We start from the raw sequence: 144,179 nt of genomic DNA, 5'->3' as shown, positions 1-144,179 counted from the left end.
ACACTGTTTATACCAAATGACCTTAAATGTGTGGCAAATAATAACAGCATTGTCAAGTTTTTCTAATCATACTTCATTTTGCAACATAATTTTTTTTTTAATTTACCTGATGCATAGAAACATGGCATGGCAAGGGATAGGAGACTGCATCTATGCATACAGACAAGTTTAAACAAAAGCAACACATTGCTTTAAAAATTAAAAAAAAAATGGCACATGCCAACTGAATTTATTAGTTTCATTTTCACTTGAGAAAAAGGACCACAGTGGCACATGCAGACAATGGAATATTATTTAGCACTAAAAAGAAACGAGCTATCAAACCATGAAAAGACATGGAAAAAATTTAAATGTATGTTAACAAGTGAAAGAAGCCAATCTGAAAAAACTACATAATGAATGATTCCAATTATATGACATTCTGGAAAAGGTGAAACTATGGAAACAATAAAAAGGTCAATGATTGCAAGGGGTTAAAGGAAGGATGAATGAGAATGAGTAAGCTGAGCACAAAGGGTTTTTAGGGCAGTGCAAATACTCTGTATGATATTATAACGGTGGGTATATATCATGATGCATTTGTTCAGACCTATAGGATTACCTCATTACCTAAGGTAAACAATGGACTTTGGATGATTATGGTACATCAACGTAGGTTCATCCTTGGTTAAAAAACAACAACAACAGTACAATTCTGGTGAGTGGCATTGATAAGAGTAAGAAGGGAAGGCTACCCATGTGTAAGGGCTGGGAATATATGAGAAATTTCTGTGTCTTCCTCTCAATTTTACTGTAAACGTAGAACTGCTTTAAAAAAAATTGTATTTTTATTAAAGGGACTAAGGAGCCTAGTATGTGCTAGCAAGCCACAGGCTACATGTTGGGGACACCAAGAGGAAGATAGGGCCCTCCCTGGGAACACACAGGCTAGAACTCATGGAATCACAGATAATGTCCTGATCACTGCAGGAGTCACCCTTATAATGTCATTAACAAGTGGTGATCTAGCTGTGACTGAATATATTATAGGGACTGGAACCCATTTCTTTAGGGATAAGCTAAGGGACCAGCTAATACGAGGGTTTTTGGTTTTTGTTTTTTGTTTTCTGAGTATCTGGTACAGATATAACATATTACCTTTCCTGGAGAATATATTTGCATTTTTATAACAGGTTCTTGTCTTTAGACTCAGGCATCATAGTTTGAATTTCAGACATGGTGGCAGGTCAATCAGAAGGCTATTTCGTCATTGGGGTGGAAAAGAGACCTATCTGTGCCCTTCCATTTTCATACTATGATTGACTGCCTTTCCCATATGAAGGATTGATCCTGCTACCAAAGAATGAGTAATTATAAAGAATGAAACACTTTTCTTTTAAGTCACAAAAATAACTATCTCCACCCTCACATCAGTTCCCTTCCTTCTTCTACTATAATTTATGAAAATGATTTAAAACTTTGGACTTTAGTGAATCCTGCAAAATCCAGTCTGCAATTAGTTCTGTATGTCTATGGTTTCCTTCATCAGAACAAATCATAATTCTTTGGAAGCAAAGTTAAGCCTTGGAAAAGATATGAATCTGCAAGCTCCCATTTTTAGAGAAATTAATTTATAAGAGAAAAAGACTTTACTATGATTTCCTAGTTAGAAAACTCCCTAAAATAAACTTTGGGGAAGTTGGTACAAGAAACTACCATCAAATTCCAACTCTCAACATTTATGACCAACTTTTACTATTACCAGGTGCCAAGGAATGTGCTGGGTGCTTTCTCACACATTAGTCCATCAGTTTTGGGGTAATCTTAGTGTAATGTAAGCTATGACAGTGTTGAGAATACTGTGTGAGGTAAAATCCTGGTCCATGGAATAATCTTTAAGAATCTACTTTGGGTCATTCTAGGACTACAATTCTTGCTTACCCCCTCCTTGACTAGCATGGTGCTTTCCACTTAATGGTACCCCATAAATGCTTACTGAACTGAGAAAATGTCATATAAAAGCTAAAACTTGCTGCCTCCACTGCTCCTCCAGGTCTTCAGAAGGTTTATTAGAAGGCAGTACATGCTCTCCCTCAACGTCCTGTCTTGGTGATTGATGATATGGGAAATGATTAAAGATTCTCAAACTTGAGTCTTTAATATATTGGTAGTAATCCTTTCAAATAAATCACACGTAAGTAATAAGTTAAGGACGCCATTCAAAAATTACAAAGGAAGTCAAAACCTATTTACTGGGACTTGTCAGAAGGGAGATTTATTCTTGTTATCAGAAATGTAATACAGACCTTCCTCAACTTAAGATGGGGTTATATCCCAATAAACCCAATGTACATTGAAAATATCATAAGATGAAAATGTGTTTACTACACCTGACCCCTGAACATCACAGCTTAGCCTCCCCTACCTTAAACGTGTTCAAGACACTTATATTAGCATCCAACACAAAGCCTACAACACTAAGATGTTGACTATCTCCTACAATTGAATTCTGTAGCTGAAAGTAAGAAACAGAATGATTAAATGGATATAGAGTGGCTGTAAGTGTATCAGTTGTTTGTCCTCATGATCAGACGGCTGACTGGGAGCCGCCACTGACCAGCATCAGGAGAGCATCTGATGCCCTCATTCGTCACTATCCAGATTCAAAATCCCAAGTAGAGGGGTGCCTGGGTGGCTTAACTGGCTAAGCATGTAACTCATGATTTCGGCTCAGGTCATGATCTTGTGGTCGTGAGATCTAGTCCCATGACAAGCTCCACGTGCAGAACATGCTTGGGATTCTCTCTCTCCCTTTCTTTCTGCTCCTCCCTTGCTTGGGTGCACATGTGCTCTCTCACTCACTCTCTCTCTCTCTCTCTCTGTCTCTCTCTCAAAATAAATAAATAAACACTTAAATAATCTCAAGTGCAATTTCTACTAAATGAGTATCACTTTCGCACCATCATAAAATCAAAAATTATAAGTCAAACCATTCCAAGTAAGGGATGGTCTGTACCAGATCATGTTTCGAACTTGTTTCTTGAATGACTCTTTTTTGTTGTTGTTATTTTGATGATAGCTCAGTCTTAATGAACATAACAGCATTTGGCAAGAAAACCTCTAAATCTGTTTGCAGTACATGAATTTCTGCATTATCATATTGGTGTACATGGTCGCATCTGTGAGACCACAGAAAGAGAAACAAACAGCTGTGGAGAAAAACCACCAACCAGCCCTAGAGTAAGTCTAACTGAGTCTGGTTATTTTCTTGGTTTGCAGGTCAAATTAAATAACATAAAATCTAAACCAAATTGCTTGCCTTCATAGAAAAAATCTTTTCCAGCCAAAATTTTAAGCTATTTTAATAAAAGAAATTTTAAAAGTGCCATATTAGCAATAACTTCTAAGACAGTAGAAAGATTCAAAGTTAGAAAATAGAACTTCTGCTCACCTGGAGTAGGAAAGGCAGACAGGTGAGTGACCTTATAAACTCACCCAATATCCCTGTCTGGAAAATTTTTGCAAAGATTTCTCTGGTCTAATCTTACAGTAGTATTTCATTATTTGTCACTATTCATTATTCCTTTTTTAACATATATATTTGAGAGCCTACTATGTACCAGGTGCTGGGAACACCACAGTGACCCCAACCAGGTGAGGTCCTTCTCATCAGGGATCTAAAACAACATCAGCATATAAAACTGCTGAATAGGTGATGTAGAGCAGAACCACTAATAGGGATTTGACCAAGACAAGGAGATAAAGAAGGGACTCTTGGAAGAAATCATTAACTCTGGAGATGTGGAAATGAAACATGTTATGAGCACTCTAGCAGAAGGAACCATAGGTATAAGACCCTATCACTGGAAGGAGCATGGTGACCACAAGATTGACAAAAAGGGGACCAGGGTGGGGCTAAAACACAACCTGGGAGGGAGAGCATGGTATAAGGTGAAGTGGAGGGGGTCAGAAACCAGACCACACAGGCCTTGCTAATCTGTTTAAGAGTTTTGTATTCATCTCATTAGTAACGGGAAGCCACCAACAGTTATCTGGAAGGAGATGTTATGACCAGCCTTGAATTTTTACAGATGGTTGCAAGGGGGAGAACAGATTAGAAGAGGGCCCAGGTGTCCATTAGTGGGTCAGTGAAGAGGCTCATAGCTCAGGCAGAAGATGACAGTAGCTTAGACTAGAGGTAGCAGTAGCGGGGGATGGGTAGATTTGAGAGAATTTTTCCTGCCCACCTCCATTGCCCAACCCATGCCCTTCAACCCTCACTTCTAAATAGCTTCACTTCCATCTACATTGATTTTCTTGCCTGCTTAATGTTCCCCACTGCAGGACCAGCTTGCTTTTAGTGCTGTACTTTATAATAAAGATTCCATGTGTATTTGTGTTATGAATGAGTAGTTCCCACTTTCATTATGCTCTTCCCTGCACCATAAAATTCTTCCAATTCAATCCATCCTACAATGTATCATGTAGGCATACACAGAGAGGTCACAGAACTGGCCAGTGGCCCTAAGAGCATAATTGGAGATTCCTTAAGGGTGGGAAAAGGATTCCCCTAATTCCACCCCTAAGCCTCAACCTTAAACGCAAAGCCATTATGAGAATGAGTAGTCATAAGAAGGTTAAGCCTTCAGGAATGGATTTCATGTCTTTGAGCTGGGTTTTCTCCACAACACCTGCTACCATACCAATAACATCCATCTCATGAACCACCTTGACTATGATTTTCACAAGTTTTCATAAGTTGAATCTCTAGATTCTCAGACTCTTAACGTTCTAGTAGTCCATATGCCAGACTACATAACACCCTTAATACTATGAGATAACTCATAACCTAATAATGATAATATAAATATAAAACCTTCTTTAAATGGTCTTTTATCTGCATTACCTCCTTTGACATTTACAATAACCCCACAAGGTAGGCAAGACTGGGATTTATTCCCCAGCAGTGGCTTGAGGATGCAACCAACTCTTTCAGCCAATACTAACATGAGTAGTTGCTGGTCTGACTAGTTGGGGAGACTAAATGTGGCTTCCCTGGGAGACTTGGTCAACTCAACCCGAGTGTCTCAGACAAGAGTATAAGCCATTTCCTTCACAGACTCTTCATCTGGAAGATGCTTGGGTTCCTGCGATATGTAGGAAAGTCTCATTTTAGCCATTTCACTTAGACAATGATCTTAAATTGGAAATAACATTCACAGCTTTTGTCAAACAAAACCAGTTTCTTCTAATATTCAGAAATTATTCCTACCAAATTTTTTTATTTGGGCTGCTTACCACAAGGGAGATGCCTTCTTGCATTAATTATAGAGGCAGATGTGGAGGGTGGATGGCATGAAGATAGCTTTGACACTTTCCACAGTTTCTCTGACTAACCAAATTGAGAGAAGAAACCAAGAATTTTAGAGTTAAAAAGGTCCTTAGTAGATATCCAGTCTATTTCCTTGGCCCCTTGGCCAATATCACTGTGTACTTGCATGCATGTGTCCAAAAATGTTACATCTGAGTCATCCTTTGGGAATCCAAAGATCCAAGCCATCAATGCTGCCACTGCTCAAAATACTTTGGAAATCTTTTCTTTGGGAAAAGAAAAGAGTCTTATAGACTCTTTAGAGTCTTTAGAGTCAGTTTATAAGCTGTAGGAAAAAGTGATGACTTTGGCTTAAAGAAGTCATGATTCCTTTCTGCCAGAATGACTTCAGACAGGGGCCCAAATGACAAATAGCATTCATCAATGAACAAATACACCCTCAAAGAATAAAGATTTGCAGCCACTAAAGACCACCAAGGAAATGTGGCTATAGGTGTTGCAGGCCACAAAGATGTTCCCAAAAGGTAACAGAAGCATCACTCTTGTGGATACAGAGCCTCTAAGGTACTTTTGTTACTGAGGTCGTATCCACTTGGATGTAGAAGTCCTAGTGTCCCTACTTCAAAAAAATATCTACTGTCATGTCATAGTAACATTCTGAACCTCATTTTATTTCCACACCTTTCCAGGGTTCTGATCACTGTTGTCATCTTTCCTCTGCTTGCTCAACAAGGTATGCATCAAATAGCTTGGTCTACAAGACTGCATGTGGAAATACTTAAAAGAACTGTGAGGACAAGGATGAAATCACTGTCTAACATTTTACTCTTTGTGTTTATTAACATGTGGGAAATGGCCACACATTGCATAAAAGGATCTGACTATAATGACTAAAATATGTGACTCTTAAAATTGTCCACTGGCAATTAGCCCAGTATGTGGGTAACAGGGCTGGGGAGACAGGGAGTGTGAAAACTTTTCATCTTACTCAGGAAGCCATGATTTTAGGTGTTATTTTAAAAATAAGAAACAAAAACAAAAAATAAACTACACTTCCAGAATTTTTCAGGGAACGCATTTCTCCTCTGCTCATCCCATCTCAGTAAAAACCTAACTTTGGATCCAGTCATTTTACCTCTAAAACTTTTTGAAGAAATAAGCAAGAAATGTTCACACTTTATCTAAAAATATGCTTATCACAGAGATATTTGTGATTAAAAAAGTGAAAACATTTCTTTATAAAAATGAAGAGGGTGATTAAACAAATTGTTGTGTAAATGTTGGTATAATAGTTTGCCACTGCTACAAAGCATGTTTTTGTAAATGAATGACAAGAAGAAACACACACCCCCTCAGGTTCTAAGAAGCAGATGGCCCAAGATTCAAGAGTCTTTTCAATTTAGGCAGTCACCTTCCTCCTTAGAACCACTTGTGTCTCAAAATGTACCTACAGGACTTTTGTTTATAGAAGTGATTGAGTGACAACACAGAGAGGCTAATGCCGTCAAAAGAGTTCATTGTAGAATTTTTATCTTATTACTTAAATCTCTCAAGAGGACAGGGCACATCACACCATGCATGGCCACATAAGAAACCACCAGTTCTGGTCAGAAGCCCAAAGGGGTAAGTGGAAAGCATGGCCCTGAGCCTTCATTGTTTTCCATAGGAAACAGGTTAGGATGGACTCATTTGAATAATATCAGCAAACTCTGGGTTATAAATGTTATCTATAGTTGCCTGGTTCCTAGCCCTGGCTGAGTAGGACAGAGGAATCTTACCTCTTAGTCTTTAATAGTCACATGGAGTAGGTGGTTCTGAGTGAGGGGTCTGGAATGGTTAGTTGGCAAATGAAAAAAGGCACACTCTTGGGGTGAGCCCTTTGGTAATCTCTAAGAATTGACTAGCCCTGGGCAGAGGGGGAGTCTCACCCTAGTCCGTGAGGCCTCAAATACCAGATCATCAAGAAAATGGAAAATAAGAAAATAGAGTTAACACAGCCTCTATGAATAAACAGCTACCCCCTGAACCTCTGGACCACAGAACAAAGTATGTACCTATCCTAGGCATGCATGTCTCCTTTTTAAGAAATGGTCAGACTAACTCTCTTGGCCTCCTTCAGGACACCATGTCCCCAGTTCTCCAATACTTCATGTAATATATGCAATTCTGATACTGTCTATGGCCCTTTGCCTTGTTGATTTGCCCCTGGATGAAGGAGAACCACCATTTTATTCATCTCTACAACAACCTCAGTTCCTTACACTTCAGACAATGTGTACCTTTTTGAAGGAGACCGTTCTTACCGCAACCATCCCCACTGACACCTGGTCGATTATAAAGACCCTGGTATGATAGTTTTTCAAGAGAGAATGGGCACAAAGGGAACAGCATATAAGCTTCCAAACTGCTAAGACTTTTTGGACATATATACAAGGATGTGTGCGTTACTCCTAGTTGAGGTTCCAAAGCTTTCAATATGCTCTATCACTCCAAACACAGTTAAAAGCCTGTGCTTAAAATAATTTTGTCAGATTACCTAGACCAATTTTAGGGAATGAGATGATGGAAAGATTATAGGGTGGAAGAAGGGCATGGTAGGGTGCAGTCAGAAGAATGAATGGAAATCACCCCAAAATGGAGGAATGGGGATTAAAAAAAACAAACAACTTGTAACTGGCATAGCCCAGTCAGAGCTCTAGAAATTGTATTTGTCTAACAGATGAGTGCTGCAGCCACTCTATGGGAACAGATGACATGGGAGAACATCATGTGTGATTAGGCCAATGCGGAGCCATTCACATTTGGAGGCCTGTTAGACAATTTCACATTTTTCTGGAGTTCAGCCAACTGATGGGCTGTGACGTGAGATAATCGGTGTCACTGATGTGTGAAGGTCCCGTAAGAGATGACAGGCAGACTGTGCAGAAACAGGCAACCCAGGGTCTCTGTGTATGAGCAGACAGAATAACATGTAATAACACGATGCCCATTTGCAAAACGACAGCCTGTTTCAGCAAGCTGACAGCAACAACAATTTTTCTGAAGTGTTGCTCTTAATGATTTGGAAGGGGGAAAAAAAGGAACTGCATTTTCTTTCTGGATGTCAATGATAGGCAAAGTGTGTTCCTGTTTTTCTGCTTAGGAAAAGTGGCTAGTAAGGGGAAATGGAAATATGTGTATGTTTTTAATGACTTTCAGTTTAAGAGCTTGGGATTTACCATAGGTAGCATGGGGAGTGCCTGTAATTGTTTTCCCTCTGCCTTTCTCAGCTCTGCCTCCACCCCCTCTCCACTGCCCCCTATCAAGCCAAGTTGTGATGGAGAAGCTCCCACTCATGATTCCCACCTTGTACATCTCCCATTCATGTTTCAACCCACCCGACTCTGGCTTCTCTGAGCTAAGGTCACCACCCCCCTAACTGTCAGATCCAGTACATATATTTGTCCTACTTACATTTCTGTTGCATTTAAAAGACTCTATTGACATATTCCTAGTTTTAGGGAACTTGATGGTCCAAGGGGGGATTTTCCTATCATGAAATTAAAGATTTACTTCAGGCTTGGAGAGAAGCAGGGGCAAGAGGGCAAGAATCACCTCCAGTTCCGGTAGCCTGATGAGGCACCCAATGGAAGGGGCAGGAGGGCTGAGTATGGACGTGGAAAGTTAGATTCCCTGGAGGCCTTGGTCTATCGTAATCATCATCCGAAAATGTTAAATGCTGCATGTTTACACATACACATTTGTATTTCTTTTTTCAAAGTATTTTATTCCTTCTACGTAAAGGAGGCATGATTTAATTGATGGAGTCTGGACTATAAACTTGGCTAGAGCCTGGGATTGGGTTGCCTATTGCACATTTACTCATCCAAAAGTTACTGGTTTGTGTTTTGAAATCTGAAAATGCCCCTCAGTCACACAGTCATATCCAATTGCCATGTACCTAAGTTAAACATGTTCTTGTCCCTTTCCCTTTTTCCCCTTCCTTTTGGTAACTCATATGCCTCCCCCTTAGGAAGCCTTCCCTGCCCACCCTGCCCAAGCTTGGAATGGGTGACTATTACATAACTCTCTGCTTCACACTGCTGAAGAGCTTAAAAAGGACCATTAGGATTGAGTCAGCTGAGTTTGTCTTGCCTGGTTGACTGCAAAATCATTGACAATGAAGATAGTATGTCTGCTTCATCTCTAGTGCCAAATGCAATGTCTGGCAACAAGTAGGCACTCAGTAAATTTTGTGGAATGAATGAAGGAAATAGTATTATTACTAGCCAACAATAGCACCAGTTGGAGTCCATAAATGTTCTAAAACCAACATGCTGAACTGTCACATGATATGCAATGTGCAAGTGAAATTACTGAGCCATTAGGAACCAAGGATTTTAAAGCTGTGCATTGAAAATATGCTCAATACAGGAAAAATATAATTCCTAGGATTAATTTAATGCCATTTGTACTGATAATACATCTCTGCTATCTGTCTTCATTTAGCATCATAGCAGTAGGTTATAAGAACACAGTTTGAAAGGGTGTCATATTCTTTAACTGAATATTCAATAAAAGTATAATAAAATTGAAATGCTGGAGTCCATAGGAAACATTGTATGCTTTTGTTATTCATTCCACCTTAAAGTACAATCTTATTTTAAAATCATTTAAAACCATGTCTTCTGTTCTAATATCTCCAATAATGCTCAGTGCCATGTGATACAGATTGCCTGGTTGTTCTGAGAAATTAGCACTCTTCCTTTGCAATATAAGAAATTCTAGGGGCACCTGAATGGCTCAGTCGGTTGAGCAACTGACTTCTGCTCAGGTCATGATCTCATGGTTCATGAGTTCAATCCCTGTATCAGGCTCTGGGTTGAGAGCATGGAATCTGCTTAGGATTCTCTCTTTTCCCCTCTCTGCCCCTCCCCGGCTCATGCTCTCTCTCTCTCTTTCAAAAATAAATAAACATTAAAATTTTTTTTTTAAATAAAGAAATTCTAGATATTTCATGAAAGTAGGCAATACATATGTTTTTGAGAAGGGCCAAAGGCATTGGTTATGAGAAAGAGAGAGTGGCTTATACACCCTGGAGCGAGCACTGGGAGTGATAATACATAAATTCATAGAACAAATCAGGATCAGTGGGGCTTCCAAGAGGTCACTCTCCCTCATCCCCAAGTCTAGTAGAGGGCACAGTCAGGGGTGGTGGGGGTCAGTGGTGAGAGTCTTCTGATCCCTCTTGTTTCTCTAGAATTCTCCAAAATTATTTCTCCTTTCCTTCTACCTCCTTAACAAACCCTAAACGTTCTCCTGAGCAATTAGGCTTTAAAGAAACCAACACAAAAGGACCAACAGACTGCTTCCACCCGCTACCCCACATTTTAGCTCTCCTGAATCAATGAAGTGCTGAGCCATTTGCTTGCAAGAAGGGGAGTGCAAAAAGGAAGACATGTACCAATTAATATCTCAATTGAGATCAGAAAGCCACACACATAAGTTCACAGAAATGGATTTTTGGATGTCTCTTATAAAGCAAAGCACATAATCCAGAGCCTTGGTTATGACATGTGTGGGATTTTATTAGTAGCAAAGATGCTCTCCATGATTCTGAAGGCTTGCTTAATCCTGAGTGGCTGCCAGACTTCCAGGTGAGCATATGGAATCCTAAGCCTGTGCCTTGTCTTGAGGCTTTTGCTGAATGAACCAGACACCCTGGCAGTCCTACAAGCATGATTAGGACCAAAGATCTCACCTTGTCTACAGAGGGTAATCAATCCAATTTGCTCACCTCCTGAAGTTATCTGCCCCAGCCACTGCTCTTTGGGAAGTAGAAATGAAGCCCTCTCATGAGTCCTGGGCGTGATGGATTCTTTAGTAATGGAAAATGACAGAATAAGGATAATAGTTGGGTATAAACAGGAACAAGCCACCCAAGCCGTAGCCCAGCACCACCACAGTCTTCTTTGTAGAATAATATGAGGAAATCTCACCTCGATTGGTAAAAGAAAATGTCAATCACGGGGGGAGGGTGATGTTTAAATCCAACTGCCTTTTCTTCTCAAACTGCCAGATGATTTCATCATCTTCCATATTAAGCTGGGCAGAGCTGACCTTTACAAAGCCTCTTGCAAGCAGAAATATTTAAAAACAATATACAAGTACCAAAGAGCTCAGTGTTACACATTCATGCTCTTTTCTGCTCTATGGAATTTGCTACAATACCAGGTCAAGCATCTGTATCATGGTGCATTCCTGTCATTTACCAAGAGCCTCCTGTACACCCTGCTCTCCAGTTGGTGTGTTTGCAAATCCTAGTTCATGTAACCCCTGAGGTAGGAATTGTTATCCCCACCTCATAGTTGAATCATCTGAAGCTCAGAGGGGTTAACTAGCTTTCCCAACAGTTGGTGAGATCCCACTAGACAGGAGGCATGCATGCCTGCAATTCTTTTTTTGTTTTTTTTTTTTTTTAATTTAAGAGAGAGAGAGCACGCAAGGGAAATGAACAGAGAGAGAGAGAGAGAGAGAGAGAGAGAGAGAGAATCTCAATCAGGCTCCATGCTCAGCACAGAGCCCAATGCAGGGCTCGATCCCATGATCCTGGGACCAGAGTGGAAATCAAGAGTTGGACGCTCAACCTTCTGAGCCAGTCAGGCACTCCATGCCTGCAATTTTTATGGTGCCTAATCTAGGAGACTATGACTGCACCTAGGAGACTTTTGATGAAAGAGAGAATTTTTTGTCCCTTTCTTATTCTTGCAGATCTTCTGCCCCTCATCCAACTTTGGCAGCCATCTCCCCATGGTGATAAGAACATGGCCAACTTCATACAACCTAATATGTCTCTGACCAAAATTTTGATCTACCAGTTTAAAGTAAGCAGGACTGACCTTAGGGCCAATGTCCCTACTTCATTTGGGTCCCTTTCAAATGCTGGTTCCCTGTGTTCTCATTCTACCCCTTTCTCCATTACAACATGTAAGTGCTACATTGTCAATTTATCCTAACACACGTGTGGAGTTAGAAATGGAAGGCTTTCAAGATTTTCTAATCCAACCCCTTTATTCTTTTTTTTAAGGGAGAAAATTGACACAGAGAGAGGTGGTGACTTGGCTGAGGCCACCAGAGATGAGGCCCTTCTCTCCGGCCCCAGCCCATTGCTCCAAGCTCACACCCTAGTGCTTTTCGGTGTATGTGAAAGACACTTTGTCAACTCTCCATGGATACCCACATGTTCCCCCTTCTCTTTAAACTTGGGGAAAGGCATAAGACTTTGTTCATATCAAAGGGAATCTCTGACATCAGTCATCCAGTGGGAGAAATGTTTGCCTCTAAAATCACACCATTATGAATCTTGTGTCATTATTGCTAAGTCAATATGAAGCACCTCTGGAGAAGCAGATGGATAAGCAGGAGTGGGAAGAACAGACAAGGGTCCTTTTCCATATATTCTCAGCCTGAACCCCAACCTCAGATCTATTCCTGGAGTTTCTACGTGGAAGATCTTATATCCCGATGTTGGCCTAGCAGCAGCACATCCAACCTCACCCCTAATCTGAAACATCTATCCCCCTAAAAACTCCCACATGCATGCAGCCAGAGCCTTTGGTCTTAACCCCACAGCTGCATGACTCCATCCTTAGCATGTGGCAGAAGATGCAGGAAGTTGGATGCACTTCTGAAAAAGGGAGAAGCAGGGATGGGAAGGGTTAGCTTAGAGCCCATGAGAAGTCACAGTCCAAGGCTAGAGAAAACAGGAAACTGCACCATTTGAGACTCTGGGAGTTTTATTTGCAAGTGTGTGGGCATGTACACACAACACACACACATGCATGCATGTGCAAGCGTTAGAACATCAATGACAGTTTATATTCATATGGATCTGTGCTTATGCCTGTGTGCGAAAGATTGTATATATGCCTGTGTGTTCGTGTGTTCGTGTGTGTGTGTGTGTGTGTGTGTGTGATGAGGGTGAGATGAAATGGAATTGGGAAAAAGCTGTCAACCCTAATGCCATTATAGGTAGAAAAGGATTAACAAAAATTAGAGAATAAATCCTTCCTCAAGGGGTGTGAATGTGTGAAGCAATGGGGTGTCAGTAGGAAAGACAGACTCTGACCTGAAGCCAATCAGCTCACACTCCTGTAAAATGCAGACTATTATATTGAGTACCTCCTCGGGTCATTGTGATGACTACTGACTGAGTCTGCCCTGGGTCTGTCACACAGTGAGGGCCCAGTGAATGTTGGCCCTGAATGTGCTGTAGGGCAGGGGAAAGCAGTAAGGAATATGGAAGGAAGAGAATACATTGCCCCTCTTTCCCCTCAGACTTGAATAAGAATTAAAATTCTTCTACTATGTGTGTCTCAATATTTCACAAATGTTGTAAACAAACTCTCAGGAGCAAACTGTAATTTTCCCCTTCTTCTAAATGGTTTAAACTTATAGCAGCTGTTGCTGGTGGTCCCAGCCTGGAGAGCCTGCTCAGAGCAGACTGTTGGAGACCCCAGGAACTCTGAGGCAGCGAGTAAGAGGAAACCCTTCCAAGGGAAATAAAGTTCTTACCAATCACTGCTAACTATGCCATGAAAGGGAGAACACTCTTTCAATTACCAAACGTCAGCTCTAATCCCTACTTATGAGCTCTAGATATAAAACGATGCAATAATTACACAATCTGCAGGGAAACTGACAAATATATTCCCAATACAAATGATTTACTGAGTGAGCCTGGCCACAGCCTGGCTTCACTCCTTAATGGAAGCTGTAAAAACAGTGCCCTGTGCTTTGATAATCACAGTGATTTCTTACAAACCACTGATTAAGCAATAGATGAGGCAAGCATTTTGGAAACTCTAAAATATCTCTGATTTGTTGGAGATCTCTCCAAAATGATTGCCAATCTGCTTAGATGGCCTATTAAAGAATCGTATAACGGTTTGTCAGAAAAGACCTTTTACAATTGAATCCATTTCAGAGATAAGAAGAGGTTAAGTGTCATGATGAGGGCATGCAGGGGTAGAGCTGGGATGAAACCCAAATGCCCTGATTCCCAATTTTTTCCACAATCCCCCATAGACTCACCTATTAACAAGATATAATCAAATGTGGGCCATTAACCTCCATTACTTCCTACCGGAAAGCTAAGCTAATCAATATGTTACTGTCACCAGCAAGGTGATCATTTGGTAGCAGTTACTCTTGATCAGAAAATTAATGAGTTGGGTAATATGGAAAGAAACGTGCAGCCCATTCTACTCTTGGGTACAATATGGATAGGAAAGGCCAGGTGAGAATCAGAATCTGAGTCATGGTATTTTCCCAGGAAGATGTTAGTGGTAGAGCCACATGGTTTTTCTCTAGTGAGATCTTTCAAGCTCTTTGGATACTCTAAGTAGTAAGAAGAAGTCAGCCTGGAGGTAACAAAGATTGTAAAATTAAGACTTTGAGATAAGAAGATTGAGACTGCAAGAAATGGTAGATATAGAGAAGCAACATGAAAAAGATTTGGAATAAAAGAGAAATATATTCTTAAGTCATGAGAAGTGTATAGATCAATGAAATACTTAAACTCATACATCATTATGAGTTTGCAACTGAATGGTGGTAATCCTAAACCATAATTTATGCTACTCTATTTTTCATTTAAGGTAAATAACTAAGACTCTCTGAAGCAGTGATTAGTAACTATCTTGGATGACTGATACTTTGCAAATGCAATGAAAGGTGTGGATTTAGTCCCCAGATAAGTTCACATCTACATATATATTTTCAGGGTATTCAAAGACCCTTTTGAAAGTTTATCACTGGATCCCAAGATATGGCACCTTGTGCTAGACTGAGAAGTTTAACCAATTATATATAAGTAAAGGGGTGCCCAGGTGACTCAGTTGGTCTGACTCTTGATTTGGCTCAGGTAGTGATCTCACAGTTTGGTTTATGAGATCAAGACCTGACAGCTCAGAGCCTACTTGGGATTCTCTCTCTCCTACTCTCTCTGCCCCTCCACCCTCAAAATAAATAAATAAACTTAAAAAAATTATATAAGTATAAATATATTCCCCAAAGTCCTGAAGTTGTTTTAGCACTGAGTTTCTCAAAAGTTCTGTTCTAAAGTCACCTTTGGTGAGAAGCTTCACCAACCTGAGATGGAGCCTAATGTTTATGTCCATCCTCAAAATTTTCAATATGTTACACTGTACATATTCTCAATAATCCCATGATATTTTAGCTCCCTGACCTCTCTCTTTCCTGAGGAAAGGCATCTCTTCTTCTGTGTGTGTGTGTGTGTGTGTGTGTGTGTGTGTGTATGTGTGTATGCACATGGGGGCATGTGTGTATATGTTCATGATAAAATATGCAAGGCATAATCTTTCTGAGGATAAGTTTTCTTTCTCTGTCATCTGTCCGATTTATCTCAGAGTTGCTAAGAAAATAAAATAACATCATGGATGGGAATATTTTTTAAACATTTATAAAGAACCATAAAAAATGCATGGCATTGTCATTATTAGTGTCATCATATTGTTATTATTAAGTGTGATACTTAAATGCAATTTGCAAGCCTTAGTTTCATTTCAGGAAATTAGTTTAAAATGTTTGTCCATTTAAATAAAGGTACTACACATTCCTTTTAATCACACTGGCAATACCAACTCTCCTTCAAAGAAGCTGGTCATTGCTTGGGTTGATTTTATGAGTTAACAAACAATTCTGTACCCCATAGGGCTGACATTCAGTGAGTTTGTGAGGCATGGCTGTACTGGGTGTTAGTCTCCAGCATCTATTCTGAATGGTTGGTGCCCTAGTTGTAGTACTCATTAAATATTTTTGATATTACACCTGTCACCAGCTATGTGTGAGATACCATGCTGGTTGCTGCTGAGAAAAAAAAGGGGGGGATTTGTAAGACATGGACCACATTCCCAAAAAGAGAGGAACCTGACTGGGGAAACTCAGGCCATTCATAATAACACAAGGTGGCAGGTGGTGGAGGGGCACGACACCTGGATGGCTCAGTCCAGCAACTGACTCTTGATTTCGGCTCAGGTCATGATTCCAGGGTTATGAGATCAAGCCCCACATTGGGCTCTATGCTCAGCACAGAGCCTGCTTGGGATTCTCTCTCTCTTCCTCTGCCCCTCTCCCTGCCTCATGCTCTTTCTAAAATAAATAAAGTGAAAAAAAATTTAATAAAATAAAATAATAACACTAGGCACTTAGTATTTACTTCTGTGTATGAAGTATTTCATTAGGTCAGAAAAGGCAATCACTTCTAGAAGGGCTGACGAATAATACTCCATCAGTTGGGATTCACTGTAGTCCCAAAGAATGTTAACCCAAGGTTAGTGGTCACCTACCAGCTCTTTAAAAATGCACGCTAGGGCAGAGACAGAAACACTCCTGCCAGCAGTAAAAAGGGACGAAGAAAGCAAGAGTCTTTGCATTTTATTTTACAGATGGCTTCTCCTTCCTCCCCCTACTTCCAGGCAGAGATTTAATTAATTTAGAAGGGTAATTTGCAAAGTTCTTTAAGACCTCCAGCCATCAGGTGTCACAAGAAAGATAAGTGCTATGCCTACTGTATCTATTTTGGTGCTGTGGGTAATGCACCATTATATTAGATCAACGCGGTCCTCATTTCACGCTACCAATTTCTATTCTGTTAATTCTTTACTTAAATCTGCTAAGTACCTCTCCGTTTGCCTTACCACTGTTATAATTTAATATGTACAACCAGAGTTGGAGTTTAATTGTTTCTTGAGTGAGCTAAAATCCAATATTTGTAAAATGCATCCACTTAAATGAAACCCCAGCAAGGTTCTGCCTCTTCCTGTGGTCCTGTCTGTGATGCCTTCGTTCAGCTCCTGTGGAGCCTCCCTGCTTCACAACACTGATTGCATTAGCCCAAGAAGGCCATTGCCACTTGGGGACTGCCCTGTTGATGGCTCTGCATACCCTCCAGCCCTAGCCTCCCTGCTCTCTCCTTTGACTGAAAGAACTAAATGTGGCAGGAAAAATACATTAATGTATGAGTGTCACCAGCCTGTCCCCTTGCCACCCACTAAGGAGAATGTGGCTTCACTTTCTTGGATCAAGAAATAAGAGTCCAGCTGGATTTTCACCAAATTGAAGAAAAACAGGAAAGAAAGCAAGAAAGACAAGGAAGCAAATACATCCATGTGACCTAATAAGTGTCCTCTGAGCTGCAGCAGGAGGGGGAGAAACCAGTCTCCATATGGGAGCCAGAGAAAGGGAAGGAAAGGGAACAGACCTTTGAAAATTTGGCATTGTGCATTGAAGGTAATCCTTCTATGGCATTTTCTCAAGACTGAAGTCAAGATCTAATTGCTTTTCAAGTATTATTATATGCTGGACCAGAATGTCTTTGAGAGAGGCACCTCAAAGAGGATGGGCCTCAGGGGGGCTTACAAAGCAGGCTCTTTGTGAAGCTAAAGATTCATAATGCATTTTCATTCCGCATCTGAGGCACGGAGCAGCACAGTGATGGGGCCTTGTAGGACCTCATCCCAGGCAGGATTAGGCTGGCCGGAACACAGCATCATCTGAAGCTCTTTAGGACAGATGTTCTCTCTCACACCAGCAAGTTTACAAATCAGATCCAAAACAGGCTGGAACTCCAGAGCATCCAGAATCATCTCCTGTATGTGGCAAGAGAGACATCAGCTTTTCTCCCTTCTCATCAACTACCGCTAACCTTTCCTAACAAATTGTCCCAAGGTTCCCTTCTGGAAAACTTTCCCACGTACTCATCTTTCTTCATTAAGGCCAGCCCTTTCCATGAGCCTGCCTATGTCTCTTTAGTGTACAATAATTTGTACTCTTTCCAAAAGCTGGACTTCTGTAGTTATCAGTTTGTTGGAAAATTACTACATTGGGTGAAAGGCAATAAGGCAATAATATCCAGAGAGAATTAAAAGGTAGGGATGGTTCTACATAGAGTTCTAAAACATTGATAACATTGAGCAACTAACTGAATCCGATACTCAGACAGGACCCCTTGCCCCTAGTTACCTGTGGCAAAATAATGGCCCCTCAAAGATGTCCACATCCTTATCTCTGCAATATGTGAATATGTTACTTTACATGACAAAGGAGAATTAAAGTTTCAGATGGAAGTAAGGCTGCTATTCACCTGACCTTGAAATGGGAGATGAACTTGGATTGTCCAAGCAGGTCCAATGTAGAGAAGGGTCCTTATGAAGAGAGGAGGGAGGCACAAGAAAGAGGCACAGAAAGAGGGCGGCATGGAGAGGACTTCACTTGCTGTTGCTGGATTTGAAGACAGAGGAGGAGACTATGAGCCAAGGAACATGAGCAGCCTCTAGAAGCTACAAAAGGCAAGGAAATAAACTCTCCCCTAGAGTCTTGAGAGGAATGAGGCCCTGTGGGCACATTGATTTTAGCCCAATAAGACGCACATAGGACTTTTGATTTTTAGAAGTGTAAGATAGTAAATTTGTGTGGTTTTAAGACACTACGTTTGTGGTAATTTGCTACTGTGGCAGTGGAAAACTAACACAGGACCAAAGACCCCACTGCCCTGCCTTTCTAAGACCCCAGCCTCAAACCATGAGCTTTGTCATCAGCAACTTAGAACTTTAGGAAATCTTTTTTTTTTTGGAAAAAAAAAATTGTTGTCCAAACGGGGCTAGCAGAGTTCTGTGGGGCTCAATAATACAGCTCATTTGGGGTATAAAGAGCTCTGTTGGCAAGCCTGGGAACTGAATTAGGACTGTTTTTTGAGAAAATAAACTGTGTCAAACAGCCTACTTTCTAATGAACATTTGGAATATTTGGAGTTCCTCATATTGGTAAGCTGTAGAGTGCCTGTGATCTGTGCTGATGGTTAAATGGAGCTGTCAGTTTCAGACTCTAGGCATGCAGGAGGCCTAATAGTTATTCATTGTTAAAAGTTTAAAATCCTGAAAAAAAAAAATCCTGGTTTGTGATCTGGTCCAGAAAAACAATCTGCTTTAGCAGAGGCCTGCACACTGCATGAACCTTAGGCCCAGACTGAATGCTTACTTAAGGAAAAAACAATATCTTGAAAAGCACATCACCAAGTACCTTATTGAGAATCCAAATCAGTGTATCACATTGCTCGAAAAACATACTTATATCTAAGGCTGTTTTGCAAGACAGCACATTGAACCACTCTTGTAAACTCTTCCTTAGGACTATAGAAGCTAGAATGTAATTCTAGACTCACATTTCATCAGACAACAGGGATTGGTATGATAAAACATACGCCATACATTTTTGACACTTGGTGTTCAAATCAAAGCATTAAATCGATATTTAAAAGTATATCTTATTCTTCTTTTATGAGTAGCCTTAACTTATGTCTCAGTTTTCCTCAGCCAGATCCAGCTTTCATCTGCTGCCTCTTCTTAATTATTAATAATTTCCCCTTTCACGCTCAGAACTGTGCCAATTTGATGACAAATTATATGGTCACCACACATATAAAAGCTTCAGTTATAGTTGTCTCATAAATTTTATTTATTTTTCTTTTTTTTAGAGAGTCTGCACAAGTTGGGGAGGGAGTAGAGAGAAAGAGAGAGAGAGAATCTTAAGGAGGCTCCATATTCAATGTGGAGCCCAATGTGGAGCTTGATCCTGTGACCCTGGGATCATGATATGAGTCGAACACAAGAGTCAGACACTCAACCAACTGAGCCACCCAGGCACTCCTCACATACATTTTCTTAAGTCAGAGCACAATTCCTTGCAGTTTCCTCAAGGTCTGGAGAAACCTTCATGTTCTAGAATTGACTCCATGGGGGAAGACCAGGAAGAGTGGGAAGAGGGTATTAACTAAGCAGTAGATGATTTGGAGTATACACAAATTATATATAATATACATTATATAAAATGCACTGTATATAATGCAACTAAGTGCCAAAGCCATGCCTGACTCTGTGTGTGTGTGTTTGTGTGTGTGTGTGTGTGTGTGTGTGTAAGATAAAATTAAACCCACTCCCCAGTCCTTCCAGTCCTAAATGCCAGCCCTAAGCTATGAGCCTTATCAGAGACTTGGAGCTAGAGGAAATTCTTATTCATTATTAGTAAGAAATTTAAGCATATCTTACAGAAAAACATTGTTGTCCAAGCTAGTAGAGCTCTGTGGAATCAATAATACAAATATATAATATATATACAATTAGGTCATTTTATGTGCATAACATATAACTTATAGTAATCTCACATATTTTACATTTTATATATAATGTGTACATATATACACACACATATACATATATATAATTTGACACAGTATGTCTAGGTGGCAAAGCAAAAAGCTAAAAGGTTTTGGTGAAGGTGACAAGAATGTCAGCTCTCAACATTTCTATACACTGGCAATGAACAATCCAAAAGTAAAATTAAGAAAACACTTCCAGGAGAGGGACTCAAGATGGCGGAACAACATGGAAGTTTTTTATGTGTCTCACGTCCATGAAATATAGCCAGACCAACACTAAACCATCCTGCACACGTAGAAAACTGATCTGAGGATTAACACAACAATCTGCACAACCTGAACCACAGAATTCAGCAGGTACGTGGCATGAAGAGGTGAACTTGGGGAAAGAGAAGCCGCAGAGGGCAGGGAGGTACTTTTGTGTGCGGAGAGGGGACCAAGACAGTGAGGAGAATATGGGAAAAGCCCCCCTCCCAAAAGCAGCTGGAGAGAAAGTGGAAAATTGGAAACAGCTGCAGGGACTGAGCTAAAAAGGGAGAAAGGAGAAAGGAGAGGGTTTAGATTCCATTAAGACTGTAAACAAGGGGAGTGCAGAGTCTGCAACTCTGCAGCTAGATACCCAGAGGTGCTCTGGTGGGAAAGGTGAATCCCCAGGAGCAGAGAGGGGTCCAGGAGGTTCTTGGGCCACACGAGAAGCAGTTCCACTGCTGGAAGGACACTTGGTAGAGGCTGTGAGGCAACCTGGGCCCAGCAGACCCCAGAGAACAGCCACATCCACTCATGCTGGAACAAGGTCTTTAAGCATGAAGCCTGGTGCCAGATGTGTGTTGTAATTTTCCATAATCCCTGAAGTGCTGCTGCTACACTATCTCGCAAACTTTTTCTGGGGTGGGCTGGCACCTGGCCACAGTCTCTGGGCATCGGCAGCAGCATGGTCCCATGAACTTTCCTGGGTGCAGCCGGCATTCTGCCATTGCTCAGTGAGAGCCTCCACAGAAGGGAGTAATGGGTCAAAGCCACAGTCCCTCAGAAGTAAAGGGCCAGGAAAACAGCCACATCTAAGACAAAACTCGGGAGAGAAGTACTACCTGGGGCTTGGTCATGAACAGTGAAGAAGCAGGGAGTGGACAAAAGCTGAGGACAAAGGGCGAATGCTGATGGGGAGAACAGAGTTCCAATATAGAGACTGGGTAGCTGGGTGATGCCATTTCACCACTCCCCCATATGTGCATATGCACCTACAAGCGCCACAACAATCCACCCCAGTAAGCTATCAGCACCATCTAGTGGAGAACGGAGCTGTTACACTAAGCCCCGCCCAACTGGGCCAACCTCACTCTTCAAGAACACAAGTCTCACTGCCTGCTTAGTTTATGAACTATAAGGCGCTTCATAGTCTGACTTCTAGGGGAAAACAAAGTAATTTCAGTCGTACTTCAGTCTGTTAGCAGGTCCATCTATTCAATTTTGTTTCTTTTTTTTTCTTTTTTTTTCTCTTTTTCATTTCTTTTTCATGAATACAGAAAGAGGAAAATTCACTTTTATTTTCAATTTTTATTAAAAAATTTTTTTCTTTAAATGTTTTACTATATTTTTTACTTTTGTGTAAATTTTTAAATTCTATTTTACTTCCATCATTTTTTTCATTTGTGTATTCATTTTTTTCAAATTTACAAATGATTTCATTTTTTTCCTTTTTCTCTTTTTCGTTTCTTTTTGTTGAATACAGAAAGAAAAAATTCACTTTTATTTTCAATTTTTATTAAAAATATTTTTCTTTATTTTTTCTATTATATTTTTTACTTTTGTGTAAATTTTTTCAAGTTCTAGTTTACTTCCATCATTTCATTTTAGTCTACTTCAGTGTATTCATTTTTCCAAATTTTCAAATGATTTCCATTTTTTTTTCTTCTCTCCCATTTTTTTCTCCAATCTATCAAGCCACTTTCAACACTGAGACCAAAACACACCTAGGATCTAGCATCATTTTTCGATTTTGTGTGTGTGTGCATGTGTGTGCTTTTAATTTTTCAATTTTAATATTTTTTTAATTTTAATTTTTTTAATTTTAATTTTTTCTACCTCATTAATTCCTTTTCTCCCTTCAAAACGATGAAATGAAGGTATTCACCCCAAAAGAAAGAGCAGGAAGAAACAACAGCCAGGGACTTAAGAAATACAGATACAAGCAAGATGTCTGAACCAGAATTTAGAATCATGATAATAAGAATACTAGCTGGAGTCAAAAATAGATTAGAATCCCTTTCTGTGGAGATACAAGAAGTAAAAACTAGTCAGGATGAAATAAAAAGTGCTATAACTGAGCTGCAATCATGAATGAATGCCACGGTGGCAAGGATAAAAGAGGCAGAACAGAGAATCAGTGATATAGAGGACAAACTTATGGAGAATAATGAAGCAGAAAAAGAGGGAGATTAAGGCAAAAGAGCACAATTTAAGAATTAGAGAAATCAGTGACTTGTTAAAAAGGAACATCAGAATCATACGAGTCCCAGAAGAGGAAGAGAGAGAAATAGGGATAGAAGGGTTATGTGAGCAAATCATAGCAGAAAACTTTCCTAACCTGGGGAAAGACACAGACATCAAAATCCAGGACGCACAGAGGACCCCCATTAGATTCAACAGAAACCGACCATCAACAAGGCATATCATAGTCAAATTCACAAACTACTCAGGAAAGGAGAGAATCATGAAAGCAGCAAGGGAAAAAAAGTCCTTAACCTACAAGGGAAGACAGATCAGGTTTGCAGCGACCTATCCACAGAAACTTGGCAGGCCAGAAAGGAGTGGCAGGATATATTGAATGTGCTGAATCAGAAAAATATGCAACCAAGAATTCTTTATCCGTCAAGGCTTTTGTTAAAAATGGAGAGATAAAAATTTCCCAGACAAACAAAAATTAAAGGAGTTTGTGACCACTAAACCAGCTTTGCAAAAAATTTTAAGGGGGTCTCTCTGAGGGGAGAAAAGATGAAAAAATAAATAAATACATACATACATACATATATACATACATACATACATACATACCAAAAGCAGCAAAGATTAGAAAGGACCAGAGAACACCACCAGAAACTCCAACTCTACAAGCAACATAATGTCAATAAATTTTTCAGTACTCACTCTAAATGTCAATGGACTCATGAATGCTCCAAGCAAAAGACATAGGGTAACACAATGGATAAGAAAACAAGATCCATCTATATGCTATTTACAAAAGACCCACTTTAGACCTAATGACACCTTCAGATTAAAAGTAAGGGGATGGAGAACCATCTATCATGCTAATGGTCAACAAAAGAAAGCCAGAGTAGCCATACATATATCAGACAATCTAGACTTTATTTATTTTTTATTTTTTTTAATTTTTTTTTCAACATTTTTTATTTATTTTTGGGACAGAGAGAGACAGAGCATGAACGGGGGAGGGGCAGAGAGAGAGGGAGACACAGAATCGGAAACAGGCTCCAGGCTCCGAGCCATCAGCCCAGAGTAGACTTTAAAATAAAGACTGTATCAAAAGATGAAGAAGGGCATTATATCATAATTAAGGGGTCTATCCACTAAGAAGACCTAACAATTGTAAACATTTATGCACCAAATGTGGCAGCACCCATATATATAAACCAATTAATCACGAACATAAAGAAACTCATTGATAGTAATACCATAATAGTAGGAGAGTTCAACACCCTACTCACAGTAATGGACAGATCATCTAATCAAAAAATCAACAAGGAAACAATGGCTTTGAATGACACACTGGACCAGATGGAACAGATATATTCAGAACATTTCATCCTAAACCAGCAGAATATACGTTTTTCTCCAGTGCACATGGAATGTTCTCCAGCATAGACCACATACTGGGACACAAATCAGCCCTCGGCAAGTACAAAAAGATCAAGATCATACCGTGCATATTTTCAGACCATAACACTATGAAACTCAAAATCAACCACAAGAAAAAAATTTGGAAAGGTAACAAATACTTGGAAACTGAAGAACACCCTAGTAAAGAATGAATGGGCTAACCAATCAATTAAAAAGGAAACTAAAAAGTATATGGCAGCCAATGAAAATGATAACACCACAACCCAAACCTCTGGGACACAGCAAAGTTTGTCATAAGAGGAAAGTATATAGCAATCCAGGCCTTCTTAAAGAAGGAAGAAAGATCTCAGATACACAACCTAACTTTATGCCTTAAAGAGCTGCAAAAAGAATAGCAAATAAAACCCAAAACCAGCAGAAGACAGAAAATAATAAAGATTAGAATGGAAATTAATGCTATTGAAACCAAAAAAACAGTAGAACAGATCAATGAAACCATAAGCTGGTTCTTTGAAAGAATTAACAAAATTAATAACCACTAGCCAGTTTGATCAAAAAGAAAAAGGAAAGGACCCAAATAAATAAAATCAAGAATGAAAGAGCAGAGATCACAACCAACACAGCAGCAATAAAAACAATAATAAGAGAATATTATGAGCAATTATATGCCAATAAAATGGGCAATCTGGAAGCAATAGACAAATTCCTAGAAACATGTACACTACCAAAACTGAAACGGGAAGAAATAGAAAATTTGAACAGACCCATAACCAGTAAGGAAATTGAATTAGTAATTAAAAATCTCCCAAATAACAAGAGTCCAGGGCCAGATGGCTTTCCAGGGGAATTCTACCAAACATTTAAGGAAGAGTTAACACCTATTCTTGAAGCTGTTCCCAAAAATTGAAATGGAAGGAAAACTTCCAAAGTCTTTCTATGAAGCCAGCATTACCTTGATTCCAAAACCAGACAGAGACCCCACTAAAAAGGAGAACTATACACCAATTTCCCTGATGAACATGGATGTAAAAATCCTCAACAAGATATTAGCCAACCAGATCCAACAATACATTTTAAAAAATTATTCATCACGACCAAGTGGGATTTATACCTGGGATGCAGGGCTGGTTCAATATCCACAAAACAATTAACGTGATTCATCACATCAATAAAAGAAAGGACAAGAACCATATGATCCTCTCAATAGATGCAGAGGAAGCATTTGACAAAATACAGCATCCTTTCTTGATAAAAACCCTCAAGAAAGTAGGGATAGAAGGATCATACCTCGAGATTATAAAAGCCATATATGAACAACCCAATGCTAATATCATCCTCAATGGGGAAAAATTGAGAGCTTTCCTCCTAAGGTCAGGAACAAGACAGGGATGTCCACTCTCACCACTGTTATTCAACATAATATTGGAAGTCTTAGCCACTGAAATCAGACAACACAAAGAAATAAAGGCATCCAAATCAGCCAGGAGGAGGTCAAACTTTCATTCTTCACAGATGACATGATACTCTATATGGAAAACCCTAAAGATTCCACCAAAAAACTGCTAGAACTGATTGATGAATTCAACAAAGTTGCAGGATACAAAATCAATGCACATAAATCGGTTGCATTCGTATACACCAAGAATAAAGCAACAGAAAGAGAAATCAAGAATTCAATCCCATTTACAGTTGCACCAAAAACCATAAAATACCTAGGAATGAATCTAACCAAAGAGCTGAAAAATGTATACACTAAAAACTATAGAAAGCTTATGAAAGAAATTAAAGAAGACACCAAAAAATGGAAAAAGATTCCATGCTCCTGGATAGAAAGAACAAATATTGTTAAAATGTTGATACTACCCAAAGCAATCTACATTTTCAATGCAATCCCAATCAAAATAACACCAGCATTCTTCACAGAGTTAGAACAAATAATCCTAAAATTTGCATGGAACAAGAAAAGACCCCGAATAGCCAAAGCAATCTTGAAAAAGAAAACCAAAGCAGGAGGCATCACAATCCCAGACTTCAAGCTATACTACAAAGCTGTAATTATCAAGACAGTATGGTACTGGAACAAGAACAGACACTCAGATCAATGGAACAGAATAGAGAACCCAGAAATGGACCCACAAACGTAGGGCCAACTAATCTTTGACAAAGCAGGAAAAAATATCCAATGGAATAAACACACTCTCTTCAGCAAGTGGTTCTGGGAAAACTGGACATGCAGAAGAATGAACCTGTACCACTTTCTTATGCCATACACAAAAATAAACTCAAAATGGATGAAAGACCTAAATGTAAGACAGGAAGCCATCAAAATCCTTGAGGAGAAAGCAGGCAAAAACCTCTTTGATCTTGCCCGCAGCAACTTCTTACTCAACATGTCTCCAGAGGCAAGGGAAACAAAAGCAAAAATGAACTACTGGACCTCATCAAAATAAAAAGCTTCTGCACAGCGAAGGAAACAATCATCGAAACTAAAAGGCAACCAACAGAATGGGAGAAGATATTTTCAAATGACATATCAGATAAAGGGTTAGTATCCAAAATCTATAAAGAACTTATCAAACTCAACACCCAAAAAACAAATAATCCAGTGAAGAAATGGGTAAAAGACATGAATAGACACTTCTCCAAAGAAGACATACAGATGGCTAACTGACACATGAAAAAATGCTCAACATCACTCATCATCAGGGAAATACAAACCAAAACCACAAGGAGATACCACCTTACACCTGTCAGAATGGCTAACATTAATAACCCAGGCAACAATATATGTTGGTGAGGATGCAGAGAAAGAGGATCTCTTTTTCATTGTTGGTGGGAATGCAAGCTGGTGCAGCCACTCTGGAAAACAGTATGGAGGTTCCTCAAAAACTAAAAATAGAACTAGCTTAGGACCCAGCAATTGCACTACTAGATAAATATCCAAGGGATACAGGTGTGCTGTTTCGAAGGGACACATGCACCCCCATGTTTATAGCAGCACTATCAACAATAGCTGAAGTATGGAAAGAGCCCAAATGTCCATCGATGGATGAATGGATAAAGAAGATGTGGTATATATATATACACATATATATATGTATATATACATATATACATATATATGTGTGTATATACCAATTACCAATTATATACCAATATATACCATACATATATGTACATATGTATATACATATATATGTATATATATACAATGGAGTATTACTCAGCAATCAAAAAAGATGAAATCTTGCCACTTGTGACTACGTGGATGGAACTGGAGGGTATTATGCTAAGTGAAATTAGTCAGAGAAAGACAAAAATCATATGACTTCACTCATATGAGGTCTTTAAGAGACAAAACAGATGAACATAAGGGAAGGGAAACAAAAATAATATTAAAACAGGGAGGGGGACAAAACATAAGAGATTCATAAATATGGAGAACAAACAGAGGGTTGCTGGAGGGGGTGTGGGAAGGGGGATGGGCTAAATGGGTAAGGGGCATTAAGGAATCTACTCCTGAAATCATTGTTGTACTATATGCTAAGTAATTTGGATGTAAATTAAATAAATAAATAAATAAATAAATAAATAAATAAATAAAATTAAAGACTAGAAGAAAAAAATAAATAAACATTTAAAAATTATTGAAAAAAAAGAAAAAGAAAACATTTTCATCTCCAAGAGCAACAAAAAGAACAAAATACTTAGAAATAAAATTTAACCAAAAATTGAAAAACTTTTGCATTGGAAAACTACAAAAGATAATTGAAAAAAAAATTAAAGAACACCTAAACAAGGGAAAACACATCCAAAATTCATGAAGTGAAAGACAATATTACTAAGATAGCAATATTCACCAAAATGGATTTGCAGATTCAACACAATCCCTATCAAAACCCAAGTGCTTGTTTTTTTTTGTTTTTTGTTTTTTTCTTGCAGAAATTGACAAGCTGATCTTAAAATTCATATAAAAGTGTAAGGGACCCAGAATAGCCAAAACAATCTTGAAAAAAGAACAAATTTGGAGGACTCACACTTCCCAAATTCAAAACTTATGACAAAGGTACAATAATCAACACTGCTTGATGCTGACATAATGATAGATACATAAATGGAATAGAACTCATAATTCAGAAATAAATACATACATTTATGGTCAATTGTTTTTCATCAAGGTGCCAAGACCACTCAATGGAAACAAGTCTTATCAAGAAATAGTGCTGAAATGGGTGCCTGGGTGGCTCAGTTAGTTAAGCGTCCAACTTCAGCTCAGGTCATGATCTCACGGTTTGTGGGTTCAAGTCCCATGTCTGGCTCTGTGCTGACAGCTCAGAGCCTGGAGCCTGCTTTGGATTCTGTGTCTCCCTCTCTCTTTCTGCCCCTTCCTGCTCATTCTGTCTCTCTCTGTCTCTCAAGAAAAATGTTTCAAATAAATTTAAGAAATAGTGCTGAAACAACTGAATCCACGTACAAAGGAATGAAATTGGACCCCTACCTCACACCATATACAAAAATTATATATACACCATATTAAAAGTATAGTAAAATATATCAAGGATCTAAATGTATGAGCTAAAGCTATAAAACAGATCAAAGCAGAGGAGCAAATCCTTGTGACCTCAGATTTGACAATGTTTCTCAAACATGATACCAAAAGCACAAGTAATAAAAGAAAAAAATAAATTGACATTACCAAAGTTGACAACTTTTATGCTCAAAGGATACTTACTATGAAAAAAAAAAAATGAAAAGACAACCCACAGAATGGGAGAAAATGGTTGAAAACCATATAACTGATAAAGATCTAGTATAAATAAAACATAAAGAACTATTTTGACTCAACAATAAAATAAATAACCCAATTACAAACTGTGCAAATAATCTGAATATACATTTCTCCAAATCACATATAAAAATGGCCAATAAGATATTACAAGATTCTCAGCATGATTAGTTACTAGGGAAATGCAAGTCACAATCATGAGATACCATGTCGTATCTGCATGAATGGCTATAATCAAAAAGAGACAATAACAAATATTGGTAAGGATGTGAAAAATTTGAAACTCTCACACATTGCTTGTGGAAATGTAAAATGGTGCAACCACTATGGAAAACATTTTGGCAGTTCCACAGAAAGTTAAACATGGAATTACCATATGATCTAGCAATTCCTCTCCTAGGTATATATCCAAGGGAATTGGAAGCATATGTCCACTCAAACACTTGTGCATTCACGTTTACATCAGCACTGTTCATAATGGCCAAAACATGGGGGAAAAACAAAATACCCATCAATGAATGCATAAACAAAATATGATGTATTCATACAATTAAATATTATCCAGCCACAAAAAGGAATGCGGTAGTGATACATGCCACAACATAGATGAACCTTGAAAACATTATGCTAAGTGAAAAGTGTCAGTCACAAAAAGTCAAATATTACATGATTACATTTACATGAAATGTCCAGAAGAGGCCAATATGGACACAGAAAGTAGATGAGTGATCACCATGGTCTGTGGGGTAGGAAAGAATAAAAGTGACTGCTAACAGGCATCGATGGGATGATGGAAATGTTCTGGAATCAGACACTGGCAGTGGTAGCACAACTCCGTGAATTTACTAAACCACTGAAATGTATATTTTAAATTTTTTAAATGTTTATTTATCTTTGAGAGAGAGAGACAGAGAGAGACAGAGTGCAAGCAGGGAAGGGGCAGAGAGAGAGGAAGACACAGAATCTGAAGCAGGCTCCAGGCTCTGAGCTGTCAGCACAGAGCCCAATGCAGGGCTCGAACTCGCGAAATGTGAGATCATGCCTGAAGCCAACACCAAGAGTCGGACGCTTAACCAGTTGAAGCCACCCAGGCGCCCCTGAAATGTATACTTTAAAAGAATGAATTTTATGATTTGTGCATTTTATCTCAACTTTTTTTTAAAAAGGAAAGAAATATGAATAATATCAGTATCTCTCTCGAAAGGTTGCTGTGAAAAGTAAAAATTTTTTTAAAAAAGACATCTACGGCAGTTAGCACAGTGCCAGAATGGATGATACTAATGATGGTGGTGGTGGTGGTGGGGTCATCATCTCAGGAAGTATCTTGTGCTACTGGCTTAAGGCCCAAATTTAAAACCCAAGAGTGATCCATCCGCATTTCGCTTTATTTTGTTCCCCTTTTATTTCTCCTCACACTCCTGTCCCACTGTTTCCAGCCTTTCTGGATCTGGTCCTAGTTCTCAACTCTTCTTTCCAATTCACTCTCATCCCACTCTCAATAATCTCTGACAGTCTTCTCCCCTGCTTTACTAGCAAAATTAGGATATGTCAAAATTGTCCCAAGTAGCTTCATCTTCTGACATACAGCACTAGCACAGAGACTTCTTCAACACCCACCCACACGACAAGACAGAAACCTCAGTTTGGGCGTGTGAAGAGAGGAGATAATTTTGGAAACTAGGAGCCTGTGTCATCATTTTAATGAAATAATAAAAGATTTTTTGATTTGCACCCATTTGCAATGTTACTGTGCACAGACAAGCTTCTCGGAGAAGGTGATCCATCAGTCAGCCATCCCATTGAGAGCAGGGGAGAAACAAATCTCCACCCAGTACACATCATAAAAATGGAAATCAAGGAGACTGTTCATTAATGCAGATTAGTTTTAAGCTTGGCATGGCTTTGCTCTGCCGAGATGAATACATACAGGAGAAATTCTCAGTGGGCCTTGAGTTCTTGGTAATATATAGTCCTTATTACCTCACTGACTAATGAACCTTCAAGCTCAAGAGAAGCAACTTGTGATCACCATGTTTCCTGCAGACGGACCAGTGATCAGAGCTGCCTGGAACAGGCCTCTCCATCAGACTCTGTGCCCCGAGCCACGGCACCTCTGATCTATCTCTGCCATTCTGAGCTGGTTTGTTCTCACCAAAACCAAAGAAGGAGTTTGTATTCAGGGTCTTTCAGCTACTTTTCAACCAAGCAAATGAGCACCAAGTAATCCAATTAGCTAATTAACAAAAGGAGTTAACAGCTGCAGATGCCCTAATATGATTCCCCAGTATCCAGAATGTATTTTCAATAGAGCCTTAAGTCCCATACATAATCTGAGGGGCAGACTAACTAGGAAAATTTCAGGTTTTGAGAAAAAGCAATTAAAGATAGTGTTTTCTTTCTTCGAGGATGGGAGGAGCTTTTCAAATACTTGAAATCGCACCATGCAGGCAGCACATACTGCAATCAGATTAGAGGTGCTTTTGACTCTGAACCTAACACAAGTGTATTCGACAAGACACTGCTGGTGGCAGGTAGCCTGCCTCTTTTTTTTCTCTTTCCCTTCCTTTTTCCTTTTTCTCTCCCCACTCTGTCCCTCTCCCTCTCTCCCATTTTGTATTAGGTACCCTTAATGTGCCACTGTACTTCTTTCTCCCATAGAATTTGATTAATAAAAATACAAACATTGCACAAAACAAGATGTGTGCCTTTCATGACATCAACCACCACAACAAAGGCAATCATCAGTGAGCATTCCTTAAATAGTAAGCCTAAAACCTGTGGTGTCCAAAAGTTCTTAAATGTGCCCACGTATGAGTAAATAATTTTTTTATTATTTATTTTGAGAGAGACACAAAGAGAGTATGAGCAGGGAAGGGGCAGAGAGAGAGAGAGAGAGGAAATCTCAAGTAGGCTCCATGCAGAGCCTGATGCAAAGTTCAAGCCCGTGAACTGTGAGTTCATGACCTGAGTTGAAATCAAGAGCCAGTCACTCAACCAACTGGGCCACCCAAGCGCCCCTGTGTAAATGATTTTTAAGTGTACCTCCAATATGTGTCTATATTTATTTATAAATTATATACATGTACTACTACTATGTGTTATATAAAGTACACTATAAAATATTCAAAACATTTAAAGGAAAATATTAAAACAAGGGTCAGCAAACTTTTTCTTAGAACACCAGATAGTAAATATTTTAGACTTTGCAGGCCATATGATCTTTGTTACAACCACTGAACTCTGCCATTGTAGCATGAATGCATCCATTGACAATATGTAAACAAATAGGTATGGCTATATTCTAATAAAGCTTTATTTACAAAGACAAGTGGTAGGTTGGATTCAGCCCATTGGGCCATATTTTACCAACTCTTAAATTAAAACATAAATAATAGTAAAAGTCCTAGCTACTTTTTCTATACCCATGCTGAACAATATGAAAAGAAATGGGATTAGATTTAATTCACCAATTCTCAATTGCTATCCAGAAAATAATTTCCTTTTTTATTTCTATATACTGAGGCACATGGTAAAAAACACAGCCAAGTTGAGACGCAAATGCTAAGCTTCAGGCTGACCTCACTTCTAGGTGTATAATTTATTCTACAAATTATATTTCTCATCAACTCTGTGGTTCAGATTTATGCTTCAATGAAATGTCAAATTACTATGTGTCTTGGACCTTTGGGGTTTCAAGCAAGTGATCAAAGACACAGACATCAAATTAGAAAATCCCAATGGACTACTGAAAAATGAAAAATAAATTCCAGATAAAGTCCTAACACCCATGCATGTATATATGTGTATATGTTAAATTGAGTAAACAAATCTTGTCACCTTGATCTTTAAAAATGTTATTGCTGATGCTGTTGTGCTGAATCCAGTATTGTTCCTTGTTAATCTATACCTAGGAATCTTGGAAATTTTTGACAAATTATTAAAGTCATCTATATTGAATCCAGTTGAAATGGGAAAAAGAAGACAAACGAATGTAACAGTGTTGGAGTATCAGGTACCAGTATCATCAGCACTGAAGATTTTTTTTTTTTCTTGCTTCCCTGGCATAGAAAATCCTAACACCTCACTGGCATAGTTAGACGTCAGCTCTTCAACCATCTCAGTAGAGCCATCTCTATGATGATTTAGTAATAATTTCACCAAACAAAATGGAAGCTATTTTAATCATTTTAGTCAAATTGAATGTGTCAAGCAGAAATACTATGAATAGAGGCAACACTAATTCAAGATTAAATCTTCAGTCCCAACAAACCCACATGAAGCAAAGAAAAGAGATCACATGGCCCAAGAAGATGCTAGCAATTAGGAAACTTGGTTCTCATGCAGTCTGAATACAACTAATTTCTTTTTCTTAAGTTTATTTATTAATTTTTAAGAAAGAAAAAGAGCATGAGCGAGGGAGGGGCACAGATAGAATCCAAAGCAGGTTCTGTACTATCACCACAGAGCCCAACGTGGGACTCAAACTCACAAAACTGTGAGATCATGACCTGAGCTGAAATCACAAGTTGGACACTTAACCAACGGCTACCCAGGCATCCCCAAATGCAACCAGTTTCAATGTTCTAAGCATCAGTTTTCTTATTAATATTATAATAAATACATGACTTACAGAGCTATTGGGAGATTAAAATCAAATAAAATATATGAAAGTGTCTCAGAGTGCCTGACACACGACAGGTACTCAGTAAATATTTTAAAGTTTTTTTTTTCCTTCTTCCTTTATGTACTTCAATATTATCATCCCTAAAACAAACAAAAAAAAATCTCTATCAAATTCATAACTATGAAATTCAAGAGATAATTGATGAAAAGAAGTATCTTGTAAAATGGAAAAATCTAAGCTCACAGAGGATATGGGTAAGATTAAAATTTACCCAAATTGTCTTGGTATAATGCTACCTCCTAATACTCCACACAAGATATATTTTGGTCACCTGAAGAAAAAGAAATCCTCTACATCTCCCCTTCAAAAGAGTTTGCCCCAGGTTGATGCTTTCCATGCCTCCCCCTTTCCATGTCTATCAGCAAAGGCTCTTCCTTATGCCATTTCAAACACCATACACAGAGAATACTATGCCCCAAAGACCACTTTTGCCTAAGCCCATCAACACCAGCCCTGACACACCCAACCCAAATTGAAGGTGATTAAGAAAAACAAAGGAGAAAAACAATTCCTTCTTCTTCTTCTCCAGCATCTCAGGATATCACCACAAGTCTCCAAAGCATTTACATTTTCTACATGGAAGTTGTGCTAGCTGGTTATTCATGTAGCGTGACTTGAGGGAGAACAAATGGCCTGAATATTCAAAACTGATTACCATACATGACTTAAAATCTCATCATTACCAATTTTTTTAGTCATGGATAAATTCATGAGATATTTCTGGTTTTCCAGCCTTTAAGAAACAGAGTAGGATTGTATTTCTTACTCCCGCCTTGTGGTTCGGTGTGGCCAAGTGACTGGTTCTGGCAAATGAGTGGCAATCAAAAGTCTCATGTGTAGCAGCAGGCTGGGAGGATGTAAATGCCAGTGGGAATGCTTCCAGAGTGCTTTCTCTCCAACAATACAGTGACTTGCACCATTCAAGATGGTGGCTGCTCTACAAACCAAGGTGAGGATACATAACCAGGGCCCACAAGCACTTCATGAGAGACATGTGGCATGAGCATAAAACAAACCTCTCTTGTATCAAGTCACTAAGATTTTTTTTAATTTTTTTTAATGTTTATTTATTTTTGAGAGAGACAGAAACAGAACACAAGTGGGGGAGGGGCAGAGAGGGAAGAAGACACAGAATCAGAAGCAAGCTCCAGGCTCCACAATGTCAGCACAGAGCCCAACGCAGGGCTCAAACTCAAGAACCATAAGATCATGACCTGGCTGAAGCTGTATGTTTAACCAACTGAGCCACCCAGGCACCCCTCAAGTCACTAAGATTTTGAAGTCATCTGTTAATGAAGCATAACCCAGCCCAACCTGAGAGTTACTCCAACGAAACTAGCCAACAAGTTTCCCTGAAAGGCAGATTTTAACTCAATGTTATCAGTAATTAATATAAAAACAATCAATTAACAAATTAACCCTAGGAAAGAGCACATTTTTAAAGAAATGAAATATAGATAAAGACCAAAATCATTAACACTTAATATTCCAACATATGGCATAGTGCCAAGGAAGACAGGGCAGAGATAGACAGTATAGGAACTTCCTCTGAGCATATAATGGCCTAAGAGCTATAATATATCTAGATTTAGCAATAAGTATGATTATAATTGCAAATATTTAATGAGAACTTACTATATATTAAGCATTATGCTAAGCACTTTACATCAAATGATACCTCATTTAATCCTTACAATAACCTTAGGAGGTAAAAGGCTATCCAAGCTTTATGTAGGCAATGAAGAAAGTAATAAGAAGATAAATTACTTACAGGTCTGTCTAAAGTAAAACCAGTCTCTCAACAGATAATAGATATAAAGAGATAGATGATAGATAAATAGAAGGAAAGAAGGAAGGAAGGAAGGAAGGAAGGAAGGAAGGAAGGAAGGAAGACATAATTATAGATTAAAAAAACACATGAATCTTCCCTTATTTGGCAATATTGAATATCTGCATTGCAGATTCTTGCCAGAGAACATAACCAGGTTCTCTGTTCTCTGGTCCTTATCTAAGGCTCAATGATAAAAATAATCATTTTTCCCAGGAGACTGTCTGCAGAATATGCACTCTGCCCCTTCTCTGAAATGAATAGTTCTTAATAATTGGGAGCAGGGCACAGACTCCCCTATAAATCTTATTTTCCTAGAAAAATATATGTACAAAGAATTTTAGAAGATCCACAGAGAGCCCATTGAGCCTCATTATAGATTCCTCAGGGGAAACTGGTCACTAAATAGCTTTTTCTAGTAACTGTCTTGGGGCCCCTGGACTTTGTCTCTATAAGCATACATTCCCAGTCACATGCTGGGTCCTTGTCCTGTTCCTGCAGAGGCCTGGGTTGAGGCTTGATGCAAAGGAATGCTCTGGTATGTGCATGTTATAGCAGTGCAGTTACTCAAATGATACGTCCTCTCCAAAGTATCGGAGGAGATACAGACAGGAGGCATTTTGATGAAGCTGATTTCTCAGCTCCAACAGAGGGTGTTGTCTTTGGCCTCCTCAACATGAGGTCCAGCCAGGTCCAAGCAAACTGTATTCTAAACCTCTCATACCCCAAACATGCCATCTTGAAACACAAGCATAATTACATTATAGGATTGCTAAACCAAAGCACTACACTTCACTCCCTTAAAATGTTTCCTTTTAAAGGGCCAACATGCCTCCTGTCTAATCTTCCTCATACCAAATCCCACCAAGACTAGACACCCATAGCTGCTGATAGAGGAAATCCCTTTGTCGAGAAGATAAGTATCCGTGTAATGTTAAGTGACAAAAGCAGGTTACAGCTTTCCATGCAAAATGAACATCCACACCATCATTGTTTGTAAAAACAATGGGAAAAATACCAAAATGCTAAATAGCAATTATCTCTAGAGGGTGAGATTGATAGTAAGAGTTCTGTTTATAATATTTTCTGGGTTTTTTTTTTTTCAAAGTCTCTGCATAAGCTTATGTTTATAATGTTCATAATCAGAAAAAAAATGCCATAAAAAGTATGTGAGAATCATTAGCTCTTGCTAACATCTTCAAAGACATTGTGAGCCCTTACAGTAGAGGCAGACAAGGGCTGAATATTTATGTGCTAACAGCTTTATGTTCATTATTTCATTTAATCTTCACAAAAGGACTATGTTATAAACATTATCCACCTTTTCAGCTGAAAGGGGAAAATCTGACATTTATGGAGGCTTAAGAAATGTACCCACAATCACATGGTTAGGAGATAGCAGAGCTGAATATTAAACTCAGGCCTGTCTGTCTTCTACAACCTCGACACTTTCTACTATTCCTCAAATGATAGAAATAGTCAAACAATAAAAGTGACATTTTACCTTCCAAGTCTCAGCCATAACTGGTGAAGAAACGGCTGTGTTTTGTGGACTGTGCCCATGCTGGAGGGAACATCGAAGCTTCTCCCCTTTGAATGCCAAGGCTGCCAACCCACTAGATACATGACTTCTCTCCATGAAGCGCAAGGAAGTTGCAGAACTTGAAGAAATGTGAGAACCGAACTCGGTAGTCAAGTAATGAGCCTTAACAAGGCAATAAGGTCACTGCCTGCAGGAGGAGACCAAGAGACAGCAGTCACCACTCCAGAATACAGGCTTCCACACAGGCCTGCCCAGCTTTCTGGTACTTTCCCAAAGTTTCCTGGAGGAAAGCAGTGTTTCTCCTCATTGCAGGGCCGGCCTGGGGCCCCGAGCAAAGCGGTAGGTACCTGGCTGGAATTTGCATCAGATGGCTGAGAGGCTGGCTCTGTGGCTTGGAGCCTGGGGCTTAGTGGCCCGGTTCGTGCTTCACTCCAGTTATCTTTCTGTGAAGAAACACTCTGCATAATTTACAGAGCTTGCACTGCTAATCTCTACCAGCTGTCTCACAAATGCCTGTATTGAACTAAAGTGAGGTTTCAGGGAGCTGGAGGAAGAGCCAGAAGAATTCCTTCTGATGGGTCATCTTTGACAGCTGTGACTTTAAAATAATGAGGTTTTGGAAGCATTCTGTAAACCCATATGTTCATCAGGGTGTCACTGACTCCAAGAGCACTCTGATGCTTTCTCTCCCTTCTCAAACCCACTCTATGACCAGAAAGAAACAGAAAAGAAAACCATCTCCTGACAGCACTAGGAATAGGGAGGGGTGGACCACTGCCCGATCAGAAATGCTTTACAGCCTTCCAGAAATTAAAAAGGGGATGGGATAGTTCTGGTCTGTAAATAGATGGATGAGGCCACAGCCCAGAATATGCTGAGAAAAGTCCGTGGAATGGGAGGTGAGCTTCCCCTCAGATGTGCACTTCTTCCATGACTTGGAGTATACAAATTTACCACAAACTAAGTGGTTTAAAACAACACCAATTATCTTGGTTCTTTGGCAGTTCAGGAGTCTGAAATGGGTCTTACAGACCAACCAAAGGCTGTGTTCTTTCTGGAGGTTCTAGGGGAAATGTGTTTCCATGTCTTCACTACTTTCTAGGGGCTGCCCACGCTCCCTGGTCCAGGGCCAAGCACCCTGCCAATGCTCCCGCTGTCATGTCTCCATCTCTGGCTCTGTCCTTACAGCCTACCTCTCACAATAACCTTTGTGATTATTTGGGCCACCTGGATAATCTAGGATACTCTCCCCATCTCAAGATCCCTAACTTAATCATATTGCAAAGTCCCTATTGCTAGGTAAGGCAATGTATTCAGAAGTTCCAGGGATTAGAATGTGGACGTCTTTGAGGGCCATTATTCTGACTAGCACATATGGTAAGGTGATACAGAGTGGAGTAAGAAGCAGGACAAAAAATAAGGCTTTAGATACAAGATAGTTCCAAGCAGCTATACAAGTTGGTGCCACATACGGTGGTCAGAACAATTGGTAACACTTAAATGCTTGCCCTTGGAATAAAGCTGGATAAACACTCTCCAAAAAAATTTGAACAGTCTGCCAGGGAAGGTCTAATTCCCACACAAAAGAGAAAGATCAAGAAGAACACACAAAACAACTAATCCCAGAGGAAAGAGAGATGGGGGCGGGGGGCAGAGATTTAAAGTTTTTAGTTAGTATCCTCACAAAGACGTTAAAAGTTTTACATTCATTAAACAAGAATAGTCTGCCGTGAAAAGGGAGCAATTCTATAAATATTCTTAGAAAAGAAGATCGTGATTTTTAGAACAAAAATACAACAGGTAGCCTAGATAAAGCTGAAAACAACTTCAGATCCTAAGGCAGAGACAAGGGTAGAAAATACAAATGAAATGGAAGATAAACACAGAAGGCCCAACCAACATCCATCTAACAACAGTTTCTGAAGGAGAAGAAAAAACAAATAACAACAATAACAACAACCAAAAACAAAAACAGAAACAAAAAAAACACCACAGGAAAAATATTAAGGAGCATAAATAACCAACAAAATAAGATAAAAAAATTTTCCTGAACTGAAGAGACAGATGATTCTTCTTTTGAGAGAGGCAGATGAGTGCTGACCACACATCCTCACAAAACTATAGATGGCCTCAATGAGTGAAAAGACTCAGAAGTCTCCACAGACATAAATTTTTTTTTGTTTGTTTAACCAACCAACCAAACAAACAAAATGCCTCACCTACCAGGGAACGCAAATCAGTTTTCAATAGTAACATTATTTAGAAGACAATGAGTCATGATTTCAAAGCTCTGTAGAAAATTATAATATTGAATCTAAAATTCAGATCTTCAGACAAACTATCTAAGGTGACGAGGGGAAAAAAATCAATACATTTTCTGACAGGTTTCAGGAAGTTTGCTCAGGAAAGGCATCTGGCAAGTTGCATTTTTATTTTAATGTACCTGGGAGTTACTGTCACAGAATAAAGAGACGAGGAAGGGGTAGACTAGAATATAGCTGCAGCAGACACCACAGCTAGCTCACCCAACACCCATGCCAACCCCCTTTCTGTGAGTCTGTATGCTACAGAGACAAAGGTCAGAAACTCTTCCCCCGTTGTCAGTAGCCAGCTGCCTTAGGAGGTAACATGGTATTTTCTGAGGCAGCTGGCTATAAACTCTCTTCTCTCTTTCATAACATCCCAGGTGCTGAGTAGCAGGCTACCAAGCAGAGGCATTTTTTCCCAAAATTCTCATTTTGGGCTAGGGGGTTTCTCCTGGATAAAACATTCACTCCTGGCCCTGTCACATCTTCTCTGAAGAACGCAGAAGTTCTGTAAACCACATATTACCCTGACATATATCACTTTCTGCTTAAATAAACTAATGTGGATTCTGTGGCCTGACTTTGGGGATTTGGAATAAGAGTAAGGAAGGTTAGGACAAGTGGCTGTTGCCTTCATTCTAAATGCTTCTGTCTTACTTTATTTTTTGCGATGTGCATGCATTATTTTCAATAGACATTTTTTTTAATTTTAATGTAGTAGTGGGCAAAAGAAATGAAGTCTTTTGTCTAGTTCACAGATTAGCAAGCCCAAATGAGCTGAAAACATGTGCACGGTTCTTCAATTCACCAGTAACCAAAGAAATGTAAGTCAAATTTATGCTATGCCTGTTAAACTGGCATAAATTTGGACGGAACATACCTATTACAGGTTGAGATGTGGAAAAATTCTACTTTCAGGTGGAAGTGTGAAATGTTACAGCCCCTTGAGAAACCAATCTGGAAACGCTGATTAAAATATAGATTAAAAATTTAAATATATGTACTCTTCAATTCAGCCAACTCAATCCTAGAAATCTATCCCACAGAAATAAATAAAACCGCCAGAACTTAAAAACTTTTTGTTATAATTGTTCCTCGTAGTAAACCCTAGTGTTAAAAAAGTAACCAATAGTGATTAAAAAATTGAAGAGATCAGGGTTCACCCACACTATACCTTTTAGAAAAATGGATCACCTATAACAGTTAATATAAGATATGGAGTTCCACAAAATGTGAAGTGAAAAATAACAAGCTCAAGAAAAGTGGGAAGTCACCCCAAATACAGCATATATTTTCCAATCTCTCTGCTTTTGCTCACACTGTCACACTTCTATTTAAAACACCCTTCTTCCCTGACATCAACCTCTTACCTCTGCCTAAAAAGGCTTACCCATGTTGAATATAAATTAGCCTTACCATTTTAGAAGAGCAGTACAAAAATATTCAAAATATTCACCCAACAATCTTAAACCTCTGAATTTACAATAAAGAAGTAAATGTAAATGAGGCATATACAAGAAATTATATAATTAAAAAAAAAAAAAGAAAGAAAACAATCCAAATGTTCATCACTGGGGAGAACAGGGCTAGTCAAATGATTTATGATTTGTATGCTCCATAATATATTACACAGCCATTAAAAAGGATGATGGAAGTCATATCGATTTGTTAAAAACATGTGGGACTTACTGTGTAAGTGATAGAGGTCACTCACAGACAAACATGTTATGATTCAATAGCATAAAGTTAGGTGTATTTACCTGGACATATATTCATATTTATTTATAGAGAGATTAAGGATTTCCCAAAATATTTTAACAGTGGTTAAATATGAATCTTTGAACTTGTGAGATTTGAGCTCATTGTAGTTTCTTGTGCTTTTTCATTTTTACATACTATTTTAATTTTTACCCAATTATATGTTATATTTTAGAAACACAATAGTGCTATTTTCTAAAAGTTCCAAGTTTTAGACTGTCAAATTATATTTAATAGACTTAATAAAATAATAACTGGCATTTATTGAGCATTTACAATACACTCAGTACATGCTAAGTACTTGTACCTATGTTAACTTACTTGTCTTCACAACAAACTTATTAGTCAAGTACACTTATTATCCAAATTTTATAGTGAGGGAAGTGAAGTATAGAAACGTTATTTACTTTAGAAATTCAAACTGCGATATTTTTGAATTTTTCTAAACAGTTTTGAAATGACAATGAAAAAAGTTTTCCATTTATCAGCACTCACCCCATTATCTAGAAGAGTCAACTAATCAGGACCCCTTATTCAATCTCTCATTCCCTAAGCCATCTGTTTTTAGCATGAAGGTTTAACTCTTTCTGTTCTTATCAATGTGCCCTCTCCCCACCGTATTTTCTGCCACCCTTTGAAGCACAGCTATGGTGAGGCTTTCTAGCATTGGCTATACTCATTTACACGCACCAGTATCTGTGTGGTTATAAAACTATCCTTTACAAGATTTTCCTTCATGCTGTGACACCCAGAAGGCAAAAGAAACATAATAAATGACTCAAAGTTTTAATGTTTAAAGGTTTGTCACATGGGAAAAAAATGCTCAACAAACACAGCAACCCAATACCCATGCACTTCACATTTCAGAGCACGCAATGGATGAGATGTAATTACTGTGGTTAATTGGTTCCTGGTAAAATGTCACTGAGAATAAGAACTCATTAATATATCATTTCAATCACTGGAGACACCAGGTGCTCTTACTCAGGGTCTGCTCCGTGGTATCAGTACTGACATCTTTCTCAGGGTTATTGCCCTCTTCAAAGGAGAAAATATAAACACCAATGTGTATATTATGATTTGGAACGTGTTCTCTACAGTTTCTGTAAAAAGTCATGCAAATTATCCAGCCAGGTAAACTTCTACATAATTCAGGGAGATCCATGTGAGATTTCTGTCTAAAAGCCTGACCTTTACACATTAAGCAGGTGTGTGAGTTTGACAAATATAAATGCAGATGAGTAAAAAATACTATCTCTGGCTTGTCTTTATTAATGCTATTTTTGAAAAAAATGTAATTTATCAGACTGAAAGAAAAGCTGTTACATCAAGATTGTCTCACAGGTCATGTTTCCACATCAGGGAGTTAAATAAGCACTAGAGATTAAAATAATTCAGGAAAAAGCCCTAAATGTATTCCACCAATTTTTAACATCATCTCTTCTGCTCTCATGTACCTCAGTATCCATATAGCTCCCATATCTCTAAACACTGCATGTTGAAATGAGAATGAGAATGATGATGAAAATAATGAAGGAGAAGAAGGAAGGGGAGGAGGGTAGAAAAAGGGGAGGAGGAGCAGTGGGAAGAGGAGGAGAGGAAGAGAAAGATGATAGTGGTGCTGATGGTAATGATGATAATGGTGGTGGTAGTGATCAAGATGATAGTGATAATGGTGAAGATAATGCTGGTGATGTTGATGATGAAGTGGTGGAGATGATGCTGGTAGTGATGCTGCTGCTGCTGCTGCTGCTGCTGGTGATAAAGATGATGGTGATAATGGTGATGATGCTGTGATGATGATGATGATGATGGTGATGGTGAAGGTGATGCTGGTGGTGGTGATAGCAATGATGATGATAGTGATAATGGTAAAGATAATGCTGATGCTGGTGATTGTGGTGGTGATGTCAATGATGATGATGATGGTGGTAGTGGTGGTGGTGATGATGATGAGATAAAGATGATGGTGATAATGGTAATGATCATGGTGATTTCGGTGATGATGACGATGGTGACAGTGGTGGAGATGCTGGTGGTGGTGGTGGTAGTGATGATGATGCTTATGCTTATGATGGTGATGGTGGTGAAGGTGATGCTGATGGTGGTGATGTTGGCGATGCTGGTAGGGAGATGATGGGTGCCTTCTTGCATTAGCCACAAGTACGCACTTCTAGGTTCCTAACATGCATAAGGACATTAAAAAGACAGTCATTGGAACTGAAAGAGAAACTACATTTCCACATTAGACATTTCTTCATTTTACTTTCTAATTTAGTTATTATTTTTAGCAACCAATCTCCATATCACCTTCCATGAGAAATACTTCTAACATTTCCAAACTTGTGGGGGATTTTTAGCTAAATATATTCATCCTCAAAAAGGTGGGGGGGAAGGATTTTCTCACCAGAAGACTGAACTTGTCTCTATGTGGAAAAGTTCCTTCCTGAAAAGCATTTGTGCTTTTCACAAAAATGAGTATTTATTAACATGGAAAATTGATTTTGAAATGTTGAGTAAAAAAAATCAGCTTACAGAATAGAATGCACAACATGAAAATCACTTTGTTTGGAGATATGACATTAATACATAGTCAACTCTGGGTTGTAGAATGATAGATGATTTTATGTTCTTGCAGTTTTTTGCTTTCCTACATTTTTCCAGACTTTTTTTTTTTTTTTTTTTTGCAATGAGCATGCGATACTTTTGTGATGAGATAAAAATATTCTTTTAAGCCTCTGCAAAGAAAGAGGACATTTTTTCTGGCTGTAGCTGGAATACTAAAACTGTAAATGGAATGCTTATATGGAGGAAGCAATGAAACCTGAAAATACAGACCTCACTTCTCTGCTAGAGCTGAACTTACAGCAGTAAAAGGGCTCTCAGGGAGAAAAAAAGAAATAACATGAAGTGTTGAAGAGGAAACACTTGCAAGGGTCAGGGAGAGGTGTCTGAAAGAGGCAGAGTTCATTTCAGCTCAGCAAATACTTATTTATCATCTTCTCCATACCAAGCAGTGAGCTCCACAGCAAGATAGAGAATCCGAGTGTTTAGAGAACCTACAGCCCAGCAGGAGAGAGAGCAGTGGGAGCACCTGACTTCAATGCAGTGGCAAGAGTGTTCTGCATAGGTGGGCACTGGCTCCCATGAAATCCCAGAGAGACCCTAAAAACTAGCACGAGGGTAGATTTCTCAGAGATATACATATAGAAGGTGAGCAAAACTAAAAAAGAGAAAGAAGTGAGGGTGTGTTCCAGGCAAAAGTAATGCCACTAACAAAGACGCATCAGTGAACTGCAAGGTGCATTTGTGGAGCAACATACAGAGGCAGGTTGGTAGTGCTAGAGTACCAAGCAAGGCAGACAAGCTTATGGTGTTGGGAACCTCCACCCTTCTATATGAGACTAGGAAGGTTAGAATTTAACTGGTAAGAATGGAAATCCATTCATGGGTTTTAAGAGGGTTCACGATGCTAAGCCTTATATTCCAAATGATGTTAAGAACCCCCTCACCCTTTTGTGTTCCTGAAATGGCTTCACAAAAATACCCATCCTCCCCATGTGACCTATGCGAAACATGCCATCCACACTTTGTCATGACTCCAATAACACCATGGGTGCCTCCCTTGTTTGCCTTTGACAAGACTGAACACAGACCTTTCCCCTTTTGCCAGGCACAGACTATATTAGTTTCCGAGGGTGGCCATAACAAAGTGCCTCAAACTAGGTGGCTTAAAACAACAGAAAATTTTTTGTTTCACAGTTCTGAAGCCTAGAAGCTTGAAATCAAGGTGTTGGTAGGGCCATGCTCTCTCAAGACTGTATGGAACCATCCGTTCCATGCCTTTCTCTTAGCTTCTGGTGTTGCCATCAATTTTGTAATTACTGGCTCAAAGATGCATCACTCCAATCTCTGCCTCTGCATCATGTGGCCTTCTCCCCTATGGGTCACTATCTTCACCTCTTCTTGTAAGGACAGCAGCCATGTTGGATTAAGGCTCACCCTAATGACCTCATCTTAACACAATTACATTCAGCAAAGACCCCATTTCCAAATAATATCACATTCATAAATACTGGTTTGGACCTCAACCTATCTTTTAGGGGGACACCATTTAACCTAGACCCTCCAGCTTCCCATTCTTTATCTCATAAATGATTCAAGCTCTTTGTTTCCCTGAAACTAGCTAGCCACAGGGGAAAACAAAAACAAAAACAAAACACACACTACTTAAGCAGATTACTGACTGAAGCTTTCCCCATTTAAAATACAAACCCAACTATAAATCACTCCATCTGTAATGTCCTTACCCCTCCCTATAAAACTCTAAGGCAAATCCACATTCCAAGATACCCTGAGCTTCAGATCTGGGGTGCTTTCCTATTGCAACAGGCTGAATAAAATCAATCCGCTTACTTGTTCAGTTTTTGTCTTTGACAGTGAGTAAAAGGTCATAGTCAAATCCTCTCATGTATTTTGAGCAGCAACCCGCAGGTAGGCCATGGCAGCAAGGGCTGATAGTCGATGCTTGAACTCTGCTCAGCCCCGACCCTGCCACAGGACCACACCTGTGCTCACACCTTCTTTGCTAAGAACATCAGCTGCTGACAGCTCTCAGGGACAGCTGAGGGAATTGCCTTAGCTTATTCACTGTGTACTCTAAAGACTAGACAGATGTGACAAGATAATGTATTCATGGTTTGTTTCTTCTAACTATAGGTATTTTCCTTCTCTACCCTCTAGCAAATATAAAAAGGGAGCCAGGCCCAGTGTTGCCTTCTCTCATGCGTTTTTGTGTTGCAGAGGACAGAGGCACCCAAGAGATAGCACTCCCTTCCCCTATCCCCTTTTGTGTCCAAGACCCATTGCTCGGTGAAGCGGTTAGGCTGAATGGTCCCAGAGCAATGGATGGGGCAGGGCATGTGGCAGCAGCCATATCAAAAGCACCTGGGGGGTGTTTGGGTAGCTCAGTCAGTTAGGCATCCGACTCTCGATTTTGGCTCAGGTCTTGATCTCATGGCTCATGAGTTCGAGCCCTGCATCGGGCTCTGTGTTGAAGTGCTGAGCCTGCTTGGGATTCTCTCTCTCCCTCTTTCTCTGCTCCTCCCCTGCTTGTGCTCTCTCTCTTTCTCTCAAAATAAATTTAAAAAAAAATTTTTTTTAAAAAAGCATCTGGTATTTCTTTCCGAAAGAGCCTGGAAACAAGACAAGTTTTTCAGCCCCTTAAGGAGAGGTAACCAGAGTACCAGAGCTGGCTCAGGGATGCTGGGGAGACAGAATATTAAGAAAGGTGGCCGAGGGGTGCCTGAGTGGCTCAGTTGGTTGAGCGTCTGACTTTGGCTCAGGTCATGATCTCGCAGTCCGTGAGTTCGAGCCCCGCATCGGGCTCTGTGCTGACAGCTCAGAGCCTGGAACCTGTTTCGGATTCTGTGTCTCCCTCTCTCTCTGACCCTCCCCCGTTCATGCTCTGTCTCTCTCTGTCTCAAAAATAAATAAACGTTAAAAAAAAAAAAAAAACTTAAAAAAAAAAAAAAGTGGCCGTGGGAACAGTAGCCAAAGACAGCATGCCACTGCTTGACAGGGAAGTAGTGTAGCCACCCACCTTCCAATAAACCTTGTAAATTTGAGCAGTGAGAACCACAGCCATCACAATGATGGGCTGTAGACCAGAGGGCTTTCTGCCATCCCCACTGCCCTGATCCTTGTTTGCCTGAGTGGAAATGGGGCAAACCTTCCAAACAGGATAGAGATCTAATTTCTCACCCTCTAGAGAGTTAAAGCTCACAGTCAGAATAAATTTGATTTATAAAAACAAGGTATTTCTCACCACCCCCCTCCAAGAGTGTGGACTAAAATTTTCACTGCTGTAGAGGCAATGTAATCCAGCCAGACGGCAGTATAAATAAGACAGCTGCCTTTCAGCAGCTGTGTCTCTCCAAACTGCAGCTCAGCGATCATAATTAAAACCCTCTGGAAATCCACTCTCCAGGGAACTGTGGTGGGTCACCTCTCCCAATGCCCTACCAACAAAAAAACGCTGCCTCTCTCCTCCTTGTTCCTCATTTGTCTTGTAAACAAGAAATTAAACTTCCATCTCTCAACCAAGTTGACTTGGGTAACATAAGTGCAGGTTCAGTGGGTCTTTCCTGCCCCTGTGGGAAGTGGGGGAAAAGACGTGGGGTGTCCCTCCTCCCGGGAATCCCCCTCAGTTTCCAAACAGGTAAATGAGAATATGAGAAGATAGACTCTCTGACCTACGTGGCAACAGGAAACCAACTGCTGGAGACGCTCAGGAAAGAAGAAGAGGTGGTATTGTGGAGAAGGAGCCCTTCCCAGGAAACGTACTTGGGAAATGGGATGGTCCCCTTTTTTATTTGCTTTAACCTCTTCTGCTGTTGATCCTCTCAAAGATGTTGAAGTCCTATCTCAGGCCTTCCACAGTCGGAGTCACCAAGACCCCCAACACTCCACGCCCACCCCACCCATGGCATCCACTTGGCCCCTCTGCCTTCCTGAATTGCCCTTCCTGGTGCTCCCATATTTCTGGAATCAGTTTGCTGGTCCCTGTGGGGGCCCAGGGGCAGATGCCCTTCAATAGAATTGTGTGTTCTCTCCCTTCCTGCCCCCACCCTGGCAGCATCTTAGGACAACAACTCCCAGGGCTACTCAGTACTGTCAGTTACAAGAAGAGCCTCATCTGGACCATTTAGACTTACCTTTAAGGACAGAGGAAGTCCTGCCCATGAAATATAAAGGTTTTCCCCTTCTCCCAGTCAGAACTAACCACAGAGAAACAGCTTCACTCCTCTTCTCCACTGTCCATCTCCCTGTACCTGGTCTCTCTTGCTTCTTAAGAGCTGAGGTCTGGGCAGAGCCATGAGGGAAGGGGGTCCTCTTACAAAACTCATGCTGTCCCCCTTTAACCAGCAACAGCCTTGATGCAACAGCCTTGATGGGACAGGTGTCCCACACTGGGGCTATGTGAGGGCTACGTGAGGGCACCTCCATATGACAACTCTTTGGTGAGCACTTAAGACAATGGGAGTTGTTGGGCTCTGTGCTGACAGCTCAGAGCCTGGAGCCTGCTTCGGATTCTGTGTCTCCCTCTCTCTCTCTCTGTCTCTCTGTCTCTCTGTCTCTCTCTCTCTCTGTCTGTCTCTCTGTGTCTGTCTCCCTCTCTAAAATAAACATTTAAAAAAAGGTGGTGGGAGTAATCAGGTCATGTTGTTTTCAGCTTTGAGTCTTCAGTAGAAAACCTGAAATCACAGGAAAAATTTTGTATGTGATCCGGCTACATATTTGACTCCTCCCAATCCTTCAAAATCCCAAACCAGCTCCTGACCTCTCCAAGACACTTTCTGCCCTGACAACTCTGGCCCTCACTGAGATCTCCTTTTCTGGAATATCCAATGCACTTAATGTCAGAACAACACATTCTGATGAGTAGATATATTCTGTCTCATGTTGGTCTCCTGTTGTTTCTCCATGTTGTTCCCAATAGCACGGCAGACTTTTTGAAGGCAGAAACTGTGCTTTATACTTATTTTGTATCCCCTATGGCTTTTACCTCTTTGCTGCCAACATAAAGGTGCTCGATGCATATTTGAAGTGAGTTGAATTGAATTTTCAATCAGACACACACTGGAGAGAGAGCCTCGATGTGGCTAGGGGTGCAGTGCAGCAGCACAGAAGAGAGGTTGCACACAAAGTTTCTTTCGAAATTTGGGTATTGTAAGATTGAAGAAGGGCTTTTTAAAGGTAACATGTGCTGTCATTGCTGGCAGCTGGGTAATGTTGTTCATACATCTCTGGGAATAACGACATGGGCTTAAGATCCAGTGCAGCAGATCCATTTGCACAGGCAGCCGCTAGCATGAGCACCGTGAGAGGGGATGATGGAGGGAGTGAGGAGATGACTGCCTTTCTCACTTCTGCTCAAACCTTCCCACCCAGGTTTGGTGACTAGACCTGAGTGGCAGACACCCAGATGTGGCAGGAAATCCCAGTGGGACCAGGTGCCATGGGTCAGAGAGGCATGTCCCCTTCCTCTCCTCTCTCATATGCACACACGTGGAGGCATGCACATCCCCACAGAGCATCAGTAGGGACTTACCTGCCAAATGCAAGTAACCAATAGGGGCTGAGCTAGTTCCTCTCTTTCCTTACCTTCACACCCCTTCTCCACTGGAAGGGAGTGTCTTCCGGAAAGACTATAATACTGCTCAATCCCCTCCAAGTGCTCTTTTATCCTTCTAACTTCAACATGTCTACCTTGGATTACTGAAAGAAGACCCCAAGGTCTCAGACCCCACCAGCTAATGAATTCAGAAATACTTTCCAGTTAAGATGACTGGCACGACATCACTGGAGTCTCAGAGACTAGAGCAGGAGATGGAAAGCCACGGCATTCCCTTCCTTTCCTGTAGACCTATGGAAACTTTAAGGAGTGTGCAATCTTTGCTCCCAAAGCTGGTGGACTTAGGGTTCCTCAGCCCTGCGAGCATCTTATCACTTCCCTTGAATCTGGAAGATGGGACCAAGGCTCTTATCTGCATTTCCTCTGCTCATCTGCACTTCCATCCCTGCCAGATGACAACAGCCATGCTTTCCTGGACTTACTGGAGCAGGAGGTCCTCCTACCACAGCCAGCCAGGCTTCTCCCCCTCACCCTGCTCCCAAACTTCTCCAGCTCAAAAATTACCTTGGGGTGATAATAATATAAGACAAAATTGAAATTAATTTACTAGAGGTTGTGGGTCATTTAGATTCAACTAGTCATTTTTAGGTAGTACTCAAAACAGGTAGGGCCAAAAAGAAGGCACTGAGAACTTTCTTTACTACCCTTTGAGTCAGGTTAGCCTGGTCCAGTCCTACAAAGAAGGGCTCGAAAAGCTGGCAGCAGAGATAGTTGGGGCATATGAGTTGTATCTCTGCTTGGTCCTGTGGCTGATGGCAGTGTATTCCCAATGTAATGATTCTTTTTATGTGACAAGGAGCTGGAGAAAAGGATGCTGAGCAAAGGAGTCCATATATTCCCCATAACTCGAATTACTACAATGAATTGCCACATTACTCACCTTTGCACTGGACATTAATCACAAAAACAAAAAACTGCCGAGCCAGGGAGTTACAGAGGATGTGCTATTTCAGCCCTCACCCTGTGCCAAATGCACACAGCAGTGATGAAGTTCGTGGAGCTCCCCCTGCCCATCTGCCACTAAACCATTAGCATCGAGGCTAGAGAGGCAAAGTCTCAGCAGGGACTGAGACAGAGCTGGGCTCCTCCTCACCTGAGAGGCCATCTGCCTGCAGAGGGCAATCCAGATCCTCCTCTGGCCCTTGTGCTTGCCATTCAACATGTCTCTATAGGCTCATGTCTGATTTTGCCAAACTCTGGAGAAGGAGAACCTGAAATATTAAAAACAGCCATACTGTTTAATATTATATATATGTGAGGAAAAAAGAAACAAAAATTATTTATTTTATGCCACAGAAAGAGGTAAATTATTAAGGTGAAAATGGAAATGACCAGGAGATAGATAAATATGATCTCATTTGTCTATGTATATGTTTTAACAAAATACACAATATTTTCCATCAGCTTGTGGAGACAATCTCAAAGGTGACTCTAAGTAGGCTTACAGAAGTAATGTGTCTAGAACAATTGAGTTTGGGGCTAGGATATTCCTTTAACATGACTTCTGGAATTGCTTCCCCTCCCCCAGGTGGGCATCAGGTCCAGGGTCCTGCATAAAGCAGGGAAACAGGGTCGCCTGGGTGGCTCCGTCAGTTAACCATCCATCTGTTGATTTTGGCTCAGGTCATGATCTCATGGTTCATGGGTTCAAGCCCTGCATTGAACTCTGTGCTGGCAGTGCAGAGACTACTTGAGATTCTCTCTCTCTCTCTGCCCCTCCCCCACTCATGCTTGCTTTCTAAGTAAGTATTTAAAAAAAATAATAAAGCAGGGAAACAGGGGTAGGGGGCAAGGTTAGGAAGGTGGTCATCAGTCACCTGTCTACACTGGCTCCACAAGCCACCAGTGCTCTCCCTGTCATGGTCTCTTCAGCTCCAGTGTACTGTTATCTTGTGGGCAAGGGAAGTTTGCCCTGGATCCCTGCCCTGTGCTCCTGACACACCCTGCAGTCATTTTCTCTGGGTCTTTCCAAGCCCCTACTTCTCTGCTAGGGAACAGGGCTTGATTTCACAGTGTTCTGGCACAAATAGTCCTCTGCTCTTCCTCCTTCACATCCTTCTTGATCCTAAAGAAAATCTTTCCCCCAGATAATATAAACTATCATATAAAGAAAGTACAAAGTAAAAAAAAAAAATGTTAAGAATATTCCATTCCTACCCCCAATTAAAGGCAGACAATAGCATTTTGCTTTTCCTGAACCTAGATTGTCTTCAAAAACTAGTAAAATATAATAGACTTATCAAAAAAACTTTGACTTTTAATAGATGTCCAAATAACTTGTTCGTGTTTGAAAATAAATACTTACACAGAGTAAAGTGTATTTTATATCAAACAAGTTTGAAGAGCCATGTACTATAGCATTCTGTAAAATAAGCAAGACAAAAAGCTGGTCTTGTTTTGTTTATTTTTTTAAAAAACAAATACCTTTACATATATTAAGTATAATGAAAAATATGGTGCTATCAAGAAGAGAGCACTGAAACAGGCAGTAAATAATCTGAGTTCTGTTCCAGAATGGTCCACATAGTTACTGTGCGAACTTGAGAAAATCACTTAGGCTCTCCTAGTACCACTTTCTTTATCTTTAAAATGGGTATCATTGGGGGGAGTGCCTCGGTGGCTCAGTTGGTTAGCATCTGACTTCAGCTCAGGTCATGCTCTCCTAGTTCACAAGTTCAAGCCCTGCACCGGGCTCTGTGCTGACAGCTCAGAGCCTGGAGCCTGCTTCAGATTCTCTGTCTCTCTCTGTCTCTCTCTCTCTCTCTCTCTCTCAAAAATTAACATTTTTTTTAAGTGCTTATCATTGTGGGGTGCCTGGGTGGCTCAGTTGGTTAAGCATCTGACTTCCACTCAGGTCATGATCTCATGGTTTGTGAATTCAAGCCCTGTGTTGGGCTCTGTGCTGATAGCTCGGAGCCTGGAGCCTGCTTCGGATTCTGTGTCTCCTTCTCTCTCTGCCCCTTCCCTGTTCATTCTATTTCTCTTTCTCTCTCTCTCTCAAAAATAAATAAACATCAAAAAAAATTTTTTAATGGGTAGCATTGTTGAGAAATACAATTCCTCGGAAATAGATCAAATGAAGCCCCAGCCATCAGAGCATTCTGGGTGTTTCCCCAAAGTCGACACTGGCTCTTGGCAAGTCAGGGAGACTCACCCATGCTGTCTCACTTACTCCTTTTCACAGTCATTTCCACACATCAACTGAAGCTTCCCTCTCAGAATCTTGCACCTTATTGCCTCCACGTCTCCCCTCTAACAGAGGAAAACAATTTGGAAAACCTTCAGAGAAAGACATTCGCGACTTTAATGTGCTAATCCTTGCAGAAAAGTTAAGATTTTTAAAAACAAACATCCTCGAGAGAAGACAATGCTGAACCCAGGGACTGGGATCAAAAACTCCACGGCGCCTGACTATAGGGCTTTAAATTTGAACACAGTGATCTTCCTGGCATGGCTCAAATCATCCAAGTAGGTGGCTTAAATGTGAAATCATATGGAGCCCAGATTTTTTTTTCCTCACCAAAAAATCTCAGCTTCCAATTGAAGAGTAATTGAACAGAGTGACATCAGGCTTTGTCTCCCAACAAATGCAGCTATAGCAGCCAGCCTAACAGATGTGATTTACCAGCCTGTTTGACCAAAGCCATTATCGTGGAAGATATTACTTACACGAAATACATTCTCTCTTAAAACAATAATCAGTATTAGACTCCTGTCACCTTCCCATTCAAACTGTGTAATACGCTGAGATGTGCTGGCTGATGAAATAAACGTAGAGGAGAAAGTCTTTGGAGCTTGTTTTAGTCCTGCCTTGCATGAGTAAGCTACAGAAGCCAGTAAGAGAGAAGGAAGGTATGGTCACTGGGAAGGTCATGAGGCAGGTCAGGGTTCACTTCCCTTTTTTTTCCCTGCCACCTCCACCCCTAGAATGTGTCCGTCTGTGTGGTTACTGGCATAATAACTCACCAGTTATGCCACAAGGGAAGTCTTTGCAGTTGAGAAAGGCTTGCAGTTGAGACGTTCCATCTGAGTCATTTGAAAGACCAACACTAATCACAGAGATGCTGGGTCCCCATCATTGACCTCTGGGGCAGTGGGCAGAGGCTTCCAGTGTTGACCTCTTGGAGCAATTTGGTAGTAGAGCCAGAGAGGATGGAAGGTACAGAGAAAACCTTTTCTCAGAAGGAGAATTGACTTTGGGGAAACACCCAGAATGCTTTGATGGCTGGGACTTCATTTGATCTATTCCCAAGGAATTTTATTTCTCAACAATGATGCCCATTTTAAAGATAAAGAAACTGGTGCTCAGAGAGCCCAGTTCACAAATTCACACAGTTTCATCCTCTCTGGCTCTACTAGGAAGGCAGGAGTCCAAGGGACTCCCAAAAGCCCATCCAAGGCCCTTCCTCTGAGTGTCTGTACCTCTGTACCCCTAGTGAGATAATGCTACCTATTCACTCTGGACACCTGCCCCTGACAGGGAGTGGGACTTAATGCAGGGTCCTACCCACTGTGGAGGAAAAAGGTCCTCGGAGCCGGAAGACTGAGCTGCGTACAAATGTCAAGTACCCTATTTTCTGGCCTGTGACCCTCGACAAGTTCCATAATTTCTTAGACCCTCTTGTGTGACTGTCCCTTGTGAAACGGAAGTAACATTGTATGAGGGTTAAAGTGCCAGACTAATGGTTAAGTGATTACCAAATTCACCCAACAAATATGTATTGACTGATAATTGCAGTTGGCACCTGGCATTCTGCATTTCTATGCTATCTTTATTTGCCAAAATAGTGGTATTTTGTTGGTATAAAACCATAAACTTTAATTTTTTAAGTTAAAAAAAACTTTAACCTGAAATATATCTGAAAAGTGATATAAGGCATTAAAGTCTTAATTTGAATAATCCAGAAAGCATTTTTCTCTCCCTCAGTAAGTGGAAGAAAATGACAATAAACAAAGCAAAGATTCTATTGCAAGAGTCCCACTCTGGATCAAAGACTTTCTGTGTAAATGAAATATGCACATGGAGGTGTTAAAATTAATACAGGTACCTCTGTGGTGGAAGCTCTATCTGTACACAATGAAATAAAGAAAATAAGAACAAATCAGTGTATTCTTCTTTGAAACAAAACCTTCAGCTTGGTAGGAATTCAAAGATTGCATTTCCTGAACAGGAACAGTTCAAAAAGACCCCAACATGTTTAAAAAGAACTCAACATGTTGAAGACGAAGCAGTCAGAAGAAAATATTTGGGGTTAACTTATGACCATCTCCTCTGTACCCATCTAATAGGATCTCAAAAAAGCCGGTTTCATCAGCTGCAAAATTTTGCGCAAAACTCACTTGTCAATGACTCAAAGATGACAAAATTATTACACACTGTTATTTTCTTTTCCATTATGGATATTACCTAGCATTGGCACAATTAGGCATCTTAAGAGATCTTAACATTTTAAGAGATCTTTTGGTGAAGTTTATTTTATTTTTTTTTTTCAACGTTTTTTATTTATTTTTGGGACAGAGAGAGACAGAGCATGAACAGGGGAGGGGCAGAGAGAGAGGGAGACACAGAATCGGAAACAGGCTCCAGGCTCCGAGCCATCAGCCCAGAGCCTGACGCGGGGCTCGAACTCACGGACCGCGAGATCGTGACCTGGCTGAAGTCGGACGCTTAACCGACTGCGCCACCCAGGCGCCCCTGGTGAAGTTTATTTAAAAAAAAATAGTCATTCTAGGACACCAGGATTACCAATGAAGAGAGAAAAGGAAAGAGAAAATGCTGAATCACCTTGGCAATCAGAACTAGAGATGATCATCTGGTGGGTGGTTTTCAAACATTTGGATTTGGATTTGAATTTATTTCTCCCCTCAGGAGAGTGACTCGGGATATATAATGAAATGTTTGGGTAGTTTAAGGAGAAAGCAGCAGAGAGGAATGTAGATGATCTGGTGAGGAGCATGAAGCAGGGACAGGAGGAAATCAGAGTCATGACAAAAGGAATCTTTAAATTAGTCTTACTAAAGCTGTTGATTATTTTTCCTGGTTTGTAACAAATGCAACTAAAAAACCAACCAAACAAACGAAAAGCAGCAACAATATTAACAAAGGGCATGCAACATCAAACCAGATGGGCTTCAGCCCATTCCTAACCCTGCAGGAAGGGGTCCCACTTTCCCCCACGAAATACTTGTAAAACAGCAAAGAAACAGAAGAACTAATTATAGGAAGATTTGTCAGAATTAAAGAAAAATATAAAGAATTTTAAACACATATCTATTTCTTTCCAGCAGTGACAGTAACATCAATGAGATCTGTGAGTGCTTCCCAGATCATTTGCCAAATAAAGATGGAGAATTTGCTTTTGTTACTAAAAAAAGAGTGATTTTAAATTAACCTATTATAGTGGAGATTTAAGTATTCTACAACACTTATTTTCTTTAACACTTTAAACATTAATCTTTTTAAAACTTGCAATTCTAGAGTAGTCATTACCTTAGACACTTGTTATTTTGTAGGAAGAAATTTAAACACCTCAAAATATCATCAACTCTAAATTTGATCATATCTAAATTCATGGGACTCAATACCAGAAATCTTTTTTAATAAATGTAATTCCAAAACACTTTACTGATATCGTGGGATTACAGTTGTTCTTACACCCCACCACTACAAGGAGATATATTGCAATTCAAACCTCTATAAGCAAAAGTTTCTTTTATCATTCATTCAGTAAGCAAATATCTATTGAGTGCCTACTATGTGACAGGGCCTTCTTGGGGTTTACATTTTACCTGGAGAAAGAGACAATAACAAGTCAGGGATTAAATATAAAGTACGTGTATCAAATGACAGTAAATTCAAATTCAAATTCTTTCCTCAAATGAAGGAAAGAAATGGTGTAAGTTTCTTGTTTTTAATAGGATGATCATGGGAAGGAAGACATCATTCACAAAGTGACATTTAAGCAGAGATCTAAAGGAGATGAATGAGCAAGACATGAAAAACATCTAGTGAAATTGCATTTCTGCAAGTGCAAAGGCCCTGAGACAGAGTGGGCTGGATTTGTTTCAGGAAGCCAATGTGCCTGGGAAAGAGTGCAGTGGACATAGACAAGCACTACCCAAAGGGTCAGCAGACAGCCTCAAGCTGTGTCTAGGCTGCAGAGAGCCACCTTCCACCAGGTCCCACCCTTCTCAGAACAGCATTCAGCTGATGAGGCAGGAATAGAGGTGCAGTCTTTGAGGCCTTACAAGGGGCGACTGTGGCAGGTCACATGTGCCTCCAAGTTCCTTGTAGGCAGTCTGGAGTCTTACCAGGCTGCTTCACTTTGACTTATTTCTCTTTGGCCCATCCTGCTTCATCCCACTTCTGTCCATGGGTGTTAAGTCCTCATAAATATGAAGCCCCACCAATCCTGTCTCCAGTGTCTTCTTCTGGAAAACTCAGCTTGCCACAAGAGTGAGCCAGGAAGAGGATAGTTGGATGGAAGGTCAGAAAGCTATCTGGGACATCGACTGTGGCTTTTACTACAATAAGAGCTCTGGAAATTTTGTAGCAGTGAGATAGCTTGCTTTGTCATTAATAGAATGGAGAAGGGTGAGGGCAAAAGCAGGATGGAGAGAGCACAATCCAGGTGACAGATGAAGGTTTGTACCAGGGAGTAGTGATGTGGAGGGGGCTTGGGAGAAGTGGTAGGACTCTGGATATGTTTTGAAGAAAGAGCCTTCAGAACTTACCGCGGAATTGGATGTGGGTGAAAGGAAAAAGAAAAGTTATGGATGACTCCTGTTTTGGACCAAGTGACTGGAGGAAAAGAGTTGCATGTTTGCAGAGAAGATCAGAAGTTCAGTTTCAGACTTGTGGCACTAGACACTTTGTAGACATCCAAGGCAAGATGCCAAGGAGACGGTGGAATTTGAGAGTCTGGACTTCTACAAGAAGTCCAAAATAGAGATATAAATTTAGGATCATCAGCATATGAATATGAAAGCCATGAATTGGAGAGAGAGTGAATGTAAATGAGAAGAAAAGACATCCAAGGACCAAACCCTGGACTTTCATTACATTTCCATCCAACATTGACAGATCGACCAAATGCCCAAAGCACATGAGCAAACATGTGAACTAGGAAAGGTAAAGAGGAAACACACCAAGACAAAAGGGATTGCAGGTCCTCATCCTGTTTACTAAACAAGGAAATTCAGGTTCACAGGTGATACAACTCTACCTGATGCTGGGAAGCAAAGAGCAGCATATGAAGCAACACACCTCTGACTATGGAGCCAAGGCATTTTCCTTAAAACAGCCTGCCCAGAATGGGTCCCCTAATCTTCATTAACGCAACCTTTATCAATCAAGTCAAAGCTTAATTTTTCTTGTCACTAGTAAAACTCAAGTTGTAGATCACCTAGAATTATGACTTTTACTATTAATGAGCAAGTAGAAAGTGTGAAGAAAGTATGAAGAAAAGTAACCACAGAGCTCTAAAAATCTATTCTCGGAACACCTGGATGGCTCAGTCGGTTAAGCGACCGACTTCAACTCAAGTCATGATCTCATGGTTCGTGGATTTGAGCATAGCTCGGGCTCTGTGCTGACAGTTGGGAGCCTGAAGCCTGCTTTGGATTCTGTGTCTGCCTCTCTCTCTGCCTCTCCCTCCTCTCTCTCTCTCTCTCTCTCTCTCTCTCAAAAATAAATAATAAAGCATTTAAAAAATAAAAACCTATTCTCATTGAAAGAGAATAGTGTGAATCATAATGCACATACAAGTTTTTTAATGTTTATTTTGAGAGACAGAGAGAGAGCATGAATCCATGTAAGTTTTTAATAGAAATCTTTCTCTTTCTATACCTACATTGGAAGGACAGATAAAAGCCAGGTATAAAGGCAGATGCAAAAAAAAAAAAAAAAAAAAAAAAAAAAAAAAAAAAAGTAAGCTTCTTTAGTTGAGTGCTTCTCAAACTTACTGTGCAACTGAATTACATAGAATCTTGTTAAACTGCAGATTGATTCAATAGGATCTGGAGTAGGGTCTAAATTTCCGCATTTTTAACAAGTTCCCAGGTGTGCTGCTGCAGCCTCTGGTCCACAAACCACACCTCCAGGAGCAATGCTTCAGTTAACATTATCTGATAAGAGGGTAAATTGACCATGTGGTAGAGGAAAAACCCCTGCAGACACCAGCTCATCAGGAGATCTTACATATTGGTTCACATTCACAGAGAGTGAAGATTTTGATTATAAGCAGAAAGATTCCAAGTGAATAACACCTGTACAAACCTGAGAAAACCAGAGTGAGAAATCATAAAATTTTACAGAAGAAAAGATCAAGCAATGATTGGAAACAATAAGTCATTCTGTTAAAATTGTACCAAATTATGCAGAGGTCTTCTATATTTCTTTAAATTTTACAATCTAATTTAATCTATACGTTCTATTTAAAATACATTCTGTTTATAAAGGTAATGTTTATACGAATGTTTTCATAGTGTACTTCAGTATTTGGGGTTATTTTTAGAAGAATAATTGGGTGGGGATGCTTTTCCTATTTTCTTTGCTTCAGTAGTCTCAACAGTTCTCAATCCTGACTGCACATCATACTCTGGAGAGCATTAAAACTGCTGATTCCCAGGCAGGTCCCACCCCTAGGAAATACGGTTTCCTAACTCTGAGGATGGGCTGTGGGCATCCATGAATTTTAAAGTTCCACAGGTGATTGTAATGTGCAGCCCGAGTGAGAACTGTTGAATTTAACCAAACCCAAAAGAACTTGTGGGCTTCTTAAGACTATAACCCAGGAAACGCCACACACACGGTGGCAGAGTATCAGCAGGAAACAACTTCTGGAGACTAACCTTGCACACCTGAACTTACAAAGTTATAGCAAACATCATAAAGGATTAAGCAAATCCTTTGATCTCAAAAACTTCTGAAAATCTAGTCACTTCTCTTTCCTCTTTCCATTTTTCCAAATCAAAGGCTTCAGACAGATTATCTTTAAGCAGGTTTCAAAAGACTCCCACTGAAATTGAAATGTTGGTAGTTTCCAGCAGATATCAGAATGAAACCGATATGAAGAACTATTCCTGAAGTGTCAGAATTACCTACTGATCCTATGATGCTTCAAATTATACATGACAAGGAAAAGATGAAGGAAGGAAGGAAGGAAGGAAGGAAGGAAGGAAGGAAGGAGTAAGCTCCTTTAAGAGAACATTTCATTTTTTTTTCTGTTGAGCTGATTTTAAGCAGAAATCATTCAAAAGAGTAATTTTTATGAGCGCCAATTTCTAAGTCTAAGTCTAAAAGTGAAAGGGCAAATTAAAAAATAAACTTTATACCTCACAGTCCGTATGGAACAGTGCCATAAAGATAGGACACTGGGAGTGCCCTGTACAGGTGAGTTTGCTCAGTTTGTTGAGAGACAGAGGGAAGATCAAGGTGAATTAATAACATCTCCATGTAAGTCAGTTCACTTCCCTCTATTCTCCAACTATTGACAGCACCCTTAAATCCAACCAGCATTTTAGAAAAGGTGTTCTCTTGAGCAATAGAGAAATGTAGTGAGTATCAGTAAATGGCTCATGGCAGATCTATCCCACTAACTGGAAAAATCAATCACCCTTACATATGAGCAATGGCACAGTTCCACCACAGTACCTTTGGTCCTTCTATCTGTTAACCAGGAAAACAAGAATTTGCCTTTTTATAATGGAAAATCCAGTAAGAATTTCACATGTAGGCTGCTTCTTCTTTCTCTTTGATTTTGCTTGGGTTTCCACAGGCAATCAAAGTGTGATATGAAGAGGACATCTGAGAACCATCCTGAGAGTTTACTCTTGGTTTCCCAAACAAGGAGCCACTGTGTTCCAGGGACTCCCCCTCTCCCAGTGTGAGGACCTGCACTGAGATTCACTTTCCACAATAGTGCCCTAGCCCTGAGAATACCTGATCATTGGCAGCTAGCTTTCTAGAATACCTCCTATAAGAAAAGCTAACACCTAGTTCCAGACTAACCAGCACCAAAGTAGACTATTTTCCCTTCACGGACAAAGGGACTATTCCAGTTAAGCTATGGAAAGGGGACACAACAGGGGGGCATGTTTCTTTCCTGGAACACAAACTCACCATGAGCCCAGCAAGCCTCTCTATGAATGAAAGAAGTATTAGGGTACCCTGTCTTCCCCTGCCAGCCCTGTAGTTTATCTCTGTCAGGCTTTCTAATATATCCATAGTTAGCTGGCAGATCTACAGTGGTCTCACCCATGTGTCTGAATGTTACCTGGCTTTTGACTGGGGTGCACCTCAGTTCTCTTCCACACAACCTCTCATTCTCCACTAAGCAGTATATTATTTTGCTAGGGCTGTCATAACAAAATACCACAGACTGGGGGCTTAAGCAATAGACATTTATTTCCTCCCAATTCTTCAAGCTAAAACTCTGAGCTCAAGGTGTCAGCAGCTTTTCTGTCTTCTGAGGACCTCCCTCCTTGGCTAACAGATGGCCATGTTCTCCTGTGCCTTCACGTGGTCTCCTGTGTATGTGTATCTGTGTCCTAACCTCTTCTTATAAGGACACTAGTCATACTGGATTAGAGCCTACCCTAGCGGCCTCATTTAACCTTAATTACTACTTTAAAGACTCTGTTTCCAAATATAGTCACATTCTGAGGTATTGGAGGTTATTCAACATATGAATTTGGGTGGGGGGGACACAATTCATCCCATAACAGCTTACATGTGTTCATTCATATAGTGGTCACATGGTTCCAAGCACATCAAGAGAAAAAGTCCCAGTATACAAGCACTTTTTAAGCCTTTGCTTGTGTTGCGTTGCTTGAGTTCCATTAGCCAAAGTCAGTCTCAAGGCCAGAGTCAGTATAGAGTCAGTGTGGCACTATCAAAGGACTGGGATAGAAGGAGGGGAATAATCTGTAGGCATTTTTGCAGTCTACCACATGTTGTGATAGAAAAAGAGAAGAATTGGGTTACTCTAGCCCCTGGAGAACTTTAACCTGGTAGGAGTATAGTTCAGATATCTCTTTGTAGAAAAAGAACTTCCAGTATAATAAAATTCATCCTAATAGGTTGTGACATATTACAGTGTCAGCATGAAAAGTCATCCAATTTCCCTATAAAATGAGAAAAGCAATCCCCACCCTTCCCTTCCTCACAAATACCTATGAGATCAAATGTGGAAGCTCCATGGAAGAAATATACTCAATCATCTATCAGTCCCCTTCAGTGATGTATTACACTGATCAAATCTGAAGTGTCTTAATACAAATAATGTAGCTATTTTTAATCAACACCAAGTCATTTAATAGAGATACATTGCATTAGGTGTTGACCTATCTCCAAAATTTTCCCAAATACTGACTTTTAACAAGACACTTCAAAATACAGGAAGTCTTTCAAATGACATTTTGACTGTCACTGCTCCGTTTCTGTCAAGCTAAGCTCTCTGTCCATTGGTCAGTAAATAGCATAAAATTTGCAAGTCTATTTTGCCAATTCAATTTGAGTGGTGGTAGAGACTTAAGAAGTTCAAAGAACCAATGAGCACAGAAAATGAGTTTTTATAATAAATGCTTCATAGGAAAAAACAAGGTCAGACATCTATCTTTACCCAATCTATTCTTTTAAGACACAGCTCAAGTCTTTTCTGTTCCATGATACTTTCTCTGACAATGAGTGCCCTCCAAGATCTCTCCTTTTGAACTTCAAAAATATTTTATTGAATGGGCTGGGTTTAATGGGAAGCAAGCAAAAACCAATTTTATTTTTTCTCACCTTTCCATAAGTTTGATTAGCACTGACATTCCTTATTACTTTCTTTGATAACATTTGGGGCAGATTCCTGCTGCTTTGGCCATTTTTAGACATGAAAATGTCCAGTGGAAACTAATCATAGCAGAACATCAATCCAGCCCAATCTTATAATCATGCAACTTTAACATAGGGCAATGGAATATTCAAACTGCTATTGAATTAAACCTTCTCCTGCCCCCCATCTGGCACCTGCCTTGGCTGAGGAAGCATGCGGTGAAGAAGGAGAAGCAGTCACCTTTGCCACCCTGCCCCTCTTCTTTGCTCCACATCCTCTCCTACTTACTAGCTGCTGCCATTGCTGAGATATGGAAATGGTGTCCTGCCATTGCAGATGTCTGAAGCAGACGCTTCCTCTCCCGATGTGCTTTTGCTGGTTTCTGGGGATTCTCCGCTTCTGACTCCAGTTTTGTTACCTCATACAGTGCTTTTCCTCTGGCTGATTGCTTCTGACTCCCACTTTATTTCCAGAGATTTATCTCTCAGTTAGGGTGGTATCAACTCTCCAGATGATCTCCCCTGGCAGGGACCCAAACCAACTCCCTTCTGTGAGGCCCATATTGCAGGAAATGTGCTCCTTTGCTCCACTGTCAGCAGGAGTTCACCATCTCTTTCTTGTTTCTGCTGTCCCAGGGCTGTTGGCCAGCCACAGCATCAGCCACTGGTATTTATTCACTTCAAACAAGAAGCAGGTATCAGTCTCTAAGTCTGCCAAACTCCAAGGAATGTGGCCAGGCTTTCTGAGTAGTTTTCTTGAAACTTCTCTTCATTTGGCTTAAAATCATTTAAATCATTTGGCTTGAAAAGTACTGATGAGCAGTGATAGAAGAAATGCACAAAACCCTCTAGACTCCCTCCAAAGAAACTCCTTCTTTCAGCTCTTCCCTGAAGAAGTGAAAAATGGGCTAATAAGACAGACCAACTGCACAGTCTCTGTACACACTCTGCCTAAGTGGCCAGGTCTAGCACATAGCCCTGTGAGTGTGGATACCTGGTACCGGCTGATTTGTCCTCTGAAATCTTTACCGGAAGTCTGAGGCAAGTGACATCTAATGACTTGTTACTCTTCTATATGCATCGTTCTTGACAAGATTGCCTTATTTTACTGAGTACCACTATAAGATTAGCTGTATTTAAACCTTGGGAAGATAAGAGTTTGAAGAAAATGGAATAAATGAAGAAGAGACCATATTTTGTATTCTTGAGGTCCTCACAAACTAGTGGAGACTGTAGTAGAAACTTTCTGGAATTATATATCAGCCCCATGGCCTAATGTCCCATTTCTTTGGAAACTCACCCCCATACCCCCTGATGGGCCACAACAGCCATGTTTGTATGGTAATGCTATTCATTAGGCATTGCTCACTTGGACCTATGACTGACATCTTCCTCAAAATGAGCTAATTAGATTACTTTCTTGGGAGTTAAGGATTGGACTGAAAATCATATCAGACTCTGCAGCTGGAAAGGTAGGCATTTTCTACCTTGCAGAATAGAGAAGAGAAAATCAACCTACAGAGGAAGAGAGAGAATGGGGTAAGCATACAAAAATACACAGAAATGAGGGGAAGAGAGAGAGAGAATCTGTGAACTTGGTTTCAATGACCTCCCTATTGACTCGTTGCATCTCTGCCCTTTGGCTTATGATAATGCCTGAATCCATACAGGAATTCTCTTCTCTCTCTCTCTCTCTCTCTCTCTCTCTCTCTCTCCCCTCTCTCTCTCTTTTGCTTAAGCTAACTAAAGTTAGCTTCAGTTTCTAAAATCTGAAGTATCCTAAGTAATAGAAACATAATATATACATAAAAAGGAGTTGAGAACGAGACAACAGCATATAGGTAAAAGTGGCTGATCAGGAAAGACACCACAGAGAATCAGTATTTGGGATGATCTTCAGAAGATGAGTGGGACTGCTATGGGGAAAATGGGAAATAATCTAGGTAGAGAAAATAGGATGAGCATGGAAAGGAGGTGGAGAATTGAACATTTAGCTGAGGTGCCTAATATGTCAAGAGGAGTCACTGGAAAGAAAATTAGATGAAGGTCAGATTTTAGGAATCTTGAAAGGCATGTAAGTTTGAAAGGTTTTTTAGCTGGAGTAACATGATAGGATCTGCATTACCAAAGCTAATTATTATAACTGTGTTTAGGAAAATTAGAAGATAAGGGGACTAGATATAGGGAAAGCAGATGAAAAAGGCTAATGGGAGGACCAGTCTAGGTTAGTGGGTATTGGAAGAAGAAAGGAAAAGTCCAGTTTGGCATTTTAGTTCTGGAATCAGAGTAAGGAGTGTGATGGTCCCATGGCAGAAACAATTCCAGATCTAAATGGTGCCAAACATGACCATGTCCTAGCCCATTTAATGAGTAGCTACTGCCATGGTACACTGCTGTTGAGCAAATTACATACATGCTGTAGCAGACACATGCTGTTTCCCAACTAGCAGCAGCTTCCCCTTTCTTTGGGGAGCAGCACTCCAATCTCTTTTGAGAATTTGGGTCAGGAGGCTTTTCTAAATTCGCGTGTCTCTCTGTTACTGTAGAGCTTCAGATGTGATGCAGGCATCAATGTCTCTGCAATGTCTTTGTCATGTAAAGGGACACACAAGGCACGTTCTGACTCTGTAGCCCTCAACCCTAGGCTTATAAACCCCCCATCCTGGACTCACCTGTGTGATTCCCACCCCCAATCAGACAACACTGGTGCAAAGAAGGATCTATAGGTATCAAATAGCTACCATAAAATTAGTCTTTTTATATGTTTATTTATCTTGAGAAAGAGAGAGAGAGGGGGAACACAAGTCGGGAAGGGGCAGAGAGAGAGAAAGACAGAGAGAGAATCCCAAGCAGGCCTGACACAGGCTCAAACCTATGAACGGTGAGATCATGACCTGAGCTAAAATCAAGGGTCAGATGTACAAATGACTGAGCCACCCAGGTACCCCATAAAATTAGTCTTTAAGTTACCCTTTAACCTCCACTTAGTACTTGACAGGATCTAAGGTGTTAGGCTACCTGGGATTGAATGTTGGCTCTCCCACTTACCAACTGGGTGACCCTGGGCAAGGTAATTAACGTCACCATGACTCATTATCTTCACCTACAAAATAGGGATAACAGTAGGGTCTATCTGAAAAATGATATTAGGAAGATTAAATATCTTAAAACTCACAAATGCTTAGGACAGTGTTTGACACATTGAGAAGGCCCAAAACATTAGCTTACAATATAAGAAGCACTTGAACACATTGGCAAGTTATTGTCCAAAAAGAGTAGCTCAGTTTCTCATTGCACAAGAGCTGAGACTGTTGTGTCTGGCACATTTTCTCCACATGTCCAATAAACAAGACTGCCCATAAGGTAATATCATCAATCTACTTAAGGTTATACTTGTACAGAAAATTCATCCTGGTGGGCCTATTCCAATGATACAGCTAAATTTGAAGTCAGAAATTTCGTCAGGATTATACTAAGATCTTTTGATGAATGAAGACTTTGGCTGGTAACACCTGTCCTAAATTTTTTCCTAATAAATGATACATACCTTTGAGATTAAACCAGATTATTTTGCCAATATTTGTGACATCTGCATCTCTTTTTTTTTTTTCTTTTAAGTAAAAACTGACTGTCTTGGGTTTGAATAACACGTGTTCATGTGCCAACACTGTTTCCCCCTCCCCCACCATCACCCAATACCAATCCTATCTGCCAAGTTCACATGCAGCCTCAGACCTTTCCCAGCCCACAGGAAGATAGCCACCCTTACCCTTTTAAAGATAATAGGAAATAAGATCCGGAGCGCCTGGATGGCTCAGTCAGTTAAGCGGCCAACTTCGGCTCAGGTCATGATCTCGCAGTCCGTGAGTTCTAGCCCCGCGTCAGGCTCTGTGCTGACAGCTCAGAACCTGGAGCCTGCTTCAGATTCTGTGTCTCCCTCTCTCTGACCCTCCCCTGTTAATGCTGTGTCTCTCCCTGTCTCAAAAATAAATAAACGTTAAAAAACAATGTAAAAAAAAAAGATCCACTTGCCACTTAGGGTGATTTTGTCAGAGAGACAGATCTAAAAATTATCATGCTCTCAATAGAATGGTGACTCTGTCTCCCCAATCACTTTAACCAACATTGCAAAACCCTCAAAATACTGAGAATTAGTGCTGTAGTCATTTACTAGGTAATCTGACTCTCAATGGAAAGGATATGAAGACAGCCACTTTAATGAACCATATGAAGTTAACTATATGATTTCCTTAAAGTCTCTAGGCTCCTTCCTTACTATATCATTAGGAAGCCAAGGACTTGGACCTTGCATAGCACAGTGCAAGGAGTTCAGGGTAGGAGCCCTGGATCCAAGTCCCAGGCCTACCATTTACTTCCCATGAGATGTAAGAACAATAATACTTGTGCTGATATACCTGGGATATGCCCTAGTGGGGAAGGCCCAAGGCCGGGTCACTGTCTGTTCCCTGGGACTGAGGACAATTGGAGCAAGAGATCTCAGGGCCTACAGCAGCATGCTCTTTTTCCATGGAATTACTCTAAAGGTTTTGTAATAAAGTTAACAAACATATAATGTTTACCCACTATGTGCCCGGATCACATTATAAGGAACACAAACACAAATATAAAACACAATTCCTAATCCCAGGGAATTGTGGCAGGGGAAGAGGCATATGTTGATCGAGCCATAATAGAGGACACGGTGGGATAAGAGATAGATGAGAAGCATAAATCAGGGCCGAAGGGGCAAAATGAGAGGCTGGGTGGTGGACTCAGAAGTCCAACTGCTGCCTGGGCACAAATGCCTACTTAACAAAATGTGTGACTCTGGGCCAGACACTTAACCTCTCTCTGTGCCTCAGGTCCTTCATACAATCGGGATAATAATACTACCTACATCACTGAGTTGTTAGGATGCCTGAATGAGTTAATATGAGTAAAGCACTTGGAACGGTCCCAGGCATATATTGCATGGCATGTTGGGATGAAAGAATGGCACTTTCGTTCATCCCAAAGAGACAGAAAACAAAGATAGTGACCAGTCCAATCTCCTTGTCAAATAGACAACCCTGGTAAATCATCTAATGACACTTGCTAGCAAGGATACCCCTGGAGAAACAAAGCTCTTACTCCCCAGACTGGCCCCCTTCATCGTGCCACCTGAGAGACCACTCTACAACCACTGGGGCAATAGTGTGCATTAAATACCAAGCTTCATCAAAATGTTTTTAATGCTCTTAAAATTAACTCGAAGGATTCTTAAAAATTAAATTGAATCGTTCAGTCTCTCTTTTGTCAATTCTGTGCAATAGCAAGCTTCTCCCCATTTACTTTTGGGATTCAACTTTCATTTAAAACTTTTGATAATCTAATGGTTAGTTTCCTTCAGTAACCTTAATTTTGCCTCAGATATAAGGGGAAAAGTCCTCATAGTATCCCCAAATAGCACCTAAGGAAGAGAAAAGTTGGAAAGAGAAAGTGGATGCAAAAGATTAATGTCTCTCTTTCCAAACTTTGCCCATGACCTGACTATTCCTTACCCATAGGGAAAAGAGGCCAGAACCCCATGGCCATTGTTTGGAGAACATCTTGGGAGCATCCCGACCTGCCTGAAGAGAGAGCCATGCTCATAAATGTCTGAGCATAGTCAACTAGTTGTTGTAAGTAATAAGCTCTCAGGATCAGAGATAGATACACACACACATACATACACAGATGATAGAAAATTAAGTAGGTAATGTCTGTTTTTTAAGTCAAGAAATGTTTCATCACCCCAAATACTTTCTCCAATCCAAGATTTACTCTGAAATCCCACCATTAACATGCATTTCAGTTAAGCCACACCCTTTACAGGCATTAATTTACAGGCATTAATTTATTATTTAAATTAATAAATTTAAATATTCTTAAGATTGACAGTCCACTGTCTCTCTAACACCTGGGCCTAAACCCAGTCATCAGACTGCCTTCCTCCTGACTGGAGGAACAAGGATCCTGGAAGATGGGGAGTCTGCAGAGAGCCATAGCATGACCAGCAACAGAGAAAGGAGGAAGGCAGTGCCCAGGACGATTTCCCACCCTCACTATTTGGTTGAAAGCTGATCCTAGATCCCTGCCTTGTCCAAATATCATCCACTGACTTCACAGAAAGGTCAGGAAAAGATTTATCATTCAGTCTTTGTTTCTAGGCTTGTAAGTGGAATTTCAGAGAAGTGACATGTGGGAGGGAGATATGGTTCAATTGGTAGGTAAATCATAGCTTGGTTAGCATACTTTTTAATTGCCAGAGGAAATAAATGGTAAGTGGTTGAATTGCAGTTGGTGGTGACATTGCTCTGAACTGCTCAGGCTGTAGGAAAAGAAACCAGTGGGAAGGAAAATACCCAAAGAACAGCGTTGTCACGGGCATTTCCAATGCAACACAGCCAGCCAAATCAATCAGGGTTAAAAAAAAAAAAAAAAAAAAAAAAAAAACTGGCTAAAGGCCACCCTCTCATCAATCCTGGAAGAGAAAACCATAGCAACATATGTTCCCTTAAAAATGGAAAACTGCAATTCATTTCCAAAGTAATCATTTCTAGTGCCTGCCTCAACTTTTTATGCCTCTCTGAACTTCCTGGGTATATTTACAGAGCAAAACTTTCTTCCTGTGTGTGTGTTCATGCTGTGTTTTATTTGCATTGCAGAATATCACTGTAGCCCTCCCAGTCCTTATAAATTAAGTTTATTTTGAGATGAGAGGAATGGAGCAGAAGTAGTCCCTGCTGTGACTTAATGTTGTAAGAGTTTATTTCTTTGTTTTTCTTGGGAAACTATATTGATGGGGCAGGCAGGGGGAAAAAACCAAAGATAAAACGTCTCCCCCCAACTCCATGTCTGTTTTGACTCTCATTTTTAAAAAGCAAATGTATCCAAATAATCTCCTTCCAGATGTACTCAGATCAAATGGGGACACTGGGTAATTGAGAAACAAGATTTCCATCTGCTCTATCAATTGAAAGGCAAAAAGTGGAAAGGAAAAAAAAAATTGAACCACTCCTCTGTTGCCTGTGAGCATTGTAAATGGATGGATAATTCAAGTGCTGGAGGACTTGGAAAGAGCTGAGATCCCTGAGTGACTGACAAGTGTAGCTCCAGGACAGCCATGCAGCGTGGCTGTTCTCCAAGTCTTTCTCCAGGGCCAGGGTACCACCCTGGTGCCCCACTCCCTTGACTGTTGTATCCCCAGCACCCCACCCCACATTGGCCAGCAAGCATGCATGCATGTATTCATCTCTTCAACCAATATTTGTTGGGCTCCCACCACCTTGAATTTCACTTACTCATTTGAATTTCACCATGACTATGTGAAATAGGTGCGGGTAGGCAGCTCATTGTTGCCCTGAAATGTTATTAAGTCCCATACTCCATGAGTCATGTCACATACCTCTGCTTTGTCTCTCAAACTAGATTAGAAACTTTTCAAAAGCAGGAAGACTAGATGCAAGGGCTTGTCTTTCATTGCTCTCATTCTCTAGAGTGACTTCTAACAAAGAGCACTGAATATAACAAGGAAAGCAAAATAAACCCATTAAAAAAAAAAGGTAGATTTACTTCACTTTTAAATATAGGGATGTACCCAATAAAACAAATCTCAATCACTGGGAAGAAAACATTTTCTCCAGTCCTAGCCCTCCTTGTTTCTAGAGTCGGAAATACCACCTTTGGAGCAGATTGCTGCTCTCAGAAAGGGCATTTGAGAGGTATTTCTGACTTATTTAGGTTAAAGCAAGTGCTTTAAGTGCTCACTCTTTCTGGAAGAATTGTCTAACCAGATGCCTTTGTCCTGGTGAAAAGCTCTGCAGTTGGAGGTAGAAGTCAGTCCAAGCCCTTCCTTGGTGGGTATGTGCATCTGTGCATTTACCCCAGGGCCTGGAAACCTTGTGACCAGAAGAGAAGTGCACCCACTACCCTGCCTGGAAGGACAGTGAGGCTCCCTAAAAGAAACATACTACCAGCAGGAGCGTCACTCAGCTCAGACCCTGCTCCTTAGTGGGGACGGCCAGACTGGGGCACTCCCTGTGGACCTGCCTCTCCACTGAGGAAGGTGCTTGTGGAAAGTGGCCACATGCCATTTGTTGTAGACTGAATTGTGTCCCTTACCCAAAAGCCCCTAACCCGTACATGACTGTATCTGGAGATACGGTCTTTAAGAACTAGTTAAGGTTAAAGGAAATCATAAATGTAGGGCCCTAATCCAATAGGACTCTGGCCTTATAAGAAGAGAAAGGTCTCTGTCTATCCCTCTCTGTCTCTCTATGTCTCTCTCTGTCTCTTTCTCTCCACCATGAGAGAACAAAGAGAAGGTAGCCCTCTGAAAGCCAAGAAGAGAGCCCTTACCAGGAACCAACTCTGCCTGACCTTGATCTGGGACTTCCATCCTCAAGAGCTGTGAGAAAATAAATATCTGTAGTTTAAGCCACCCAATGTATGGTATTGTCTGACAGCCCACGCTGACTAATACAGGTACTGTCTATCTTATTTTGTTGATTAAAAAACTAAGTTCAGAAAGGTTAAGTAATTTGCTCAAGATCACATAGCCAGTAAGGGACAGAGCTAAAATTCTATAGTGCATTCTTCTCCTTTTGCTGAACTGAAATTCTGATGGAAAGCCACGTTTACTTTGATCCACACTGTTACAGGAAGGGGAGGTAGGCTCATTAGGCAGACAATAATGAGAAATGTATATGCCATTATAATAGCTTTACATGGCCTGAAATAGTGAAAAAGCAAGGCTTACCAAAAATCCTTGCTGAATAAATAAATGAGTAAGTGAATGAATGAATGAATGAATGAATGAATGAATTTCTCCAGGCTAGAGCTAGCAAGGCTTCATAGAAGAGGTTACAATTAGGAAGCTGGCATTCTTTCCCCAACACCTAAGCCTTCCCTTGGTGAACATTCTCCCCACTGTCAGATGTCATGAGGGTTAGTCCTTCCCTGGCCACACACCAGTGGACACCTGGGCTTTGCAGATTGAATCTCTCCTGCCTGTCCCTATAGTATCTTGTATGGCAGTGACAAGAGACAGATGTGTGCACTCTTCTGCTCTCCTTTTCCTGTGTTCACACTTTTCCTGCAATCCATGTAGAGGCTTCATACACTGAATTGGACTTTTTGTTTCTCTTTTTCCTTCATCTGTGCATGAGGCCTCCACGTCGCCTGGAGACCCAGAGCTGACCTATAGAGGGAATGAAGACTTACATATGTTACTGCTAGAATAGCAGAAGAACTGAGACAAACAGGATGTGCCGTGTGCACAACAACAGCATTGCACAGGAAAATAGAGAAAGGAGGAGACCACACTACCCCCACCCCATTCTTCCCTCAGGGAGTGTAGTAGAGGGGCAACAAGAGGGAATAGAATGAGGTGTGACCTTGGGAAAAATCTGCAAGGGAGGCAGGACATTCTGACCTGGAGGGCCAGGGCAAGAGGAAGGGCTGCTCAGGAGTCAGGACCTGTGTGGCTAGCTCCAGTGAGTAGCAGGGAAATTAACCCAGAGAGTGGGGGTCACTCACCGCTATTCACCGCTATTCAAGGCTCCACATTATCCAAGCAGGAAGCCCCATTACTGTCCATCTGATGGTGCTGGGGCAGGGCTTTCCACCCTTAGCTGCCTGTACTCTGCCTGTGGATTCTCCACCAGAGGGGGAGGAAGCACACTCACCTGGACCCCACCCCGGCTGAGCCCCGCCCCTACTGCCTTCTCTGCTCTCCCCTTCCATTCAGCAATAAGATAGTAGCTAACCCATAGAGCTTACTGTGTAAGCTATACATGTGTGTATATATACATATAAATGTGTGTATACACGTATATATATCATTCGTACTTATTTACCCCTTACTACAACACTCTATGGCAGATACTAGTATAGTCTCTCCAGTGTATGGATAAGCCTCTCTGTGGCACAAATAGATTAACTGAACATCAAACCTGGCTCCAGATCTCTGGTTTCAACCACTATTCAACATTATCTCTCATCACCCAAGATACATGTTGGACCCCTTGAAACAGAGGGTATGAATGTAAGAGGTAGTGGTTTGGGAAGTGGAAAGAGCAGACCGGCATGGTACTTCACTGAAGTCCCCCACCCCCATTACACATGTCTGGGTCTATGGTCTAGCTCTCATAGTGGAATTAAACTCCCCCAGGTGAGAGTCCTGCCTTATTTATCTTGATACATCCTTCTCAAGGACAACACCCTTCATGCATAAAAAGCTGAGTAAATGGTAAGCATATTTAATTACTGGAAGTTATTAACAAAAGCTTTAGGTTTGAGTATGTTTTGAGCACCACTCAGGGTCCTAGAGTACCTCTCAAAGAGGCACAGACAGATACGTCACAGTGCTCTCCTGTTTGGACCAATAACCAGTCTTTCATTCTCTAGAGAACTTGGAGGAAGAGACCAATTTACCTTTACTAATGTAAAGCATTACATTACATTACATTACATTACATTTCATCTTTACATTTTAAAGATATATAACCTCAGTGCATCTCACTGATTCTGAGTGATAGGGAAAGTTAAGTTATACCTTTATTATACAGGTAAAGAACCTGAGGCATTAAAGAGGTTAAAACATGTATCCAAGATCATACAGCTACTCAGTAGCAAAGCCAGGAGTGTAAGGCTAATACCTATTTCCCAACTTTCAGTCTGGCATTCTTTCCTCTAGACCTGGAAGCATCCCTTGGACAGTGGATATATTTCTCATTCTCAGAATCCATAAGCTTTATCCCACAAGTACCTTTCTCAGGCTGCACACTTGCTGGAAAGGATTTGGGGGAGGCATTTCACATAGAGCCTTGCTAGCTAAGCTTTCCATGGGCCAGCAGCATTAGCATCACCTAGGAACTTGTTAGAAATGAAGAACCTTTGGCCCATCTAGTATATATTGAACCTAAATCTGCATTTTTTTTAAGTTTATTTACTTATTTTGAGATAGAGATAGAGGGGGGAGGGACAGAGAGACAGACAGACAGACAAACAGAGAGAGAGAGAGAGAGAGAGAGAGAGAGAGAGAGAATCCCAAGCAGGCTCTGCACTGTCAGCACAGAGCCCAATGTAGGGCTTGAACCCATGAACTGTGAGATTATGACCTGAGCCAAGATCAAGAGTCAGATGTTTAATCGACTGAGCCATCCAGGTGCCCCTAAATCTGCATTTTAATAAGATTTCTGGGTGATTTGTATACATGCAAAATTTTGAGAATCACCTCTATAGAAGACCTGCCCACAGGGGCAATCAGCAACAGATAGAAGTTGAATGTTCTCAGGTAGATTCCATGAAAGTTTCATGGGTATTTTATGTAGCTGACCATATTCAGATACTGACTTGGTAAGCATCACCTGGTTCTCATTCACAACAAGCAGGTGAAGGAAGTGGAGCATACCTTGGACATGGACCTGTTAGGAACTTCAAGCAGCACCCACTGGGGGAATGCACAGATAAGCGCCATGCACCATGAGTCTCTCCCACATGAGAAAACTAGGGGAGGAGGGGCGCCTGGGTGGCTCAGTGGGTTAAGCCTCTGACTTCTGCTCAGGTCATGATCTCATGGTTCATGGGTTTGAGCCCCTCATCTGGCTCTGTGCTGACAGCTCAGAGCTTGGAGCCTGCTTTTGATTCTGTGTCTCCCTCTCTCTGCCCCTCCCCCCACCACCTGCTCTCTCTCTCTCTCTCTCTCTCTCTTAATAAATAAACATTTAAAAAAAAGAAGAAAACTAGGGGAGGGGACACCCATCTAGAGCCACATATGCATGAATTTTAGGTCCATAAATAAGGTACTGACTGGCACCATTCTCTCACCGCTGCCCTGGGACACTGTGGTGCTCAATGGTCAGAACACACAAATCTAATTCTGCTTGGCATCAACCAGAAAAGTGACTCTGCATTACAGACGATGCTGCCTCAGCTGATTTCATGGATGTCTGTCCTCTGGTCAGTGGACAAGTGGTAGGCTGAGTTGAATTCAGCCCCCTCCTCCCACCCCAATTCTCTGTCAGCTCTCATGCCAAAGGAAGTCTGAATCAAACACTATTTTTGATTTTTTATAAATTGTCTCTACAGGATGGTGTTCAGCCTATAACATGCAGAATGTTTTAAAGGACCAGCTTTTGAAACTTGTCTGGAAAAATTAAACATGCTGATAAGATTTTCCTCACCAAGAGGAGCACTTGCTAAACTGGTATGAATTTGTCCACTAACCTTAATGGTACCATAGTAGGTTGAAAGCCTTCCCCCAAAATTCATGCCCATCAAAACCCCAGAATGTGACCTTACTTGGAAATAGGGTCCTTGCAGATATAATTAGTGAAGATGATGTTATACCAGATGAGGCAGAGGTGGGCCCCAAATCCAATGACTGGTGTTTTTATAAGGAGATGGATATTTGGGGGCACCTGGGTGACTCAGTGGGTTAAGCATCCAACTTCGGCTCAGGTCATGATCTTATGATTCGTGGGTTCAAGCCCCATGTCAGGCTCTGTGCTGATAGCTCAGAGCCTGGAGCCTGCTTCAGATTCTGTGTGTCTCTCTCTCTCTCTGCCCCTCCCTTGTTCATGCGCTCGCTCTCTTGCTCTCTCTCTCTCTCTCTCTCTCTCTCTCAGAAATAAAGACATTAAATATATATATATCTATATATCTATATATCTATAGATATAGATATAGATATAGATATAGATATAGATATAGATATAGATATATAAAGGAGAGGGATATTTGCAGATTCACAGACGAACGTAGGTAAAAAGGTCATGTGAATGTGAAGGCAAAAATTGGAGAGATACAGCTACAAGCCAAGGAACCACCAAGAACTGCTGATAACCACAAGAAGTCAGGAAAAGGCAAGGAAGGATTCTTCCTTAGTATCTCCAGGAGGAGCATGACTCTGCCAACACTTTGATGTTGGACTTCAGAGCTTCCCAAACTGTAAGAAAATACCTTTCTGTTGCTTGAAGCCATTAGTTTGTGGTACTTCGTTAAAGCAGCCTGGGAAACTAATACAGTATCTAATAACTAATGTTGCTGACATTATTTTGAGAGCTTGCCTCATGCCAGGCATTGCTCTGAGCATTTCACATGTGTTTACCAGTTTAATCCTCCAAGCAACCTTCTGAGGGAAACATGGTTCTTCTCACTTCACATAAGAGATATGCAGTTCCCTTGACCACATTTGTTACCCAGCTGATGGGTGCTCCAGCAGGTTCTAACTCAGATCCTACTCGGAACCTCCAACCATGAGCTCTGAAAGGTGGGAAGAGACACTGAAGAGAATGTGTAGGCAAGAATTGGCATGGCCAAGCTCCTGTTCTGGCCGTGCCCCACTGACAGTGAAAATGAGGACCCATGGGAAGCAGCTGAAGGATCAGGAAGCTTGGCCACCTAGTAGCAGAAGTTAATGCTATTTGGTTTCTGGGAAATTGAGTTATTAGCGAGGGTTCTCAATTAAGAAAAGCCCCAGTGTGCAAACCTAAGCTAAAAAGAACTGAGGGGCTGTGGTAGCAGACATTCTTTGGAGAACCAGCAGGCCAAAGCTTCAAAGAGTACACCTAGGAGACCCATTTCACTCCTAGACTTGAAAGTGAGTGGACTTACAGTAGCAGCTGGGAGGAGTTCCAAGGAAAGAGTGATCTTGCTGAGTTCAGATGTTTAATTCTTTGAACATATTTCCCTTAAGTCTGTTATGGCATTTAAGAGCTGTTTCTAAAAATTACCGTGCTAATGTACAGTTTGGGTTGGTTGAAAGGGTGGGCTGGCTCTCTGGAATCTGTCAAATCTTTCATAGGAGCCCCCACTGATGAGCCACAAACTAGGAGGAGCTGGAATGCCACGTGGTAGCAGACAGTTCTTGCTGTAAACAAAGCCTGAGGCTTTAAAAAAAAATGTATAGAATGAATGTATCCTACACGCAAAGTCTATACAAAGGTTTCTCAGCCCTCTGGGTTGGTTTTTTGGGCTGGATCATTCTTAGTTGGGTGGGCGGAGTATGTCCTGTGCATTATAGGATGTCCAGCCGCATTCCTGGCTTCTTACCCACTGGATTTCCAAAAGCATCCCCATCCCAGTACAAAAATGTACCCAGAACAAAGTCGTCCCCCTCCCTACCAAGAACCACTAATCTATATAGAGTAACAGAAAAATGCCACCATTCACTTGGGAAAGTCTTTGTATTTACAACGTTTGTTAAGCAGCTCAAGGGAGAGGTCAGATAGCACTCCCTTTTCACAATCAGCTCTACTCACATGCTCTTTTTTTTTAATATTTATTTATTTTTGAGAGAGAGAGAGAGACAGAGCACGGGCAGGGGAGGGGCAGAGAGAGAGGGAGACACAGAATCTAAAACAGGCTCCAGGCTCTGAGCTGTCAGCACAGAGCCCAACATGGGGCTCAAACTCGGGAACGGTGAGATCATGACCTGAGCCAAAGTCAGACGCTCAACTGACTGAGCCACCCAGGTGCCCCTCTGTTCACATGCTTTTAGCCCAGATTTGGCCAACTACCCAAAAATCTTCTTTACCCTGTTTCTTTCTTCCTTAGCTTCTCCAACACTACTCTTTCCTTACTTCCATTCCTAATATTTCCTGTTCTCCTTTCCTGGCTCATTTTCCTCTGCTTGTCCCAAAACATTGATGTTTCATAGCTTTCATTCTTAGCTCTCTGGTTTGCTTTCCTTGGTTAAGTGTTACTTCCACATAACCCCATTTCTCATCTACACAATGACAACTGACTTCCAAATCCCTGTCTTTAGCTTGACCCTACTCTAAGCCTTAACTAAAAAGGACTAAACTAGTATTCTAGTACTCCTAGCTAGATATCTATATATGTTCCACAGATACCTCAAAATCAAATTATCTATAAACATCCAAAATATTTACTGAAATTCCAAGCAACTTGGTCTCTATGCCACCATTCATTCTGATCAAAATTCCGTCAAAATTCTGAGAGGTCTTCCTTCTGAAAACCCCCCATGATGAACTTGTCACCAGGCACTATTATAGATTCTACTGTGGCTGCTTCCTCTGGTCTGCACCCCTCTCTCCACTCTGTCAGGACTGTAAACTAGGCCTCTCCATCTCTGTCTGCTCCCACTGTTGTTCAAGCACCATTCTAAAACAGTTGGGATCCACTCCCCGCTCTTCCTCCTATGCTTCTACTGCAAGGACAGGATCCATGATCCACCCAGGTACTCAACCCAGAAACCTGAGCCTCACTATTCACTCCTCCTCCAGCTTCCCATTCAACCGGTCAACAGGATAATCTTCGTTCTACCTGGAATTCATCTACTCCTCTTTCTACTCCTGCTGTCTTAGTCTCAGCAATTGTTACATCTTGCCTGGACTATTCAGTAAGTCTCCCTCACTCCAAAATTTGCCCCATCCACTTAGTATTACAGCAATCACTAGAATGATCTTTAAAAATAAAACTCTGGCATATAATCCAGCAATCCCACTTCTGGGTATTTATCCAAAAGAATTGAAAACAAGATCTTGGTGATAGCTGCAAGCCCATTTCACTGCAACATGATTCACAATAGCCTAGAGGTGGAAGCAATCCAAATGCCCATTGACAGATGATCAGATAAATAAAATGCCCTATATACAGACAGTGGAATATTATTCTACATTAAAAAGTGAGACCCCATCACAAGCTACAAGATGGATGAACTTTGAGGACATTAGTTCTCAGTGAAATAAGGCAGTCACAAAAAGACAAATGTATGATTCCACTTACATGAGGTGTCTAAAGTAGCCAAATATGTAGAAACAGAAAGTAGAAGAGCAATTACTGGGAGCTGGAGCAGGGGATGGGTGAGGGCTGGGGAGAAATGGGGAGCTGTTGTTCAGTGGGTATAGAGTTCCAGTTTTGTAAGACGTAAAAGTTACAGAGATCTATTATTGTACAATATGTACACACTTAACACTACTGAACTGGACACTTAAAAATGGTAAAGATGGGGGCACCTGGGTGACTCAGTTGGTTAAGCATCTGACTTCAGCTCAGGTCAGGATCTCACAGTTTGTGAGTTAGAGCCCGGCATCGGGCTCTGTGCTGACAGCTCAGAGCCTGGAATCTGCTTTGGTTTCCGTGTCTCCCTCTCTCTCTGCCCCTCCCCTGCTTTCTCTCTCTCATTCTCTCTCTCTCTCTCTCTCTCTCTCTCTCTCAAAAATAAATAAACATTTAAAAAATGATAAAGATGGTAAATTTTACTTTATGTGATTTGTAACACACTTAACAACTGCTTTAAATAAAAATCTGTTCATATAACTGCCTGTTGTAAACCCTTCCCTGGCTCACTCTCTTCTGGCGTTTGCAAAATCTGTCTGTTCCACTTGGAATGTTCTTCAAAACACCTCTTCCCTGCTCTGCTCCTGGAAAATGTTTCCTGGTCCTACGGGACAACTTCTCTCACCTCCCTCCTTTGTGATGACATAACCCCTCAACTTACCCCACCGGGCACTCACACTAAGGAGCTGATGCCCATTTTCCATGTCTGCTCATCCTAAGAGACTGTGAAGTCCTCACACACAGGCACTTCAGTGTCCTTCACCTCTACGTCTCTGGAGGTGCACATGCTGCCCAGCTGGTTTAGGAAGGCATTCATCAGATCCCAGTGCTGTGCCTACAAAGATTTCTGTTGAATTCTATTTTTTCCATTTTATCCCACCTGAAACAAATGTTTCCCCTGCCTCCCCAATCTGACTTTTCTGCCTTCTTTTTTATAGTCTTCTTTCCTCAGTAAACTTCCAATACTGGCCTGGTCCCACATTGACTAACCTCAGGGTTTCCAATTTCATTTTCCTTATACTTCTGTCCCACGGTTGCTGGATCCCAAAGCTTTTCATGAATGTAGTTTCCATCAGACAGTATGTAGGATGACTCACTGAAGTGGAACAAAGACTCATTTGAACTGAGATCTGTTACAATAAAGCAGTGGCCACTGGGATTATTTACATACAGTTTGAGGACTAATCTGCTGCTCTGAGCCACTGGAGAGATGTGTGACCATTTCTCCACCTCTGTTTTAAAATGTAGATTTTATTATTATTCCATTCTGGTGAGGCCAACACACCAGGACAGGGTGGCCATTGAAAAGATAGTTGGTTATTCACAGTTCCCAAGAGGAAGGGCCATGGGAGGAAGGACTGGGGCTGCCCAGGACTCAGAGGAAGTGAGGAGAAAGCATGGGCGAGAACTTTTCTCTTGGTTTTACCTGGAAGAAATGTCTGAGTCAGGGTAAGCAAGCTATGCACATTTAGGATTGGTTAGTTTGAATACTTGAAGTAGGCTTCAGAGCATAGGGGCTGTCTCTAGCCGCCTGGTACCTGGCCAGGTGGTGATTATGGCAGGGGATAGTGTAGTGGCCCAGAGCGTGAGAGCCCAGTAAGGGAGGTGCAAGGGGGAGATGGGCTTTTGATGAGTTGGCTTACATGTGGAAGGTACAAAGGAGTTGTAGTTATCTTTAGGAATTGGCTTACCCTAGGAGGAACAGTGTGAGCCCCCACCAGCTAGTCTCCAAGATATCAGAGCGTCATATAATACGGAAAATAAAAAACATGATTCACATACTTCCCAACACCAGAATCAGACCATGGAGCATGAAGTATGGCTGTGGGAGGACAAAGAAGGGGAAAAAATATGGATAATGTTTCTATTAACATTGCAGGTAACCCAGACCAGAGCATTCCCTGACTCTTAAAAAGTTGGGAAGAAAAATTCTTCCAGCTACAGATTTAAAAATAGTCACTCACTTTCTCAGAAGCCAGCTTCTAAAACATTTACTTTAGATTTCTTTTTATGTGATGTGATAAATATACATTTTTTTCCCATAGAGAATATTTATGAAAACTTTTCTGGGAAATGTCTTTTCACTAAATATAGGGTCTCTGGAGACAGATCAGGAAAACAGCCCCCCAAATGTGCTGTCAATTGTGACCTGACAGTCTGAATTACCATATTTTTATATTGTAACTCACTTCCCTTAATGATATATATATTCTACTAATGGTGTGAAAGAGATAGAAACTGGCAGCTTTAATGGTGTGTGATGTATGTGCTCCCGAACCATTAAATGCAAGATTTTGCCTGAGATAAGAGGGAGCTCCAACTTGCCTTCATGTGGGGCATGGGCTTCAGCCCGACACTCAGCAGAGGTGACCTTTGGTGGTGAGGTGATATTGAATCCCATCTCCTTAGCGCATATTAAAGGTGACCACCCAGGCAGACTTTGACATTTGGTAACTTTTGAACCTTTTATATGCCACTTTCTTTCTCCAAATGGCCTTCCCCTCTGCACACGTGGGTCCCCCCTCCCAGCTTTCCTTTTTTTCTCTGTCTCTTCCTGGATGAGGCTCTAGCCCTCAGCACTTACTGGAACTGATTGTCAATTCAAATGACTATACCCAGGGGTCATCCTACTGGAGGACAGGCATGACCACATGTGTTTGCATTTTGGAAACTGGGACATTTAAAATGAACCTAAAGTGCATTTGTACAAAAGAGTACCCAAGTGTGCCCCTATCTGGTAGCCCTTCCTGGAACCCAAGACACCCTGTCATGCTGACAGCCTGCAGTCTCCTCTGCCCACACAGAGGATGTCAATGCCTTCTCCCTTTTGGGCTGGACACTAGGAATGGCCCCAAGCTCCCAAGCTTGACACAATTTCTAGATAGAACACATCTGTCATAGCCACTTTCTGTGACATGCTGTGTCTGCCATAACAGAGACATGGTGGTGTTTGTGCCTTGAGCCCTATGAGTTCATCTGGGGCACTATCACTGTTACCTTAGCTTCTCTCTAAGCTCTGCTTCTCTCTCCCCTTTCTTAGGACTGAGAGCTGCGAACCTGCCTTCCCTAATCATATCAACCCCTGACTACTGTTTGGCTTCTCAACATCAGGTCTACAGTTTTGTTTTGTTTTGTTTTGTTTTGTTTTGTTTTTAAGACAAAAATTACACAGACATTTTACATAAAAAAAAAAAAAATCCGAAGGCACAAAAGGGATTACTTAAGAGAAACCTGACAGTTTATCCATCAATCAAGACTTTTGTCCATGAGACTAACCCAATATCTGCACTGGCCCTGAAGGAGAAAAGAAACCCTGGCTTTTAATCAAGAATGTGGACAAATATAGACAGCTACAGTAAATTAAAGGATTTTTTTTGAAAGCTTCAATAAATGAAGAGATATACTGTGCACTTGTATGTGCAAACTAAATATCACAAAACATCCAATGTCCCAAGGTGAAATTCAAGCTTTAATGCAATCTCAATCATATTCTCAAAAAAAGTTTTTCTTCAAACTTAGCACATATTATGATGTTCATCTAAGAGAGATAAGAGATAAGTATAACAAGGGAAAACAACAAACGAGACTATTTAATTTCAATGGAATAAATAGTCCAGAATTAGACCATAGCCTAAAATCAGAATTTTATATGTAGCAAAAAGATGTCATAAATCAATGAAGGCAAAGGTGGACATATCTCATAGCTCTGGTTTTGCTGATTAGCATTAGAGGAAGAATTACTTTAGACCCAAGTAACATAATGAATAAATTTAAAATGAATAAGAAGTTAAATATAAAACTGCTACCATGAAAATATAAATATAGATACTCACATAACTGATAATTTTGTACATCTGGAAAGTTTGGAGGAGGGATGACTTTCTAAGTACAAATGTGATAGAAGAAATCACAGAGAACAATGAACAGATTTGTAGAAAACAGTTAAAAACACCTAATATCCAATGAAAGTTATTAACCAAAAGAAAAAGATTAAGCTGGCAAATATGATATAGAAGTGGCTGACATTCTTAGCATGTAAAAGTTCAGGCAACTTTCAATAAACACATTCAGACCCCAGTACATAAACTAGGAAGACAATGATATAATAAAATCCAGAAACATGAAAGACAACTTTGCCAATTATAAAAATAATGCAAATTAAACAAACATTTTACATATTAAGTTAACTGAATAAAAGTCTAATGGTAATTTATGTTGCTAATAATGATGCATCAAAAATATTGTCACCTACATTGCATGTAGCATTTTAAATCGATACTATCCTTTTGGAAAGTTACTTGGCAATATATTTCAGGGACCATATGAAAGACTTGATAATCCTACTTTCATACAAAATATGGGAAAAGCTATACACATGGAGATGTTATCACAATATTATCTTGGTAAAAAAAAAACAAAAAACAGAAGTAAACAAATGTCCAGTGATAAAAGAATAACTAAGCTGGTTGTGAAATTGAATTTTGAAACATCTCTGCAGACTCTTTCATCACCCAGCCAGCAAGACATATTCCTTTCCATTGAATCTGGGCTGACCTTGGTTACTGGTTAGTGCAGCTGGAGGGGCACTGTATGAAGGTCATAGAAGACAGTACAGCTTCTGCCTGGCTGTTAGAACACTTCTTTTGGAGCCCTGAGCCACCACGTAAGAAGTCCTAGCATCCTGAGGTTGCCATATTGTGAGGGGGCCCAAATTAACACAAGTCATTTTGAGATGCTCTGGGACTATACAAAGAGAGATAGATACGCAGTCAGCCCCAAGCTGCCCTTCTGTCCCAGATCCAGCCACCATATGATGGCAACTGGTTGAACTTAAACCACTCAGACAAGTCTTTCCCAAGTCGCTGACACATGGAAGATAATACAATGACTGTTGTTGCTTCAGGTCACTAAGTTCTGAGTGGTTTGTTGCACAGCAATAGATAACTACAACAGAAATCTCTATTACACAGAACATGAAGCAGCCATTAAAAAACTTAATTTATAAGACTATATGAAAACACAGAAATATTCCTTTACACAGTATTTAGTAAAAACACAACACAAAATTTTTGTATGATTGTAACCATTAAAAATACATACCAAAGGAGGAGGGGCCAACATGGTGGAGAAGTAAGGGGATCCGAAGTTCCCTCGACTCTCAAATAAAGCAGGGTTGAAGCCAAAGGACTTTGAACTCCAAGAGTCCAGGAGACAAAAAGACAAGGTGGCTTCCAGGGACCCACCGGGACAACCTGATGGGCCATAGGTGCGTGACTGCGAACTGGGAGAGATAAAAGGAACAGAGGGGAGGAATCCCCTTCTGCAGAGAGACAAAGGGAAGATAAAGAGTGGCTGGGGAAGCATAGGACTGTATCTGGACAAGAGGAAAACCTCAGACGGGAACTGAGAAAGATCCAATCTTTAACTGCAGGGCTTGCTGTGGACTGGGGCCAGCTTCCCAGATCACACACCTGGGGAGGAGGGGTGCCAGCCCCGGCCTCGCGGCTAGGTCAGGGGCGCAGTCCACACTAGGAGAAAGCGATCCTCTCCCTGGAATGCTGTGCGAAGAGGGTTTATATCTGCTCAAAAGGCAAAGCCTCCCTGCGACCGTCAGCCAGAGACCACATATGGGGCAGCACAGAGCTGCGCTTCCCCAGTGTCAGGGCACACGGAGCAGGAGTTTGAATCCCAGCCAAGCTCCAGGACATGGGAGTCGGTGGAGCGGGACAAATTGCCTCGTTTTCACTCACTGCTCAGTGAGAACGGCTGGAACAGAATGGTTTGGGAAACCAGGTCGGGGAGGAGAGACTGGCGCGGGGGGGAGGGGGGGGGGTGCCATTTTTCTCCTCACAACCACCAAGGTGGGGTCTCAGGGATCTGACCTCAGGGCCCAGTGGAGGCGGGACCCGCCCACACCAAACCAGGCCCCTCCACTCAGGGTTTGATGCTGATGAACCAGGTGGACCTCTCCTCCAGACCAGACTAGCCGTGTTGCATTGCCTGGTTTACTTCTCAGACAGTTCTTATTATATAAATACACTCTTCCTTCCTTTTGTCCTTCTTATCTCTTCCCTCCTCTAGTCTGGTTACTCTGGTTGTTGGTTAAGCAGACATATTTAATCCATTCTCTTGGTACATGTTCTATACCTCCTTCTTTATTTTCCTTTCTCTCTCTCTGGATTAATCTGTATAGTTTCTCTGTCTGGCCAATTCTATTTTCTTTTCTTTTTCCCCACCCCCTTCTTTATTTTCCTTACTCTCTCTCTCTCTCTCTCTCTCTGGATTAAGCTGTAAAACTTATCTGGTCAATTTTCTTTTCTTTTCTTTTTTCCCACCCCCTTCTTTATTTTCCTTTCTCTCTCTGTGGATTAAGCCATATAGTTTCTCTGTCTGGTCAATTTTTATTTTTTCTTTTTCCTAACCCCTGTAATTTCCCTCTTTGTGTGACATAAGGCCTCTTCCATCAGCAGTGCCTCCACCCTGTTGTTTTCTTGTAGCTGGTGTTTCTGTTTTTTTGTTTTTGTTTTGTTTGTGTGTGTGTTTGCATGTTTTTGTTTTCTGTTTGTTTGTTTGTTTTCCTTTCCAGGGCTACTTCAATGAAGAAATCAAAACACACCTGGGGGAAAGGTCCAAAACATCACTACGAGTTGGGAGATAAACTACCCACAGTCACAACAGAGAGCAAGTACCACTCTCCAAAACACAACTTCTGAAGGGCCAGGCCCTGGACAGTGTATGACCCCTCTTTTTTTTTTTTTTTAACGTTTGTTTATTTTTCAGAGAGACACAGACCAAGTACAAGCGGGGGAGGGTCAGAGAGAGAGGGAGACACAGAATCTGAAGCAGGCTTCAGGCTCTGAGCTGTCAGCACACAGCCCGATGTGGGGCTCGAATTCACGAACCATGGGATCATGACCTAAGCTGAAGTCAGACGCTTAACTGACTGAGCCACCAAGGCACCCCGACCCTTCTTTAATATATTAGGGCTCTTAGGTGCAGGGTATATAACAAGCTTTTAAACACATAAGGGACAGAAAATTAGCCAAAATGATGAAATGGAAGAATTCTCCTAAAAAGAAATTCCAGGAAGAAATGACAGCTAAAGAATTGCTCAAAACAGATATAAACAATATAACTGAACAAGAATTTAGAATAATAGTCATAAGACTAATCTCTGGGCTTGATAAAAGCATGGAAGACAGCAGAGAATCTATTATTGCAGAGATCAAGGAACTAAAAAATACTAATGATGAATTAAAAATGCTATAAATGAGGTGCGAAATAAACTTGAGGTGGTCACAGCAAGAATTGAAGAGGCAGAGGGGAGAATAGGTGAATTAGAAGATAAAATTATGGAAAAAGAGGAAGCTGAGAAAAAGAGAGATAAAAAAAAAACCTCTGGATCATGAGGGGAGAATTAGAGAACTAAGTGATTCAATGAAACGGAACAATATCTATATCATAGGAGTTCCAGAAGAAGAAGAGAGAGAAAGGGGCCGATGTTGAACAAAACATAGCTGAGAACTTCTCCCACCTAGAGAAGGAAACATTGAAATCCAGGAGGCACAGAGAACTCCCTTCAGATGTAACTTGAATCAATTTTCTGCACAACATATCACAGTGAAACTGGCAAAATACAAAGATGAAGAGAGAATTCTGAAAGCAGCTAGGGATAAACAGGCCTTAACATACAAGGGTAGACACATAGGGGCAGTAGCAGACCTATATACTGAAACTTGGCAGGCCAGAAGGGAGTAGCAGGAAATATTCAATGTGCTGAATAGGAAAAATATGCAGCCAAGAATCCTTTATCCAGCAAACCTGTCATTCAGAATAGAAGGAGAGATAAAGGTTTTCCCAAACAAACAAAAACTAAAGGAATTCATCACCACTAAACCAGCCCTACAAGAGATCCTAAGGGGGACTCTGTGAGTGAAATGTTGCAAGGGCCACAAAGCACCAGAGACATCACTACAAACATGAAACCTACAGATAACACAATCAGAAACATAAGCAATCTTATTGGTAAGAGTGTGGTAATTGCAGGGGGCTTTAATATTCCATTTACAACAATGGACACATCCTCTAGGCAGAAAATCAATAAACAAACAATGGCCCTGAATGACAGGCTGGACCAGATGGACTTGACAGATATATTTAGAACTTTTCATTCTAAAACAGCAGAATACGCATTCTTCTCGAGTGCACATGGAACATTCTCCAAGATAGATCACATCCTGGGTCACAAAACAGCCCTCAAAAAATATAAAATAATTGAGATCATAGCATGCACACTTTCAGATCACAATGCTATGAAACTTGAAATCAACCACAGGAAAAAATTTGGAAAACATCCAAATGAATGGAGGTTAAAGAACATCCTACTGAAGAAGGAATGGGTCAACCAGGCAAATAAAGAAGAAATTAAAAAATATGGAAACAAATGAAAATGAAAACACAACAATCAAAACCCTTTGGGATGCAACAGAGGCAGTCCTAAGAGGAAAATACATTGAATCCAGGCTATCTCAAGAAACAAGGAAAATCCCAAATACAAAATCTAACAGCACGCCTATAGGAACTAGAAGCAGAAAAACAAAGAAAGCCAAAACCCAGAAAAAGAAGAGAAACAATAAAGATCAGAGAAGAAATAAACAATATAGATCCAAAACAAAAAATGGGAGAACAGATCAATGAAACTAAGAGTTGGTTTTTTGAAAAAATAAACAAAATTGATAAACCCCTTGCCAGACTTCTCAAAAAGAAAACAGAGAGGACCCAAATAGATAGAATCACGAATGAAAATGGATTTATCAGAACCAATCCCTCAGAAATACAAGCAATTATCAGAGAATACTATAAAAAATTATATGCCAACAAACTGGACAACCTGGAAGAGATGGGCAAATTCCTGGGCACCCACACACTACCAAAACTCAAACGGGAAGAAATAGAAAATTTGAACAGACCCATAACTAGTAAAGAAATTGAATTAGTTATCAAAAGTCTCCCAATAAGAGTCCTGGAGCAAATGGCTTCCCTGGGGAATTCTACCAGACATTTAAAGCAGAGTTAATACCTATACTTCTCAAGATGTTCCAAAGAAATAGAAATGGAAGGAAAACTTCCAGACTCGTTCTATGAAGCCAGCATTACCTTGATTCACAAACCAGACAGAGACCCCACAAAAAAAGACAATTACAGGTCAATATCCTTGATGAACATTGATACAAAAATTCTCAACGAGATACTAGCAAATCATATTCAACAGCATACAAAAAAAATTATTCACCATGATCAAGTGGGATTCATTCGTGGACTTCAGGGCTGGTTCAGTATTCACAAATTAATCAATGTGATACATCACATTAATAAAAGAAAAGATAAGAACCATATCTTTTGATCCTGTCAGTAGATGCAGAAAAAGTATTTGACAAAATACAATATCCTTTCTTAATAAAAACCCTCAAGAAATTCAGGATAGAAGGAACATACTTAAACATCATAAAAGCCATATGTTAAAAGTCCACAGCTAATGTCATCCTCAATGGGGAAAAACTGAGAGTTTTCCCCCTAAAATCAGGAACACGACAGGGATGTCCACTCTCACCACAGTTGTTTAACATAGTGTTGGAAGTCCTGGCATCAGCAGTCAGACAACAAAAAGAAATCAAAGGCATCAAAAATGGCAAAGAAGAAATCAAACTTTCACTTTTCACAGACTACATGATACTCTACATGGAAAACCTAAAAGACTCCACCAAAAGACTGCTAGAACTGATACATGAATTCAGCAAAGTCACAGGGTACAAAATCAATGTACAGAAATCAGTTGCATTTTTATACACCAATAATGAAGCAACAGAAAGAGAAATAAAGAAATGGATCCCATTCACAATTGCACCAAGAACCATAAAATACCTAGGAATAAACCTAACCAAAGATGTAAAAGATCTGTATGCTGAAAACTATAAAAAGCTTATGAAATAAATTGAAGAAGATATAAAGAAATGGAAAAACATTCCATGCTCATGGATTGGAAGCACAAATATTGTTAAAATGTCAATACTACCCAAAGCAATCTACACATTCAATGCAACCCCAAACAAAATTGTACTGGCATTCTTCTCAAAGCTAGAACAAACAATCTTAAAATGTGTGTGGCACCACAAAAGTCCCCAAATAGCCAAAGTAATATTGAAGAAGAAAACCAAAGCGGGAGACATCACAATCCCAGACTTCAGCTTCTACTACAAAGCTGTAATCATCAAGACAGTATGGTACTGGCACAAGAACAGACACATAGAGCAATGGAATAGAACAGAGAACCCAGAATGAGTGAGTAAAGTAAGTCAGTCAGAGAAGGACAGGTATCTTCTGTTTTCACTCATATGTGGAGCTTGAGAAACTTAACAGAAGACCATGGGGGAAGGGAAGGGGAAAAACAATAGTTACAGATAGGGAGGGAGGCAAACCATAAGAGACTCTTAAATACAGAAAACAAACTAAGGTTGGATAGAGTGGTAGGGGAGAGGGAAAATGGGCATTGAGGAGGGCACTTTATGGGATGAGCACTGGGTGTTGTATATAAGCCAGTTTGATGATAAATTATATTTTAAAAATTAAAAAATTATGAAATAAAAATACATATCAAAAAGGACTAAAATGGAGTAAGGGCCATTTTAAGAGTTGGGTTAGGTCAGTAACATCAGGATGATATTATTGCACTAATGTCTAAACCTACTAAGATATAACTATAATGATTGTGTAATTAATTAATGAGAACTACTTGTCCCTCAAAAGGAAAAAAAAAAACTGAGTCCCATCTTAAGATACTGGTTGAGCAAAATGAGAAAAAAAAATCAAAGATGTTAGAAGCACAAAAAGACTACAGAAAAATTTGCCCCTTTCCCAAGAGTGATTATGAACTGGATTAAAATGCCCCAGCTCTGTCTCCCTTTGTTTCCAAAGTTTGAAGAGAGCTAACAAATATTTTCATAGCCGAATGTGTATGGCAGAATTTTTCTTTTCATTTTACGGCTTTTATTTTTAAGGCAAAATAATATACAGGTATTTTGTACAAAATGCAAATGATGTAGAAATGTTTGGAATATCTAAATGAAAACGTGGTTTTAGGGTCATATCCCCTGGGACTAGATTAGAGACTACCTTCCACTCACATCTTGTAAACTCAAATGCTTCAGAAAGGCACACAGCTTCTCGCTGCCCAGTGACATGCCAACTAGAGGGAGGGCACACACACACACACACACACAAACACACAAACACACAATATGGGATGATGGACTACGACTCCATAGTGGCAAATAAAACATCCATTTGGAAAAGGGTGACTCCAGCAACACGTGGCAGTCACTGGCTTATTATGATTTTGTTAAATCCCACAGGGCAAAGATTGCAAAGGTGCCTTCTCAGGCCTCAAAGTAAGTTGGCCATTGGCTCACGTGGTTCTCTGTGTGTATCCTTGGAGAACATGTAGGTTTTGGAGGGCGTGCTTTTCACTGTAGGCTGATAGCCCACTTCCTGCTGAGGCAGGTTTGAGATCAACAGCATTATTTCAGAGGTTGAACAATTACAGATTTTCATGGATAAAGATAAGAGTTACTTATAGCAACAAAATTCCTTCGAAAATTTGCTAAGCTTCTTGCCTATTTAATTTTCCTGCACTCACTCTGGGCACAAGATCTTATCTTGACCTCATCTCTAGGCCTAAGACTAGAATGTAAAGGTTGGCAAACTTTCCTGTAAAAGGGCTAAATAGTAAATATTTTGGACTTAGTGGGCCCAAAGGCAAAATCAAGAGTGTTATATAGGGAGTTACATAGTAAGAGAGCAAACAAATGTGCACATTTTTTCTCACCTGTTTTAAGGTTGGGCAGGGCCATATGAAAACAAGTGGCCTGTCAGATTCACCTGATGGACTGCAGTTTGCCAACCACTGCAGAGTCTGTTATTCTTGGCCTGTGCACTGCATACCCTCCCATTAATCTTCACAGTGGCCACCTTGAACCCATTGAGACAGTAGGCATTAGAGCAAAGACAACACCCTACCTGATCTTTGTCACTATTATTATTCTACTTTGCTTATGGTGATGCAGAGAACTCATAACAGAGGACACAAGAGATAGACCTACAAGCCATAAGCTATATCCTGGTAAAGAGTCCCTATCAACCACTTCAGTTTGCAATACAAACGTCCTTGGTATTTTCAGCCCCGCCGGGTCCCCAGTATGACTGCACTGTCAGTTGCTTAGATTGCCGGACACAGGTAGAATCCTATTTTAGCAAAGCCATGCTCCCTTCCCCCAATGCCTACAAGCTGTTAACCCTGGCCAGAGCGCATCTCTTATATGACAAGAGTATCAACAGACACCACACTGTAAAAACTTCCCACCAGTTCCCTAATACTATGGACTCAGTCTGCCCCTGCTCTGCCTCCCTGTGAACTCAGAGAAGAGTTTTTACTCTTGTTTTGCCACCGCAGACCAAGGCTTGCCAGCTTGTTAGCCTGTGATCTGTGTCTTTTCACCCACTACCTGACCACTTCAACTAATCCTATGCCACATGCTTAGGGGCTATTACTTGCAGCCTCTCACTTCAGGAACCAAATTCCATCTTGCAGCTATTGTATTTTTGGCTTTGATCTTACAGTCTAGGATTATTGCATCAGCTCCCAGGGAGCAGGATGAGGGGAGAGATAAAATCAAAAGGGAAAAGGGGCAAGCCTTTAAAACGTGAAGCTAAATGCTGCTTGACAATAAGTGGTAAAAAACAAAATTCCAAACCAATTAGTCTGACTCAGGAGCCTCATGTTCTTACCATAGGGTCACCCAGCTTCTATGTAGGTATACAGAGTGTGGGGGTGCCTGTCCAACATGCATACACATAGATTCTGGTGAAGAAAACAGCTATAGGCTTCTTCTCCAGTGGCTTTTGGATTCATAACATGTCTTAGCAAAATTATGAGACTAAGTTTGAAAAAATAAAGGGGAAAAAGGAAGTGATGGTCCATCAACAGTTGAATGGGGGGTGCCTGAATGACTCAGTTGGTTAGGCATCCAACTTCAGCTCAGGTCATGATCTCGAGGTTTTTGAGTTCCAGCTCCACGCCAGGCTCTGCGCTGACAGCTCGGAGCCAGGAGCCTGCTTCGGATTCTGTGTCTCCCTCTCTCTCTCTCTCTCTGCCCCTCCCCCACTCATGCTCTGTCTCTCTCTGTCTCTCAAAAATGAATAAATGTAATTTTAAAAAAAAAAAAACAGTTGAATGGGTACCCAAAATGTGGTATATATCCATACAGTGAAATATCATTTGGTCATAAAAAGGATGAAGTACTGATACATGCTACAACATGGATGAACATTGAAAACATCAAGCCAAGTAAAAGAAGCCAGTTACAAAGGACCACATATTATATGACTCCATTCATGTGAAATGCCCAAAATAGGGAAATCCATAGAGACAATAAATTAGTGGTTGCCAGGGGCTGGGAAAGTGGGGGATGGGGAGTGATGGGTGTGGGTAGAGGGGTTCTCTTTGGGGTTCTAAAAATTGATTGTGGTGATGGTTGCCCAACTCTGAGAACATACTAAAGAACATTAAATTACATTCTATAAATGGATGAATTGTGTAGTATGCAAATTATATCTCAATATAGGTGTTGCCAAATAAAAAGCCCAAGGTGATGCTACAAGAGGAAAGTTAACACCGGGCAGTAGCTTGATGACACATGAGCATTGCATGTGCTTGGAGAAATAGCTCATGCCATTAGTCACGCTAGTGAAAGAGTGCCACAGCAAAGCCACGCCCATGTTAGGAATCACAAATTGCAGTAACTGCCCTACAGATTAACAAAAGGAAAAGAAAATGAAGATTTTTTTTTAAGAACTATGACAATCAAGGAGTGCAGGATGCATGAACTTTCCTTCTAAACCGTTAAAATATTTTAATCTTTGTTATAGACTAATTAACCATCCTTGACATGTTTCATGATTCAACATAGGGCCAAACATTCTGCACTTGCACTGAGAATCATATGAACAGGGAGAGCTTTCTCTAGCTGTGCTGTCTCTTTAGGACAATATAGATGGTGCCAGCACTCTCCTCCACTCAGTGCCTGCCTTCACCTAGGCAATTACTCAGGATTCTACTTATTGTAGCATCAGAGATCCAAATGATCCATCTCCTCTTAGTTTATAGTCAAGCAACCATATTACCCTGATGTTAAGTGACTTTTCCAAAGTGATGAATCCAGTGGGGGCAGAGTTCCTTACCTCCCAGACCAGGATGCTTTAACTTATACCATGTTCAATCCCAAAATAGCAATGAACAAATGTTATGAAAATTTTCAAAGGTTAAGAAACTCAATTTTGTTTAATTTATTTACCCACTTTGAGAAAAAGAGAGAGAGAGCATAGGGAAGGGACAGAGAGAAAGGGAGAGAGAGAGAACCCCAAGCAGGCTCTGTGCTGTCAGTGCAGAGCCTAATGTGGGGCACAAACTCACAGCCTGAGCCAAAACCAAGAGTTGGACACAACTGACTGAGCCACCCAGGTGCCTCAGAACTCAATTTAATGCAAATATTCTCAATATTTAACAGAGACAAAAGTATTATTGTGGAATAAGAGGGACAAATAGAGGGACAAAAACGTATGTGTGCCTACTCACTCAGGCATCTAAGGAGGAAGAATTCTTGCAAGCCAGATCAGCCCCTGGGTTGTTCTGCAGTGTGGAGATTCTGGAAAGGGCAAAGGGAAAATGGAGAGAATAACTGTGTTTACAACCACCAGTTGATGGTTTTCAGGGACAGGGAAATGAAAGCAGAAGGGAAAGACTTTCAGAAGGCAAAGGATATTAAAAGGAGCAGCAATGGGAGAAAAACTATCTTAAAGAGTGTGGCCTTGTATTAAGAACATACTAGCCTCTTTCTCATTTCAATAAAAAATTGAGTAAAGCACTGAAATATTTTGTATAATCTTTTGGCCACCATATTGCTCCTTTGAACATAACAAACCCGCCCAAACTGAGCCTTGAGGTATTCTATAATTTAGTCAAGTTAAATTGATAATCAAATTATTCTATCAAAGTCACCTAAATAGTAATCAGGAGAACAGGGCTCTCAGAACCTCTTTTAACATACCATTTTTTTACTCTTAATTATTGCAGTGTGTGAGCTACAACTAGTAGCGAATATTTAGAAAGCAGAGAAGTTCTTACTCATCTTTGTATCCCCAAAGTACCTAATACTGCTTTTACATAGGTGTGAGCATTGTCAATATTTATCAAGTTAACAAACTATCTGAACTTTCTGATTATTCTCACATGTGAAAAAGACACAGGAGAGCAGTGCCTGGGGCTCTGTGGTAGAGCTGGTCATTATCCCCCAGGATCATCTAGGATACCTTGGCTGGTGTTGAGAAGAACAATACAGGCTCAATTTCCATAAAGTGCAGTCCTAAATTTTAGATTCGGGGATTGATGTTTGGCTTGTAATAGATTCTCTTCTGGAAAAAGAAAAGAAAGACAGGGAGCAAAGGGTGAGCTCAGAAGACCATTCCAGGAAATAAATCTGAATCAGAAGCAGCAGGGAGAGTTTTTTTGAGAAGATGGTCAAAACACATCAGCCCAAAGATAACAAGAGTTCAAAAGATCCCAAGTTATTTAGTTGAAAGACAGTTCTAATGCTTTTTCTTGCATACAGCCTATCAGAGCTGAAACAAGTAAACTAGAAGACTTCAGACAATATCGTTAAAGGTATTTCCTTAGAAACCCAAGCTTGGAAATCCAACCAGCTCTCAGTCGGCCAGCGGTTGGCAGTTCGATCTGTGAATCCAGACTAATTTTTCATCTCTTTGAGATCCCTGCTAACTGCTTTTTAACACTTCACCAACTCCCTCAAGCCTGGGAGGGAGCATAAAAAGAAAAATCAAAATGGTTCATCCAGGAAGCTGGATTATGAGGGCTTTTTTCAGTCCTCTGTCTGGAAAGTGATATTTATCTCTAAACCACAATGTCTACCATTGACCAAATTTTAGGGCCTGTTTCTTTCTGTAGAAGTCAAGTTATGCTAGATTGCACTACAATAACTAACAACCCCCAAATCTTAAAAGCTTAAAAAACAATAGTTTACTTCTCAGTATATGCCAGTTCTGACACCTTCCAGGTAGCTGTCTTGGGTGTTATATCACCTACCATCCTACTTGTATGGTCACTGTAGAAGAGGAAGAGAAAACATGGACAACCACACCAGTTGTTGTTGTTGTTGTTGTTGTTGTTTAATTTTCTGGTATTCTTAGTTTGCTTCTTTAGAGTACAAGGATTATTTTCCTCTTTTTCCTTTTGTCTAAATTGAGATTTAATTGACATTTAACTTTATATTAATTTTAGGGGTACAAGAGAATGACTTGATACTTGTATGTCAGGATATAATCATCGCAGTAATTCTAGTTAACATCCATCACCATGTGTAGTTACACATTGTTTTTTCTTATGATGAGAACCTTTAAGGTTTACTTCCTTAGCAACTTGTAAATAAGCAATATGCAGCAACATGCGTTACGGTCACAAACCAGTTCTTAAGCATTCCCCCCCCCAGAAGTGACCCATACCTCTCCCACTCACATTTCATTGACCAAAAAGATCACATGGAACATCCGTCTTCAGAGGCTGGGGAAGTAAAATCATACTGGTTGTCTAAAGGTAGGAAAGCAGGAAATATTGGTTGGCAGCAATAGTATCTTCCACACATGTTCTGCTCCTAAATATTAAGAAGACTTACTATTGTTTGCTTTTTACTTTGATTTCTGAAAGCCTCAAGCATGGCAGGGAGTTCTATCCAGATGCTTGGGAGTAAGAGAGCTCGAATGAACTACCTTGTGAAACACTAGTCTGGCCACCCTCATCCTGACCATCCTCTGACATCAATTACTTTTTCAAAGCTACCCTTCAGATACTATGGCGACCTGCAGGGCTGTGTTGGCAGGGCACATTCAATAGGGTTCCATTTTAATGAGCCATCCTCAGTTCTTTCATCACTCCTTATAAGGGATGCCAAGCATCTGTACAACTAGAGAACATTGTATGACTTTGGAACCAAGTTTCAGAAAGTCTAAACTAATAACACTGTTAAAAACACAACCATTTCACACACAGCATGTTACAGACTGGAAGCTTGAGGCCCAGAAATGAAGTGACAAGTCGTAATTATGAAGCTAATACATAGCTGTTGTTTTAAGTTGTTAAATGTGTAGTAGTTTGTTACAACAAAATCAAAAACTAATACAAAGTGATAGTTTCCCAAGAGTATTTATATTTTAACTAGGCTCAAATTAAGACCTAATGTACTAAAAAAGCACTAGGCAATAAAAAGCTCTTGACATTATACAGTCACCCCCACAGGTCATTCAAAACAAAATTTAGTTTTTGAAATGTTTATATGTATGGTATAATTAAAGTAAATTTCTTACAGATTTTCTGATTTTGAGAATCTGGATCTTTCTACCAGCACAATATTTTTCTCCCTATTCTCTTTTTACTAGATAATGCACCATTGATTTTTAAAATAAGACAAGGAGCTTTAAAGTTAATGTCTAATTATGGAATTTCAGAACACAAGATAAGAATGGGGCAGGTGGGGGTGCCTGGGTTAAGCATACAATTCTTGGATTTGGCTCAGGTCATGATCTCACAGTTCCTGCGTTCAAGCCCCACATCAGGCTCTGTGCTGACAGTGAAGAGCCCGCTTGGGATATTCTCTCTCTCTCTCTCTCTCTCTCTCTCTCAAAATAAATAAATAAGATTAAAAATATTTTTAAAATAATAAACTTTAAAAAAAAGAATGGGGGCACATAAGGAATGCTTCCCTGGGGTCCAGAAACCATCTCAATCACACCTAGCCTTCCAGTCAGCAGGCCACCACCGGGGTAACCTGGTTTCATGGCAGCAGGCATCAGCAGGTGTTCCTTTATTCTCCCCATTGGGTTCTCTCATCCTTCCTGTATTATTTTTGACCTGGGCTTCTACTGCCATCCCCTCCAGCTACATCAGAAAACTACACAATACACACTGGAATTGTCAGATGCCTTTCAAATCATATTCAGGTTGCTTCCGAGGTGGGAGAAACCAGTGAGGCCAACAGACAATGCCAAGGCCTGCGACTGCCAGGCTCAGTTGCATGCAGCCAGCCAGCACCCCACTACAAATAGACCAGAGGCTACTGAGGCAACTGTCCCCTTCAGACCAACACTCTTAGCCATTGCTTGCAGAGGGCCCACTGGGAAAGAGGCAGGGAGGAGGGGGTGGGGAAAGAAATCGAGGGAGCAGGTGTGCACACATGGGTGAGAGAGCAGATGTCAGACCACCATGAAACAGAAACTCAATTCTACACACCTTAAGCTTCTGCAGAAGCCAATTGGGCCACCCTCAAAGCAGTGTGCAGAGGTAAAGAGCAATGGCCTTGACATTGTTTGCTACCCATGACCCTAGGCAAATTGCTTAACTTTAAGCACCTTTTACCTTGTCTGTAAAATGAAGAAGATAAAAGTAGCTTCCTCGATGGGTTGTTTTGAAGATTAAATTAGTTAAAACACAAAGTTCTTCATCCAGTATCTTACAGAAATTTCTCTTTTTAACGCACTCTCTTTCTAACCTCTGCTAAAGTTCCTTTCACCATGAAAGGAATGAACAACTGTTCATCACCTCCCTTCCCACCCCGCCACTGTTCCCAAACACACTTGATTTGCTCACAGGACAAAGGTTGGTACCATTGTTCAAGTTCACTCTGTGCTTGGAAGAAGCAGCGTGTGATGTCACATCATCCTATCTTTGTTTCAACAACTCCCCTCAGCCCCTCCATGACCTTCCTCTATTGCAGCAGCTAATTGATAATGGGTAGCTGATTTTTTTTTTCTTAATTTGGGGCCAAAGGCAATGGCTTCTTTTAAGTAATGGAATCATAGCTATGATAGTTAGGAGGAGGTCTGGACTCTGTGAGAAGTTGTGTCTCTTTCCCATTCCAAATTTCCCCTGGAATGAATCTGCTTGGCCCAGCCTAGCATAAATGTGAAATCCCTGAGTGCCAACGCCCATCTCAAGAGAGGAAATCACAGATTCCGCCCTGCCCAAGGCAGTTAGCAAACCCCAGGCCAGTACCCTGAGCTGTGACAAAAAATAATGAGATAAGAAAGAAGAAACAGGCAAAAGGATTGTGGCTTTAAGCTACGTAGTCTTAATTTAAAGAGGTGTCCAGCAAGCTCTCTGAACCAATATAGAGAGTATAGGAGGGTTATGGAAACACAAACCCAAACAGTTTTTGAAGCCAACTGGCAGAGCTGCCTCATGCTGGAAAAAAATTACTCAGAAGGTCTTTCAATTTATAGTTCAAAAATTACATTCCCTTGGTCAACTTTCTAACTTACCCTTTGAAGGGACTTTCTCTTCTGAGCCCTGTGCTCAGGATAAGATGAAAATAGAAATTAGGGATTCTAGTGAGCTCTTTGAACCCCATAGGTCTTGTCCAAATAACCCAAATGAGCTCCCAAATCTCTGAGTAAAGTTGTCTGTCACTCAAAGTCACAGATGGAAAACTCTAATTCCAAAAACCCCCATGGATAAGACAAAACAGCATATATATTACCTGAGCAACAGTAAATCAGGGAAATTTTTCCCTATTTACTTTTCAGTGTAGAATTATCACCTAATGTCTAAACCTCATGGTTAGAACTTGTAGAGTTCTTCATTCCAAAATTCACTGGTTCCATTTGTCCACAAAGTAGTAGTAATATGCTCTTTCCCAAAGGGAACAACAGCAAGAACAGAAATGTAATTTATTTTTTATTGCTGAGTTGGGCTTTTGCAAATGATTTTTGCAGACATATCTTTAATAGATTTTCAGGCATATTTTATTTGCTGAAAAATTTCCATGCCCCAGCATAATTTCAATTATTCAGTGGAAACCATAGTTTGGGGAATTGTTTCCAGCCACTCATTCAGCTCTTTGAATAAGCTATATATATAACTTCAATTGATTACTTTTTCCATTTGGAAATTAGCTCAGATGAAGAGGGATTAGGAGAGAATGTGTTTCAAATTCTTTTTCCTCCTGCAATCACACAGGAATTCTTTGATTCCTTGGATAGCCTAGAGCCTGGCTTTTCAGGTCACTGGGGTCCTGATGAAGTACAGGAGACAGAGGGTGTCATTGAGGGCACTGTGTCCCTGAAGATGCATTCAGCTGCAAGTAACAGAGGTTTGTTTATTCACAAAACAAGAAATCTAGAGATGAGCAGTCATTAGTTTTGGTTAGGGAGACAATGCCCCTGGTCAACATCATGGGATGTTTTTTGACCAAAGATGGCTGCTACAAGTCAGGTCATCAAATTCATAAAGAAGAGTAAAGAGGGAAGGATCTCTTCAGCATGTTCTGTCCTATTAGGGAATCAAAACTTTTGTCAGAAGCCTCCAGCTGATGTCCACATACTTCCACTGCCACCCTTGGTCCAAACCACCCTCATATCACCTTATTGACTTCCAGTTTGTCACCACCTTCTTCCCCTTTACCTAATCTGGTCTTTCTCAATATAGTAAGCAGAGTGAGCACCTTCAAGTAGAAATCAAAAATAGCATCCCTCTGTTCCAAGCCCCAATAGATTCCCAGTACACTTGAGAGTCATATCCAAACTTCTCAGAGGGGCTTAGATGGCCCATGTGATCTGGCTATTCGTGTCCTCTCTGATCCCCTCGCTGCCTGCACAATCCTTGCCCATTCCATGCCAGTCACACGGGCTCCTACTATATTTAGAAGGCCAGCGCTCCCCCCAATCAGGGCTTTGGCATCTACTGTTCCCTCTGTTTAGCATGCTTTCTTCCTCTATCACGATACGGCTGGCTCTCTCACCTCCTTCAGGCTTTGCACACATTTCAGCTTTGTGGTGAGACCTTCCTCGACCACCCTATTCATAATTTCAACTTCCCTTTCTCCATTCCTTTCTGGATTTTATTTTACTGTTTTTACAAAGCATTACCTAACATACATGCACATTTTATTCTGTCTCTGAAATAACTTTTGAGTGATCAGCAAATATTGTTTTCCATATGGATCTGCCCACACTTCTCCATTATGACAAATCCCTACCCTTCAACTACTTGTGAATGGTTGTAGCAAAACTGCTCAAATTAATTCTGGTTCTTTTTATTTAGTGAGCATCCTGAAGATTGGTTAGAGCATTAGGTATAGGAAAAAGGGAAATAAATTAAAACAGCGCCCAAATGTTCATAGACACTTTATGTGTTACTTACCTCTTTAAATCTGTAAGACATCCCTGGAGGAAAGCGAAGTTCAGAGACATGGAATAATGTAGCCACACACCTTCAGCTGGGATGTAAGTCTGGGTGCTTTAGTCTCCAGGTTCTTTGTTCTTCCCACTGTACCAGGTGTCTCCTGATGGACACATTGACACCCCAGTGTTTGCATCAACAGCTGAGAACATGCCTTCCAGAAGCCTACGGACACCACCATCCTTTCTTGCCACCTTATGCAATTTTTTGAAAAGGGTAAGAAATAATACAAAAACTTTTTAATCTCAGACAAATTATCAGGGTAATTTCAGAAGTCTAGAAAGGCTACCCTGTCCCCAACCCAAAATGTGTCCCACCCACTTCCACGTTGCCACTCAATATTCCTTTAACCACAGTGAAAGTTTTCATGATTCTAAATCCTCACTGAACATGTTGAGCCTCACAAATTACTCCTGAAAATATTTTGATTTTTTTCCTATCTCACAGTTTGTTCACCTGTCACAGGCCTTTGTGTGTTGTTCTTCCTAGAGCATAAGCAAATAAGAAGGAAACCATGCCCTGCACACCTAACATAGCACTTTTACCCCATTAAATAAGTGTTTGCTGAGCAATTATAAAGTCGAAAATACAAATCTCCAGGGGACTGTATGTAATGGGATATCTGTGTTTGGAGCAGTGTGCTGGGGATAAAGTACGAGTGAGTCACACATACCTCAGTTTCCACCCTGGTTCTATCAGGAGCTGTTAGTGTCCACATTTGTAGGCCAGTGCCTGGTCTATCTTGTCCCTGAGTCAAAACCAGATTTAATGACCCTCGGTTATGGCTGCTGTTCTAGTTGAGAGGGGGTGGTGGTGAGGAGGTTAATGGCACCTGTTGGAAAAAAACTAGCTGAGAGCAGCTCTTTTGTTTCATGAAGGGCCAGTGGTTCCACTGAGGCATCATCTGAAGAGAAGGGGTGGCCTGGAGTTCTGGAGAGCCAGAGAAAGGCAGACAGCAGGACACAGCCCCTCCAAACCTGCCCCTAAGGAGTGAGATCCCGCAGCATAGAAGATAGTGACTGTTCTGTGAAAAGATACCCTGAGGCTTAGATCCATGCTAGGCTCTGCACTCATTCAGAACAAGATCCACTCAGATAGCAGAGGAAACCAAAATCATCACACCCTCATTCATGCAACTGTCTGAGGATCCAACCAGTGGCCTAACAGAAGCTGAGCACTGCAGGCCCACAGAGTTACAGAGTTCCCTTTCTAAACACCATGCCTGCTCTCCCAACCATTTTCAGGGTGGCTGCTCGCTTGTCACACCTGTGTCTTGGGGCCAGGTGGCACAGCCAGCTTCCCACACCTCTCTGCCCTTCCAGACATTACTTGCCACCCTTAGCCTGCAGTGCAGTTGACTAGCCCCTTCCTTGACCCACCTCCCAGGTTCTACAGCAGAGAAGTTGCTAGCCTCCACATCTTTTTTTTTTTTATGTTTATTTATTTTTGAGAGGGGGGGCAGGTGGAAGGGCAGAAAGAGAGGAGGAGAGAGGATCCGAAGCAGGCTCTGCACTGACAGCAGAGAGCTGAATGCAAGCCTCAAACTTGCGAACAGTGAGATCACGACCTGAACCAAGGTCAGACACTTAACCAGCTGAATGCTAGCCTCCACACTTTGTAGAGACCTACACTGTCAAGTATGGCTTGGAGGCCTTGAAGTATGTGGGTAGTCCAACTTGAGATGTGCTGTAAGGGCAAAATGCAGGCCAGCTTTTGATGAATTCATATGAAAAACAGTAAAATATCTAATATATCTTTATATGGATTACATATTGAAACAAGACTGTTTTGAATATATTGGGCTCAATAAAATATACTGTTAAAATTGATTACAACTGTTTGTACTTTTGTTAAGTGGCTACTAGAAAATTTTAAATTACTTTTGTGGCTCATGTTATATTTCTGTTGTCCAACACTGATGAGGACAATTCATCATATTATACTGTCATTATTTGTTTTCTTTCTGTCTCACCTACTAGACTAGGAGCCCAAGGAAGGGTGCCCTCTAGTTCCCAGAGAGAGGCTCTATCCATAATGAACACTCCACAAATGCTTGCTGAATAAATGAAATTATGACGAAACATACAAACAAAACCCTACAAATATTCAATGTTTCTGAAATAATTACAAAATCACTTGGAATTATATGCTATGTATTGCTGTTGAATGGCCACTGATCTCTTTGGTGTGGAGATGACTTTCAATACATATTGTTGGTATGTATGCCCAATTATGCCTACAGGTATAAATGAAATGAATATTCCAAAACTTCATTGAACCTTATGCACGTGAACTTGAGCTTGTACATTTATCTTGTAGGTGAGCTGGGCAGGCTACTAATTTATAAGGTCTTGTAAGTGATGATTGCCCTTTCTCAAAATTTGGCTTAAGTCAGCTGTTCTGTTTATCTCCTTGGGTGATCCAAGGATCAGCAGCACAAGCATCACCCAGGAGCTTGTTAGAAATGCAGAATATCCAGTTGCATCCCAAACTTATTGAATCAGAACAAGATCTCTCGTTAATTGTATGTGCTTAAAATTTGAGAAACCTGAGCTATGCATTTTTCTCAACTCTAAGGAAGAAGGCCACCTGGGAACTTGGCTATCATTCCTTTCTATTCTTCACACATTTGTACACTTAAAATGTGTTGAGCTTTCACTTTGTGTAAGATACCATCCTAAGCGCTGAGATACGAGGATGAGCCAGACGCATGACTCTGGGTTCTGTGACTCATGGCAGAGCCTCACTGCATGAGGGAGAGTTGGGCACACTGGGTACAAGAGTGCCTGAGAGGCTCTGCAAGAGGAGCAACCAGGAATGACGGGGTCAGAAATGGGCAAAATGGCCCCCTGTCTGGACCGAATCTACAGACAGCTGCTTCATGAATCATGCATGCTGAGGGCATCCAAGAGTAAAGGAAGCAGGCAATACTGCCCTTCCCTTCAAGAAGAAAACTTTTCCAGAATCTCACGTTTCCATGGAGACCCAAGAATCTGCCAAGCCAGCAACAGATCTCTGGTCCCCAGGCTCAAGTTCAAGCAAGCTTAATTCCCCTTTGTCTAGGTCTCTGGGGTAGTGTGAGTTTTCTTCCTCTGGGGGGACATGGGTTTGTCAGTCTTGACTATGTGTTCCTGGCGAGCCAAATCAATTCAAACTCTAAGTTGGCAGCAGTCCCCAGACACTCTGTGGATGGTGAAGTGCAGTGAAGCCTCCATCCACTCTCACCCAAATAACCTGAAAATTCAACTACCAGGATTCTTTTCCTCTATTTTTACAAATATAATCTCATTCCCTTCATTAGTCAAATTCCTTGAGCACCTTTGGAGTTTACTATAAAGAATGCAGGGATGGCCCTTCCTAACAAGAGAAACTGATGTGAAAACAAGTTACAGCTTAAAACCTTCACATGGCTCCCATTACTTCATACATGGAAATTGTAAGAAGTGCACAAAAGCACAGCCTACAAGGCTCTGACCTGGATGGCCCTGGCTCTTCTCATCCTTCCTCACTGTTCTCTAAACTCCAGCCATACTGGCTGCTTCCCCCTCCTCCTCCTCCTCCTCCTCCTCCTCCTCCTCCACCCCCTCCTCCTCTTCCTCCCTCTCTAGGGCCCTTATCTGGAATGGTCCTCCCTCCATTCTTCCTTTTGTGTAGTAAACTCCTATCCATCCTTCATATCTTACCTCAAGATCACCTCCTTAAGGAATATTCCAAATACTGAATGGCCTGCATGCCCTGGGTCCCTGTTCTGTGCTCTCAAGCTGTTCTTCCTTATACTTTCTTCACTCTCCCTTAGAGTATAAACCTCTTTCCTACTGGTACAAACTTTATTCCATAGGTTATGGGAATCTGAAAATTTTCAAGCCAGGGAGAGATAAGATTAAAGTTTTGTGAAGATGAATTCGGTGGCTGGGAGCAGAGTATATTAAACAAAGGGAGAAATTGCAGGCACAGGAAAGAGACTGGAATGATCGTCTTTAAGTTTGCCAGGCCTAGGGCTGTTTTTAAAATATTATCTTATTTGTTCCTTACCATAGATTTATGGGGAAGGCATTGATATCCCCATTGTTTAGTTGAAGAGACTGAGACCATGAAGGGTTTAGCAACTTGCTCCAGAGACCACAGAGCTGGTGTGCCCAGGCCTGCCTAGTATCTACATGAGTCTGTCTCCCAGGGAGGCTATCATAAATTTCCTTTATGAGAAGATATGGAAAAGAAAGAACGGACCCAGCAAAGGTTGCAGGGGGAACTCAGCAGAGTGTATTGATGATTGTACGTGGGGACACTGAGGGCAGGGAAAGAAACTCATCAAAGATGACTCAAGTTCTCACCTGGCCACTTCCCTCCTGAAGTGCTCCTGACATGTCTCCTGGGTGTTCCCTTAGTACCCTGTGAATCCCCCTCTGAGAGCACTCATCAGGGACTTTTACAATTCCAAGTCTTCTCCACCAGGCCTGTGGGCACCACTGCTGGACTGATCCCCCAGTGAGGCAGACAGCCTATCAGCACACAGCGATGTCTTACTACATGAATATGAGCTGATGAATAAAGGAAGAACCCTTCCTTTCCCTCACTGGAAAAGTGAGGATGCCAATGACAGATTTACAGACAGAAGCTCCTGGGGCAAAATGTCAAGCATCAGCCAGAGCAGGTGGGACAGTTCTCTGGGGTATACCCAGAGTGTTCGCCTATGAGGAACTTTGTGACTTAATCTCACTAAAGAATGGGACTCTTCCAGATGCCAGAGAGATGAATTGATGGGGCAGGGCTGCAGCTGTAGAGGAGACTCGACTCGGTTTTATACCAAAGCTAGGTTCAAAATCAATAATGTCACATTTGACAATCTCAGAGAATCCTTAGTGATTTGTCAGTGGGAACATTTGGCACTTGAAAAACAATTTATGCCACAACTTGTAAAACTTTAACATGAAGAATTGGTTTCCCTTGAGAGTTTGCAAGAATGTTCTACAGAGAGAGAGAGAGAATCCATATGTTGTTTCCAAAAATGGCATCTACCTCAAACTTTCTCTGTCCCACACCTGGGAAAGGGTCAAAGAGATCTACAGACCTGTGATCACCACTTTGTTCCCTCTGGAAGTTGTCAAAACTCCTCTCCACACTCTAGAGGTGTCTTAATATCTCCCACACATCTCTCTGTGCTGGCTGTAGTCACCATCTCCCCTCTTAAAAACACCATGACAGTCACCTCCTTCTAATCTGCTCCAGTTCTTCTCCCCTCCTCATTCCTCCCTCCACAGTGTTAGTAGGTAAGTTTTTCTAAATACTGATCAGAAATCACAACTCCTGAAGCCGGCATTTATGATCCTTCATGCTGACTGTCACCTCCCTCCCTGGACTGACCTTCCACTGAAACTCCCTTCATGTTCAGAGGCCACAGTCAAGCTAATTTCTAGCTCTTCCTGTATCCTGTGCTCTGTTTTCCAGCCATATTGTCACTTTCAACCCACTATGCCTTCTTTCAAGGACTTTGTCCAAAAAATCCTGCCCTTCCAGAATTTTCTCAAATGCCATTTTCTCTCTGAAGCTGATCCCAATTCTCTCAATGAAAATTAACCCCTCCCTTTATATATGCCCACGGTACTTCCTTTTTATGGCTCTTAACATTTTTCAAAAAATTGACTCATATTGTAGTAGGTTCCATGACAGTTTGTGAAACAAACCCCACTGCATGATGGTCTCATTTTGCATGATATGGTTAAGGCACAGCACATCAGCACATCAGTGGGTGGTTCTGATATTCTTTGCAACCTAAGAATTTCTGTATTTAATGGCCCTAATTAAAACTCTCAGCATATCAAAGGAATTTTTTAGACAAACAACCATTAGCTTTGGAAATTTTCACAATTTGTTAACTTTGTCAAGCTCAATAAACACTGGTTTATTTGTTTTTTTTGTTTTTTTTGTTTTTTTTTTTTCTGTTTACAAGAGTTCCAGGGAAAGCTTTGAAATCCTGAAACTTCCCCTATTTTTACTGAAAATAGCATGGGCAATCATTTTTAAACATTTTTTTCTTTTCTTTCCTCTCCTCTCTCAAGTGAAAAAGAGATTCTATATAGTCTTTAAGGATAGCCAACTCAAGCATTCATTATCATTATTTCCTCTCTTTTGGATAATTCTTAGCTTACAATAATATGCTAGAATCTCCACATTTAATCACCTTCTCTTAACCTAGTTCCCCACTCCAGAAATGACACAAGCAAAAATTATCAGAAAGAATTGTTAATATAGTCCCTATCTCTAGTTTTTCTCTGTCTATTCTCTATTTTTAATTAAATTTATATTTACATTGCACTAAATATAAATTAGTTGTGGAAAATTAGAAAATACAGATAAACTATGAGAAAATTCAAAGTATTTATGTACGGAAACTGCTAAGCACAGGGTAAACTACATTTCCCAGCCTCCCTTGCAGTTCAGGTGAACACTTACATTCTCAGTGGTTCAGTGGTTCTCATGGTTCGTGAATTCAAATCCCACGTTGGGCTCTGGGCTGATGGTGCAGCACCTGCTTAGGATTCTCTCTCTCTCTCTCTCTCTCTCTCTCAAAATAAATGAACATTAAAAAAATTTTTAATGCTACTGACTTACTTCCTGGTGAAACTGGTGAAAATTATTTTTTTGAGATAAAGAGATAGTGCGCACACATGCACAAGTGAGTGAGGGGCAGAGAAAGAGAGAGAATCCCAGAAGGGGCAGAGGGAGGGGTGGTACCAAGAGAAAAGCGGGCTTACCTGAAGGGGGGCTTGTGTTTTTACCCAAAGAGGGGCTTATGTGGTGAAAATTATGTTTTAAAAAACAATTATTCAGAGCCTTTGGTAATGGTCCTAAAGATAGAAAGCAAATGAAAAAAGCATCTATTCAAGAAAATCTATGAAAATTCAGGAAGAAAAATGAGTCTGTGGTATCTGAGCCAACACTGCTCCTTTCTTCTCCTTTCCTCCAGCTCGGTAGTTGGAAACTCAAACCCAGACTACTACAGCTAAGAGCCCAAGGCTCCTACTTGGGAGCAGGACATCAGTGTTTCTTATTCAGTCCTCAGTGCCTTATTCCCAAAGCTAAGTTTTTGGGCAAGTATGATCAAGAAGGTAGAGATTCCCTTTTTCCACCCAATTCCCACTCATGGAATGGAGGCTCTACCATAGAGGTGGCACATTGAGAACTCTGGGGCCCTTATGATTCTTTCCTTGACTCATGAATCAGTGGTTCCCCACCAGGAGAAGCAAGCTGAGAGGAGCCCAGGCTGCTGCCTCCTAACAAGTGCTCAGCTCCTAGAGTGAGGGTATCCTTCAAAGAAGCTTGCCATTATCTCTACTCTCAGCCCCAGAGACCTGCCTCAGAGATTATTGCTTAGGGGAAGAAGCAGGTCATAAAACAGATAGCTCCTAATCTCTCTTCCCAAAATAACTGACTTCATTTGCAACAAAGCATATAGAAGTTCAAGTCTAAAAGTGCTCTCAAGAACAATGAGGACTGTAGTGAAAGACAATTGGAAGGAGATTCATGGATCAATGAAGATACACTCTAGACTGTAGGCTGGCTACTGAAGGAGAGAAATGAGAAATAACCCAGCTGGGACAAGCCTTCCAGGGATCAGGACAAATATCAGACACTAACCACCAAAACCATTCCTACAAGGAGCCACAATTTAATTGGATTAGTGTACAGAGGGATATATACTCCAAAGCATTGTTGAAACCCTAGAGCAATCAGCTGGCTATTAGTGGAGCTTAACAGCTTTGTGTGAAAAGAGTAGAAGAAAGCTTTATCAGTATAACTGCCATAAGGTGTCATCCTAGGATCTGGAGCAACTTCAGAGGATTAACATTGTGGAAAAAGTCAGGGAACAGATTTGGCTAAAACAACCCAGCCAGTCACCAAAAAAATAAGCAAATAAGCCTACCCAGTGTTGAGGGGAAGAAGACCAATACCCAGAGTTGCTGCAATATATTATCTAATATGTCAGTTTCCTATAAAAAAAAATTACAAGGAATGCAAAGAAATGGGAAAGTATGACCAATAACAGGCAATAGAAACTGCCTATCAGAGAGAATAGACAACAGATTTAACAGAAAAAAGGTTTCAAGGTAGCCATTTTAAGAAAGTTCACAGAACCATAGGAAAGCATGATTAAAGAGGTAAAAGAAGGTATAGTAACAATTTAGCATCAGATATATAATTTTAATAAAGAAATGGAAATTATCTGAAAGTGGAAATTCTGGAGCTGAAAAGTACAATAACTGAAAAAAGACAAGAATCAAATGACTAGAATCAGACATGACACACAGAACATTATTACCAACCCTACAGAAATAAAAAGGATTAAAAGGGAATACTATGAGCAATGTATGCTAATAAATTAGATAATTTAGATGAAATGGACACATTCCTAGAAAGATACAACTACCTAAACTGACTTAAGAACAAATAGATAATCTAAATAGACCTAAAACAAGTGAAGAGATTAAATTAGTAATCAAAAAAACTACCCACAAAGAAAAACCCAGGCCTTGATGTCTTCATCACTGAACCCTATCAATAATTTAAATTAGAATTAAAATTAATTCTTCACAAACTCTTCAAAACAATAGAAGAGGAAAGAACAATTTGCAACTCATTTTATGAGGCCAGTATTATCTTGATACCAGAACCAGGCAGATACCACAAGAAAAGAAAACTACAGACCAATATTTCTTATGAATATGGATGTAAAAATCTTCAATAATCCTAGCAAACCATATCCAGCAACATATGAAGAAAGTTATACACTATGACCAAGTGGGATTTATCCAAGAGATTCAAGGTTGATTCAACACTGGAAACTCAATTAATGTAACACATTACATCAATAACACAAAACCAAAATTTACATGATCATCTCAATAAACACAACAAAAACATTTCACAAAATCCAACCTTCTTTCAGGATAAAAACCACTCAACAAACTAAGAATAGAAGAAATGTCCTCATCCTGATAAAAGCATCCATGAAAAGCCTAGAGTTAACATCCTACTTACTGGTGAAAAATTGAAGGCTTTTCCCCTAAGGTCAGGAACAAGACAAAGATGTCCATTCTTGCCACTTCCATTCACATCCCGGATGTTCTAGCGAGGGCAATTAGCCCATCTGGGTTGCCGTGGACTTAGTGGCTTAAACAACAAATATTTCTCACAGTTCTGGAAGCTGGAAAATAGAAGATTCTGTGTCTGGTGAGAACAAGCTTCTTGGTTGAATGACCAGTCTTCTCACTGTATCCTCATTTGGCAAAAAGAACAAGGGAGTTCTCTAGAGTGTCTTTCATGATTTGACCACCTAACCCAGACCCCACCTCCTAATACCATCACACTGGGGTTTAAAATGTAAACATATAAACTTGAGGGAGATACAAACAATAACAGCACTTAGTGAAGAAAAATAAATAAAAAGAAATCATATTGGAAAAGAAGTAAAACTATCTCTATTCACAGATGACACAATCTTGTACATAGAAAACCCTAATGAATCCAATAAGAAACTATTAGAAGTTAGACATGAATTTGGCAAAGTTGTAGGATACAAGATCAATACATAAAAATCAATCAATATTATCAAGATGGAAATCATCCCATGTAACATTGTGTGCTGACTATACTTAAATAAAAAACAAAAAATTATTAAATTAAATTAAATTTTAAAAGATAGCAATCATCCCCAAACCAATCTACAGATTCAAGGCAGTATCTGTTGGAACCCCAGCTGAAATTATACAAATTGTAGAAATTGACAAGCCAATTCTAAATTCATATGGAATTGCAAGGAACCCAGAATAGCTAGTAAAATCCAGAAAAAGGAGAACAGATAAGAGGCATTATACTTCCCAATTTTGAACTGACCGTAAAGCAATGGTAATCAAGACAGATTGGTACCAGCACAAGATTAGACATGTACATCAATGGAATAGAATTGAGAGTCCAGAAATAAACCCATACGTAAATGGCTATTTTCCACAAGAGTTCCAAGACCATTCAAAGGAAAAAGAATAGTCTTTTCAACAAATGGCACCAGGACAACTGGACAGCAACATGCAAAAGAATGGAACTGAACCTTTACCTCACACCATATACAAAAATAAATACAAAATGAATCAAAGACCTTAATGTAAGAGCTAAAACTATAAGACTCTCAGGAGAAAAGATAGAAGGAAATCTTCAAGACCTGGTAATTGGCAAAGTACTCTTACATGTGACAACAAACGCACAAGCAATAAGAGAAAAAATGAACAAATTGGTCAGGGTATGGAAAATAAAATGTTCATACACAGCTGGTGGGAATTCAAAATGATACATCCACTTTAGAAAACAATCTGGCAATTTCTCAAACAATCAGATATAGAGTGACCAATATGACCAACCAATTTCACTTCTAGATATATATCCAAGGTAAATTAAAATATATGTTCACCCTGAGGCACCTGGATTGTTCAGTCAGTTAAGCATCCGGCTTCAGCTCAGGTCATGATCTTGCGCTTTGTGAGTTCAAGCCCCACATCAAATTTTGTGCTGACTGCTCAGAGACTGGAGCCTGCTTCAGATTCTGTGTCTCCCTCTCTCTCTGTCCCTCCCCTGTTCGTGCTCTGTGTCTTGTGTTTTGTATGAATATAGTTTTAAAAACAAATATTCTTTAATATGAATTTTCCATTTAATTATAACTATTTATGTCAATAAATATGTCTCATTTTCATTTCATTTAATATCTAGCACTGAAAATTTTGTTTCATTACAGCTTAAAATCTTGGGTTTGTCAAACGGCTATTTTTTTTTTCAGTTTTGATTTTATCATAGTAGTATCAATTTTTTTTAGCTTTTTTCCCCATCTTTTTATTATGTTTTTTCTGAAAGATTTCCTTAAATTTATTACACCAATTCTTTTAGCATATTCCTGAATTCCTGAATATTCCTGAATATTCCTTTATTAGAGTACCCTATCATTTTTCATGAATGTAAAATCTCTTATGTCACTGAAAGTATTGATTACAGGTTTTGGAAGTTTTTGTCTGATCTCCTTATTGTCTGACTTCTGTATGTCCTTTTTTTTTTCCTGTTTCTTTGTTTTGTTCTGTGTTTCATCATAAAAGATTCTTCTAAATATATACTCTTTATTGACTTTCTGTTCATGTTTAAAAACAAGGCACTAAAACATGACTAGAAGCTAAGTGTGTCAGAGCACAGCGTGCTCATTGGTGAGCTCACTGAGCAGTGAGGGAGTGGGTATCTGACTCCTTTGCTGTGCTTCCTAGATGTCAGTATGTGACACTAGACAGTTTATCCAGGTAGATGTCCTTCCACCTCCTGGCCTTCAACATTTAGTTATGAATGCCAGGTTTCTGGTCACTGAGAAAGGCAAGGGTATGGAGGTTACTCCACCCGGTATGTAGAATTTCCCTTGATCCCCTTACTTCTGTGTGGCCACGCCAAAGCCCAGATCTTCTCTCTCCCATTCTCTCACCAGGGCATCTTTCTTCAACTCACTCTGTCAGTTTTCCATACAAATCTCTGCAGTGAAGAGTCTCTTATCTAAGTCCTTACTAGCGGCCATCTTACTAAGTCCAAAAGATATTTTTCTGTCCTCATCTCAGCCTCTCAGAAGAATTGAACACAGTTTAATATTACTTCTTTCCAGAAACTCCTTATTTACTCCAGAGCAAGAGATCTCTCTGCTACCTTGCAATCCATTTTCTACAATTTTTTGTAAATGTAAAACAGACATGTCATTCTCCTGCTTAAAATGCATGAAAGCTTTTCAACACACTAAGAAGTATCTGGTTTCCTTACCATGACCCACAAGGCTCCACATCACCTCTCCCTGCCTGCTCCTCCAGTCATCTCTAACCATCTTCTGTATACTCACTCTGCCCCAGACACCCTTGCCTTCTTTCTGTGGCTCAAACATACCAACCTGGTCCCTAGGGAGATTTTTGCACTTATGTTCTCCCCTAAGCACTCTTCCCTGAGACCTTCCAGAGGCTGGCTCCTTCTCATTATTCAATTCTCAGCTCAAACTTCACATCCTCACCCAATCCAGTCATGCAGCCCCATCACCATTATCCCAGCCACACTCACTGTGTCAATCTCTTCAGCTGTCACTATGACATTTAAAATTATGTGATATTATCCTGATTATTTTTCATTTACTCTGTCTGAATTTCCCCACAAGAATGGAAGCCCCACATGGAGTGGTGCTTCCATGGTGCTTCCATGGTACTTCCATGGTGTTGTTTGTTTTTGCTCACAAGTGTCATCAAATGATGCCTGACGTGCAGCAGATCCTTGATAAGTGTCCACTGCTTAAAGGAGTAAAATGTATACACAGACCTGTGCTAAGCCCTCCATGAGAAATCATTTCAGTACAGTTCAATGAAGGATCTATTTTCAGCTCAGACTATCACCCAGAAGGAAATCTTCCTAACAGAACAAATTTTAAATTCCCTTGACCACCATGGGTCCTAGAACTACTCAGCACCTCACAGAACACAGAACGTTTACCTAGAAAGGCAGGAGACCCATCTTACAACCATTTCTCATCAGTAGGAAAGCAAGCAAATAGCAAGCAGTAAAGTCTTTCAAATAAAATAGTTATGATAAATTCAGTACCTTTAGATGGAACTTTGGACAAGTACACAAGTAAATAATAAGAATTTCACAACAATAAGTGCAATATTGCAATATCCAAAAGAGTCTAAAAGAGGGATTGCCCTCTTGGCCCCTCTGATGAGGGATTCTGGCCATTTTCTTAGTGTGAAAGAATTAAAATTTTCCACCACAATTTACTGTAAGTATTTTAGTTTTCAAGTTATATAAACATGCAAGGTGAACTATATAATAAAATGGTGATAGACTAGCCACTCTCAACACACATTCTGGCTTAAAGAAATTCTTTCAATATTTCATACATACAGCACACAAACAGGTGGACACTGCTGTAATTTCTTAAAAATCTGAACACTTTTTGGCCCTATAATTCCACTTTAAAGAAGTTGACCAAAGAAAATGATTAAGAATGTGAATTAATTTTTGGCTATAAGGATAGTGATTACACTATCCTTTGATAATAGCAATCTAAATATCCAACAATAAGAGATTGGTTACAGCCATTTACAAAATTATTCCATGGATAAATATTTATTGGCAAGTAGTGAGTTCATTAGGTTGAAAAAGGCAGGTTACAAAGCAATATGATCCCATTATATTTTACAATATTATATAATATAATTTAAGAAAGAGAGAGTGAAAAAAAAACGAGTAAAGGGGCAAGGAAGGACATACACTAAACTGAGATTTTAAAGAAGTTTCTCTAGATAGAAATTTTATACAAATTTCTTTATGTGTTTTTTTTCTTTATCCTAATCTAAATTCTTTTTTTTTTTATAATAAATAGTTGTTAACACCGCAGTTTGAAAAAAAAGCTGTAAGATTAAAATCAACATTTTGTTGATAATCAGAATGAGCACAATCAAGTAAGAAACACTCTTTAGTGTTTCTTAATAGGTTTATTCCACCTGCAAGTGCCATAAACCATACACACATGGATGACAGCAACATTTAAGCCCAAAATAAATTGACAGTCTACCAGACACCTCCAATGCCGGTGTTTCCCAGTCCTTGCTTCTCCCTGTCTGATGCTCACCCCACAAAGCCCTCTCCGCATCTCTCCCTCTAGCATCCCATCAGTCCTTGCTTTCTTTTCCAGAGATTCCTGTCTCAGTCAGCTCCGACTGCCATAACAAAACACCATAGATTGGGTGGCTTAAACAACAGACCTTTCTTTCTCACGGTTCTGGAGGTAAAAGTCCAAATTCAAAGTGCTGGCTAATTCGGTTCCTGGTGAGAGCTCTCTGCCTGATTTGCACCTTCTTCTGTCCTCACATGGCCCCTCCTCAATGCATGTAAGCAGGGAAACAGGTCTCTTTCTTCCTCTTCTTCTAAAGCCACTAATAATAAAGCCCCACTCATCTGACCTTATATAATACTAATTACCACCCAAAGGCTCCATCTTCAAATACCATCACTTTTGGGGTTAGGCCTTCAAAATATGAATGCAAGGGGTGGTGGGGTACAACAATCAATCCATAACAATCTTCTTCTCCTAATTATATATGGATGTTTTCCAGGGCTCTGTCCTGATGCCTTACACATTCTCCACCATTTACACACATTGATGGTTTCTTTTTTTTTTTTAATCTCAAATATGTCCCAAGAGACCCAAACTCTAATTCCAGACCTCAGTCTCCTCTGAGTCCAACAAATGGTTCAAACTCACATGCCCTGAAGTGTCTATCATTTTCCAATCCTGCTTCTTCTACCATGTTCACCCCTGTGGTAGATGTATGGCAAGACCCTCCACCCATTTACCTGCACTGAAAGACTAGCACATGGTCTAGACTCCTCCTTTCATCCACAGTGGCTAAGCACTCTTTTGTATCATAAGCCTTGGTGGCCCCTGCCCATAGAAAGACATAAAGTACACAAGAGGTGTTCAGACCCTGAAGCACTGGCAGAGAAAATGGGAAATTGCTCAATCCAGAATCTCAAGACTCAAAATTCAGAGCTTAACATGATAGGTGTGACCTATCTTTTGTGGAACTATCAGTGGCTCGAGGTGCTGATGTGGCTGGCCATGAAAGCCACAGCCCTTGGCCTCCCTGACCTGGTGGACATCTCACTGAAGTGGACTGGCAAAACCTCCAAAATACAGGACCCCTGTAGAAGCAAGGGAAGCACAGGAAGACCTTCCTAGTATATCACAAATGGCATATCATCTGCTTACTTAAGGTTTGGTGAGCAAACAAGGTAAAAGCAGCCTTGGACTGAGTTGAAGTCTTCCTTCTCACAAGATTTGTCCTAACTGACATTGGTCCTGCAGGTTTCTAGAGCATGTCTTCCCATTCCTCTCCCCTCCTTCTCCAGACATTTCACATACAGATCAAAGCTTAGCTCCTAGTTTCTCTCTTACTCAAATCTCTCCTGACTCAAAACTATTGTCTATGTTGCCCCAGGAACGGGTCTTTCCAACATGTAAATCTAACACACTTCACCCATTGAACAACCTGGGGTGGCTTCCATTATCCCCTAGGAAAGGGATCCTTTATCACCTGGTTCCTGCTTGTCTGCCAACACCTCCACACCTCATTCTTGCTCACTCTTGCCAAATTTGCCATTCCGGAGCAAGCCATGTTTCCTGTGTCTCCTCCAATCCTTGCACATGCCTTCATTCCCACTGGGTCTCCCCATTCCCAGCCTCCCAGGTCCTTTCCCTCCTAAGAAAGTCCCTTCCCCACACCACCCCCAGAGACTTCTTCACACTTGTAGTTTCGAACTTAGACATAAATGTTCAATAAATATTTTTGAATGAGTTGACTAACAAAATTAGAAACAAATCAAAGAATGACTAGATGGCACCAATGATAATAAACATTACCTGTAGGGTTAAAATATGCTTCAAAAGTGCTTGGGAATCCTTGCGGCCATGGATATGGAACATTGGACTTGGGGGAATAAAAAGGTTAGGGAATTGGGGGTACCTGGGTGGCTCAGTCAGTTGAGTATCTGACTCCTGATTTCAGCTCAGGTCATGGGATCGAACCCTGAGTCGGGTTCCTCACTGAGCATGGAGCCTCCTTAAGATTCTCTCTCTCTCCCTCTTCCCCTCCCGACAGCTTGCACACACACTGGCATGCACTTCTTTTTCTCTCCCTCTCTCTCTCTCTCTAAAATTAATTTTTTTTTAAAAGGGTAAGGAATCTTTTTGTGGTACATGGAAATCTGGAGAGTCGGGGTAATCCAAAGATGGAGAGACATAAGATACTGGCCTGAGGAGATTTGCAAGCTCCTGTATCATGGATTTGGTGATTTTCCAATAACCAAGAGAAGGAAACATTGGAGTTTTTCTTAGCAAATAAACCTACATTTCCTTAGCAAATAAACCCACATTTCCTTAGCAAATAAACCCACCTTGCCTTAGCAAATAAACTCCAAAAAATGGCCCTGGGAAAAAAATCCCACTGGAAACAACATCCTGTTAATCAGGGGCTCTGAGATGTGACCTGCCCAGGCAGCTCCTGGGCCTCGTCTGCCATTTTATATTTCCTCTTTAATCAAATCCCTGGATGCTACAGTTCTCAACTTGCAGAGATTTAAAAGGCACTTTGATTAATGGACTTGATCAGTGTCCACTCTTGTTTAACCATGGTGTTCTCCTCCACGTTTCACATTTCACACCCACATAGCACCATTCCCCTTTTATTACAGGAACTGAAGAATGTGATGGCCTGCCAGACAGCAGAGTAATTTATGAAAAATATATTTTTAAAGGGAGAGTGTATTAAAACTTGAAAAGAACTCAGTGCCTGTTGCTATTTTAATTTTAAATAGGCTATGCAAATAATTAAATGTCAGGTCATATTGACACCATCAAATTTAGGAGAGTAGAGATGGTATACAACCCCAGAGTCCTAGGGAATATTAAATCAGATAAGATTTACCAGAGCACTGAAACATATCTGCTTTTGACACGAAATAACAGTATCGATTGCGTTAAAAATGAGCCAATTTCCAAAAACCTCTACCTGCTACAAATGTTTCCATATATACCACAATTCTTTAAAAAGAGATAAAAAGAAATCGAGATGAATTTGTAACTGTATTTAAGCACTAAATCCCTCTTTGTGTTTTTTTATCTTTCTCAAGCCTCCTCTGCCTTACACTACTAGCCTATTTCAAATATTGACTTCCAGGAAAGGATGGATAAGAACAGCCAATATGCAAAGCTAAGGTAATGGATACTGCTCACCTTACTTTAGAACAGTTTAATTTGCGTATTTACCTGAACTTTGCTCATGGCTTTGTACATTTCAGTCTTAATCGGTCACACCAGTGTGCACTGTGCACTGTGGTGCAGCTTTTCAAGATTCGTAGGAAAGTCAAAATCCTTTTAAAATGGTACAGAAAAACACAAGTGCTTAGTGAATAAATATTTCCTGTGGAAAGAATTGTATAATATCGTAGAAGTTCTGTGATGAATAAGACACTAGAAGACTTTTTTAAAATATTTATTTATTTTTGAGAGAGAGCATGTCAGCACAAGAGGGGAAGGGGCAGAGAGAGAGGGGACAGAGGATCCAAAGCAGGCTCTGCTGACAGCAGAGAGCCCGATGTGGGGCTTGAACTCATGAACCATGAGATCACGACCTGAGCCAAAATTGGACACTTAACTGACTGAGCCACCCAGGCACCAAGATACTATATAATAGTTTTGAGGAAAGGAGATAACAGCAGAAAAACGTGTCTTTTTCCTTTTAAGTTCTTAATTGGTGATTAAGGGAAATTCCTGTTTCTAGAATACCTAATGACTAGTCAAGCTGAATCAAGCGGAAAATGTCAGGAGGAAACTAGTTTTTCATCCAGGACTGGTTGGCCACTGGCAACCAACCCTATGTTGACAAAAGCTTGGCACTGGCATAGTGACTTGTCTATCCATTGGCCAGGGCAGATATCACTTAACAGTTACAGCACGGGGCCATCAATTCCACATTTTTATTTATTTATTTACTGAGTTTTTTCCTACATGTCAGCTCTCTAATAAGCACAGAGACATCGTAGTGGACAAGAGAGACAAAGTCCTTGTCCTCTTGGAGCTCACATTCTAGAAGAAGAGACAACACACAGGAAAGAAAGATCATTTCAGATAATGAGAGATGCTAGAAAGACAGTTAAGCAAGGAAAGGAGCTAGAGTACGGCCTAGAGTGTGGGGGAGGGATGTCACTTTAGCTAGGGTGGTTAATGTCCTCTCTGTAGCAGTCACCATTTGGGAGAAACTTGACCAATGAGACGGGGCCAGCCATGAGAAGATCTGATCCTCAGCACAGCACTCCAGGTGGCCATTAAGAGTCAACAGCTGATTGGCTATGGACGAGCCCTGTGCAAGGCATGCTGGGAGATATAGAAAAGTTCAAGGTAAAAAGCATTCCATTTAGCAACATCAGACATCACATGATTCTGAAACAGGGTATGGAAGGCAGACTTGGAATACATGGATGCTAGTCTTCATCCTAGAATCTTGGTTTTTCCTCATCAGTAAAATAAGATGGACCAAATGATCTATAAAATTCCTTTTAGAGCCTGTGGCCCATAATTCTAGCTAAAAAGTGAAGTAGGATTTTAGACAATTGGAGAGATAGGGTAGATTAAGTCGAGAAGCCCTTTTGTGAATGGGGTCATTTGAAGAGTCAGATGAGAAATAAGATATAACTATTGCTTCTTGGAGGCTTCTTGGTGATTTCAGAAAAAGCCATAATCAGCCCCTAGTTTTTCAGTTTCAACTGCCACAATCCAAAGCAGTTCTCACCTTGACTTCTGCATGAAAATTAATTGGTATGATCTTCTCAGCCATGCACACATTCAAAATCATCAACATACGAATATGTCATCTGGTCATCTCACAACACAAAGGGCTTCACAAAGGCAAATCACAGCGCTGTGGAATAAAGAGGAAAGAGTTGTCAGGGATTCATATGAAAAAATTCACCTTTCGCTGCTGACTGACAACAGGAGAGCCAGCACAGAAGTGCCATGGGTGAGAATTATAGGCTTGCATGGTAATGACGGGTCTGGATCAAGACTCAGGTATGAGTTCAAAAATTCCTGATCTTGCTTCACAATGGCATTAAAAACAGGTCCCAAGTGCATGAAAATATTCCCTGTCTTACAGGCAATAGTTCAAGTTAGGGTCATTAGCCATAATACAAATACTTACATGTTATTGTGATATTGTGAATTTAGATAATAAATTATTGAAATTCACTTTGTGGGTACAAAGTCCTTCATAAATACTTAATCTCCAGAGAGACTTCAACTTAGAGTTACGCACCCCATTTGTGGACTTCTCCTTATCCAAGTTACTCTGGGTCCCTGTTCTCTTTGTAAAAATTTCGTGTGCCCCACTAGCCTCTTCATAGTTCCCACTGTGGCTGATGGATACTGGCTTGGATCTTGCCATCCCAGCAAACCAAGAGATCCAGGACAAGCCAGGAATGGTCTTTTGAGTAACTTCCAATTCACAAACAGCCCCACTGACTTATTATTTCTTGGTTTTTCCATGCTCTAAAGCAAAAATGTAACTATCTCTGTGACTTATCCCAGACCACAGGGATGGATGGTTTCATGTGGGGATGCTTTCTCCAGAGAAAAGCTCATACTACGAATCCAATGCTTTGGGCCTGCAAAAGCTGGCTGCATAAGGCACAAGCACCGCTATAGAAGGTTTGGATGTGCCTGCCTCCTTTAGATGGGGGACACCTGAAAAATTAAGTCACTTGCTCCCACACACAAACTCAATATGCAGTTAGGGACAGGGACACAATAAACACTCCCATTGGGAAGTGGATGCATGGGAAGTCATTTACTAGTCACTGACCTCCCCCCCCCCCCCCCAGTAAGTCTAAAGTCCCACTGGGCAGGTATGGTGAGCAGCCCCTTGTCCTAAGGGTGGGGCACATTTAGCACCCCGATTCTTTTCCCCAACAGAAACTCCCCAGTCCACTCTTCTCCGTGGTCCTTGGTTCTGCCCACTGAGAGGTCCACTTTTTCACAATCCTCCTTTGCCTAATCTAAAAAGGAATATGGTCTCCTTGGGTGCTAAGCAGAGCCCTCAGCTTCCCCCCTACCTATAAAATATTGGGGGAGCCAAAGTTTGCTTTAAATACCAAATGGGTGCAGTCTCTTTTACTCCAAGCTGGTGGCTTTTGTTTGCCCATAAAATTCTCTTAAAATGCTCATTTGTTTCTTACATATTTGATTCTAGTCGGCCTCCAGGACCAGGAAAGATAATAGTAAAATGACTATTTTTGCTTTAAGCTCCTCAGTTTGGGGTTGGTTTGTTATGTAGCTATAGATAACAAAACTGCAAAAAAGTACAGATACCCAGGCCCAGGCAAGGCCAGTTGAATCAGAGTCGCTGGTGGAGAAGCCTGGACCTCACCACTTTGTTTCTGCAGGTGATTTCTGTTGTTGCTGAGAGTTGAAAAACTGCTGATCTTTTGTAGGTGGTGCCAGTGAACAAAAATAAAGGGTTACACAAACAGTCATCTTTGACTTATCCCTAAAAGAAACCCCCTTTTCTATTTTTTTTCCCATCACATTCACATAACAGTCAGATATAACCAAGTAGATAGTGACCAGATGGTAAAGGGCTGGAAGTTACATCATAGGAAGAAAGTAGGGGAGGGGGTGCATGGGAAGGTGTTTAATGCAGAGAAGAAAAGTTGACAGGGAGCATTTAGTTATCTCCCCATATTTAAATGGGTAAGAAAAGCTTTCTCTGCTTACTAGAAATCAATAGGAAGCCATTAGATAGAAATCACAAGGATAAATATTACAGTTGATATAATTTATCGTAATGAGACGGAGAATGTAGTATTTTCTTAGTAGCTCTTACCAGAATACGTAACTAGGGCAGGGATTTGAACTTTTCACAAATAGCCAGGAGTTCTCTCATTCTGTGCACATAACAGGATTGCACTTCCTCACCCCTTTGAGGTTAGGAAAGACAAAATGACTCACTTTGACCAATAATAATAATAATAATAATAATAATAATAATAATGTCATTGGAAATGTTTGTATATTCCAAAAGAAAACTTTGAGAGCCAGTGTGTAAATGGCCACGTCCCCTTTCTTTCTGTGATGTTTAGATAGTAGAGGCACCATTAATCTGGGTCCAGAATGAGGTTGTAAAGCAGAGATGCCAGATAAATTATAGGATTTCCAATTAAATTTGAAGTTCAGAAAATAATAATAATAATAATTTTAGTATGCATTTTGGGGGGCATATGTATGCTAAAAATAAAATTATTGATTATTTGAGGGTGTCTTGTATTTTTCCTTCCTAATTCTGGCAACCCCACCCCCAAAGCGATCCCCATGGGCCATGTAGCATTAGGAAGAATTAAACCTTTGTTATTCTAGGCCATGTGGACTTGCAGCTTGTTTGTTACAGCCAAATAACTTAGCCTAAACTGACTTAACTACTTCCCATTTTTGATAAGAAAATATTTTGATGAGGCCTAAGCATAGCCCTAATATGTGAAAGGAGTAGGCAGCTTCTCTGCATAATAAGAGAGAAAACTGAGAGCTTCTGGAGGTAATATGAGAAGGGGAGATGGATAGAAAACTGTTAAAACAGAGCCTCAACCGTCAGGGAATTTCTTACCTACTTGAAAAATAAAGTAAGAGGAAATGATGGTAGACAGTAGTCTTGAGGTCATAGAGGTCATTGTGGATTTAGGGTAGGCATGGAAGGACTTCATGCAAAAGCGGGCCTGCCTGACCTAGGGGTGGCCAAGTAAGTAGGAAGAGCTGAGAGCAGAAACACCCTGTGGGGAATCGGTAGGGCCAGGTCTGCTCTACGCCACCACCTACCAGCTTCATCAGTCCCCACAAGCCCCGGCTCAGGGCAAGGCTGGAGATAAAGCTCTAGGTGGCACCTGGACCCAAGTCACAGGCCTGCTCTAACGCTGAGAGACTACTTGCATTCCATGATGCTGATGTCAGTGGCCCGCCTGGGCCTCTGACAGGCAGGGGAATGGTGGTTGCGAGTTGATTGCAAAGCCAAAACCGAAACATGTTTGCTAACTTTTGTTTGACACATCAGTGTTATAGGAAAGCTCCTTGATAGCAAGGGATCCCTCATTTCTATGTGTCCTCACCCTTAGCACATGGTGGGTGTTAAATAAACATAGATGCTAGGAGGCCCAATATTTTGAGACCCTCTTTAGCCGCTACAGCAACTCCTTTTGGCCACCAGGGGGCAGTACAGGGTCATGAACTAGAAACTGTGGTGGGAGTTCAGAATCCGGGTGGATGTGATTCCCATAAACCAGGTGGTAGGGGAGAGCCCAGGCTCTGCCAGCATTTTCTTGGGCCCACAGAAAAAGGAAATAGACATTTTTTCCTAAAAATCTATATTCATCCACTTAAAATGCTGTCCTTTATCTGAGATTTTCTTTCCCAATTTTTTACCATTAAAACATCCTTTCTTTTATGTGGTAGGATTTTTGTTCTATTTGCTTATGTTTTACATTCTTATTTAACCAAATAAATAACGGCAACCTTCTGGTGTTCCAGAATGCTTGCAGTAAATGACTGTTTAGGTTTGTGCAATCAACGATTAGGAGATCCCTTAGTGTTGAATGTCAGAATCAGATGGGGCCCATGACAAAAATAGGGGAGCAGCAGATAAACTGCACCTTTGGGTCCCCCAGGCCTTCTTTCCTGCCACCCATTGCTCTTTCCTTTGTGGTCAATGGGCCAGCTCAGCGCCCTCCTGCTCTCTCCCTGTCCAGCCTCCTCCTCTAAGTTGAAACCTGTTTTGGGGACAGAATCTATCAGCAGCTTAGACATCAGTGAGAATTTAAATCACTCCTTTTCCCTCCCAGAAAACTTGCCTCACATGTCTTATCTCTGATTCCAGAACGCAGGTGTTTTTGGCTGCAGGGGGAGATACGAGAAGAGGGAAAGGCAGTCAGCGTGGTGATAAAAATCAGGCCACCCAAGGGACTTGCAGATCCCACTCTGCTTTATTGGAGTGGCTACAAGAGCCGCCCCAATGCAGGTAGACCAGTTCCTCGGACAGAGTGGCCCCAGTGCTTATTCTTCCTTCACCTTTTTGGAAAATCGTTTCAGTCACACCCATAAGTAAGCACTAACGGTCCTGATGACAGAGCCCTCTGTCCGTTGGACCAGTGCAGCCCAGGCAAGAGACAATGCCCCAACTCATAAAGGGCGCTTCAGTCACAAACCAAGATGTACTGCCCATAGTGCATTGTGGGATACAGTAGCATTTTTAGCAATGATTGTACCAAACAAACCAGCGAGCCTGCGCTGAGACCTGCCACGGCAGGGGCTGATTATGCTCGTGTTACGGGGATACAATGAAGTATGAGACACAATGAGTGTGAGACACATCAGAAAGAACAAAACAGCGGCGCCTGGGTGGCTTAGTCGGTAAAGCATCCAACTCTTGATCTCCACTCAGGTCGTGATCTCACAGTTTGTGGGTTTGAGCCTGGGGTCGGGCTCTGCACTGACAGCATGGAGACTTCTTGGGGTTCTCTCTCTATCTCTCTCTCTCTCCTTCTCTGCTCCTTCCCCACTCACGCTCTTTCTCTCTCTCTCAAAATAAGTAAATTAACTGTAAAAAGAATACTTCAAGACAAATGCCAGAGTTGATAAGGAGATGAGGACGTGTTTGGGAGACTAGGAAAGCCTTCCTGCACTGGGCCTGAAATAACAGGTACAACTTAGACGGGAAACAGCAAAGGCACAGAGTGATCCAAGGGCCCGGGTAGGAAGTACAGGGCTGTGCTTGGAGCATGGGGCCCGGTCCAGTTTGGCCATAATGTGAGCCAGGGAAAACGAACGCTAATGAATGACAGGAAGGCTTAGGCAGGCAGGGTGGCTTCAACCCCATGGCCACAACTGACCCCTCTGTGGCCTTGGGACTCAGTGACTTGAGCAGCCAATTTTAGCACACAAAGCCAAGCAGTAAGGAAAGTTTAATAGTAATGGTTACTTTTACCTTACCCAGTTTCTGTCGCAAGCCTCATTTTTCCTGATGTTGGAAATGTCATCTCCCGCAGTCTGGGCTCCCACTCTACATGTCCCGGCCCCGGCGGGCCCACCAGCACTCAGCGGCAGTTTCTGTGCCCAGCATCTACAGCACCTCTCCCCTTCCCTCCTCGGCAGGGGGGACCACGCTAACTGCCTCTCCTTCATCCTTGCTGCCTTCGGGATAGCTGGCTGGGGCTGCCAAAGCAAAGCGCTACAAACTGGGGGGCTTAAAATGACAGATGTTTATCCTGACACAGTTGTGGAGGCCGCAGGTCTGAAACTGAGGTGTCAGCTGGGCCAGACTCCTTCCTGAGGCTCTAGGACAGAATCCTTCCATGCCTCTTTGTCGCTGAGACACCTCCGTGCACTCCCTGAAAGGTGACTGCAAGCCCACGGATTTCCCCTGCTGGCCCTGTGCCTCTCCGAGGCCCCCGGAACTCTCTGGCCCTCTGCTCTGGGGCCAGGATACAACCCTCTCTTCCCTGAGGTCTTTACACCCCCCCCCTGTGCTCTACCCCAGCCAAGGGGCCTCAGGGCCCTCACCCTGAGCGCACACAAGCCCTCCTTACCCTTGGGGAGTTTGGCAGAAGGGAGATGAGAGTAAATGTGTCTCCCTGCTCAGAGGCCCAATCTCTCGTCACCGCAGCCACTGTCTCCTCTCTCCGCAACCTGGGAAAACTGTACTTACTTACCACATCTTCTCCCAAATCTATTGGCTAAGGCCTAAACTTCCCAAGCTCCTCAGAAACCAAGAGAAGACCCCTTTCTAACAGAACTTTGCCTTTGCTGATGTAAGTCTCACTGGCTAAAGGGACAAGGGAATCTGGTAAGAAAACATCAGCAACAAAATGATTCATTATTTGAAAATAGAACTGCACTTCCCCGAGGCACCCAGCTCACTGAGTGTATAAAGGTCTGGCCTCGCCCTCTGGTGTGTGCAGTCCAGTCAGCCAGGATCCCCAACCCCAGTGCGCCTTACTTTCAGTGCTAAGAGCAGGAAAGTACCAGAGAACCCAGGAGACAGTGGTGGCTCTGCAGTAATCAGGTGCCTTCTCCGTCCAAGGACGCTGAGCAACCTGGGGAGACCACGGCTCAGGCCTTGGAACCCAAACTGTTGAACAATAAGGAAGTCTCTCCAACAAAGGCTTTCTTTTCCGGGCAACTGGTTACCATTTCAAAGCACTAGCAGCGCTTTGACTCCAGAGTGACAGCACAAAGGCATCTTTGAGGACTTTTACGACCAGGCCCACTCAGGGGCTAAACTCACGGTCCTTTGCTCCCTCAGAGACTTCTCTACGACTTGATTCCACATACCTGCACGTGGCTCTCCCCACCACCAAAAAGGACGCCTCGAGTTCTGCCCCATATTCTTGAAAATAAGAACAAAGTAACCGCCCCCACCCCCACCCTTTACGGCTCCCACCCCGAGATTTGTTCCTATCAGCTTCTGTTCCTCTCGTGGCAGCCAGGGGCAGGCATCTGATTCTGCGGCTTGTCGGCGGGGTGGAAAAACAACGCGGATTTCCACAACCTGCAACCTAATTTCTGGTAGGAAGGTACCATCTGGTGGATATTTGGGAAACTGCTCACGTCCTGCGTTTGAAAAGGAGCATCTGAGGGCAGCTTGTGTGGAGCATGCCAATGGCAATATTACTCCGAGACGGAATGAGACCTTCACATTCAAATATGGGCCGGTTCCCTAAACGTTTGACTCCACATACACACAGTTTTCTTAGAACCAATCAGAAGCATCTAGAAGAGTCTCCTCTGTTTTCCGGCCTTCTCCGTCCAGTTTACCATTAATCCAAACAGCTATTTATCTTCTGTTCTCTTCTTCTCAAAGTATAGTTCTTGCTTCCCTTTATCGTGGAAATTTATCTATGAGGGCTGTATCTTGAGAAATCTAGTCATACCTCATTCCATGAACACATTCACACAGTCAGTGATCCTTTATGGGGTCCTCTCCCCAGCTTCTTATGGCCCCTTCCTCTGAGATTCTGTCCTGGTCTTTATATCCTTGCATTGGTCAGTCACTGGATGTGGGTTGCCTAGCAAAGGCCAGGGCCTTGGACAAGGAGGCTCTCTACAGCTGAAAAATGTCTGCTAACCAGCCTCCTAGCAGTGGTGAGACAAGTCTTTCCCTAAGGGAGCCCCCAATCTGTAAAAATAGGCTGGGCTCCTAATACAATCTTTACCTACTTGTTAAAGTCTCATTCCCACTAAGAGATGGCATCATTCTTGTTGTCTTCATTCTTAACATTTAGAAGCAATGGACATTGGCAGTTACCTGAAGTAAGTTAAAACCATCCCCAAAGGCCAGGACCTCTGTGAGGAATACTGTGAAGTCATCAGTATCTGTTCTATTTCCACTTTTGTTCCTTTGCCCCTTCCCTTCACTGTAGCCTCTCTCTATTCCTTTCTTCTGCAGTCAGAGTTTTGTTTTCTAGGGTAAGAAACAGGACAGACTGATTTATACTATGGGGTAAATGACTGCTAGCCAATCATTCCTGTCTAATGTAAGCTTCTCTATTCCTGTCATGGTCCAAACATTCATCACAACTGTATTTAGACAATCTTCTACCTGCTCTCTCTTCTCTATTTCTTCTCTAGTCTACCCTGGCTATTGAAGCCACACTGGTCATCCTTAAACATCACTTTTGTCATGTCACTCCCTCATTCAGTGTCACCTCACCTCACTGACATGCCCAGTCCAAGGACAAGGAGCGCTGGACCAGGAGTCACAGACCTGAGGGGCCATGAGGATCTCAGCAACTAAGAGCACAAGAACTGGAGCCTGACTGCAGGGTGTGAGTCTCAGTTCCATCACTTACTGGCTGGACTTCGGGCAAGGTACCTGTACCCTTCTGCCTCAGTTTTTCTATACATGAAGATACTATTTAGGACGTGAAAATAGCATAGCCTGCTGTGTTAGATTAGTTAATACACCTGAAGCGCCTAGATTAGTGGCTGGCACATAATAACCATGTCAGTACTATCATTAGTACCTAACAGTATTAGTACTATTGTTAGTTGTATTACTAGTACCACTAAGAGTAGTACTATTAATCACTGAGTTCCAAATGAGTGACCCCGACCTTGAATAAACCACTTCATCTTGCAGAGGAGCTTCAGTTTTATCATCTTTAATTTTTTTTTTTCATGTTTATTTTGAGAGAGAGAGACAGAGCTTGAGTGGCGGACGGGCAGAGAGAGAGGGAGACGCAGACTCGAAGCAGGCTCCAGGCTGTGAGCTGTCAGCACAGAGCCCAGTGCGGGGATCAAACCCACAGACCATGCAATCATGACCTGAGCCGAAGCTGGACGCTTAACTGACTGAGCCATCCAGGCGCCCCAGTTTTGCCATCTTTAAATTGAGGGCCTGGTGTCCCTTCCAGCGCCAGAATTTTGTTTCTCCCACCCTCTTCACAGCATCCAGGCCTGACTTAACAACATGCAATAGCATATGATTGTGTGGTGGCTATAATGTTCAGCTCACCCTTACACAAGCCCTTGTTCAGACTTCTGCCAGCCTAGAATTGTCCATGCACCTCTCCATGTGCTGTCCATCTTCCCAAATACAGGACGAAATGTTGGTCTCTCCGATCTTCGTGTGTGCCTATGGAATCCAGAATAGCTTCTTCTATCTAGGTGTTCCGGAATTGTTTACTGACCAAATTAATGTCGAGCACCAAATGGTTCTGGCCACTTTCCAGCAATTTGTCTTCTCTGCCTCTCCCCCTCTGGAATCACTCCTCTAACAGAGGTCCTGGAAACGCTCTGGCTTTTTCAATTGCCAGCTTAATTTGCCGCCATCTGTCATAGAGTATGTGTTTCCCGAGGCCTGGAGCACATCTTCCAGGGGCTTAGCTCTGTGCCACATCCATCTCCAGGCAGACAGAGTTTACATGCAAAGAAGCCCAGGGGTGTGGTTGGGGGGCGGGGCCGGGGGAGGGGAGAAGGAAGGTGGGAGCTGGAAAGAGTCGAACTGTATATGGCCTCCACTTTCCGAACTACCCTCACTCACTGTGCACTGACAGAATTTAGGAATTGATTTCCAAACATTTAGAAAAATTAGTGTCCTTGAAGACAGAAATCTTCCAGAAAGATAGCCTCCTACATACGTTGTTTATTGTTTTGTCTGTTAACACCTATAACACCAACCACAAGTAGTTTGAGCTTAGGCCACAGTAAGAGAAGGAACTGAAAAAAGTCTTAGGATCCACAGGTGTGGGAAGGGAGGTGGGAGGTGCCTTTTTTTTTTTTTTTTCTTCTTGAGGGATCAGTGATAAATCTGTGATCCCAGATAAAGAAGCCAGTACAATATGAATGAGTGCAGCAACTTGTACCAGTGTCCTCCACCGAGAAGATCAACAAACATATTTATGTATTTCAACCTGTGTATCTTTGGGCCTTTTACAGTACCCATACTGAGAACACTTGCTAGGGGTTTCAAAAAACATAGCATCCTTTTAGAGACATAGCCAGATTTCTAGCAACTTCAACCCTCCAGCATGCAACCAGGATCCTGGCACTCAAGTATAAAGGTCTCGCTGTACCCCCACCTGATGTGCACTCAAGGAGTTACAGAGTCATCCTAGCCTGAACAAACTGTATGCTCACAAGTATCAACAAAATGTATACTCACAGTGAAGTTCATCCAATCTTCTGGGAGCCCCTGTTGTGCTGCAGATAGGATTCTAGGAAGGCAAGTAAGCAGTGTATGTCCCAGGTTTGCCTTGCCAGCCTCCCAGCCAATGCTACTCTCAACTGTTTATGCTGGGTAGTTCCATACCTGATTAATCTGATTGGAGGACGTGTGCCCAGTGTCTCTTGCTAATACATCACAGTTGGGTTCCTAACCTAGAGTTTGCTACCACCTGCCACAATACAATAGAGACTACAGATTGTCTCTTGGGAGAGTGATCTCTACCATCTAGCCTTGAACAGTTGGAAGGAAGAGGTCTCCTCTATATGCACTGCTTTGAAATCCAACCTCCTGAACCCCAAAGAAGACATTTTATAAACTTCACTTACGGAGAGTAAATAGAACAGAAAATCTCTTAAAGAGCATGCCATGCTGAGAAGCCACCACAGCTGGGATGCCCCATCCTCACCCAGGAAGGCCTCACCCATCCTCTCCTCTACTGCTTTTGGGAAAGACGACTGACCCATCACTCTTCACAGCTCACCCGCTCCTTGGCACTTCCCACCCCACCGTCTCTTACCTCTTCCAGGAAGCTAAGTTAGACACACTCTCTCCTGCCTCCTTTGCCCAGGCCATGGGCATGCTCAATGCTTCCCAGAGAAATAAACCATGTGTCCTGTCTTCCAGCCTTTACTCCCAGCCCCCTCCTACCTCTGAGCTCCTTGTTACTCTTCTGAGTACACATTTCTTGAAAAAAGCTATTTATAATTATTGTCTCTCTCAGTACCCACTCTTACTCCACAGATCCTTGCAACCTGCTTCAACCCCCATTTCTCTTTTTAGAAATGTTTACTTTTGAGATGGGGGGGTGGTGGTGTAGGGGCAGAGGGAGCGGGAAACAGAGGATCTGAAGCAGGCTCTTCACTTACAGCAGTGAGCCCAACATGGGGCTCAAACTCATGAACAGTGAGATCACGACCTGAGCCTAAGTCAGACACTTAACTGATTGAGCCAGCCAGGCGCCCCACCCGTGGCCATTTTTCTTCTTAAGGTGGCCCTTCAAAAGCCAGCAGTGAGCTTCCAGTCGGGAAATTTAATGACCAATAATGCCGTCTTCATATTGGTCAGCTATCTACAGCTTTGGCATTTCTGCCAGCTATTTCCCTCTCCTTTGTTCTCCTGGTTCCCAAGACCCTCCATTTCCCTACATTCTCGCCCTAATACCTTTGCCATGACTCCTTCTCCCTTTGACTCCTCTTCCTTGAGCCCTCTGCATGGCATCCTCTAAAGCTCTGTTCTTGCTATTTATCTCCTTAAACTTTCCTGGTTCAGATTTCAACACTCACCTCCTTGATCTTCATTCACCCTCAGTCCTGAAGGTGCTATTGAGCTAGAGATCTCTGATCTCTACTTTCACCCACCTCCTAGGCAGTTCCATTGTTATCTTCCATATCCTCTTCAAAATCAACAGGTACCAAACTAACTCACCATTTTCCATCCTAGACCTGTTCTACTCCTATCTCTGCTATTGGCACCAACACCCATCCTTATCCTCAAACCGGTCATGTTGGTCACCCAGGCTAAACTGCTCAGCCCTGTCCTTCCAGGTCTCATGAGGTACCAATCTCCATGGATGCTGCCTCCACACCAGCTTTCTCCATCCTGTTTCCATGTTCCGCTCAAACTCAGACCCTCATCGCCTCTTCTGGGGATGACTAGGTGGCAGGGTAATTTGTTGGAATATTAACCTATGTGTTTTTGTGTTGCCTTTCTGTCCTCTATCCCATGAAGATTCATCACTGAATACTTGGTGCATTCTTGCCTCTAGTGAGAGATTATCTGGCTTTTATTGGAGAAAACTCGTAATGCCCTTGAAAGCAACATGGGGAAGGAGGAGATGCTTTTAAAGAAAGAGGAGAGGGGCGCCTGGGTGGCGCAGTCGGTTAAGCGTCCGACTTCAGCCAGGTCACGATCTCGCGGTCCGTGAGTTCGAGCCCCGCGTCGGGCTCTGGGCTGATGGCTCGGAGCCTGGAGCCTGTTTCCGATTCTGTGTCTCCCTCTCTCTCTGCCCCTCCCCCGTTCATGCTCTGTCTCTCTCTGTCCCAAAAATAAATAAAAAATGAAAAAAAAAAAAAAAAAAAAAAAAGAAAGAGGAGAGACAGGGAAAGACTTAAAAAATAAACAAATAAAAGAAGTAAAATATTTAGAAGTTAAGCTTTCACTTTTTGCAGATGACATATTATACATGGAAAATCCAATAGACTCCACCAAAAGTCTGCTAGAACTGATACATGAATTCAGCAAAGTCACAGGATACAAAATCAATGTACAGAATTCAGTTGCATTCTTATACACTAATAATGAAGCAACAGAAAGACAAATAAAGAAACTGATCCCATTCACAATTGCACCAAGAACCATAAAATACCTAAGAATAAACTTAACCAAAGATGTAAAAGATCTGTATGCTGAAAACTATAGAAAGCTTATGAAGGAAACCGAAGAAGATATAAAGAAATGGAAAAACATTCTGTGCTCATGGACTGGAAGAATAAATACTGTTAAAATGTCAATAATACCCAAAGCAATGTACACATTCAATGCAATCCCAATCAAAACTGCACCAGCATTCTTCTCGAAGCTAGAACAAGCAATCCTAAAATTCATATGGAACCACAAAAGGCCCCGAATAGCCAAAGTAATTTTGAAGAAGACCAAAGCAGGAGGCATCAAATCCCAGACTTTAGCCTCTACTACAAAGCTGTAATCATCAAGACAGCATGGTACTGGCACAAAAACAGACACATAGACCAATGGAATAGAATAGAAACCCCAGAACTAGACACACAAACATATAGCCAACTAATCTTTGACAAAGCAGGAAAGAATATCCAATGGAAAAAAGACAGTCTCTTTAACAAATGGTGCTGGGAGAACTGGACAGCAACATGCAGAAGGATAAAACTAGACCACTTTCTTACACCATTCACAAAAACAAACTCAAAATGGATAAAGGACCTGAATGTGAGACAGGAAACCATCAAAACCCTAGAGGAGAAAGTAGGAAAAAACCTCTCTGACCTCAGCTGCAGCAATTTCTTACTTGACATATCCCCAAGGGCAAGGGAATTAAAAGCAAAAATGAACTATTGGGACCTCATGAAGATAAGAAAACTTCTGCACAGCAAAGGAAACAATCAACAAAACTAAAAGGCAATTGACGAAATGGGAAAAGATATTTGCAAATGACATATCGGACAAAGGGCTAGTATCCAAAATCTGTAAAGAGCTCACCAAACTCCACACCTGAAAAACAAATAATCCAGTGAAGAAATGGGCAGAAAACATGAACAGACATTTCTCTAAAGAAGACATCCAGATGGCCAACAGGCACGTGAAAAGATGCTCAACATTGCTCCTCATCAGGGAAACACAAATCAAAACCACACTCAGATATCACCTCACGCCAGAGTGGCCAAAATGAACAAAACAGGAGACTATAGATGCTGGAGAGGATGTGGAGAAACGGGAACCCTCTTGCACTGTTGGTGGGAATGCAAACTGGTGCAGCCACTCTGGAAAAGTGTGGAGGTTCCTCAAAAAATTAAAAATAGACCTACCCTATGACCCAGCAGTAGCACTGCTAGGAATTTACCCAAGGGATACAGGAGTGCTGATGCATAGGGGCACTTGTACTCCAATGTTTATAGCAGCACTCTCAACAATAGCCAAATTATGGAAAGAGCCTAAATGTCCATCAACTGATGAATGGATAAAGAAATTGTGGTTTATATACGCAATGGAATACTACGTGGCAATGAGAATGAATGAAATATGGCCTTTTGTAGCAACATGGATGGAACTGGAGTGTTATGTTAAGTGAAATAAGTCATACAAAGACAGATACCATATGTTATCACTCTTATGTGGATCCTGAGAAACTTAAGAGAAGTCCATGGGGGGAGGGGAAGAAAAAAAAGAAAAAAGGTTAGAGAGGGAGACAGCCAAAGCGTAAGAGACTCTTAAAAACTGAGAACAAACTGAGGGTTGATGGGGGGTGGGAGGGCGGGGTGGTGGGTGATGGGTATTGAGGAGGGCACCTTTTGGGATGAGCACTGGGTGTTGTATGGAAATCAATTTGACAATAAATTTTATATTAAAAAAAAAGTGAAATACTCTTCCGCAACAAAAAAGGAATGAAAATTGACATACACAACATGATGAGTCTCACAGATAAAATGTTGAGTGAAAAAAGCTGCAGTAGGATTTTATTTATGTGAAGTTCTAGAACAGGCACACTAATCTATGGGGGTAGAACTCAGCAGAGTAGGTGCCTCGGGGTAAGGAGAAGGTTGCTTGGAAGGGGACATGAGGGAACTTTCTGGTGTGACAGAAAAGTCCTAGATCTTCAATGGGATGTGGTTATATGGGTATTCCAATTAACCAAACACATCAAGCTCTACACATAAGGTCTACAAATTTCACTGAATGCCAACTTTTAAAAAAGAGGTCAGACAGTGATGGGAGCAGTACTGATGGCAGCACCCTGAAGAGGAAACACCACTTACAGATCACTATCTGGTGTCTTTGGGGAACCTAGACCTTGGGCGACAAGGGTCCCAGATTTAACAAAGCTTTGCATGCTCTTAAGCCAGAGAAGGCTACCAGTCTTCAAAGATGTCAGTGAGACCATAATGGAATGGAGATCCGGGGTCCTTCCCAAGCTTACCAGGTACATAGTAATCTTCCCAGATTCTGGCGCATCCTTGAGAAGGCAGGAAATAGCTCATACTGTATTTCCTATCAACTCAGCAGAACAAAACTGGAAATTCAACCTGAAGAAAATAAACAAATGGGCATTTCCAGCACACCAGACTTGGTGGATTGAGGGCAGACCTCCTGCAAATGTAAAGACCTATGCTATTTCTCTCAATTCTTCTTATTCACTCTGACAGATTAATCTTCCTAAATCACAGTCAGGGTCATGTCTTCTCCTGGCTAAAGTCTTCCATGATTCTATCTATATTCCTTGGAGGGAAAAAAAAAAAACAAAAAAACAAAAAAAAACAGTGTATATCCCTTAGCCTGAAATTCAAGGGCCTCCTTAATCTTTCTTCCCAGACTCTGTAGCCACCACTTCTTGGTAAGGAGAAAGTAAGAGGGACACTGTAAGACTAACACCAGTCAGAGGAATTGTTTTAAAGGCTGTTGTCCTGTTGCTAGGAGGAGGCCACACTCCAGACCACAGCAGTTCCACACACTACTTGGCTAATGTTCAGAGCAAGTGAACACATTTTAATATTTATGCAACCCAAATATAATTATAAGCACAAATCTCTCAAAAACTGAGATTTGTTCCAGTCATGTTTTTCCTAATAGCCACAAACAGGAAACCCTCGTGCACGTGTGTTTGGGGACTAACACACAAATGCAGCCTTTGGGATGAGACAGACTGGGTTTGAATCCCTGCTCTGCTCTGACTGTAGCAGACATGGTTGGTTGTGTATCCAACAATCCAGCACGGACACACACAGCCTCCTTCCAAAGAGCTGGATTTGTTGTTTCAGTAAGTCACACTCCTCCACTCTGTCCCCCACTAAGCCAGTCATTGAAATCCATTCTACTTAGGATGGACACATGTTGGAATTCTGATGACAGAGACCTAAGGAAAGCTCTTCTGTAAGGCTTGCAGGAAACTTTCCTTTCTCTTAAAAATGACCACCCAGGAAGACAGGTCTCTTCTGTTGCTGGATTTGACTGTCTGGATATGAAGCCTGAAAATGCTACATTATCTGTCACCCACAAGAGACCACCTGAGGACAGGGTCTCCACACCCCAGGACACAGCAGAAAGATGGGCAAAAATGCTCCGAGTACAGGAATAGGTTGATCAAAAACACAGGCCCCTTTTCAGCCACTGGGAGACACCACTTTCTCCATCCATCCTCTACATGAAGGGCAAGGCCCACGGTGAAGGCACTTTGGTAAATTGAGATTGCTCTCTCGAGGCTGGTATATTTAGAACTATTAATGTCTTCACTGTTTTCCTGAGCTATTATTAATTAATGGTTTATTTCATTCTGCCTCAACTGAAGTGGTGGATGAACACAGGTAAATACACAAAGGATTGAAAAAGAAATCAAGTTGAGATGAGGAATTGTGCATTTCCTTCTGCAAATGATAGTCTGTACTTCCTCAGAGCAGTGTCTGATGACGTATCACCTCTGAGTTCCCGTGCATCTATTTCATCTCTAATGATGCTGCTAATGGGGGGCTTACTTGCACTTACCACGCACTCTGACAAACACATCTATCCATTGGCATTTGGGGACTGCAGACAAATGGAGCTATAAAAACCTTCAATTGCTCAGCGCCTCATTGCCTGAGGGTAATTTGTACTTTATAAGGCAGAGGTGGAATTGTGATGAGGAAGATACCACATTATGCTGGTTTCAAACTTAGGGAAAGTATCAAAGAAAGAGCGAAGACACAAAGCTACCTTGAATCACTGTGGAAAGTATTTATTGAACATCTACTGGACGCACAACAGCCAAGGCATTAAGAAAACACGGAAGAAATTTTAAGCTGCCAGACTCCACCTGCCAACAAGAGATACCACTTTTGTGGAAGAATCTACATACAAAACCATAAATGTGAAAAGGTCACAGGAATGTATGTATATATTATGTAAATATATTACACACACACATACATGTATTTAATGCTAGATTGAGTTGCCAAAATGAAAAAAAAAAATTAATGGAAATGTCAGAAAGAAGTTGACGTGGCCCCCCGTATCTGTAATATCAAATAAACTGTTAGTGACACCTAATAAATCATTAATGCAACTGCCTTCTAAGTGTTCCTGAACACTCAGTTAAAATCAGGTTCTGGGGGCACCTGAATGGCTCAGTTTAGCATCCTACTCTTGATTTTGGCTCAAGTCATGATCTCACAGTTGTGGGACTGAGTCCCATGTCAGGCTTCCAGGTGAGCGTGGAGCCTGCTTGAGATTCTCTACCCCTCTCCCATGCTAAGATTAAAAAAAAAAAAAAAAGTATGTAAATTTCTGGGTTCTATTGTGCTTTACACTTTGAATGCGCTTCTGTCCTAGCTTAGCTCAATCAGCCTACGACCTCAGGAGCAAATCAATAGTCTGGAGGAAAGGTGGAACTTACAAGATTTGGGGTATGGTGAAATTCAAATAAATTAGCATGGCAATAGGTTCAGAGCAAAGCAGGGCTGTGTGTAGAGGGCTGAATATCAGGTCTGGACTGCAAAGTGGACCCAGGGTCCTATACCCTTGGAAACTAAAGTTTAGATGTGGAATGCTGTCTCCCAAAACCCCTTGTCTGAAGCTCTGCACCTCATGGAAATTGAGGCAACCACTCTGGGTCAAAGTAAATTATGTCAAATAGCAAAATTTCTGATGGTCTGATTTTAGAGAACAAAGTTCCTCTGGGTTAAGAAAGCAGTAGTCACTGCAAAGGAGTTGTTCTGACACGTTACAGCTGCAGAATGTCCTTGGGTGAAATATTTTTTCCTGTTAACTGCAGCTGGCTTTAACTGTGTCTGATGAAGGAAGGGCAGGGCAGATTTATATTTTCTTAGTCTGATCTAATTTCTACTTTCTCACCTCCACGACAACTCGAAACACACTGTCCTGCATTTTGGTTACTTACGTTCAGAGCTTTCTCCAAGCTAGACTATAAATACATCAAGGTCTAGCAGTGTCTCTTATGCGGTGAGTGCTCAAAAATATTTTCTGGACTTAATTTGATTACCAATAGCAGCAAGAGCAATATTTCAACTTCATCAATGAGGGCACATCAGGTCCAAGCAAAACTAAGATCAGGCCAGGTCAAGTGGCAGATTAGGAAGCTCTTCTACAACAAAAAGATCTTCCCACTTGCAAAACTGAAGGCAGACCATCATTCCTCAGCTGGAAGAAACATTTATTTTAACAAGATTTCAATAGGAACACATTCAGCAAAGTTGCACCTACAAAGGGAACTTGCAAAAGAAATCAGCCAGGCACAGGGTTAGCCTTCTGCTACATGAACTGTATACTTTCAAATCTGCATCTTTCAGATTTTGCTCTTTTTATGAACGGCGGTGGTAATCAGCCTTTTCCATCTTATCCTGCCCTAGGCCTACAAAATTGCTTAAAAAGGCATAGCCTGTCAAGTTTTTATTTGCTCAAGTAATGTCTGTTCAATCATCTCAGTTCAAATATGTCATCATTAAACAATCACACCCATTATAGAGAACATAATGGAACCATTTGGAGTGGAAAACTGTTCTTAACCCCAAAGTATCCCTCAAGTAAAGGGCTTTTGTGTCATAGGAACACTTCCCACTTCCTCTCACCATGAAATGCTAACACACTGCAAGTTGTTTGTAAACTGGCTGGCGCGTGAAAACCAGAGAGCAACCAGTACAAAAAGCTGTTGTTCACGAGACCTAAAGAAATGGCACTGGAATCTCTCTGTGCACTTAGTAATTTTAGGGTAAACTTAACTAGGATTTGGTGAACACAAGAATTCATTCCCATCTGATAAAGCAGTTCTGCTTTGCACTAAATGGAAAGCAAGAGTTCATCAGTCAACATTGAGATTACCAAAAGGAAACCATTCTTAAAAAGTATTCCTTACTGAGTGTTCTTCCACGTCCTGGTGATCAGCCCTATCTGGGAGAAAAGACGTTCAGCTCAGAGTGGACACGTAAGACACACGTTCAGAGGCAGCAGGGGTGACAAATGTCAGCAATGCCCCTCCCTATAAAAGACTGCTTTGTTTTCATTCCTTTTGAGACAAGGAGCAACATGACACATGTATTACCACAGCTCTGTCTTAGGGCCAGGGGTCCCCTGCCAGGTGTAATCTGAAAGCTCCTGCACTCCAAAGTAACTCAAGGCGATTTAAAATACTTATGCACTGTCAAACAGTACATGGACATTTATTCCCTTTTTCAAAACATTTGTATTTAACCTAAGGCAGCTCTGATCTCAGTCTGAAGCACCATCCCCCAAACTTACAAAAGCCTTGGGGCGGGGGGGGGGGGGGGGGGGGGGGGGAGATTCTTTCAGAGTTAGCTTTAGGCTTGTGCTGAGTCCATTTTGAGGTTTATGAGGAGGCTCTAGGAGAACATATTAGCACAGAGAGAAAAGAAAAATGCCTGCTTGTTTGACAAAGTAGAACTTCAGTTTATTTCTTTACTACTTAGGCTAAAATGTCCTGCATCCACTTAAACTTTAATCACTTCCTTCTGCTATTGTTATGTTGCTCATTTTTGACACCAAAATGGGCTTAAGCAGGAAAAGTGTCTTGGGAATGAGCCATGATCTAGCCAAGAACACAGGAAACCCTGAGTACACAATTACTGGGTCACAGAATACCATAAATCCTCAGTTCTTGTTGTAAATGTTAAGATGTTCATTAGTTAGGGAAAAAAAAAGTCATTGAAATTTTCTATAGGAAATAAGCAATATGTTATTAGAATGTAGAACAGAGGAAGGAATATTCTTAGTTAATGTATTTTGGAATACAAAAGCAAAATCACAATCCTCTCCCATGCTCAAGTTCAAGTATTTCAGGATCAGGTTGCCTATGGTTAGTTCTATGCTAAAATAGGAAGAGCAAGCAGCTAAGCCAATCTATGCTACTATATTACCTAAGGTTCAGTTTGATACATGTAAAACACACCACTGGTGGAGTTCTAGATCACATGTTGCAAAAGGTTGTTTTTGAGCTTTTTTTTCCAGATAAGAATTTTCATTTACACTGTATAGTAATAGGAAAGTGTAGGACATTTAGTTGATGGGCATCTAAAATCTGCATGATGAATTAAAGGCAATTATGTCCATGTACCTTAATAGTAAAGGAACATTTCTTTGCTGACTCTGCAATCAACCTTTACATTTTTTCAATAACCCATATCACTAGAGAGAAACTGCACAAAGTCTAACCTTAAAGAAACATGAAGAACACTAACTAGCAAGTAGTATTAAACATTGAACTTTAAGCATGAAAAAAAGCTTAAAATGTTACCCAATCCTCTACTTTTTCTGGCTTTCCTTAACACAAGAACATAAATGATGGTTCTCATATTGAAATTTTAATATGTTGCTGTGGCTTGAACATTCTTTTAAAGTTCCAAGAGGCAAAAACCCTGTCTGTTTTGCTATTATATCCCCATATCTTCAACATTTTTTAGCATATAGGAAGTTCTGAATTGATACTCAATAAATAAATTCCACTGTGAATTACTGTCACAGCCTAAGTTGCCTCTTTGTTTTTATTGAAGGCATGGCTATGTTGCTGAAAATAGCATACTTTAAATGGGAACATGAGATGTATTATTTCCATAACTCAGATCCAACTTGCTTTTGACAGCAGCAAATTTAACTGAAACATATTCTTTATGGATGATAGGAGAAAAGAGACATCTAGTGGATGGACTGAGACTCAAAATTCAAAAACCACATCTGCCTCTCTCTCCATCTTTTGTTAGAAGTCCCTGAAAAAAAATAAGTTGTCTTCTTTGTCAAAGAGGTCAAAGACAAGTAGTCACTTCAATTTCAAGAATACTGAAATGCTAATGCCTGAATAAAAAGTCTTCTACTTGGGAGTTTAAGAAGTCACTTCCTTATCCTTGGGTGGGGGGGGGGGGGGGTACTTAAAACCATTTTATTCATGCTTCAAGTGCCCTAAAGAATAATGTCCATAAAGTTGTAACTTTCCATTTATAAAGGTGAAGAAGGAGAAACAGGTAGAAAAATAACGTACTGTTCAGATCAAGTAACTTTTGAGATATATTAGTGGCAGGTGAATCCACAAACATACAATTTAAATGTACCCAAATGTGAAATCATTAGCAGATCCTTGATCTTAGGTTTATGAAAACATAATATACATATAAGGGCAGAACCACTTTTCAATGGACCACCTTGAAAAGGATGAATTTTTAAAAGACTATATGTAGCTATAAATGGATATGTAGAATTTTAATTTCTTCCAAAAGTGATCTATTTTAAAAACAGGTATTGGAGCACCTGCGTGGCTCAGTCATTTCCAAGTCCATCTCTTGATTTCGGCTCAGGTCATGATCTCTCAGTTTATGTGTTAGAGCCCTGTGTTGGCCTCTGCACTGACAGTGCATAGCCTGCTTGGGATTCTCTCTCTCCCTCTCTCCTTGCCCTTCCCTGGCTCATGCATGTGCGCACTCTCTCAAAATAAATAAACAATAACAACAACAACAAAAATAGGTTATCATCCCGCCTGTATCCTAAGTATTCTTAATTACTGGGCCAAAACCGTGGTAGGATCAGAAACACCATTTCCACAAATCTTTTTCAATCCAGATAACTTTATTCAACAAATATTTGAGCACTTGCCACATGCCAAGAATGTATTTCATAACACTATCACAAAGTTCACTTTTATTTGTAGACTAAAAATGCTTTACCAGTCTTTAAAACCAGTTCAGGTACTTTCTAATTCATAAAAATCCAATTATGTCACTGGCAAGTTTCACTTTCAGTATGAGATCTGCAAATAGGTACATAAATTTAGCCAATTTGGAGAGACAGTGCCAAAATGTGCAAGAGCTTAAACACGCCTAGACTGAGACAGCTTAATGTCCCAATGGTTGTTCTACATACAGAGAGGTCTCTTTCTTTTCGTTCTCTTTTTAAAGAGTTCATTTCCTCATAACATCCAATTCAGTCTCCAACAGACTTGCTGAGTTTTAGGCTCTTGTTATTAACTGAGCACCTCAGCCTGGTAACTAAGGACATCATGCATGACTTGGTAGACGTATTTAAGGTCATTTGATACCTCCCTCTCATGAGCAGCATCTAGCACGAAAAGGTATCACCTCTCTCAAATGGGTCACAGAGGCTAAGCAATATTGCCAAATAAATCTTGTGAATATTTAATAAACAATATGCTATTCGGTATAAATATAACAGAAAAAGAATCATTAGAAGTCCTATTCTGTCCCTAACTATGTGGTCTTTGCCAAGTCACTTACAATGGTAAAATGTGATTTGGACTAGACCAAACTCTGAAAATTCCACGTTACTGATGTTAGTTGTTTGCATATGTGATCTCAACCTTAACTGCATCCATTTTTAAGTTTTTCAGTCCATGTGTGAGGACAGTACACATCCTCCAATACTTTTATCCACTATTTCCAATTTGCTTACAGCCACAACACATTCACCCCTCCCCACAATCACTAATTGTTACTCAGGCCCTTTCTTCCATACCTAAAATATTTTCCCTACCTACTCTATCTACCAAAATCTTCCTCATCATTCAAGGTCTTGGGAAAGAGAAATCAGTCTATTCTAATAGAACTGCTCTGTAGTCACCTTGTAAAGGTACATGATATCCCAACTAATAAGCATTATTGCACCAAAACATACATCTCATATTTTCTTATTGCCCCACCCTCTGAACAGTGGATTCTTAAGAATTTGTTTGTGAAAGACACCATGTACTCTCAATAAAAGAAAGGATGTACTCCCAATTCCAGTATCAACTTTCTAATAAGCCTGCAAGAAAGATTAACAGTCTACTGTACCAATGATTCTTATTCATTGAAAATGGAGGAGATTTTAAGTCATCTTCTCTAAACTGTCTCAGAATGGGATTTGGATCAGAGGGAATCAAAACTGATCAACAAAAGCCACAGCGAGAAATTAGTAGGGTTTCTAGTGCTGATGTTCAATGGCACAAAACATTTCAAGGCATTTCGTTTAGCATTGTACAATGCTCAGATTTAGAGTGTACAATCATTTACACTACGGAGATCTAAAAATTACAAAAAACCTAGTTAAAGAACTACTGAAGATTCACTTCAGAAAATTTATGATCATTTAATTAATCCTCCACTGTTTTACATAGAATTCTCACAGTTTAAGATAAAAACTAGTGGAAAAGAAAAATGTAATTATTGTTTTACTTTATTGATAAATCTGGATATTTTTAAAAGACCAAAAATTGTGTACACAAGTAATTCAAAGCTTTCATTTCAAAATGAAAAATGGATTTTATTCATGCATCTAGCCATCTATCAAACACATTTACTGAACTACTACTATGTGCCAGGTAATATGTAAGGCACTAGAAATACCAAATGAATACGACTGATCTTATTGTGTAATTACTTTCTTCAACTATTGTTGGATGTAACATTTTTCATTATTTTGAGTAAGAATTTTAGGCACACATAAAAGACTAATTTTAAACCATAGACACACGTTGTAACATAACTTAGTTACAGAGTTGTAACTCTGTACTTAGCAGAGTTTTTTTCCCTCAAAACAACCACCACAACCACCATCATCTATGCGAAGAAGAATTCTGAGCTTCATAAGACATTTTTGAAACCTCACTCCTCTGTGAATGGGTTCACTACACTAGCTTTTGAGCTCAGAACAGAATGTTTTATTCATCATCAAGCACAGTGACTGAATCATGGTATATACTCAAGAAATACCTCTGGGATTGAAGGCCCAAAACTTGATGCCTTCATACGACACGGGCAGTATAAATGAGTTGTAGTGTTTGAATAATAGTGAAACCATTTCAATTCAGCACCTTAGTTTTAGTGTAATGTATAAAAGTCACCAAAAGTGACAGACCACTAGAAAGCAATAAGGATAAATCATTTGCAAAATCAAAATAACAAAACAAAACTTTTCTAATTTTTAATTTTCTCAGTTTTTTCTTTCAGGTTTTTTTTCCAGTTGCCATTTTTTTCTAAGTCACGCATTCATCTCTATTTTTGTACCTTCTTTTTTTCTTTTTACTGCTGCTGCATACATGGGAGCAATGTTAATACAATTCTGAATTCGAATAGGTGTTACTGAATTTCAGCTTCCAACTTCTAAATACATCAGTTACACCGGGTTATGGCATAGAAATTACCAGGAACAACCACAGATTTTAATTTATTTTTGTTAAGATTCTATCAAGACCAAGCACATTGTAATGAAGGTTCTGGTATGCTGAAAAACAAATACTAAAGAGGGATGAGCAGTATTGAAGAGTCATCAACAGGGGCGCCTGGGTGGCGCAGTCGGTTAAGCGTCCGACTTCAGCCAGGCCACGATCTCGCGGTCTGTGAGTTCGAGCCCCGCGTCAGGCTCTGGGCTGATGGCTCGGAGCCTGGAGCCTGTTTCTGATTCTGTGTCTCCCTCTCTCTCTGCCCCTCCCCCGTTCATGCTCTGTCTCTCTCTGTCCCAAAAATAAAATAAAAAACGTTGAAAAAAAAATAAAAAAAAAAAAAAAAAAAAAAGAGTCATCAACAGTGACTAGAAATCCCTTTTCACTCAAGTCTTCAGACCCTCCAGCAGATCTAAAATTCTTAAGATAAGCTTAGATATGATACGGACCTAATTACAAAAACAAAGTATTTATTTTCAGGATTTGCTGTGGAAAGTTCACCAGAACTTCTCGTTGACAACTCTGCCTGTGACCATGTATACTGGCTACGTGCTACTACAGTGAATATGTTCTACAGCACAGAGTAGAAGGTTTTACCCCAAGAGTTTGTACATATTTGGTTTGCATGTATTTTAGGTAATACATTTAGGGACATTAAGCTATATTGGGAATCTAGGTGCTAACAGCTAAAGAGACTGCAGAGGGCTCTCAGAGGCACTCAGGCATGGTGCTGATGAATTACATCTGGCAGTTAGAGGGGCAGAGGAGTCAAAGCAGTGCTGGTAGGAAAAGCAGAAATACATGGGACTTGATCACTGACAGATTAGTCCGATATTTAGTGGAACAACAACACTCTTTACAATACCACAAATACCTTTTGATACTACAAATAATTTCATCAATAATATTACAAAGTACTCTGGTACCATCTTTATGGTTATCTGAATGAAGAAGGTTTCTATTTTATATAGATATATCTTCTAGGACTTCTCTGCAGAAATTAAGTAGAGAATAAATAACATAATAGCTTATTATCCCTATATATATTATTATTTCTGAAGATATTTCTACAAATAACTGCAAGGACAGTTATATCCACTTGTTCAAGTAGCTTTGAAAGCAAACTACTGGTGGACTTGATAGACAACTGCTGTATCTGCTATCAAAAAGCAAGACAATCAGAAGAAGGTGGTTACTTGTAGTATATGCCATGTACTAATGTGTAAGGATCAGGCTGAAAAACCCGGCTTCCTGAAGAGTAGGCAAGTTAGATAACTGTCATCTATTTTATTTCTGTCCATTAATATTTCCCAATCGATCAAAGCCCTGCTTACTAAAAAGGAGACATTAGAAGACACCCTTACTAACACAAATAAACCAATTCTCACAACTCATAAAAACTGCACTGTTAATCCAGATACCACACCACCCTCATATGTAAATTAAGGTCCAGAAAGTTCAAGGAATTTATCTAAGATTACACAAATATATCTTCTATGTTTTAACAATAACAACAAAAAATCAAAGTCGAAGGAGTTGTATCATCAATTTGTAGAACCAGAATAAAAATTTCAGTCACTGGCCTTAGTCTGGTGTTTTTCCAATGTACCATGCTCATGTAGCTGACATCAAATCAGTGGCACAGATGTGAATTCATCTTGGCCAGCCTCTACACATATACAACCAAACATGCTATAAACTGAAAAATGATACACAGTGATAGGACAGATGTAAAGAAATAAGATGTAAAGAAATAAGCTATCATAACATAGCTCAGTCCTATAAAAGCAGTGCAAAGGGGATATCAGGAAACATAAGAAAGGTTTGAGTCTTCTTGTGTGCCTAAATACATGTAAGTTTAAAGAAAAATTCTTGACCTTCACATTTTTGTATCAAACCGTTGACATATTTATATGAGTGAGACTGTAATCTGTGGCTTTATAAATGTGATTTGAGCTTACTCATTCACTCTTCAACAATACTAGGTGGAAAAGATATTTAAAGCAATGCTAATGGATCAGGAAGATGAAATCTTTTGATGTTTACCATTTTAGCTCTGTATCAAAAGATCTTTGAAAAAGCAAACGAAGAATAGTGTATGTAGCAAACTCCTATTTGTGTTAACATAAGGGAGCTATACTCCTTTCTATATGCAGAAAATTGCAAGGACATAAAGACATTTCTAACTGTAATGAAAAAGTCAGAAAAGCTGTGGTGGAAAATAAATGTACTTTCACTATCTACTCTTTGGTACTGTTTGAATAGTTTTTTTTTTACATGTTCATGGACTACTTTCAAAAAGATCTTTGATACTCATATTATTACTACTGGAGGGCAAACATTTTGTTCTTTACTCCCATATTCAAAGATTCATATAAAATGATTAATTTAAGTATCCAGCTTCACTGTAAATAAAACCTAAAGTTTACTCCCCAATTC

General features: G+C 40.8%; 1 protein-coding gene across 8 annotated transcripts; it reads right to left on the bottom strand.

Annotated features, from left to right (window-relative positions):
• Positions 1–31,075: 31,075 nt before the first annotated feature.
• Positions 31,076–129,916, bottom strand: LOC132673338 (uncharacterized). 8 transcript variants are annotated; one of them, XM_081796379.1, is made up of 8 exons: positions 127,787–129,916; positions 119,969–122,019; positions 117,881–118,009; positions 100,156–100,314; positions 93,551–99,676; positions 92,817–92,886; positions 50,576–50,693; positions 31,076–43,466 (listed from the first exon to the last, which is right to left on the bottom strand). In XM_081796379.1, exons 7-8 carry the CDS (start codon positions 50,642–50,644, stop codon positions 42,744–42,746), a joined length of 792 nt encoding a protein of 263 aa, XP_081652505.1. In that variant the 5' UTR covers positions 50,645–50,693; positions 92,817–92,886; positions 93,551–99,676; positions 100,156–100,314; positions 117,881–118,009; positions 119,969–122,019; positions 127,787–129,916; the 3' UTR covers positions 31,076–42,743. The 8 variants fall into 8 exon arrangements, with proteins under 8 accessions (XP_081652505.1, XP_081652506.1, XP_081652503.1 ...); XM_081796380.1 differs by having other exon boundaries at positions 119,969–120,062; XM_081796377.1 differs by having other exon boundaries at positions 119,969–129,914.
• Between the last annotated feature and the right edge of the window lie 14,263 nt (positions 129,917–144,179).

This window comes from Panthera onca, chromosome C1 (genome assembly GCF_046562875.1).
Source record: "Panthera onca isolate mPanOnc1 chromosome C1, mPanOnc1 haplotype 2, whole genome shotgun sequence".
In the NCBI taxonomy this organism is placed as follows: domain Eukaryota; kingdom Metazoa; phylum Chordata; class Mammalia; order Carnivora; family Felidae; genus Panthera; species Panthera onca.
Note: the sequence above shows the minus strand (reverse complement) of the source record. Positions and strands in the feature narration are given on the sequence as shown.

Bases quoted from the DNA above. Each gene is read 5' to 3' on its own strand.
- LOC132673338 (XM_081796379.1), bottom strand. From the start codon at position 50,644: ATGTTGAATGGCAAGCACAAGGGCCAGAGGAGGATCTGGATTGCCCTC. The intron at 43,467-50,575 runs GTGAGGAGGAGC...TATGCATGTTAG, and splicing joins GCAGGCAGATGGCCTCTCAG to GAACCTAGAAGTGCGTACTT.